The sequence below is a fragment of the Stegostoma tigrinum genome, chromosome 14 (assembly GCF_030684315.1).
Source record: "Stegostoma tigrinum isolate sSteTig4 chromosome 14, sSteTig4.hap1, whole genome shotgun sequence".
NCBI classification, from domain to species: Eukaryota; Metazoa; Chordata; class Chondrichthyes; order Orectolobiformes; family Stegostomatidae; genus Stegostoma; species Stegostoma tigrinum.
The window spans coordinates 36,587,159-36,709,054 of record NC_081367.1 but is presented as its reverse complement, the minus strand read 5'-3'; the positions used below and the strand labels follow the sequence as shown (position 1 = coordinate 36,709,054).

At 39.9% G+C, this 121,896-nt stretch overlaps 2 protein-coding genes across 4 annotated transcripts; one reads left to right on the top strand and one right to left on the bottom strand.

Moving 5' to 3' along the window:
* The first annotated feature begins 786 nt into the window (after positions 1-786).
* zmat3 (zinc finger, matrin-type 3) lies at positions 787-33,585 on the top strand. Its single transcript, XM_059651096.1, is given in 8 exon segments — positions 787-928; positions 931-1,051; positions 5,668-5,675; positions 8,434-8,783; positions 17,138-17,257; positions 18,560-18,729; positions 26,890-26,990; positions 30,137-33,585. Coding segments are annotated over 8 exon segments (1,125 nt in total). The 5' UTR covers positions 787-882; the 3' UTR covers positions 30,346-33,585.
* Positions 33,586-56,051: 22,466 nt separating this feature from the next.
* Positions 56,052-114,596, bottom strand: si:ch211-247n2.1 (calcium-activated potassium channel subunit beta-2). 3 transcript variants are annotated; one of them, XM_048542531.2, is made up of 5 exons: positions 114,504-114,596; positions 86,206-86,316; positions 66,499-66,666; positions 60,251-60,446; positions 56,052-58,045 (listed from the first exon to the last, which is right to left on the bottom strand). In XM_048542531.2, the coding sequence occupies exons 1-5, from the start codon at positions 114,554-114,556 to the stop codon at positions 57,755-57,757; spliced, it is 819 nt and encodes a 272-aa protein (XP_048398488.1). In that variant the 5' UTR covers positions 114,557-114,596; the 3' UTR covers positions 56,052-57,754. The 3 variants fall into 3 exon arrangements, with proteins under 3 accessions (XP_048398488.1, XP_048398487.1, XP_059506874.1); XM_048542530.2 differs by having other exon boundaries at positions 86,206-86,334; positions 114,504-114,587; XM_059650891.1 differs by lacking the exons at positions 86,206-86,316; positions 114,504-114,596 and adding an exon at positions 72,625-72,708.
* Between the last annotated feature and the right edge of the window lie 7,300 nt (positions 114,597-121,896).

The window sequence follows — 121,896 nt, the reverse complement described above, 5'->3', positions numbered from 1 at the left end:
TGGTCTGCTAATAATTGTGCAACAAGACGCTCCCCAAAGCCTGAACACCATCTACAAGGCACCAGGCAAGAGTCTGATAAAATACTTATTGTCTTCTTGCCTGGATGAATGCACCTCCAGTAACATTCAAGAAGCTTAAATACCAAAAAGCTTGAAACAACATAAATCAAAACCGAGAGAACTGCGGATGCTGTAAATCAGGAACAAAACAGAAGTTGCTGGAAATGCTCAGCAGGTCTGACAGCAACTGTGAAGAAAAAGTCGAGTTAACGTTTCAGGTCTGGTGACCCTCTGAACTGAGGATGAAACAACCTAGTTGATTGGTACCCTATCAGCCACCCTAGATATTCATTCCTTCCATCATCGGCAAAGAAACAAAGTTGCTATCCGGTATCAATGGGTCTAAGACGCAAGTTGTTTCTTAAAGGTAAAACTGACCCATTGATATAGGATCAAGATCGGTCATGGGCGAGAGACCATTCGCAGTTTAATATCATAAATGTTACTTGTCTCCATCGCTTCCTTGAAGGATACAGGCACAACATTAAACACCTCTCAAAGTTATTGTCTCAGGTGTGCGGCAGCTGTGCCTCTTCCTTTACTCTACCAATTAGCTTTAGCCACAAAAATCGCTTGATAGTGTGCACGCCCGATTAGCCCCATTGTCATGCAGGTTCCCCCGATTAGTCACAACCTCTAGCCCCGTTAACGAGTCATTGAGGCCTCCAACTCCCTTACTATAGTAACCATTTCCCATCCCTCCGAGGCAGAAGGCAGCACCTAAGACCTGCCGTTAGGCGGGCCCCCGATCCCGGCGCCACCGTTAGCCGGAGCCTCGGGCTCGCTCGGACGCCTCGAGCCCCAACAATCGCTTTGAAAGGAATGGAATGTGGAAGGTGCCCGCGTGCTCTTCCCGGCATCCTCCTGGCCGCCCGCACGATGCCAGGTGGAAGCGGAGGCTCTATCCCTGTCTGATCAATCCGTCAGTGCCCGGCTCCGAGAGGCTCCCACCGCTCCTTCATCCATCACAGCCTGCCCCTTTCCCTCCACGGTAAGAGATCTGGTACCAGTGTGGAGAACGGGGTTTCACCCTCCGTTTCCTGTAATCGCCGGCCGTCTGTTCTGTTTGAAGCTGTAATTTCTGAGGGCACGGTGCACAGGGAAAATGGCGATGAATGTAAGGCAGTAGAGGCTATAAGCAAAAATAACTGCAGAAATATGTGTAAAATCGGGATTTGCAGCAGACAAGGTTAATGGGTATATTTCAGGGCTCCTTAGAAATTCAAATAAAATTCAGGATTTATTATCGTTGAATAAGCAATATCCTGATGTTCAAAGCGCACTCGTTAACTTTGATAACTGTACTTGGTTACGTTAGATTTTTGATGCATAGAAACAAGAGATGTTGACATTGAAGGCACTGTTGCTGGAAAGATGAGATTGCTTTTTCTTTCCGAGCTCTAAGGAACCCAGCGTCAGTTACCTGTACATTGAAGCTGAATCACTATCCTAGCGTTTTACTTATTTCCAAAGACAGAATTCTAATTGAAAGGAAGACTGCTTCCAATTGCTCTTAGGATAGGAAAATACATACGTTTATCCGATTCTACGGCTTTTGTAATTTATAATTTTTGAGAAAAAAAATCATCGGGAAATACCGAAGGTAACTTTAAAATTTGATTCTTTGTTACATTTCCCCAATGCCTTGTTCCTAAATTAAGTGAAAATTTTCTTTACGTAAATATACCAGCTGATGTTCCTTGGCGTTGCTCACAGTTTGTCAGAGGATAAAGAGAGGAAATAATTGTGACATTTCCTGAGGTGGACGTCATTGAAAAGAATGATATAAATACCTTTGTTGAGGTGAATTGAAATATATTGTTTTAGGGCAAAGTTAGTTAAATCTTTTTTTATTCATTTATGGGACGATGGCGTCGCTGGCTGGGCAGCATTTGTTGCCGATCCCTAATTGCCAAATAGTGTTAGAACTACAGACCAGCAGGTATCCTTGGGTTAATACAGTAAAGAAATATTAAATGAAGTAAATCAAAATGAGTCTGAGAAATAAAAAAAACAAAGCTACTATTTGCAGAATGAAAAAAATGACAAAGTTGACTCCTCTGCCACAGAGTTGGAGCAGGAATGAAATAAATAGTGGAGACACATGAATTAGAATGTCAGGCCAGTAACTAAATAAATGGTTACAGAGCTGATTGGGCTTTTTGTTACATAGTACAGTGAGGAGGAGGGAAGGTTTTCTGGTGCACCTGAGCCAGAACTTCAGGTTTTAAGTTCTACCTGAGAACTTGATGGCCAAGGAAGATACATTCATAACTAAACAACCTACTATTCTTCCAGTACACATCAATAGCAGGTGGTAAGAATGAAGGAAATTCCTAGTCAAATACAAAGAGTCATCAAGTCATACAGCATGGAACCAGACCCTTCAATCCAACCCGCCCATGCCAGTCATAATCCCAAATTAAACTAGTCCCATCTGCCTGCTCCTGGCCCATATCCCTCCAATATGAAAATAACTTTGGAGCCTTTTTCTTTGCTATTTCTAAACCAAGCTACAACATACATGTAAATTGCATGTTGCTGCAGCACCAAGGACAGTGAGTGATCTGTAACACACAACACTGCAATGTGGACATATTCATGTTTTCCCATGAAAATGGAGGATTTACCTTACTTTAAAAAAAGACTATTAAACAAAAGTAGACAGCAATTTAATTAATCTAGCAGTAATGACTAAATCAGAAACACTTTTTAAAAAAAAGGCAGGTAAACTAGATTAAATTAAACCCAACAAATAATTCAATTTGACTTATTGCAGGTTGGGAGGAAGAGGAGTGCAAGATGGAAATAGGGAAATTGTCTGTCCTGAACAACTCTTGCCATAAGGCAATTAATAATAATCAAACAGGCTAAATAGCCTGATAAGCTTAGTAACTCAGCCACTGGTGCAGGCAAAAATTGTAATAGTGCCAGTCCCAACCCAAGTAAATGGGCAGGAATTGATGCAGGAAGGGCATCCAGCTTAAAACTCAACCATCATATCCAAAAAAGTAACAATAATAGTTAATCAACAAGTATTGCAGCAAGCAAAATAGGAGAAGTTGAAAAAGAAAGGAAGGAGTCAGAGGCACTTCGATACCAGAAATGGCAACATTTCTTTTACCTCTGTGCCTGTTTGCTGTGAGAAGGTAGTTGAGGTATTTCACAGAGTATTCAGAGTCAACCACATATTAAACTGTTGGACTGGAGCCACTGTTGATTCAGATTTAGCAGCAGATTCAGGAACTTTTCTTTGAAAGACTCCAATAACTGGTTCAATTTTTGCCATGTCTGATTTTATTTATGGGATGTAAAATAATTCTGTTTCACAGTTCAGTTTCCTAGCATTTCTGCATGCACTGTAACTATGGTACACTACCGGAATTGTTGCTCAAGTAATAATGGAAATTATTTATTTTTCTTTAACAGATAATTACAAATGGATACTGGAGGATAAAATACAATTGAAGGCTGCATGTCCGGAAAGTAGAATATCAGGTACATTCAGATTAGTTGCAGTCCTTCATATTTTCTTGCATACATTTCACCTTTTGCTGAGAAAAACACTCCATTACTTCAGAATGGTCCTGTAATTCTTTGTGCATATATAAATGATGTCATAAGGATTTTAGTGACCAAGTTTTGTAGAAACCTAATCAACTGCAATGGAACTAAAGAATGCAACCAAAAAAGCTGGATTTTCACTCCCTATGCTGGCTCAGAGCCCCATTATCAAATATGCTTTGCAACCTCTCAATTTGCCTACAGTAAAAGGTATATTGGAGCATTGCTTTCTGGCTTCCTCATCATGACCTATCTTGCTGATTTCCACATATTGGCCTGACTCCAGCTGTTCTATTGATTTCCCTCCTCCAACAGCAAATAAAATTTCCTCCTTTATCTGGCAACAATTCCAACCTCAAGGTACAATAGCTAAAGAAACCATTGCATGTTTGGAATCAACTCTTCCCATGACGTGGTTAGAGGCAATTCCTGGATGCACAACAGTGCATGCAATACGTTGACAACCAAGAATTTGGGCATTGCATCAGCTATTCAGAGGAGATGCCATTGGAAACCTATCCTGCCACCACCCTAGGAAGGTATACTGTATCCTTAAGATCTGAGCTAGGACTGGAGCAAAATGTACTGTATGATACAGAGCTGCAGTTCAGCATGTGAAACACCTCTAATGCCGTACTTGCAGAAATCTTAAGCACCAATACTGCTAACAGTCGTATGGAGAACTGTCTTCATGTGCTGCAAACTAGCCAGGAGAGTGACGCAAAAATATTCCTGATTAACATCTAATCTTCTTGCTGAACAAATACAGGAGGTACTTATAGAAATAAATAATCATGACAATCAAGGACACAACAGAAATATCTGTACTTTCATCCCTTAAAACATGGAGAAAAATAAATTCATCCCTCTTCATCTGAAACACTCTGAAATCTATCTTACACTTTGGCAGCTGATTTGCATCCACATTGAACAGTCCAGAGGATGCTGATTCTCAATCAAAATGCCATTAAAGCACTGAGAGAGTTAATGACTTCCAATCTAAAATGTTTATTGGGCTAAAAGAAAAGGGAAGCGACGACTGCACTTCAATAGGCAACTAGATATCAATTTTTGTTCACATTTTCCTGAACTTTTATGAGTACACAAAGCTGTTGCTGTAATAAAAATAGCAGTCTACTGCTCAAGCATTGAATAATGAATGCTAAAATCTGTGAAGCTCACAATTTTGAATAAGTTTGACACTCTGAGGCTGCTGTCACTGTCTGAAACCATGCTGGCGTGAGGATACCGGATACCTGATCACAAGCTGGCAACAGCTGTATGCTAGAAACCAGATTAAACAAAAGCATATCTTCCTGAAGGTGAATCATATCACAAATTACCTGGTGACACTACCTCCTATGTGAAAACCATACAGTAGATTTCAACGTGCTACTATGGCAACACAGCCACCCTGAGAGTTCTTCAGTGAATGAATGTTTGGTCTCCAGACTTCAAGATTATCTCCCTCAGAGGTGATGTAGAGGTGTATACAAGTGTTATAATATTTTATTGTTACATAGGCAGAGTCCTGACTGCATGGAAAAAGAAATCATAAGCTGGGAATGGTAATGAAACCCTACAACAAATAAATTTGGGAGTTAGAGAACTTGCCACTCCATCAACCATTTCATGAAGCTTGAATATTTAGCCTGGAAGCTAAGTTGAATTGAGTTGAGCTTCAACTATAACCTGCAGCTTAACCTTCTAAGGAATTTCAAAGAATGATGAGTGACAATGAGTGGTAGAAAGAGAATAAATTTTGTTCACAACAGTTAAGTTTGCTCAATATGTGCTAACAGAGGCAAGACGTAAAGAGGTCTAGCCTACAAAATAGTAGAAAATACGGACCCTGGAGGTTTATGGAATAAAATTTAAAATGGCCAAACATTTAAAAAGTGTTAATGGGGTAAATCACCAAATTAGCAGAAAACAAGTTCAGATACTTTGGAAAAGAACAGTATATCTTTATTGATAATATATAAAGCACAAAAATCTCAGCACTTCTATGGCACTATTTTGAATGTTATGTTCACTGTACAGGGTGTGTGGTAATGGGAATGCTCTTTGCCATGCCTAAATAGGCTTCCTGCCAGTGTAACACCCTGAGTACACACACATAGAAGTCTTAAGATTGGTGCTGGGGCCTAGCCATTCTAAGTATCTAAAAAGTAGTCTTGGGCCATAGTTTGTCAAAACCAAGGGTCATTTGTTCTCCTTCTTAACTTGTATAACTAATTCCTGAACTAAGAAAACTATTCTCCCATATATCATACATATATTGTATACACACATATACACAATATATGTATATTCAGGATCTTTGACATTTGAAATTTGATTATTCTAATACAGCATAAGGACATCTGTGCATCCTGTAGACCCATGTGATTCTCTTAAATTATGACGTTCAATCACTACTGCTTCCTGAACTAAAACAGATTAATTTGAGAATGCTTATCAATGAGCAAAACCAGACTGTCATGCACCATTGAAATAACAAAAATGCAATTGCTGCAGTTTTCACTGTCTTGCAAGAATATGCTCATTGTTATTGCTGCTAATTGCTTAAAAGCCTTTTATATATGTAGACTAAGATTTTGCCACTAGCAACTTCTTATGACCTTGAAATCTGCGCATGAATATCTGATGAAATATATGATGAAAATTCCTTGTTTCCTCATGGCACTTTAAATCCGGCCTGCAGCAGCAGTGATGTCAGTAAACAGACAATCAAGGAAATTGAATTATTCATAAACATCAAACCAGGAAGTTAAAAGCAGAATAAAGCCTTTCCTAAAAAAATTCTAAATACGTAAACCTTTTTAATCATGGTGAAATTTGAAAATTCCTCAAATTTAAAATGACCTTTTCAGAATTTGTAAGGTTATTTAGCAGTAGTTATGAAGTATCCCACTCAAATTTCAGTTACATGCCATTCAACAAGGTTTGACTTTTTTGGAAGTTTTTACACCGAATCTACATGCCAATAATGTGCCACTTGTTGGTGGGAAATTCCCTTGGAATTCAAGGATGAAACTACTCCTGACATGAGGAAATGGAACAGAGCTCTGGTTAAGTTGTGACTAAAACACGAAAGGTTTGAGGGATACTATCCACTTGCCTATTTTGGAACATTAGAATCGTAAATACATCTTTAGCTACCTTTTTTGCTCCGAGTCACCTGGACGTGTACTTGTTGAGGTCCTTAAAATGCTAAACTGCATTACAAATGGACAGCATCAGGAACACTAAAACAATGTAAGGAAGCCCATTCATCTTTGTGATGCTCGATTCACTTCAGTTCTATTATGTCCCACTGTAATTTGTATGAAATCTCCTTTCCCACTTCGTGCTCTTCCTCTCCACTTGCATCTTCCATCCACCCCCAGGTTTTACCAGACCCATCCTGCATGAGGAGGGAGGTCAAGTTTGCATGACTTAGTTGGGAAGGGGTGTGGATATTAGAAAGTGTTGTACAAATAGGTTGATTTACCAGGTAAATATTTCCTTGTGACTGGAAAGGCAGTTACATGGCATGATTGTCCATAAGCGTGTGATGGAGTGTCAATTCAACAATTGTGGAAATTCTGCACAGTATAGGGAGCATTTAATTGTCTTTGGAGTAGTGTGGTTTCCCTACCTCAGGCCAGAAAGTCCAGCTTCAAGTACTACATGCCTTGGGAGAATGCCATAGCACATTCAAAGAAATTGATAAAAATAACATAATCAAGAGAATGACAATTAGTAGGGTTCACGAAGAGAAAATGTTCCTTGCTTTCATGTGGATTTCTTCAGAAGTGGAAGTCCTGTTCAGTGAGAAGATGGGTCGCAAAACAGTGGTAGTATGAGGATGTGGTTGGATGGGAGTGATCATGCAAATGAGGATAATGGGCTTGGAGAACTACAGGTGAGGGTGAAAGTTGGGATTTGCAGTCCAATGCTCCCTGTACTATTGGCATTAAGATTGCTGTAAAATCTTTGTGAGTAACTGTTGCAACGTAGGGAAAACTCTGGAGATCATACATGTTCAAAATACTGGTTTTTACCAAGTTGATTTAACTTGACTATTTTAGCAGGTCACCTTGAAAATTTATGTATTGTGAACTAAACTGGCTTCTCACTGATGAAAATATGGTGACCATAGTGCATTGTAGCAGGACAGCATGAAGAGATTTCAACTTGTGATTTCTAAATAAACTAGTTGTAAGAGATAATTGCAGAATACACTTGAAATATAAGAAAGAAAATGCAAAAACTAAAAAATATGTATATTGGTTTGACACTTCATGGCCGTGCCAGTTAATGGTTGTATTTTTTGTTAACTTTATCTATATAAATTTCCCATGAGTAATTTATAATCTACAGTTCCCTGTTGCATATATTGCCCAGCCATTAGTCTGCTGTCTAATAATTACTTGACCTCAGATTAAAATCTAGTAAATCGGGATGGTATTTCAGCAAATAAGCAGCCTAGAAAATCCTGGCAGTCAGTATGATGAGGAATTTAACATTATCGATTCCAGTGTGTAATTTATGATGAATACAGTTGATAAAATATACAACAGGAAGTCCAGCAATGCAGACATGAAGTGCAAAATCAAAACTGTAGATGCTGGAAATCCATAATCAGAACAGAAAATGCTGGAAGCCCATAGCAGGTTATGCAGTATCCGTGCAGAGACAGCAAAGTGCAATTGTGGAAATTCTGCACAGTATAGGGAGCATTTAATTGTCTTTGGAGTAGTGTGGTTTCCCAAATTGCAAACACAATATATTATAAATATTTAATTCTACTTTTTTGTTTAGCCCCAGAAACAAAGATAAAGTCTGCTTCTGGATCAACAATGTGCCAACAGCCATATCGCCACACAACTTTACCCCAGACATTGCAACCTCTTGCTATTGAGCCTCTACTCTTAAAGCAACCCCAGAATCTTCAGTCTACCTCATCTGCAGTGATGCCACGATCCTCTCAGTTGTTACCTGCACAGATGTTTAAACCGTCTCAATCAGAGCTTGTTCTGTTATCACAAGAGAAAGTACCTTCCTTTGATGCACACCAAGACCCTGTTTTAGCAGATCTCTGTAGACCACTACTTTGTAAATTATGCAATGTATCCCTGAATTCAACACAGCAAGCACAGGCACATTATCAGGTATGTTGGTCAACAAGAAAGTGTCTGTGTATATATGCATTACGTTGAATCAAAATATAGAAATACATAGTGATAAACTTGTATGGAAAAGAATAGACCCCTAAGCATAAATTTTTGACTGGCATTATTTGTTTAAAATGAATGGGTGAATACCAATATTAAAATAACACTAATTAGAAAATCTAGATTTAAATCCTAATCGGAAATGTGAATACCTTCTGTCCAGAATGTTGAAATGCATTGTTTTTGCTTAGCTGCATTTCTTGACATATAAAGGCTCCCTTCCCTAAATATTGCTTCTGGAAAGGTTGATTTGCATTTTTAGTGGAAAATATTAATTCTAAAGAAATCACAATCCAGTTAAGACGTTGTGAATGAAGTAAAATCAGAAATTGCTGGGAGAAACTCAGCAGGTCTGGTAGCCTCTGTGAGAAGAAAGCTGAGTTAATATTCCAGTCTGGTGACTCTTCATCTGAAGAGTTTCTCCGGCAGTTTGTGTTTTTGTTTCAGATCTCCAGCATCAACAGATTTTTTTTATGTTATTGTGAATGATATCTTGTGTGCTATCAAGCAGACACACCAAATACTAAGCTGTGGTTTGAAACAGTTTTTCAAATGCGCTGGTAGCATTTACCCTGTAGTGAATTTCTCTACAGTTGTGTTAATAGCTTATGTGTTAACTGTTAGAGGTGATTTTATGTATAAACGAATTAACCTCTCATATTACGCATAGAATCAAAATTAAGAAATAAATAGTAATGTCTTGGTAAGTCTTCATTTTACAGAAGAGGAGGGGCGGGAAGTCTTAAAATGCATAAAGATAGATAAATTCACCTGATCAGGTGTGCCCTAGAACTTTGTGGAAAGCTAGGCAAGTGATTGCTGGATCCCTTCCTGAGATATTTGCATCATCGATAACCACAGTTGACATACCAGAAGGCTGGAGGGTGGATAATATGGTGCCATTATTTAAGAAAGGTGGTAAGGAAAAACCAGGGAACTATATACCATTTTTTAAAAAATCACACAACCACCAGATTTTAGTCCAACAGGTTTATTTGAAGACACACAAGCTTTCAGAGTCTCACTCCTTCAAGTGTCAGTGAGAAAGTAGCATCAGACACAGAATTTATAAGCAAAAGATCTAAGGGTCATAGAATTAATGCGGTGTTAAACAAACCTAAGATGGCTGATGATATTTAATTGGTTAGAAAGGATTAATATGCAAATTCCTGAATTTCTTTCAAATTATTGCCCTGAGATAACTAAAAGGTTTAATGAGTTCCCTCTGTGGATGTAATATAGGATGCATCTGCAATTATAAATCTGCAAATGCAAATTCCCCCCAAAGGTGTGTGTGCGTGCGTGTGCATGTGTGTGTGAGAGAGAGATAGAGAAAGAGAATGTATGGTGTGGTGGGGTCACCTGTAGTGCAACATGAACCCAAGATCCCAGTTGAGGCTGTCTTCGTGGGTAGTGAACTGATTAGGGATCTAACAGCTATCTTAGGTTCGTTCGACACCACCTCAGTTCTATGACCCTTTGATCTTTTGCTTCTAAAATCTGTGTCTGATGCTACCTCTCTCACTGGCACCTGAATAGGGAGTGAAAATCCAAAAGCTTATGTCTTCAAATAAACCTGTTTGACTATAACCTGGTGTCATGTGATTTTTGATCTTGTCCACCCCAGTTCAACTCCAGCACGTCCGTGTCATACTTACTGTCGAGCCTGACATCAGTGGTGGGAAAGTTGTTAGAGAAGATTCTGAGGGAGAGGATTTGTATTTGGAGAGGCAAGGACTGATTGATTAGGGATGGTCAGCATGACTTTGTGCATGGGAAATAGTGTGTCACTACCTTGACTGAATTTTTTGAAGAAGTGACAAAGAATATTGATTAAGGCAGAAGTGTGTACATTGTCTGTATGGGCTTCAGCAAGGTGTTGAGCAAGGTTCTGCATGGGAAACTCCTGAGCAAGGTTAGATCATATGGAATGCAGGGAGAGCTAGCCACTTGGACACAAATTGGCTTGAAAGTAGAAGACTAAGGTCGTGGTGGTGGTGGAGGGTTGTTTCTCGGACTGGAGGCCTGTGACCAGCGATTTGCCACAAAGGTTGGTGCTGGGTCCACTGCTTTTTGTATTTTATATTAATGATTTAGATGTGAGTAGTAAGTTTACAGATGTCACCAGGTTAGATGGTATAGTGGACAGTGAAAAAGGTTATCTCAAAGTACAATGGGACCTTGATCAGATGGGCTGAGGTGTGGCCAGTGAAGCTTAATTTAGATAAATGTGGGGTGTTGCATTTTGGTAAGGCAAATGAAGGCAGCTCTTATGCACTCAATGGTTGTGTCCTAGGCAGTGTTGCTGAACAAACTGGACTAGATTAATTTAGGGTATCTGGTTGACATGGACAGTCGAACTGAAGGGTCTGTTTCCATTCTGTAAAACTCTATGATGCAATGACTCTAAGTGTTGCCATCAGATGAAGTGAAGCTAGGTGGAAATATTGGAGCAGATGTAATTCAACCATTGTTTTATGCGTAAATTGTACTGCAGCTCCTGATAATTGCACGTATGCAGTTAACTGTGGCAACCAGGTTGTGGCTGAGTTACCTTGCTTCTGCAAAGCTCCACCAATATCTAGCAGTGAAGGTCAGTGTTAAATATGTGAGAGGGCATAAAATTGGAAACGTAGATACCTCTACCCTGTAGTGCATACCCTCTAAACTCTACAGAAACAGTTCAGGCTTGTGTGAATTCCAGTGTAATTCCAGTTAATAGCATGGTAATTACTGCTAAGCAATCTCTGAAAATGAACTTTTACAAATGTGGAATCACATTCCTTTTGATTTCCTATTTTTCTTTCCTGTTCTTTTACATGATTGGGCATCTAATTCAGTATTCTTGCTGACACTTTCAAATTCAGACTTTGCTTTGCTCAGCAATGATTTTTCATTTTGATTGATTACAGAGATACACAACTGCTTGTTCTGCTCGTTATAGATCACAGATCCACTGAATGAAGCAACATTCCAGTTAGCCAGAGTTCAAAATAATGAGCAGCAGTTTCATATAGTTTTGTTGGAAACCACCCATTCCAACAAAACTGCCTGAAATTGCTTGAAGACTATTTTGAGTGGCAGACAGTTGAATTTATTTCAGCATATACCATCTGTCCTTCCTTTAAATTCTTGACTGCGACTTATCCAACAAACCAGTGGCGAGAGGAGAAGTCACTTATTGGATAGCTGCTGAATGGAATTAGTGGAGTCTGGCAGCCAGCATCCTCTGCATTTGAGAATTATCACCCTGGTAAAGAAAGAAGGTTAAGTATGAGTTAAGAGTAAGACCTAATGATGTTAAGATGGATATTTTATGTCTTGAGGAGCAGGTATGCCTTGGTTGGCAGCATCCAGAAGAAAAAAAAAAATCAAGGTTACCAAAGAGTTCAGGAAGGATCAAGAGAAGAGGCTGGAATAGTGTGGGTTTATTTAATAAAGGTCAAAAGATCATTTTCTATGAACGATGTTAGAGTGGACTCTACCAGGAATGCTAAGACCAAGAAAGTGGATACTTGCAATCTGGAAGAGAAAGGCTTCAAGATGCTTGATGAAATAGCTCCACAAGAGCTATCCTTTATTTACACATGGGGCGTCCTTGACGCTGCTCCAGCTCTCTTAGAACCAACTGTCAGAGTGAACAGAAACACTCACATTCCCATTTATATCTATCAGTTAAAGCTCCCTGATTGGACCTTGGACCAGTTTGACAACCCAAATCAGGGAAATCTAATTCCATGAGGTCCACCTGCTTGGCCTCATTACAATCACAAGACTTGAAACCTGGGGAAACTGGAGAAAGGCTACTGTGAGTCCTGAATCTGCTTAATTTTCTTTATTCATTCATGGGATGAGGGTGTCAGTGGCTAGGCAGCATTTATTGCCCAGAGGGCAGTTAAGAATCAACCACATTACTGTGGGTCTAGAGTCACACGTAGGCCAGACCGGATAAGTATGGCAGTTTCTTTCCCTAAAGGACATTAGATTAGATTCCCTACAGTTTGGAAACAGGCCCTTCAGCCCAACAAGTCCAAACCGCCCCTTGGAGCATCCCACCCAGACCCATCCCCCTATAACCCCTGAACAGTAGGGCAGTTTAGCATGGCAATCCACCTGGCCTGCGCATCTTTAGACTGTGGGCGGAAACCAAAGCACTCGGAGGAAACCCACGCAGACACGGGGAGAATGTGCAAACTCCGCACAGACAGTTAGCTGAGGCTAGCTGGTCCCTGGCGCTATGAGGCTGCAGTGCTAACCACTGAGCCAGTGAACCAGTTGGGTTTTTTTCAACAATTGACGATGGATTTGTGGTCATCAATAGATTCTTAATTCCAGATATTTTTAATAACTTTCAATTTCACTCTCTGCTGTGGTGGCATTTGAACCTGGGTCTGCAGAACATTATCTGGGTCACTGGATTAACAGTCCAATGATAATACCACAAGGCCATCGCCTAGGGAAAAGCAAGAGCAAAAAAAACTAACACACCCTCTACCTTCCTTTCCTAGCATATTGATAAGTTGATATTGGCTCTTCCATAACTGTAAAATTTCATTTCACTTTAACTACACCAAACCCTGTCTACAACCTTGCTGGCTGGGTAACCTTTGATAGACTTCCTTATGCAATAATTTTCTGCCATGTTGGTTAAGAAGTAGAGAAGATTGCAGGACAAGGAGAAGACACAAGGGTCTTAGAAAAAGGCAGGGAGATATAATGAGATGATTGATTGGGGTGAAATGAGGGGAGAGAAGGGTTTATAGGAGGAGAGGAGCAAAGGGGAGAAATGAAAGCGAATGAAGGATCAGTTCCTGAGGTGAAGTGGAGGAGATCATAGAGAAGAGGAGAAAACTAGACCAAATTGAATAAGGGCAGGAGATTTAAGGCATTGAGGAGCTGAGATAATGGTATGAAATGAGAGAAGGAACTTTAAAATATGATTATCTCTGACAAGCGAGAATCTTAACACTTCCCCTTGACATTTGTCAGTCTTGCCATGACTGAAATCCCCACCATGTAGATCTTGTTGTCACCATTGACAGAAATCTAACTAAACAAGCCATTAAAAATGTGTGGTTGTAAGAGCAAGTCAAAAGCTGGGCATTCTGTGGCAAATAACTCACCACGTAAATCCTAAAAGCCTGTCTGCTATCCACAAGTCAGGATGTGATGGAGTAATTCCCACTTTCCTGAATGAATGTGCTTCTCATAACACTTCTGAAGCTAAGAACCTCAGCAGTATCTGTGATAAAGTCGTTTGCATGATTAGAATTCCATCCATTACTCTAAACATTTATTCCCTTAACCATCAGCACACTGATAGCACTTTGTGCAATCCACAGGATGCACTGCAGCAAATTGTCAAGGCTGCTTTGATAACACCACCTAACCTACAACAGTCATTACCTAGAAGGACAAGGGGTGCAGGCTCAAATACCTTCCTGATTTGGAAATGTATTGTCTGTCTTTGAATGTCACTGTGCCAAAATCTTGGAACTCTCTTTCTAACAGCACTGCGGCTGCACCCAGATTACTTAGGCTGAGGTGGTCCAACAGAAATTGGGATTGGGTAGTAAATGCTAATTTTGCTGGTGAAGCCTATGTCCCATGAATGAATATGAAAAAAAATTATTGAAATAGCTTTCCTTTTTTTCTTGTATATCTCCCCACCCCCACCCGACCTGCTGTCTTTCTTATCATGAAGTCAAAGAGTCGTACAACACAGAAGCAGACCCTTCAGTTCAACCGGTCCATGCCCATAGTAATCCCAAACTGATCTAGTCCGACCTGCCTGCGCTTAGCCCGTTTACCTCCAAACATTTATTACTCATGCACTTTTCTCCATGTCTTTTAAACGTTGTAACCATACCTGCATCCTTTGGAAGTTCATTCCACACATTAACCACTTTGTGTTAAAAAAAATGTCCCTGGTCTTTTTTAAAATCTTTTTCCTCTCACTTTAAAAATATGCTCCCTTGTCTTGAAATCCTCCACCCTAGGGAAAAGACATTTGCCATTCACCTTATCTATACCTGTCTTGATTTTATAAACCTCTATAAGGTCACTCGTCAATCTCCTATGCTCTGGTGACAAAGGTCCCAGCCTATCCAGCTTCTCCCTATAACTCAAATCCTCCATTCCTGGCAACATCCTGATAAAGAGTTCATGGGAACTGCAGATGCTGGAGAATCCAAGATAACAAAGTGTGAAGCTGGATGAACACAGCAGACCAAGCAGCATCTCAGGAGCACAAAAGCTGATGTTTTGAAGGGTCTAGGCACGAAACGTCAGCTTTTGTGCTCCTGAGATGCTGCTTGGCCTGCTGTGTTCATCCAGCTTCACACTTTGTAATCTAACATCCTGATAAATCTCCTCTGAACCCTCTCTAGCTTAATAATATCCTTCCTATAACAGGGCAACAAGAATTGGAAACAGTACTCCAGAAGAAGCCTCACCAATATTCTGTATAACCTAAACATAACATCCCAACTCCTACACTCAGATGTCAGAGCGATATAAGTAAGCATCCCAAATGCCGGCTTAACCATACTGTCTATATATGATGCAAACTTTCAACACTACCCAAGGCCCTACTTTTAATTGTATAATTTCTGCCCTTGTTTGTTTTACCAAAATGCAGTACCTTGCATTTACACAAATTAACTCCATCTGTCACTCTTCAGCCCATTGACCCAATTGATCAAGATATCTTTGTAATCTTAGATAACTTTCTTCACTATCCACTATACCACGAAAGTTGGTGCCATCTGCAACCTTACTAACCATGTCTTCCATATTGTCATCGAAATCACTTATATAAATGACAAACAAAAGTGGATCCAGCACCCATCCCTGTGGAACATCACTATCACAAGCCTCTAAGCCATCATCTTGCCTTCCTTTCTCTCCGTACTGCAGTAGAAAACTGTATATGAACTTGACTTTGCCTTTGTAATTTCCTTGGCTAATGATTAGCTTATTGTTAATTAGCAAATCTTACCTAATCTGGGAAGTGAAAAAGTAGAGTTGGCTATGGCATAAGAGTTTCTTTGAAGTTGTAGCCAAGTGGTTAAGAGCTATTGTCGGCAGTAAACTGTAGTTATAGCTTGAACAGCTTAAATATAAAAATTCTGTTATAAATGTGAAAATGCAATTTCATAATTGAAATGTGAAAATTTAAAATGTAAAAATTTTAAATGTAAAAGTTATTTGCAATTGCACAATTCAGATTACTGTTGGTTGAAAATGTAGGTTCAGTCTCATAAGAAATCATTTTACAATCTTAAATAACTATGTTGGTGAAGACTCATCATTTCTTTTGTACCACAAATGCATTGTTACATGAAATGTGACTAAAAATAAAGCAAATAGTTTTCATAGTAATACCAATGTCAGTTTTCAAAAGCATAACTGTTAGCATTGTAGAAGGTCACCGTTTGTATTTTTCAAAAGTGATGGGCTTCCTAAATGAATCAATTGAAAGGGTATAAAATTTAAATCCTGATGGCTTTTGTCTGAATTTATATAAAGGAGGCCAAGTATCACACAAAATGGTTTTTAAAGACTTCTATTATGGCAGTTCCTTTCCATTTGTATTCCTGTTACTCTAACCTTACCTGTCCGTTAGTCGTGAATTAACGATGAGGTTTCCCACACCAGTGGTACTAGTGCTGAGTCAAAGATTATGATTGGTGTGGTTGCTTAGTTAAATACAAGAGTACATGGTTTGACTGTGCTGCAAGCAGGAAGCCGTCCCTGGTGGAAAAGTAGATCAGAATTTTGATGTTATAACTATATACAATGCATGACACACTTTATTTTCTGATATTTATTTATGGAAATTATACTGACAGCACTTTCTTGTCAGCAAATTATACTGCATGTTAATAATAAAACAGAAAATGCTGAAAATATTCAGCAGATCAGGCAACATGTAGACAGAGAAACATATGATTAGCCTTTTGTCTCAGCTTACCAGTTACAATGAGTAAAAGATATCTTCATAGCCTCTTTTATTTGTCTCATTAAGATTCATTTTGTAGATAACTGAGATAAGCATACGGATGATATTAAAATGGAGTAAGGGTCTGTAAAGTTGCCTTAGGGCAAACACCTACAGGAAAGAAGGGCAAAGATGACAGAAACAACATAGTGGTTATTTCTTGAGTGAAGTCTTTTGCTATTCACAGGTGAAGATATTTTTTGTACAAATCATATCACAGTGTATTATCTTACGTCGAGTGTATATGTTCCCTGAACTCAAATAATTTGTGAATATTTGTTTGTCTTAGGGCAAAAACCACTCAAAGAAACTTCGTAATTATTATGCTGGGCATCAGTGTGTGGCTACTCCCAAACTGACTCATTTTGTAGATCAACCAGGCACACAACTTCTCACACCAGCATCCCAGGTAATGTAAATAAATGCTATTAGTAGAGAACATCCAGATCTAGAGAAATTGCTGAAAAGTATAGCTGTTATTTGTTCCCTGCAAAGCTGTATAATTCATTTGTCACCACTTTAATTGAATTTAAACTATGCACTTGTAGCATGAGCATGTTGTCAATTTTCAACATTTGCTACACCTTGGAAAACAAAGAACTTGCCCTTATATGTGGCATCTTTCATGCAGTCAAGATGTTCCAAAACTCCGGAGACCCAATGAAGCAGTAGGTATTAAAGTATCTAACATGTACAGAAAAGATTCTGAATAGCGTGATCAGCAACTAAAACAAAGCAACATTCATGTTTGTCTTATTTTAATCCCTCGTTCACATTAGAGATAAACTACTGTGCTTCAATACGCAATAAATGTGTATGTTCCCTCTCCTTTTAGCGCAGGCATCTTATAACTCTCAAAAGAGATCAATCTTTATTTTGCTGGTTATCTTAAGGGTCTTCTTATTAAGACAGACCAGCTATAGTGTGGTTACACTTTTTGGACCACAATATGGGCATTATAATGGGCTGTTTAGACCGAAATCTAGCTTGAGTAACTAAAAACTACCGTGCTGTACTCGTAACAACCCAGTCTCGATAGCCTGCCACAATGAAGAATTCCCACAGATTCACCCTTCTCTGAGAGAAAAAATTCCTCCTCATCTCTGTCTTAAGAAGGCAGTTCCTTAACCAGAGAATATGACATATAATCCAAGGCACACTCACAAGGTGAAACACCCTCCCAGTATCTATTCTGCCAAGGCCCCTAAGAATCCTATATGTTTCAATAAGGTCATCTCTCATTCGTCTCAGCACCAATGAGCACAAGATTAATTTACACAGCGTCCCTTCTTAAGAAAAATCCCTCCATATCCGGAATCAACCTAGTGAACCTCCTCTGGACTGCCTCCAATGCTAGTATATCTTTCATTAGATAAGGCGACCAAAACTATTTAGTGTTCCAGATATAATTTGACTAATGCCTCTCATATTTTTAGTAAAGAATTTTTTTTAACATATTCCATTTTAAGATCAATAGTCCGTATGTCCTTCCTATTACCTATTGAACTTGAATGCTAGCTTTTCACAATTCATGTGACTCCAAAAGCCCCTTGCAGTCTTACCTAATCAGCTCTTCTATTCATATGCTCACTTGCATAACCTCACTTTATATTCCATCTGCCAAGTTTTTGCCCACCCATTCAACCTGTTTGTAGACTCATTGTGTCATCCTCATTGTTACCCTTATCGATGAATGTTATTTTCCATTCAGTCAGGATCCTCCAAGACGGGAGGTCGTGTGATACTGGCCACTGCAAACGATTACTGCAAACTCTGCGATGCTTCTTTTAGCTCCCCAGCTGTGGCACAGGCACATTATCAAGGAAAGAACCATGCCAAGAGACTGCGGCTAGCAGAGGCTCAGAAATCCAATTCATTTTTGTATGTATGCCGACAGTTGAAAATTCTATAACAGGATATTTAATGTGTTTTTTATATGATATTTGCTTTTTGCTGTATCATCCTTTTTGAAACAAGTAAATAGATAATTCACCTCTAAACATAGAATCCTAAATAATTTTTGTTTCAATGATAGGCATCTAAATATCAGTTGTTTCTTTTACTGTCTACAGACAAAGGTGATTCTTCCTCAGCGTTCATCCTCTACATACCTTAGGACAGGCCTATCATCCAACCGGCAGTCAATCATTGGAACAGTGCCCTCTTGGGAATTTTGAATTTTTAGTATTTGGATCTCCACCCCACTCCCCCAACTGCACATTGCAGACAATGCCATTCCACAACAATTTTTTTTCTCATTCTGGCTGCAGTTTCGGAGCATTTTTACACTGTTAGTAGGAACAGTTTTTGTAAACTAATCTATTTTGATTTTAGCTATTTCCAGTCTTTGAAACTATGGTACACTTCTCATCCCAGATACCTTCATTAGAATCTTTCACTCGAGAAATATACTGAGATTCAAATTTTGTAAGCAGTAGTCAAACTTTTTCCCTAATAACAGAAAAGAATTTGAACACTTTTCATTGGGAATCTAAATCTCTGCAATCTAATTCTGAAAAGAAGTTTAGATAATTGCTGAGAGAGTTCTGTCTTTTATAGAAGACATTGAACATAATTGTGATGCTGACCTATTTAAGGGCATTTGTGTGGAGAAATGAATATGACTATAAACAAAGCCACTATTGCTTCCAGTTGTCACATCTTTCTCCAGCTTGTTCACAAAAGCCATTTTTTTCTTTAATGTATTTTTCCAGTCAACCTGTTCAGAGATGTTATTACACACTTCCGGAGCAGGTGGGACTTGAACCTAACCCTCCTTTTCCAGGGATATGGACACTACCACTGTGCCACAACTAAAACCATAATATAAGGAGAAGCCAAAAAACATTCAGTACGATGTAGTTTTGGACTATGAAGTAACTCCATGGAGGCTAGTATCCTATCGCCAAGTCACTCTTTATTTACACATGAAGAGTCCTTGACATTGATCCAGCTCTCTCAGAGCCAGTTGTCAGAGAGAACAGGATGTATGACGTTTTTGATCTTATCTGTCAGCAAGGGCTCCCTTATTGGGGCTGTTATTCTGGTCCAATCAGGGGAATCATAATCCATGAAGTCCACTGGCTGACCTTGCTACAATCACTACAGTCTATCTGCCACACAATTGCATTGAGTAATTTCCAAGCTATTTTTGACTTAATTTCTTATAGAGGTAGAACCCAAGAACTTTTTTCTGATTTGGGAGCTGTGAATGACTACAATTCACACTCATGATTTAAACATACCTTTGAAAAGCAGTAATCAACCTTACACATATGGATTTTAAAAAATTGGTATTTGAACAACACAGGCATAACCATACTTGCTATCTGTCCCTATTGTCTCGATGGGGCTGTCTCCTTGAACCTCTGAAGTTCTTATGCATCATAGTAATGATGTGTGGGCAATTCCAAGATTGAGATGAAGGTACGCAGTATGATTTAAAGTAGGTGATTTTGTGAATTGGATGGGATCCTTGATCTCATTCTTCTCAGTGTTAGAGGTCCCATGTCAGGGAGGTGCTGTCACAGTGTCCATCAGGTGTTCAGTATATCAACTTCGAGAAATCCTTAAGTTGAAGTCCTGCTTGAGGGTCAAAACTCCCATTTATAAATAGCTAGAATTAGGTATAGTATGCCATCTGGTGAATACAGCAACCTTCCTCATCTGTCAGAAAAAACAATGCTTCGTTGATGAATGTGAGATAACAAGGTGTAGAGCTGGATGAACACAGCAGGCCAAGCAGCATCAGAGGAGCAGGAAAGCTGACGTTTCGAGTCTAAGCCCGAAACGTTAGCTTTCCTGCTCCTCTGATGCTGCTTGGCCTGCTGTGCTCATCCAGCTCTACACCTTGTTATCTCAGATTCTCCAGTATCTGTAGTTCCTACTACCTCGTCATTGATGAAGGTTATCTTCAAAAATTTCATATTGGTTTCAGCTACTATTCTAATATATCTACTATTGCAGTATTCATTCTGCATAATCTGATCTGTTTAGTGATTTCGGCATTCTTGTATCCATTGTAATTTTTCTAATTTACAAGCAATGAGAAGAGCTGAGTGTAAATTGTATTTGGCATCTTCTATGTAGATTCAAATTCTATTGATGTGTAGTATTTTTGCAATATCATGACATGGATTTCAGATTTGTCTTGAATAGTATCAAATGGGGCACATATCATGCGCCCAGCCCATATTTAGTTTCATTAAAATCAATGAAACTAAATATGGGAAATAGCATTTAATAGGTGGGTGAAACTTTGCCAGTTTAGTGCAACTAAACTCCCAAGACATACCTTTTTCTCCCTGTACAGCTCAATTTTGAAGGTTTTGTAATTAACAACCTCCTATAAGTTTTCATCAATTTCCTTTATGACAAACTGCTCTTTGAAAAGCAGTATGAAGGGATGCAGGAGTATTATTATGAAAAAGAAAACATACTGATTTATGGAAGGCCAGCTTCTGCTTCATCTGTTTATTCCACGTCATAGGCAGGTTCCCTGGTCTAATCAGGACCTCTACAACAGTGTTTATTTCCTCAGTATTTGAAAAAAAGGTTTTATGAATGGCTTTGAACCATTGTTTACTTCAGAGTTGAGGAGCAGCTTCTTCTATATTAAGAAACAAATTGCATGACAGGCTAGATGCTAAATTGTGGTATTTGTACTTGGAGCTTTGCTGTGATAAATTCATGCAAATTTACAGGCAGAAAATATTGTGAACTTCTTGAAGGACGTAACATAATCTTGCATAACATAAATTGTTTGCTTCTCATAAACAATTCCTGTTGGTCTTAAAAAAGTTAGCAGGCAAGAACAGGTTGCTTTTCTATCTAATTCTTCATAAGCTGAGCTCACTGTCTCAGAATGCAGTTAAACCCATCATTTTCCATGATCTGATAGTGATAATTTAGTTGTTAAGAGAAACAAACTCAAATCAATGTTTGTCAAGTAATTTTTAATATAGAAAATAAGCTCAAAACATTCACCACCAAATGAATTATACTTGTTTAATGGTGTGGGATTTATAATCATGTATTATTATATTCTAACAAAATACATTTGCAATATTTATTTCAATCAAGCCTCAAAGCTAGTAATATCACGAATGACTGAAGACATATTCTGTGTAAACTTACTGCATTTACATTTTATAGGATTAATTGTGAAATGAAATAAGATCATTTATATTTTCTGGTAATAAAACTTGAGATTACCACTTCATAAAGCTAAGGACCATAGAATGTTTATCTTTGTGAGAAAAGGTCAGTTCGACACAGAAATCTCAGTGTGTTAACATCGATATAGATATTTTAGATTGGTTTTGAGGGAATAGATTTGATAAAAGTGAACACCTTTAATAAATAGTACTGTGAATGTTTATCCAAAACTACTCTGTTGTAATTTGATTCAGAAGACTGTAACCTTAAGTCAAAGTAATTCTGTCTCGAAATACTAAGGTCATTTTTGTTGTTGGCGTATAGAGTAATGCTGGCAGGGCTCCGTGTATTGCCTGTCCTTTGTTGCCCTTTGAGAATGGTAACTGTTTTTAACTGCGTGTTTTTACAAGAGCGATAATTAAGACAAATCAGGATTTTTTTTATCCAACAACAGTGAAGGGATATTGCTAAATTGAGAGAAATGTCCAATGAGGAGAAATTGAGTCGAGTAACCCTACATTCCCTCAAACTAAGAAGAAGTAAAGGCGATTTAATTGGAATATACACGATTCTTAAAAGATTTAAGAGTAGATTTTGGATGGATGTTTCCCTATTTGGACAGTCTAGAACAATGAGTCAGAATAACGTTTTGACCGTTTAGGACTGTGAGTGAAGAGGTTTCTCCTAATCAAAACATTGAGAACTCCCTTCCCACAGCTTGAGGCTCCTCAGTCATTGAATATATTCAAGAAACATATTAATAGATATTTGGGTGTTAAGAGTTGTGGGGATACTGTGTAAGATGGTGGAGTTGAGATAGATGATTAATCATGATCTTGTTGGATGACTGAGTAGACTTGAAGGGCTAAATGACTTATCCTTGCTCTTTTTTCCCCTCTGCTGTTATAATGATATATGCCTAAGCCAGGATACTGTGTGATTTGGAGGGGAATTTGTTTGATGGTGAAGATTTCAGGGTTAGGAAATGCTGTCAAAGTGAGCTTGTGAGTTATGGCAGAACATACTGCAACCACGGTGGTCCAGTGATGAATATCAATTGCACAGGAATTGATCAATAGGCAGCTCTCTTCTGAATTGTTCAGTTTATTTCCTGTTGCTGCTGCTTCAATCATCTGAGAAAATTGTGGACATTTTATCACACTCCTCATTTGAGATAGTGAAGAGGTTTTGATGGTTCATGAAGTGAATCACTTAAAGCAGTATACTGGATTCTTCCTTCTCTTGTAGCCACTGTGTTGACCTGATGAATCCACTTAGCTTTTTTGAGTAATGGTAATCCTCAAGATATTGATTATGTAGAAATTTGGCAATTGAGTAGTTACTGCTGTGAGTCATGGTTGATGGCTGACTTTTTTTTTGCTAAGGTGGTCATTTCTAGTATTTATAAGATATACGTTATCTGCATTTGTCAGGTCAAGCCTGGATGTTATCCAGGATCATACTGTAGGCAGGCATGGGTTGCTTCATTTACAGAGCCATTGTGAATGGAGTTGAAAGAAAACATTAGGATCAACAGCAAACAGCCCAACTGCTGACACTATGATGGAGGGGAGATCACTGATAAAGCAGCTGAAGATGATTAGGCTGAGGATCTAAGGTATGTGAAGGAAAAACAAGTAAGGAAGAAATTAAGACCACACCTCCTGAGTAATCTTCCTCATTCTTGAAATGTATTTTATTTTCAACATACCTTGCACATATGCTCCTTTACTATTTCTAAATCTATCTCAAATATATTTATTGTTTAACACTGTTATCATTTTCTTCTCTGAGTAGTGATCCCTTCAGTTCAATCTCATAGTATGGAGGATTGGACTGTAGGCAAACCTTTTTGTTTTAGAGTACTGAGGGAAATTAGTTGACTGTTATGATTTCAATAAGCATAAAACCCCTCCAAGGGGCACTGGTCTATTGATTTTTACCCCCTCTCCCAGAAAAAAAAGGCATATCCTAAGGTACATGGTGGATAAACTACATTTGAAGAATAAGGAGGACCATATCCAAGGTAACTAATCTTACTTTATATTTATCTCCAGCATCTTGAAGGTATTAAACAATAAAAAGGTATTTTGTTAGTTTGCTTGCTAAAACTGACGCTGATTATCATTCATTATTAATGTAGAATCCATATTAATTCTTATGAAGGCCTACATTTCAAAAACAATTCCAGTAGTAGCATTTTAAGTTAAACTCATTGATCTTCTTGTTAGAAAAGGATGATTTCTTTTTCTTAATTTGTAGTAAATTCAAGTATCAGATGAAAACTGTGTACTCATCTAGACTTTAAAATGATTTCATCAAAATGTCAGTTATTGTGATTGGTAGCCTACAGATGTAGCTGCATTAGGCTTTGTGTAATTGCAATATCTGTAAGTTACCTTCCTAGAGATGCTCTCCTTCCCTTGGGCTTCAGTGTGCTTTTACTCTTCCCCATTACACTGCCATTTCTGCATTGATGCACACATGAAATCAAACCTCTGTTCTTTTGAAAATGGCAATTAAGAGCAATTATGTTTTAAATTGATACAGAATTAATCTAGTAGGCTGAAAACACACCAAACACACCAGACATGTAAATGGTGAATTGCCAATATTTTGGACTTCTCAAATATAGGAAAGTAATTTGAGAACATTTTAACCTGAATAACAGGCACACATGAATGATGATGGGAAATGGGAAAAAGCTTTTGCAATAGAATGTAAATTTTGCTAATCAACTGCTTTAAGAATTCTGTGCTACACATTGAAAGAAGTTATTCATTATATTTTTTCAGGTTATACTTTTGTTCACATTCTAGCAGAAAATCTTTGTGACCATGTGATTAAATATCTCATTATTTTGTGAATTACCTAACAGTTTAAATGAAATTTATGATCTCAGCTTGGCTTAATGGTAGCATTCTAACTCTTGAGTCAGACATTTGTGGGTTGAAGCCCCTCCCCAGGATGTGAGCACATAAACAACACTTAATTACTGCAAAAAAGGAATGTTGCATCTTTTGGAAGTATCATCTTTCAGTTAGAACATGAAACCGAGGATCCTTCTATTCATCTGACTATAAAAATGCCTGAAAGCAATGCTCCAAATTAACTGTGATAATGGGAACTGCAGATGCTGGAGAATCCAAGATAACAAAGTGTGGAGCTGGACGAACACAGCAGGCCAAGCAGCATCTCAGGAGCACAAAAGCTGACGTTTTGGGCCTAGACTGAAATGTCAGCTTTTGTGCTCCTGAGATGCTACTTGGCCTGCTGTGTTCATCCAGCTCCACACTTTGTTATCTTAGCTCCAAATTAACTGCCCAGTAATTCACCCTTAATCTGCATTCCTGAAAAACAAATTTAAATGATGTTGCTGATTGTGAAATCATCAGAACTACATAAATGCAAATTCGACCAAAAATTTATCAGTGTGATCAACCGTATCACAAATTGTTTTTAAATGTAGAATGAAATTGGGCTGGAATAATCTGATCAGGAAATATTTCAACTGGCAGCACTTTATTCAAATACATTTTATGCTGTTATATTAACCACTCAGCTTTGATTCATTTTAATAGAACCTCCTGTTAGCCTTTCAAATCTAAACAAGAAAGAAATACTTGCACTTATATAGGATTTTTTAAAGACTTAGGCTGTTTCGGAGGGTTATACTGTCGATGAAGTGCTTCTGAAATGTTGTAAATTAGGACAATCAGCAGTCAATTTGTGTTCAGCAAGCTTCCCTAAACAACAAGATGATAATGATTAGACACTCTGTTTCCGTGGTGTTTTTGAGGGATATTATTTTCTAGGATATCAATACTAATTCTTTTGCTAGTCTTCAAAATAGTGGCATGGGATCTTTTACATTCACTGAAAAGGTATAAGGGATTGTGCTTCAAATTAAAATCTGAAAAATAGAACCTTCAACAGTGTAGCTTTTCACTGAAGTGTTCATCTATTTTTTTTGCTTGGGTCTCTGGAGTGGTACAACATCAGTTTAGCATAGGTTCACACCAATGCTAAAATAGTGAAGAGCAGGTTTTTAGACAAACGTGTATTTGTAACCTACTGCATCATTTTAAAGCCCAGAACATTTATCATAAAAATACAGTAATCCTCCTGATCACTTAGCGATCATATTCAATGGTTCTGTCAGTCATAAGGAAGCAAGAAGGCTTGATCCTAATTTTCTTTCAGTGATCTCAGCTGGATATTGTCCAGTGATGGGTAGATTAGCCAAGGCACTCAGCTTTAATCGTTGATCACTGACCCGTGCTGTGCAGGATATGATAGGGACAGGATCACAGTATTTGTAGTCAAACAGCCCACAAATATTCACTCTTAAGCCCTGATTTTTTCAATTTGAACTTAGATAATTGCTTTTGGGATAAAGCAGACAACAAAATGTAATTGCAATCTTTCTGTCTGGTTTGTGTTTGGTTGAAAAGCATGGAGATATGAATATTGGTGGTGATTCTGCATCAGCTTGGTTCTGGTTGGTATGGCTTACTTGGTCTGTTTTGAAGTGATGCTGTTCTAGGATTGCGTGCCGTTGTATTTTCTGTAATCTTAAATTTTATGCAGAAACTTTCAAATTTAGCATCTTTCCAGTTTATCCATTATTAAAGTCTGATGAGATAATACTTGAATTGAGCACTTTTAGTTGCAAGTTTTATATCTTCCTTCATTTGAAGAGGTATTTAATTGAAAATTGTATTGTCAGTTTCTAAAATTGTAAATTGTACTTGTTCAAAGTTCAAAGCTTTGCAATTGCTGAATATTCTTATCAGAATAAAATTAAAAGAGGATTGCTATGAACTATTTAAACAAATTTTGCACTTATTATATATTTGACAAACAATTATCATAACTTTGCAGAGAGGCAACAGAGCTCACAAAGAGAAGACCAAGGAAAGAAGGGAATGAATTTAAAATTGTGCCAAATCGTCGCAATCTACATGGAGTTCAAAACACACTAGGTATGTACTATTTTCTGTTTAAAAACTTGTTAAATATTTGCTAAATAGAAATTTACAGCAACAAGACAGATAATTTTAGTCATGTTCAGTACATTCGAAGAACTCAATTTTTTTTTGATCAAATATCTTTTGCATCCACTTGAAAAGGTAGTTAGGCATTGGGTTTAATGTTTCATCTGAAAGGTGGCACTTCTGAGAGTAATCCCTTAAAACTGCATTGAAGTGTTAGCCTAGATTAATCCCTGGAGTATGACTTAAACCTTTACCTTCTGATTTTGAGGTGAAACAGCTACCACAAGGATGTGGCAGACATCAAACACTTGCAGAATTCAGTTTGACAGGACCATAGATTTTAATTTGGTATTGTTGAAGGTAGCATTGTTAAGATTTTGGTTTCTTTTAATGTTAGTTGCAAATATGAACAATAAATTATTGGTTGAATCCCACTTTGTTGACAGTTCCTGTCATAAATATGGGTGTGGACTGAGAAATGAGAGGGAAATAATTGATAGTAAAACTCTACTTTCAAAAGAAATTGGGGAAGAAGAAAATTATAATTGTAAAACATGCTTCTTTTGAATGCCCCTCTTTTCCATGCCTAATTTTCTTACCTTTTTTTCTTGCTCAGTTAATGATTGCTACATTGATTGTGTGGATCAATAGGGTATTGACAATACTCTAGGTCTACACATAAGTAGGAATTTTTCATGAGATCCTGGACAATGGATGTCTGCTGGTCTCTCATAATGAGAGTGGGGAGCCCAATCCCATTCTCATCTAATACCTATAAGATAATACCTATAGGATAAAGTCATATGGTTATATCAAGCAGGAATTGAGGCTTTTTTTCTACATTCACCTGACAGTTCTAAAACCATATCTGATAAATAAATTATAGTTATTCCTATCTGAGGAAAAATTAGTCAACTCAGTATGTGTCTTAGATTGGATCTAGAATATTACCATTATGTCTTCCTACCATTGTGGGCAGCACAGTGGCTGAGTGGTTAGCACTGCTGTCTCACAGTGCCAGAGACCTGCATTCGATTCCACCCTCAGTTGACTGTGTGGAGTTCACACATTCTGCCTGTGTTTGTGTGGGTTCCCTCTGGGTGGTCTGGTGTCCTCACGCAGTCCAAAGATGTGCAGGTTAAGTGATTGGCCATGGGAAATGCAGGGTTGCAGGGATAGGGTAGGAGCGTGGGTTGAGGTGAGATGCTCTTTGGAGGGTTGGTGTGGACACGATGGGCCAAATGACCTGCTTCCACACTGTAGGGATTCTATGATTAAGGCAAGTGATTGACAGTTTTCAATACATGCTGACTTTGAGGTCTAAGATGTAGAAGCAAAAGAAGGCCATTCAGTGAAGTGTGACTATTCTGATAATTCTCAAATCCACTCCCTCTTCTCTACAACCCTTGATTCCCTTGCTGATTAAAAATCTGCCTGAACCTTAAATATACATAATAATCCAGCCGTGACACCACCCTGGAATTCCAGGTTTGCTATCTTCTTTGAGAGAAGACGTTTATTAAATTCTGCCAAATCTTATGAAGGAGAGGAATTTATATTATACTACCAATAAAGTTACTGAACATTGGATTATAATTGGAATTACTTGATTATATAAATGAAGCAGGCCATTTGGACTAACCATCTATACCCATGTTTATGCTCTACATGAGCTCCTCTGCATCTAACTCTGAATGGCATACCTTTTGTTGCTTTCCTCTTTACAAGCTCATTTAATTTTTCATTCAAAATGTATTTTTCCCATTAGTGGTTCTTATGAACATTGGCCCTTTGATATGTCATTGTACTTACTTCAACACGGTGGCTCAGTGGCTAGCACTGCTGCCTCACAGCACCAGGGACGTGGGTTTAATTCCACCCTCGGGCAACTGTCTGTGTGGAGTTTGCATATTCTCCACGTGCCTGAGTGGGTTTCCTCCCACAGTCCAAAGATGTGCGGATTAGGTGACTTGGCTATGCCAAATTGCCCATCGTGTTCAGGGATGTGTAGATTAGGTGGGTTACGGAGGGATGTGTCTGGTTGGGATGCTCTGAGGTTTGGTGTGGAGTTTTTGGGCTAAAGGGCCTGTTTCCACACTGTAGGGATTCTATGAACCCATGTCATGGAGTGGCTTTTTATTCCACGTGTCAACCCATAACTCATACTGAAACCAGTCAATTTGGGTCAAAATTGCTACATTGGAATAACTTGTAGAATGTTGACGGATCTATGCCAATGATGCCAGTTTGATGGTATTAGGACATTATTTGAAGATGACAGGCTTTTGATTAAATAAGGAAGTCTCATGGCAGTAAATATAATTTCCAGTTGTTTACATTTAACACAATGTTTAGAGTTTGAACTCTATTACAAGTTTGTAGTGAGATATTTTGATCTATTGCAAGGCATCTGATCCTGTGGAAAGGGTGCAGAATTGTTTGAAAGGATTGAAACTTCTCACATGTAGATCTGCAGTGATTCAAAATATGCTGTTATTTGATTCAAATAGAAACTTTATTATGCTAGTAGTCTTCACTTACCCCATATATTTGTTTCATGATGTGGACCTGCAAACTGGTTAAATGTATTAATAACATTAAAGTAGGAAGGCAATAGAAACAAAAGGCACAACAATGGATTTGTGAAAGGGCTTACATTGGCAATGCAGTTCCAGTTTTGAAGATGGGACACCGTACCCAAGATCTTAATTCTGTTTTCCAGCAATTTCTGCTTTTGTTTGTGAATGCAATTTGGAAGTCTGGTGACAAATTATACATCTACCAAAGCTAACTTTAAAATTTTGTGTAAATAATGGATGCAAAAATACGATAAATAATATGAATTATTGCAGAGACATGGATTCAAATTCAAGCATAATAACAGATATGTCATAAAGGCCCAACTTGAACATGTATTATGCTCAATTTTGATAACTGTATCATACTTCCACAAAAAAAAACTTACAGAAGGGAAAATGTAATAATTAACAAGTTTGGTCACAACTGTTGACAGAAAAATGAATAAATTGAAGAATCGTAAACTCTAATTCTAGAACAGAGGTTGTTTGTGGCATCTTGTCACATGTTTCTCTAAATTATTCAAGATCAATTTATGTTAATTTATCATTATTTAGGTCCTTACTCTAATCCACGCTCCCGACAGCGGATTCCACGTGACTTAGCAATGTGTGTGACACCAAGTGGACAGTTCTACTGTTCCATGTGTAATATTGGTGCCAGTGAGGAACAAGAATTTCGGCTTCATCTTGAAAGCAAATTGCATAAGAGCAAGGTGTCAGAGCAACGATATCGCAATGAGATGGAAAATCTTGGCTATGCATGAAGCCTTGGAAATAAATGCATCTTGAAACTTTGAAATGGTTATAATTGTTGATGATACATTCACAATTTCTGTATAGAAAACTTAAAGACTTGATCATTAAGAAAAAAATCATAGAATCCATTTTTTAATTGTACAGAAGTTTGCTGTTTAATGTCAAAATGTACTTTGAATTCTCTTCACATTTTAATTTAATGTTTAATGCTAATTTGTGTCTAGAAAACCTCCATCTGTTGCTAAGATTTATCCCTTAAAGGGATGTTTGTGAAACTGGTTACATGCTGCTTCTGCAGATGGTTGGTAGCATTTAAGCGATGTAATATTTGTTTTTCTCATGGAATATTTTCTAACAAAATGTTCAGCTTTCTTGGAATTTTAATGTAATTTTAAACAGTCTCTTTAATATTCAATTTCCTTTTGATTTACAGTCTATAATGATCATCTGCAGTTAATTCAAAAGGTGATATACAAATAAATGTTCAACACTGAATCATTCATCTATTGTTGAATGATTTTTGTATAGACAGTTTCACCATTAGTCTCCCTGTGGAAAAAATAGATACAAAAGTACAATAATATGTTAATACATGTTGTTTCAGTTTCTTTAATTCATTTTTAAAAATTTTGTTTGAAATGTGTTAATGACACTATTGTGGAGCAATGCAAACTTAGAGTTGATAAGCTTGATGATATGTTGATAAATTAACAAAATTAAAGCATCCTTGAATTTATGTTATTATATTAACATAAAATGTATATAATTGAGCTTTTTCACAATTGGACTCAGTAATTTAGCCACCAGTTGCATTATTTGCATGCATACACGACCAAATGGTCTGCATCAGAAAAATTAAAGAATGTTGCTGTTGTTCTTGTGAACCTTGAAACCATTTGGTATTTTTTAAAAGGATCTTAATGATAATATGCTCCCTTTAAGACTGATTTCACTGTACCATATCTGACAAAAATAATGCACTGAAGGCTAACTTTAAAAATAAATAATGAAGGCCAAAATTATGAAAAAGTTATGTATGCTATCCTTTAGCAAGCTAGTCAGTTTAAATCTCTGCATTTAGTGGATAAAATCCTTTCCAAACCTGAGATAAATGACTGAGTTTGTGTCAGAGTTTGAGAAAGGTAAGTTTGTGAATTATATTACGGAGAATAAACCTAGTAAAGCTAAGATAAGTAATAATGAGTGAAATTGTCAATTGTGTGACATATGCTGCAAAATTTACATTTTATTGATGAAAAGAAGTTATTTTCCTTAAGCAACCTTTTTATATTCTGACCTTTACCCCCCTTGCACCAGCTACAAAAAAAATTTCCAACTTTTAATAAAATTAACCATCATGCATGAATGTTCCTTCTCAAATTATAATTCACTTGCTTTCACAATTATTGACACTGTATTTTTTTTTATAGAAAAAAATAGTCAAAATTGTTTCAGTCGCCATACCATGGCATACATATATATTTTTCCTCAGGTTAAATTGTGTTAAGTTTTCCAATCATTGTTATATTTTTCTCTATGTGAAAGTTAGTCTGTTTTAATGCCTTAAAATTTAAAAGATAATCAGATTGAGCCTTAGATAATGATGTTGATATGAAAAAATTACATTTATAAATCAATTTGTGTCCAGTACATAAGTGTCATTATTTGGACTGTGGGTTGTAGCCAGTGATACAATCTGCCAGCTAACATTTCCATTTCAAACATGGATTCACTTCTGGTCTTAACTTTTAATATTCTGCCTCATTAATAATTTAAGTTCAACATGAACAGTTACAAAATACCACACAGAAAGGACTCAAAAATAAATTTGAACATCAGTGACATTTTGAAGACAGTTTGATTTATAAGATATGTATATTTCACAAAAAGCATTTTTTCATAGTTTTTTACCACACTAAATCACAAAAGTAAAAATGTGAATTTAGAAGAACAAAATAAAACCATAAATGCTGGACATTGAAGACCAAGCAGCAACTGTGGACAGAGAAACATAATTAACCTTTCATCAAAACTGGAAATATTTAAAGATTTACAATCCTGAACAACTCCTAAATCACCCCCAACAGACTTTCCTCTTTATAATGTCACTGGTCCATGTACGTGCTGTTGACATCTCTCCTGTGCCATTCTCCCCACTGTCCATGCCACCCAATACTTGGTAAACCACCAAAACAGCAAGTTCACTTGTGTTACTGCTCACAAACAGGCATCGTCAACATTTGGGAAATCAAATGCAAATTGGATGACTGCTTTGCAGAACATATCTGTTCACAAGCTTCTTGTCACCTGCCATTTTAATACTTTGTCCCACCATGGGACTGACTGTTGCTCCCTTGCTGTCCCAGTGAATCGATGTAAGCTTGAGAATATCACCTACTCCACAATTAGGCAGTTTATAGTTTCCTGATTTTAACATTGAACTCAACAAATAAATAGACATATACAGTATTGAAACAGGCTCTTCAGCCTAACTTGTCCATTCCGACCAGGCTTTCTAAACAGCACCAGTCCATTTACCTGCATTTGGCCCATATCCCTCTAAATCTGTCCAAATGTCTTTTAAAGGTTGTAATTATACCCACCTCTACCACTTCCTATGGCAGCTCGTTCCATATATGCACCACCTGCTTCATGAAAAAGTTGCCCCTAAGTCTCTTTTAAATCTTTCCCCTTTCACCTTAAACCTACACCCTCTAGTTTTGGACTCCACTACCCTTGGGAAATGACCTTGGCTATTCAGCTTATCTAGGCCCCTTGTGATTTGATAAACTCTAATATTTTCACCCCTAAGCCTCCTATGCTCCAGGAAAAAAAGTCCAACATATCCAGCCTCTCCTTATAACTACTACCTCTGCCCTATTTTGTTTTCTTTTGGATGACAAAATAATTCTACTGTTTCCCATTCACACCTCGTCTAGACCAATCTTTTGTTTCTTGTTCAGTTGTCATTTTCTATTGCCTTGCATCATCATCTCCTTTATCATTTAATCTCCTGCTTTTCATGTGTCAGAGATGTTCCTTTTCATTCCTACACTCCCTCTTTGTGCTTAAAATCTGTTAAAATCTGTTTTTCCAGTTCTGACAAGAGGTCATTGATCTGAAGTATAAACTGTGTGTCTTTCTCTACACATACTACCTGATCTTCAGAGTATTTACAACACTTCCTGTTTTATTTTCAAACTTCTAGCATTTGCAGTATTTTTCTTTTGTCAGAATGAGTTGTTGAAAGTACCATTGAATTTCTTTTATTTGACAATTTTACAATATGCTTCTAAAGCACTTACATTTATGGAATAAAATAATTTGTTTTTTTTAGTTGCATTTACTTGTGATTATGTTTTATGCCAATGTACGAATGCCAAAACAATCTAACTGAAGCAAAATTGAAACCTGAGTGGTCATTCAATATTTTTCCTCAAATTCCTGTACAAGCATTTCCTTCTCTAAGAAAATATGCAAAAGCCCAGAATCTTTAGGTATTTGTACATTAATGTAGTCAGCATAGATTAATTGTATACCACAGACAATATACCATCTTGGCCCTGCCTACTCAGGAACAATCGCATCTGATGGCATATGTTGTCCATTCAGTCAAAAACTCTTTGCTACAGCCTACAGTTCTAATTCTATATTCAACCTGTATTCAAATTATTTTTAAGTGAATTATTGGCACTGCTTCAATTAATTTTGTTTCACCTAGAACTTGAGGAAAAGAAGAATTCTGATAACCTTGGCACAATTTTATGTTCATCTTTGTCTCGAATTCTGACTCATTGAAGATAGATAACAAGATTATCTGCACCACCTGCTGCTCCTATCATTTGAAAGACCTTGATCATATCAACTATAAATGTCTTTGCGAATAGGTTTAGATTCATGAGCTTTTTCTGGTTCATAATTTAGAATCTTAAGTCTCAGAAACATCAAATTTATCATACTGAAATTGTCCCAGATTGTCCAAATTGGAAATCCGGGTGATTTATCAGCTAGTTTGTCTGTGCGATATCAATAATGCCCTCTTTCATTAGTTTCTGGCGCATGCCTTGTTGGAAGTGACTAATAGCTCTGTGTGTCCCAGAGTAATACAGCTAGGCTTCCACGGTTCTGCAAACAATAGCACTCAGCTGCATGATGAATTGCATGCTATCCTTTATTTTAAAGAATCAAGCATTTATCTTCTAGATAAAATAATTTCTGCAAACCTCTGCATTTGGCAATGTGGATGTACCCTAGAATATGTTGGAAGTGTTGTGGGAAAAGTTTGGATTTGTAAGTGCTGCTGAACCTTCACAAGGAGGACAGAGGATTAGTTGGCTTATTCACGAAGGGATTATACAAGATATGACAGAAGAAATCGCAGTAGCTCTACGTCTGCAGCATGACAGAGATGAAATAAAACCCATGGAGCACTATACATACCCTCCCATCTTAGAGCCAATTTATCTATTCTTGACTGGAGTTTACTCGGAAGATCAGCCAATTTATCCAGTATCACAGTGTGTAAGCCTGTTGATGGTCTCTTGTATGTTCTCCCATTGAGAAATTCAGAATCCTTTACATGCAAACTCATCCACAACCTCATGATTTCTGAATTAATTAAACTTATCCCCAACTTCACTTGCAGCCCACTGTTACCTGGATGCACATGTGCTGAACCAACCTGAGAATAGCAGCCTCGTTTTGTGCAGTATCTAAACAGGTTACTGCAAATGTTATTCTTTTCTTCCCTGGGCTGCTGTAGCTTAATAAAGTAGCTTGAGCTGAGGAGGAACATAAAGTATGGCTTGGAAGATGCAGCGTTGTTGTCTCCTGTCAGTTGTAGTCCTTTCACTTCTATGTTACAGCATCTTGTTCTGCAAGCAAGGTGGAGGAATGTCAGTGATTTTTCAGTGTTACATTTGTGTAATGTGCTGAATGGCTGTTAGTATGTGGAGGCATTGACCGGGGAGAGAGAGTCTGATGTCATTATTAGACCTGTGAGGTTGAGGTGGAGCTTCTGGATGTTTGGCCTGAGCCCTGAATGCTGCTGAATGTAGCTGGGTAAATGATGAGGGTGTGGTGCATTGAGAGTTCATGGTATTGTTCATAGATGTCATGTGAACATGTATTCACTGACATTATCCTTCATGATGGATTAAATTTCTTGAGTCTTTGTTGACAAGTCTTGCAGTTGATTCGCCAGACCTACCTACTTCCTGTTCCAGCTGACATTGGTCTAAGAATGCCTCCTAGCCTGTCATGGAACCATGACATCTTCCCTCGTCAATCTTCATAGTCCTAGTTCCCACGTTTAAAAACCCCAGCAATATTCTTCAATACAGCTTTTCTTTAAGAAGTACCAATTGGCATTAAGAAGAGTAGGCTGACTGCTTCCTTACATGTACCTTCCAGCAAAGCACTCTAAAAGTGGTTATTATGTGTTAGATTGCTATATGAGGAAATGAATGAGAAGAAATCCACAATGTTCGAACTGTACACAATAAGAATTGTCATCCTAACAAGAATTGCCATCTGGTGATTTAGGAAAATGTTATAATTTTCATTTTTCTGTATCAAACCCAGTCCCCCACTAAACACATATAGTCATTTTTCAGAGTAACTGAAAGCCAGTTATTCAGAAATTTTAATTTCTGGTCATGATATTATTAAATGAGCAGGAAAAATTGTTCGAGCTCATTCTTTATAAGTCACTGATCTAATGCAAAATGTATAAGTAGATTTGGTGAGATCAGACAACACTGATATTGCTTGCAACTACTGCAAACTTCCTGTCCTTGGCTTAGGATTTCTTCATAGCCTAAAACATCAATTTGTAATTAAACTAACAAACTACTTTGGTGTCCTAAAGATGTTAAACATAAGAAATAATACAGATCAGAAGTGCCCTTCAGCATGTTTCCATTTCCCTTGACTTTTTCTTCCATGCGTGTGTGAAAGGTTGAACAGCAAACTGACTCTAAAGTAACAAGAACAAAAACAGAAATTGCTGGGAAAGCTCAGCGATGCTGGCAGGATTTGTGGAGAGAAATCAGTGTTAACGTTTCGAGTCGAGTAACTTCAGAACTTGGTCACAGCGTCCGCAGTTTCTTCTGTAAAACATTACAGAAACAATTGCAATTCACAGCATCAACACAAGAGGGCAATGTTAGACAACACTATCATTTTAAAAGAAGCCAAATCTTATTTCTGCTCTATATTTGCTATTGTGTGTTGTTTCAGAAAAAAAATCTTTAAAATCTTAAGCTGGCAGATCCTTGTTTTTCTACTATTAATTGAAAATTGATCCAAACCTAAAATAGAAGCAGAATGTACTGGAGAATCTGAACAAGTCTAGCAGCATCTGTGGAGAAACAGTTAATTTATCAAATCCAGTATGACACTTTGGAATGAGTCAGAATGAAGAAAAGCCATATTGGACTCAAATGTTAACTCAGCTTCGCTCTCAACATCTACTGAAAGGCTACTGAGTTTTCCAGCACTTTCTGCTTTTATTTCAGATATCTAGAAACCACAATGGTTAGCTTTTATTAGAGTCCAAATCATATCTTCTCAGATTCATATTTTACTTGTTACTGCTTACACAGAATGCAAAGACTCGTAGAATAATTACAACACAAGAGACCATTTGGACTATTGTGTTTGTACCAGCTGTGTGAATGAACAACTGAACTATGCCAACACCTCAATTTCCCCCCAAAATGCCTCCAATCTTTTGTCTTCAGGTAGTTATATAATTCTCTTCTGAAAGCCATGACTGAATGTGAATTAAGCATACTTTCAGGCAATGTATTCCAGATCTTAACCACTCATTGTAAAAAAAAAGTTTCTATTTGCATTAGCAAAAGAATCATAAGAAATTATGTTAATTTGGGCTCCTCTCTTTCTATCATTAGGTACAGCTTTTGTCTATTGACTCTGTCCAAATTACTCATAGTCTTCTCTCTTGTAAGCAGAACAACCCCACCTATCATTATCCCTCTATAATTTAAATATTTTAATGATGTGAGAAATTGTGAAAAGAATGCTCAAATAGTCAGATGGTTGTACTGAACTATACTGAAATTGTTAGAAAAAAAGTATGCCTTTGAACATTTTCATGTTGCACCCATCAGGTCAGTGTTGCAAGAAGACCAAATCTCAAATGAGAACAACAATTTACAATGCATGTGAATAGGATGCTGATTTGTTGATGATTGAAGTCTGAATTGGGAGAGGCCCCATCCTTTGTAAATGCAAAGAATGTGGCCACAAATTGCACCTTTCGTTAAAAGCTTACGAAGAGATCTTGTGGTACAGTGAAACTGTCCCTACCACTGAACCAGTGGGACCTGCCTCAAATCCTATCTTCTCCAGGATGAATCCTAACAAGATTACATCTGAACAAATTTATTAAAAATATTTTACAAGTGTAAGGAATAGACATCCCCTGTGGTATTCTCCATGACAATGCCTGTACCAATCACGGATCAACTTGTCTGGTTTGAATTTGTTGACTTCATTTCTATTTCAGTTGGAAGACCTGATTACCTTTGTTATATCCAGAGCCTGGGAGAGTTTCCCCAATTTGTTAAGGTTCCAGATGGGACACCTCAAATCATTAAGATGCCAGAGGAGGAGGGATAAACAGACTCCCCTTTTTTGTATTTCACCCACCCCTTTTATTGTTCACAAAGTTAATTTAAAAATGGATCCACGTGGATATCTTTCTTCCAGATCAAATTAACTTATGTTTTAAAGGGAGATAATTTAACCAGCTTTTATGAGTGAACCAGAAGTCAATTCATTAATGACTAAATGTGAGAAGAATTAGGAACACAACACTCATACATACAGGTTTGAAATAAGGACCGAATCCAAAAAGATAAAATGAATGAATGGTTTTACTTGAACGAACGAATGAATGAATGATTTTATTGTTATGTGCAGTTTACAGTGAAAAGCTTCCACTATTGCCATGATCCAGCGTCATTTTGAATGGTTTAAGAATAAAAAAAAATACAGCTTAAAGAGAGTCCATTACCCTTCCATCACTGCTTCACAAACGTCAGTGTCAGACCCAATAACATTGAAGCCACTGTTCCTCAGGCGCCAAGTTTGGCCACTGAGCCTACCTTGCCAATGTCCCCTCCGCCAATGTAGCAGCCTATACAGGATCCCATGCTCACCCTCTGTCAGTACCTCCTGATACTGCTGCTAGGCTCCCACTCTGGGCTTACCAGCCACCTTGCCACTGTGTACACAACAATGATGTACGGATCAGTCTCTGATTTTTTTCATGAAGATTGGACAGTTGAACATTGGTATTGACATTGGTAATTGACCAGTCGGTAGCAAGATTCTTAGTTTTGCAGGTTGGTTGAGATTCTGCTAATCTGATTCCTTTCAACCTAGACAAAGTTCCTGTATTCAGAAGAGAGAGCTCTTTTGTTTCCGGTTTCATTTTGTCAGGCTTGCAGAGGGACAGAAACAGATACTGAGAAACAAAGCATGGTGGAGGAAATGGATGTTTGTGGATCTGGTGTCAATCAAACAGGCTGCTTTGTCCTGGATAGTGTCAAGTGTTACGAGTATAGTTGGAGCTGCACCCAAACTGGCAGGTGGGGAGTATTCCATCACACTCCTGCCTTGTGCCTTGCAGATGATGGACAGTCTCCGGGGATTCAGGAGGTGAGTTACTTGCCGCAATATTCCTCACCTCGTACCTGTTCTTGTAGCCACTGGGTTTATGTGGCAATTTGAGTTAAGTTTCTGCTCTATGGTAACTCCCAAGGATGTTGACTGTGGGGTTTCAGTGGTGGTAACATGATTGAATATCAAGGAACAGTGGTTAGATTATCTCTTATTGGTCATCGCCTGGTATTTGCATAGTGCGAAATGTTACTTGCCACTTCTCAGCTCAAACCTGGAGTTCTCTTGCAGAATTTGTCAAAATCTCAGCTGTGTACACACTCTCATTTAATTCTGTCTGTTCAGCATCTTATCATAGACATCTCCTTTGCTTCCTTTGAATTCCAATGCTTTAAATTTATTGGGTTTTCCCAATTCTAACTGCTTAATTTTGCCAAGTCCTATTTTGATTTGAGATTCTAAAGTCTTTTGCATCTTCTCCTCTCTTCTCCATCATTAAGTGGCCAAGTCTTCCACCATTACTGCATTATCCTTGGAACTCCATACCTGAACTGTTTCTCTTGTTCTATCTCTTTCCATTTTTAGAAGCTTCCTCAAAATTTACTTCTTTCAGCAACTTTCATAACCATTCTGGTATACTTCAGTAAGTATTTCCCCATGATGCTCAAATCTGTTGGAGGAATATTACTGCAAGTTGATTTAGCTTGATTTTTGAAGTATATCTATGTTTCTTGTTATATTTTAAAGGTACTCCTGGTTTCAAAGGAAACCATTTCCAGTAAACCACATCTAAAACAAACGTGTATGTCCTTCTCTTTCCTTAGGTTTACGTTTAGTGTTTCTAAATGATACTGCAATTGTAGAAAAAAATCCAATGTGAAATGTAAAAACTTAGTCATTAAATTTAGCAAACATTGGGAGAGTCTGTATCCTACACGTAGTCAGGAAGTTGCTAGACAGCTGTGCACTGTGAGCTGTTGGCTACATTCCAGGATAGTTGTCATGAGCAGCAGCAGACAAATAATATTCTTGCCAAGTAAGGTCTTCGATGACATTAGTATAGATTCTCTGTGCTGCTGAATAGATGTTTTCTCTTTTGGAGTTACTGAGGCCAAAATGGTTTTTATAAACCGTTTGTTTTGCTAACTCAGTATTCAGTTAAATTGCCCTGAAAATCATTGGAACGTGTTAACAAAAGTGAAAGATCGCATTAGATCAAATTAAGTGGCTAAAGAAAACACAAGAAAAGCCTGAGGACTGGGATCAATTTAGAATGCATCAAAAGAGGACCAAGAAAAGGAGTTAGAAAAGGGGAAGAGAATATAATGTAAATGAGCGAGACATAAAAGTAGACTGTAAAAGCTTATTTAAGTACATAAAAACAGTAACTAAGGCAAATGTGGGCCCACTATAAGTACAAACAGGGGACTATTAGTAGAAAACAGGAAAATGGCAGACAAACTAAACAATTGCTTTGCATCTGTCTTCATGCAAAAAGATACAGAAAATCTCTCAATCAGGAGTACAAGTTCAAATTCAGGAACTAAAATAAATTAACATTGTATAAAGGTAGTTCTGAAAAATTAGATTAATGGTTGGTAAGTCCCCTGGGCCAGATGAACTTCACCCCAATGTGTTGAAGCATGTGACTAGTGAAATATTAGACTCTTTGGTAGTTATGTTTAAAAACTATGGATTTTCAAAAGGCTCCTGTGGACTGAAAAATAGCAAACATAGACTATACTATTGAAGAAGGGAAGAAAATGGAGTATAGAGAACTACACACCTGTTAGTTTAATGTCAATAGTCTGGAAAATGTTGGAATCTATTATAAAGGACGTGATAAATAGAAAGGAGGGGTAAAATTTAGCAGAATCAAAATCGATTTATGGTAGTAAAATCACGTTTGGCAAACTTGGAGGTTTGTTTAGGATGTTATTTCCAGCATAGACAGAGAATAAATTAAAACAGTGAGTTTTCAGTGGGCTTTTGATAATGTCAAGTACAGGTTAGTAAAAATAAAGAACATGGGATTGTGAAAATGTCCAGTATTGAATAAGAATTGTTTAACAGACAGAAAACAGACAGTAGGAGTAAATGGATCATTCTTAGGATAGCAGGCTGTTATTATTGGGGTAGGTAGCACAAGGGTCAGTGCTGGGTCCACAAATATTCACAATCTACACAAATGATCTGGATGCAGGGACTTATTGTAACATTTCTAAATTTATTAATGATAGGAAACTTGGTAGGAAAGTGACTTGTGGGGAGAATGTAATGTTTGCTGTATTTGCAATTGAGGGTCACCAGATTAATCCCTGGGACAGTGGTACTGTCTAATGATGAGAGATTGAGGACAGAGGTTGTGTATTTCCTAACATTTTGAAAAGTGAGACTGACCTCATTGAAACTTACAAAATTCTTACAGGGCATCAGAGGATGGATGCAGAGGTTTCCCCAGCTAAAACCAGGGAACATCATCTCGGGATAAGTTTTAGGTTTAATTAATTTAGAGATGACGAGAGATTCATTGTTTCAGGACTGTAGAAGCCCAATCATTTAGCGTGGTCAAGTTGGATATTTTGATATATTTTTGGAGTCTAATAACATCCAAGGCAATGGAAATAATAGGGTAAAGTGACACTGAAGTAGATTATTAGCTATGATCTAACTGAACAATACAGAAAGCTTAACAGGTTGAATAATGTACTTTTCTTCCTAATGAAAGCAGGCCAGTTACAATTGGCTGAACCAGAAGTACTGTGTTTCTATCTCCTAATCAGATGTAACAAGCAAAACAAAATCATGTCAGAATTTGTCAGAGCAATGTCTGATATACAAGTGAAAACAGTGACAGGATTATGCGATATTGTCTAACCAATTTAGGTACAGGCACAACTTTGATGACAGCTGTCAAAGCAAACAAACTTAACTTCAGAATTATTTTGTCTTCATGCCAGAATTATCAGCAGCATAAAATATACAGCAGTTCCAAGATGTGTAAAGAAAGTGATCAATGTTTAATTTGCTTCAGCAAACATTCTTATCTTGCTTTCTACTGCAACATAACAGAAATATGCAATGTCTTAGTGCTTGGATTCTGAGAAGTTGGGAGGATTGGAATATAGCAGTATGGTGCTCCTATTCCTTTCCACAACACTAGATCCTCCATAAGTAGGCAAGTGCTCTACTCTTTATGACCAGCACATTTGAAATCAGCAGCTTCATATTATTTAAGTCACAACATGCTTTCTAACATCTTCATTTTAAGGTAATCCACTATTCCACCAGTAATTGATTCAGAAGAAACAAATAGTGGATGCGGGGAGATCAAGATGGTCTTCTTGAATGTCGACATGATGTTCAGTGTGGAAGATCAGGACTCCAGCTAAGAACACGTATAATAAATTCCTGCAATCCACAGCAATCACAGGGCATACCATCCAAATATTGAGATAGATTTGGAAGATTTCATTATATGAACCAACTCATTTCATTGTTTGTTGGATGCTGCACAAGCTTTCCCTGGAAAGAGTGAAAATCATGAAGATCTGGAGAATGAAGATCCCAGGCAAATTTGGATGACACAATAGAAAATTAACACCACTTGACATTTTGCCCAGGGATATGCATTCAGCCATGAAGTCTTGTATTTTCTATGTACCTCATAAAACTCATATTTGTGCAACCTGATGAACCAATGTTTGCAATATTTTCTGCCAGGATTATATTAGGTGTCTGACTGCTGCAAGTGCCTAAAAATCTCTTAAAATGAAAATAATTCTTGACTATTGGTATTCATCCAAGCTTTGTGGAGAATCTGCTGCAATTGGAATACTTTGACTAATGTGTTCCCTTGCTCACTCATACCAACACAGCTGACTTTCACATGCCAAGAGACATTCGCACTTGCCCTATTTTCAGTCTTTTCAAAGCACTTTTATTTTTAAATCTAATACAGAGTATTAGTTCTAATTTTCTGCTTGAATATGAACTGATCTGCTTATGTAAACTTTGATTAAATATTACACGTCCTTTTCCCACCTTTCAGAAGACTTTTCAAATTTTAATGCTGACCTCATTTGTGTTAGCTTTTTAGATTTTTCTGTTGCACTTTGTTTAGTGCTTCTGTGAAAAAAAAAACAAGTATTCAGGGCTGTTAGAGATAATGGGAACTGCAGATGCTGGAGAATCCAAGATAATAAAATGTGAGGCTGGATGAACACAGCAGGCCAAGCAGCATCTCAGGAGCACAAAAGCTGACGTTTCGGGCCTAGACCCTTCATCAGAGAGGGGAATGGGGTGAGGGTTCTGGAACAAATAGGGAGAGGCGGACCGAAGATGGAGAGAAAAGAAGATAGGTGGAGAGTATAGGTGGGGAGGTAGGAAGGGGATAGGTCAGTCCAGGGAAGAGGGACAGGTCAAGGAGGTGGGATGAGGTTAGTAGGTAGGAAATGGAGGTGCGGCTTGGGGTGGGAGGGAGGGATGGGTGAGAGGAAGAACAGGTTAGGGAGGCAGAGACAGGCTGGGCTGGTTTTGGGATGCAGTGGGGGGAGGGGAAGAACTGGGCTGGTTTTGGGATGCAGTGGGGGAAGGGGAGATTTTGAAGCTGGTGAAGTCCACATTGATACTATTGGGCTGCAGGGTTCCCAAGTGGAATATGAGTTGCTGTTCCTGCAACCTTCGGGTGGCATCATTGTGGCACTGCAGGAGGCCCATGATGGACATGTCATCTAAAGGATGGGAGGGGGAGTTGAAATGGTTCGCGACTGGGAGGTGCAGTTGTTTATTGCGAACCGAGTGGAGGTGTTCTGCAAAGCGGTCCCCAAGCCTCCGCTTGGTTTCCCCAACATAGAGGAAGCCACAAATGCCAACTCTCCGACACCTCCTCCTACCGCCCCCTTCATCATGACCTCACCCCCGAGCACCAAACCATCATCTCCAACACCATTCATGACCTCATCACCTCAGAGGCCCTCCCACCACAGCCTCCAACCTTATTTTTCCCAAACCCCGCACGGCCCTTTTCTATCTCCTTCCTAAAATCCACAAACCTGACTGCCCTGGTCGACCCATTGTCTCAGCCTGTTCCTGCCCCACCGAACTCATCTCCACCTATCTGGACTCCATTTTCTCCCCTTTGGTCCAGGAACTCCCTACCTACATCCATGACACCACCCATGCCCTCCACCTCCTCCAGAACTTCCAATTCCCTGGCCCCCAACACCTCATTTTCACCATGGACGTCCAGTCCCTATACACCTGTATTCCGCATGCAGGTGGCCTCAAGGCTCTCCACTTCTTCCTGTCCCGCAGGCCCGACCAGTCCCCCTCCACCGACACCCTCATCCACCTAGCCGAACTCGTCCTCACCCTCAACAACTTCTCTTTCGATTCCTCCCACTTCCTACAGACAAAGGGGGTGGCCATGGGTACCCGCATGGGCCCCAGCTATGCCTGCCTCTTTGTAGGTTATGTGGAACAGTCCCTCTTCCGCACCTACACAGGCTCCAAACCCCACCTTTTCCTCTGTTACATTGATGACTATATCGGCACCGCCTCTTGCTCCCCAGAGGAGCTCGAACAGTTCATCCACTTCACCACCTTCCACCCCAACCTTCAGTTCACCTGGGCCATCTCCAGCACATCCCCCACCTTCCTGGACCTCTCAGTCTCCATCTCAAGCAATCAGCTTGTAACTGGTGTCCATTGCAAGCCCACCAACTCCCACAGCTACCTAGAATACACCTCCTCCCACCCACCCTCCTGCAAAAATTCCATCCCGTATTCCCAATTCCTCCGCCTCCGCCGCATCTGCTCCCACGATGAGGCATTCCACTCCCGCACATCCCAGAAGTACAAGTTCTTCAAGGACCACAACCTTCCCCCCACAGTGGTCGAGAACGCCCTTGGCCGCGTCTCCCGCATTTCTCCCAACACATCCCTCACACCCCGCCCCCGCCACAACCGCACAAAGAGGATCCCTCTCCTTCTCACACACCACCGCACCAACCTCCGGATACAACGCATCATCCTCCGACACTTCCGCCATCTACAATCTGACCCCACCACCCAAGACATTTTTCCATCCCCACCCTTGTCTGCTTTCTGGAGAGACCACTCTCTCCGTGACTCCCTTGTTCGCTCCACACTGCCCTCGAACCCCACCACACCCGGCACCTTCCCCTGCAACCACAGGAAATGCTAAACTTGCCCCCACACCTCCTCCCTCACCCCTATCCCAGGCCCCAAGATGACTTTCCATATTAAGCAGAGGTTCACCTGCACACCTGCCAATGTGGTATACTGTATCCATTGTACCCAGTGTGGCTTCCTCTACATTGGGGAAACCAAGCGGAGGCTTGGGGACCGCTTTACAGAACACCTCCACTCGGTTCGCAATAAACAACTGCACCTCCCAGTCGCGAACCATTTCAACTCCCCCTCCCATTCTTTAGATGGCATGTCCATCATGGGCCTCCTGCAGTGCCACAATGATGTCACCCGAAGGTTGCAGGAACAGCAATTCATATTCCGCTTGGGAACCCTGCAGCCCAATAGTATCAATGTGGACTTCACCAGCTTCAAAATCTCCCCTTCTCCCACCGCTTCCCAAAACCAGTCCAGCCTGTCTCTGCCTCCCTAACCTGTTCTTCCTCTCACCCATCCCTCCCTCCCACCCCAAGCCGCACCCCCATTTCCTACCTACTGACCTCATCCCACCTCCTTGACCTGTCCATCTTCCCTGGACTGGCCTATCCCCTCCCTACCTCCCCACCTATACTCTCCTCTCCACCTATCTTCTTTTCTCTCCATCTTCGGTCCAACTCCCCCTCTCTCCCTATTTATTCCAGAACCCTTACCCCATCCCCCTCTCTGATGAAGGGTCTAGGCCCGAAACATCAGCTTTTGTGCTCCTGAGATGCTGTTTGGCCTGCTGTGTTCATCCAGCTTCACACTTTGTTATTCAGGGCTGTTGACTGTTATTCAGTGATCTACAGTAGAATAACACATCTCTATATTTCAAATAAATAATGTATCAGGTTGACTGTGATGTCTATTATGGTTTCATATATACCTTCCATGTCAAGATACTGGACAGTAGCTGGGAGTCTTGGAACGAAACCCCAAAGATGAATCATTATGTTCAGAGAAGGACTGGGAGATTAACTAATTTATGTTAGTCCAATAATTGCCAAATAGTGAAGTGGCAGTACCAACCTGGTAGAAGGAATACGAGAAAATGTTTAACAACAAAAAGAAATCACAGTAAAGGAATGTAAATAAAAATTGGATTTAGTTTTCTACCTTTGGCCTCATTTGTTTGCATACTTGGCTTTAGTTAGCAGGGTGCTAAGTGGAATTCGTCATTTAAAAGCCAACTAACTCTTGCCAGTAGTTTTGTTTTTGCAGCTGTGAAACCATGGTTTTGTAAAATGTAATAATTCATTTAATAAACCTTGAGAAAAAACTGTCATAAAAGTATTAATTAAGAAATTTTGGAGCACAATTGTCAGTGCTCGAGGTTTTTAGAGCATTCTATAAATAAGTCATAAATATGGTTCACTACTTCAATAACAACTCTAGTTTATTTCCAGCATTCTGCAACAGTTCTTGAAAAGTTGTTTTTTTTTGCCTCTCTAATGATTAAACTTGGACTATTTATTCTCTGCAAAAATGCTATATTATGCAACTAAAACTAACCGTTCCTTTCTACTTTACACATTTGATCTTACGCCCAGAAACGCAGTTGAGACAGCAGCAGAGTGCCAAGAGCTCTAACTCACTAGCAAAATATTGTGATTTCTCAGATTTTTTATACCAGCACCTTCAGGCAGTCTAATCAATTTCTGAGTAAATGGTTTTACATTTGCCCAAGTCATTAAACCATCTGGTATGTAACTGAGTGCACGGATCACGTTGTCAGTCTCTATTGTGTTGATGTGGCTGCTGTAGCTAGAAATGAATAACATTAAAGATTGGAAAATGTGCAGTTCAAATTAGCAGAGCTATATCACTGTTGAGATTCTTTTAAAGGAGTGTTCAAACAAGATCAGCCCAAATAGCAAAAAGGACTTTTTGTTTTTGACACGGCGCTGCATTACTTTCTAATTGATCACTGGAATGTCATCCTGTAAAAGTGTGATGCTTCATTTTAGTTTTGCACAATACTTTCTATTTAAAGAAATATGGTCAGTCATTAAAGCCTTGGTGATCAATGATGGAATAACCTCAAACTGTACGTTCCTTAGCATACAAACCGAGTAAAATGCCAAGATTAACATACTAGTGGCATACGAGAGAATGCTGATGAGCATGCACAGAGATGATACCTGCATTGACTGGCTGCCAGACAACAGCCTGGCTCAGTCACGGACCATGGAGGAGTCTGATTCCAACCTGGCAGAGGCCATTTTACAGATTTTTGGAGCCACTAATTGCAGCTCCTCCTGCATCGCACGGTCATCCTGCAGATCCAGAATGCTGTCCTTGCTGTTTCTAGGCTTGTAATAACCCTTGTGTTGTCTCCCCACAGCTCCCATCTCCCAACACTCTGACCGGTCAGAATGCAGCAACAGAAGTTACTTGCCATTTAAAATTTTTCGTTAATGATATATGGGTGCCACTAGATGGCATTTATTTACTTACTATCCATCCATAGTTGCTCCTTAGAAAGTGGTGGTGAGCTGCGTTCTTGAATTGTTGAAGTCCATTCACTGTAGGCAGACCCCAAAGTTATTACAGAGCGAGTTCCAGGAGTTTAATCCATGGAATTGGGTACCTGGCCCTTTAAATAACACTAGTACTCCCTGCAGCTTCATGTCGTTTGCAGACGAAAAATAAAAAGGTACCTTCATACAGGTTGCTCAAACGTCAGATCCATGTCTTATACAGCCAGATGAGCTATGCAATGTTAGGACAGCGTGGATTCAAGGTCTTCTGTCACGTCCAGTGGTCGCAACTGTATCCTAGGAAGCAGTAGTTGTCTCCACTATGTGAGTAGATTCGAGCTCTTTGTTTCCAACCACTCTCAATGAATCAATTCCTACTGCTCAACAGTATCATTTAGAAATTTGTTTTCTATGTGTATTGTATCATTTAACCATTAGGATGATAAATTTTGAAAGGATGAGCACCGCTCACTTTAATTAATAATAGCAGGTGATATCAATTTACGGGTTATACTGATTTCCTACTTGTTTTCAAAAAAAAAATTGGGGCTTTGCAGAGGGGGCATTACATCACAGAAAAGGCTGTGAACATTTGGAGTTCTCCACTAGAGATGTGGGTGCTCAGCTGTTGAGCATTTTCAGGTCAAATAGCAGCAGGAATTTTGATTCTAACAAAATCAAAAGATATGGGGACAGTGCAGGAAGGTGTATCTGAAATAGAAGAATAGCTATGATATTATTCAATGGAGGACAGGCCTGAGGGCCAACACCTTTCAATATTATTGCAATTACACTGAATTCATACAATTCACAGACAATGCAACCTGAGGACAGTCGGAATGACAATTTGTTTTACCATGATTTGGGTGTTTCCTAAAGTTCTTTCAAGACTGGAAGATTAAGTTATATGAACGAATTGCAAAACACCAAAGTCAATATTTGTACAGATGATAGTCACTGCCAGACATGAATTCCTCCTTTCCCCAAACCCCTCAGAACTTAAACAGCCAAGCTCATTCCTGGCTCCTACAATGTCTACAGGCACCAGCAGGGCATGTTTAATTCTGCCTGATTGATGAAGACGTAGTGGTGTAGCTAAAATTGCACTGTTCTCCTTAGTAGGGTAGTGAGCTGCAGGTATAGCGTTCTGGAGTTGTAGCCTTGTAGTAGTTAACATCTTCCAGCTGCCACTTTGCACCAAAAAATGAGAACACATTCAGTTGAGTTGAATTCTGACAGTTATAATTTACTGTGTTGCTAGCTCAAATTGCAGCTTTAAACCACACAGCCTAGCTTCCTGCAATGAGTTTAAATCTATCCTCAAGAATCTACACATGATCCTGTTTTCACATGCAACCACAGGTTAAGGTAAACTTTAAGTTTACCTTCACTAGAATGGCAAAACGCCACTACCCAGAATTAGACCATAAGATATAGGAGTGGAGGTAAGGCTATTTGGCCCATCAAGTCCACTCCACCATTTAAATCATGGCTGATGGGCATTTCAACTCCACTTACCCGCACTCTCCCCGTAGCCCTTGATTCCGTGTGAGATCAAGAATTTATCGATCCCTGCCTTGAAGACATTTAACGTCCCGGCCTCCACTGCGCTCCGTGGCAATGAATTCCACAAGCCCACCACTCTCTGGCTGAAGAAATGTCTCCTCATTTCAGTTTTAAATTTACCCCCTCTAATTCTAAGGCTGTGCCCACGGGTCTTAGTCTCCCTGCCTAATGGAAACAACTTCCTAGCATCCACCCTTTCTAAGTCATACATTATCTTGTAAGTTTCTACTAGATCTCCCCTCAACCTTCTAAACTCTAATGAATACAATCCCAGGGTCCTTAGCCGTTCATCGTACGTTAAACCTTCCATTCCAGGGATCATCCGTGTGAATCTCCGATGGACATGTTCCAGCGCCAGTATGTCCTTCCTGAGGTGTGGGGTTCAAAATTGCACACATATTCTAATTGCTAAACACCATGCCTCAACTAGCATATCTTGCAAACTATCTCTCTTAATTCTCAGCTTTCAAAATAGTCTGGCAAAAATTATTACTGGAACATAAGAAACAGGATCAGAAAAAGCCCCCACCACTGTTCAATTAAAAATAAAACCTGACTGCTCTTTCATTTCAGATACACCTTCTTCCAGTATCCCCTTTTTTCCTTATTTTTGTAAGGATATAAGCATCACCAGCAGTACCAGTGTTTCATGATCTCTAACTGGCCCTTGAACTGACTGGTTTGCTGAGCTATTTCAGAAGTCAGTGAAGTGTCAATCACATTGCTGTGAGTCATATGTAGGCTAGACCAGGCAGATTTCCTTCTCTAAAGGACATTGGGAGAATGGAAAACATTTTACATAAATGGATTATAGTTTCATGGTCACTACTGAGACTAGCTTTCCAATATGCACTAATGATTTAGAAGAGGGAACTAAATGTAATATCTCCAAGTTTGCAAAAGACATGAAGCTTGGTGAGAGAGTGAACTGTGAAGAAGGTGCAGGGATAATTCAGTGTGTTTTAGGCATGTTCAGTGAATGAGCAAATACATGGCAGATGAAGCAAAGTGTGGATAAATGAAGTTATCCACTTTGGCAGTAAAAACAGGAGGGCAGATTATCTGAATAGCAATAGATTTGGAAAGGGGATGATGCAACAAGACCTGACTGGCCTCGTACACCAGTCATTGAAAGTAAGCAAGCAGGTAAAGCAGGTGGTAAAAACAACAAATGATACGTTTGTATTTATTGATAAGATTTGAGTACAGGAGCAGAGGTGTCTTGCTGCAAGTGCACAGGGACTTGGTAAGACCACATTTGGGGTATTTTGTGCAGTTTTGGTCTCTTCTTCTGAGGAAAGATCTTCTAGCTATGGTGGGAATGCAATAATCTTTTTTTACTAGACTGATTGCTAGATGGGAGAACTGACATAGGAGGAGGCACTAAAACTATGTTCACCGTAATTCAGAAGCATGAAGGCAGATCTCATAGAAACTATTAAAATTATAACACCAACCGACAGAATAAATACAGGGATGATGTTCCCGATAACCTGAGAATCGACAACCAGAGTTGGAATGCCAAATGGTCAACTCCTACTTATTTTCTATTTATTCATAGAATTCAAATTTCACTACCTTCTGCAGTGGGATTTGAACCCACATCTTCAGGATACTGATATCAGCCTAGATAGTGGGATCACTAGTCCAAGATATTTCCAATACTCCACCTACTCATTTCCATTTGTATTTAAGATCTGTCGCTCTGAATGAAATATATTCAAAAGTTCAGCATCTACAACTTCCTCAGCTGGGGGAATTCTGAAGTTTCACAACCATTTAAGTGAACAAATTGAACATTATGCTAATCTTAAATAGCTGAACCCTTATTCTAAGACTGTGACCCCAAGTTCTCTACTCTATTGTCCCAGCATCTATTTCAACCCTAAATTCCTAAATCCTTTGAAAATTACATATGTTTCAATTAGATCACGTCTTATTCTTCTAGACTCTGGGGAATATAGGCCAAATATACTTAATCACTCCTCGCAGAACAATCCCTCAATTCAGTAATGTCTAATGAATCTTTGTTGTATTCCTTCTGAGCCAGGTTTATCCTTCCTTATATTAGGAGACCAAAACTGTAGATCGTACTACACATGTGGTCTCACAAAGGCTTTACAAAATAAGAGGAATACTTCCCTCTAATACAGCAGTCCCTTTGTAATAAACGCCAACATACTGACATTCTGCACTTGCATTTTACCATTTTATGATTCATGAGCTAGAAATTTCAGAAATCTTTGTGAACCAATATTTCTAAATCTCCCACTGATTAAATCAGTAGATCCTCAGATCTGTATGTTATTTATATATAATAAAATATTGTTCCCAAGTTAGTGGGAAGATTTGCAAGTAAACCATAAATAATAAGTTCTCATATAACAATGCAATATATTACTTTTAACATTTGGACTGAATTTTATCTATGTATTCTGAACCAATTATTCCCCATCCTTTATCCAATTTACTTGAAGCTAACAGTGGGTCATAACTCTATATGGGCAATACACTTGATTTAAAAGGCTGACATAAGATTAGCCATCCATTAACTATTTCTCCAACTTTTCAGTCCCATGGATTTTCTTTTAGATTAGTCAGAGTTTAAATGATATTTACTGGATCCTGCCAAACCAGCAAATATTAAAAGGATATGCTACTGTCTTTATTTGAGAGTAGAGGAAAATCAAACCTTGCACTGTTCCTTTAACTTAATTCAGTTCATCATAGAATCCCTACAGTGTGGAAACATGCCCTTCGGCTCAACAAGTCCACACTGACCCATACAGCATCCCACCCAGACTCATCCCCCTGTAACACACCTAATCTACACAACCCTGAACACTGTGGATAATTTAGCCAATTCACCTAGCTTGCACATCTTTAGTCTGTGGGAGGAAACCCACGCAGACAGGAGACAATATGCAAACTCCACACAGTCGCCTGAGGGTGGAATCAAACCCAGGTCCCTGGTACTGTGAGGCAGCAGTGCTAATCACTGAACCACCACGCTGTGAAACAATTTTAGGGAAGTACTAGTGAATAGAATACATCCCTTGTCACTTCTACTTTTCAAACTAAAACTGCATTTAGCATTAAAACTTAGCAGTCAAGGACAAAACAAAACTTATTCTTGCTTATTAAATAGGTAACTGAAAAGGCCAAATGAATAATTCTTCCAAGTCAAGTAATTTTGGACTGTGGTACCTAACACGGCAAATTGCATAAGCTTGGATCAAGCCAAGTGGAAATTCATCCTCTTGGGAAGACACTTTAGTTCTTTTTAAGAAGTGTTTTACAATTAAAGTAATTCCCTTTTTCTGGATACTCACGTATAGGTTTCCCTTAAATTCAGATATTCTGCAGGCCAGAAATGCTGATGTAAGATTTGAAGGCTTAATCGATAAGAGGCCTTAAAGAGCTCATACTGACAAAAGCCAAAATTACACTGACACTTCCGTAAAGATTACTCCCAATTCAAAACGCACTAAGCTGATAAATATCAATCTTGAATGTAATTGAGGGGAAACACTGTGCGGCATTTATTAGATATTGAAAGAAATGGACAGCTGTTTTGGTGTCAGTGTTATCTGATCTTGGTCACACAAGTATGAAAAAAGGGTGAAATGAGAGTAGCATGAATTTTGCTGCTGCTCCCAAAACCTGAGTTACAGGTTTTTCTTGTGAATTGCCTCTGGCTTTTATATAGCAGAAGCAGAAAACTTTCACTTAAAATTATTTTTTGAACTTTTATAGTCCAAAACAAATTCACAGAGGGAAAAAAACAGGAGGGAGAGGTTGTTTCTCACATGGGAGAGGTCTGTCCACCTTTTGTTGAATGGCAACGGCTCCAGAGAGAGGTTTTTTCCCTTTTTGCACGATGGAACTCTGAAGATTTTCTTTTTCAAATTCTTTGTTATAGATACTTAAATAACAACAGGGATCAGCATTTCTTTTCTCATCGTAATCAGTAACAAATGCCAAACGTGTTCACAGAAACCCAATTGTGCAGAAACAGGCCAACCAGCCCACACCAACCCTCTGAAGAGCATCCCGTCCAGACCCATCCTCCTACCCTATCGCTACAACACTGCATTTCCCATGGCTAACCAACCTAACATCCATGGACACTATGGGAAATTTAGCATGGCTAATCCACCTAGCCTGCACGTTTGCACCGTGGGATGAAACCGGAGCACCCGGAGGAAAGCCATGCAGATACAGACAGAATGTGCAAACTCCACACATCGCCCGAGGGTGGAAATTGAAGCTGGGTCCCTGGCGCTGTGAGGCAGCAGTGCTAACCACTGAGCCACCGTGCCATCCATTCTCAGGTCCAGAGATTTGAAAGCTGTCTGATACAGGATTTGAAGAGCAGGCGTTTTTTTGGATGTTTGGATGATGGGAATTTTAGCAAAGTGTTTTTTTAAAAAATATTTTAAATGTTTAGTTTTTTTTTCTTTTGCATGCTTAAGGTTAAAATCTGTGGGTAAGGAGGGGTAGTTTTTTTAATATTTAAAGTTCTTTTAAGATCTGCTTCTTTTGAGGTTTAATGCCACTGTTGGTGTAGAGGAGACACAGAGTATGATGGTGAGCAGATTTAGAGAGGTGGTTACATAGAAGAATCAGTCAGATAGATGGGTTACTGTCAGGAATGGTAAGAAGGTTGTTCAGAAGTGTCCTGTGGCTATTCCTCTCTCAAACAGATATTCTGTTTTGGGTTCTGTGTAAGAGGAAAATAGAAATGGCAGTCAGATTTTGGGCACTAAGACTGAACCTTATGTTAAGCAGAGTTTGTCAAGATTTAAAAGAATAATCATTACAGGTGACAGCCAGGAGATTTTGTATTCGAATCAGAGAATCCAGGATAGTATGCTGTCTTCCGGGTGCCAGGGTCAAGGACATCTCAAAATGGTTGAAGCATATTGTCAAAAGAGAGAGCAAGAAGCCACAAGTTGCTGTAAACATTAGTAAGAATGACAGAGTTAGGTGGAAAGGGGTAAGGCTTTGCAGAGTGAATACAGGTGGTTAGGTACAAGGTTAAAAAGCAGATGCTCAAAGATAGTAATCTCTGGTTTATTCCCAGTGCCACATTCTAGTGACAGTAGGATTAAAAAGATGCAGATGAGGTGGGGAGCTCCTATGTAGCAGTGAAAATGGAAAGACAGTTGAGCATGGTTCTGAATCAAAACAGGGCAAGTTAACTAAAAGAGACAGACAAGAGCAAGTCAGAGAATGAGGTAATTCTGAATAATTAAACTGCATTTATTTCAATGCAAGGGGGTCTTACAGGTAAGGCTGATGAATTCTCGGCATGTATGGGAACATGGCAATTACAGAAACTTTGAGAGGGAAGGACAGCTCAATATTCTGGGTTTTAGCTGTTATAGGAAGGATAGAAAGGGAGACAAGAAAGGGAGACAAGCAAGGAGAGGAGTGGCATTTTTGATGAGGGAAAATGTTACTACTGTACTTAGACAGGATACTCTGAGGGATTGTCCAGAGAAGCTAATATGGATAGAACTTGGAAATAAGAAAGGGATGATCACTTTAATGAGATTGTACTATCAGCCTCCCAAGAGTCAGAAGGAACTTGAAAAGCAAATACGTTCAGAGATTGCAGGTATATGTAAGAATAATAGAGTTGCAATAGCAGGGGTTTTTAATTTTCCAAACAATGACTGAGACTACCATAGTGATAGAGCTTGGATGGTGAAGAAGTTATTAAATGTGTTCAAGATAATTTTCTTTGTCAAGATGTAAACCTACCTACTACAGAAGGAGCAAAACTTGTCCTGCTTTATTTCTCAAGAGAAGGTCAAGTGTTTTCATTGTTCAGACCTTTGGTTATAGGAGTCGGGATGTCATGTTGAGGTTGTACGGGAAGTTCTAGAGCTTCTTCTGGAGTACTGTGCAGTTCTGGTTGCCCTGCTGTAGGAAGGATATTCTTAAAATTGGAAAGGGTTCAGAAAAGAGTTACTGGGATGTTGTTGGGAATAGAAGGTTTGAGTTGTAAAGTTAGGTTAGACAGGCTGGAACTTTTTGCACTGGAGCATAGGAGGTTGACAGGGGTGGCCTTATAAGAGGTTTATAAAATTATGAGGGAAGTAGATAAGGTGAACAGCAAAAGTTCTTTTTGCTAAGATTGGGTGTTCAAAACAAGGGGGCATATTTTTAAAGTGAGAGCAGAAAGATTTAAGGAACAGAGAGTGGTTTGTGTGTGGAACAAACTGCCAGAGGAAGTGGTGGATGCAGGTACAGTTACAGCATTTAAAAGACATCTGGATAAGTACATGAATAAGTAAAGGTTTGGAAGGATGGGCCAAATGCAGGTAAGTGAGATTAGTTTGGTTTGGGAACATAGTCAGCGTGAATTAGTTGGACTGAACTGTCCATTTCCTTGCTGTATAACTCTATAAGTTAACCTTTCTTGTTGTGTTTAACATGGAAGGGCATAAATATTCAAAGAAAAAGGCACATACGAGTAATTCTTACACAAATTACAGAACAAAATAAATATAAAGTGGATTCACTCTCATCGGAAGATAGTGATAAACTTTCAATACTTTGCAAAATAATAATTATGAATTACAATTTTTCAGAAGCTCTGACTTGAAGTGTTTTGTAGATTTTGAAAGCAGGAGCATTATATCAATGGACTGAAAACTTTACTGAAAACAATAACAAGTGAATGATGCACACCAGTATTTCTTGCTTTTGTTTCAGATTTCAACCATTCAATTTTTATATTTGTAAAAAGAGAGTACAGTAATCTTTAACATTATGACAAGTATTAATGACTACCAATTAATCTTTTTGGTCCAGAAAGTGAAAAATTTTAAGGATAGAGTCTCACTCCTTTAATAAGATTGTTGTTGGAATTTAAAAATGTTGAATTTAAATTTGAAAACAGTTTTTATTAATTTTCTTTTCTGTCTGTTTCCCCTTACTTCAAATCAAATCTTTTCCCCCTTTTATTTCTTTTTCTGCACTTGATTTAACATTCACTCTAATACATTCTCTTTCTTGGTTCTTTCACTTTACTTCTCAATCCTCAAACCTCAAGTGCTAAGGAGATGCCTTATTGGTGCCGTCATTTACCAATGTCCCAAATACCAAGTTGCTATATCATTATCATCTCATACTTCCAGCAGTTTACCGAGACAAAGAACATTTGAGCCAAACGTTGCAGGAAAACCTTTAACAGGGCACATAGTAAAGTGGTTCAGAGACAGTAAGAACTGCAGATGCTGGAGAATCTGAGAGAACAAGTTGTAGAGCTGGATGAACACAGCAGGCCAAGCAGCATCAGAGGAGCAGGAAAGCTGACGTTTCGGGTCTAGACCCTTCTTCAGAAATTTCTCCTTCCATTTTTTTGATGATCTTAAATTAATGGCAGTCGTAATTAATTTGCATTCTTTTTGGCTGTGTTTGTGGCTGCTGGAGGATGATCACCAGAGCTCCAGTGGTGTTTCTTAGGACAGCACTTGCTTCATGAATGACCTTCCCTCCAACGTAAGGTCAGAATTGGGTATATTTGTTGATAATTATAGTTCAGTTTCACTTAGCAATTCGTCAGATAATTAAGAAGTTGATGTTTGGATTTGCCAAGACCTTGACAATATCCAGGCTTTGTCATTATCACACAGGTGCCAGGTAATAACCATCTCTAACATTAGTGAGCCGAACCATCTCCTGGGATATTCCATAGAACAAATCAGTGGCTAGGTATTCGGAGTTGAACGGCCCAGCCGACGACTCCCCAGATCTCCTCCATCAGCTCTAACATACATTGTGAATGTGATGGCATTTGTCCACTTGCTTGGATTGAGTGCAACAGTTACAGCACTCAAAACTAGGACACAATTCAAGACAAAACAATTTGTCTAAATAACACTCTTCCCACCATTTTCTTTTCAAAAATGTAGAATTTTTAAAGTAAACTATAAAGTCTCTGTTAAAAAAAAGCTACACACTGCTATTTGTACTCAGCTGACATAATGCACCCAAGCATCTGTAACTACTTCCCACTGCAGTCTCGCTGATATCTCTACCTACTTCAGTTGATTAACAAACATCAGTTATTCAAATCAAACTTTACATCTCAGACTTTGAAAAGAATTGGGTGGAAGGTACGTTATTTAGAAGTATGTAGTTAAAAATTCCTTTCTCCACATGAAAGTTCCAGGAAACACATGATAATCATGAGTAAAACAGATTGATAATTATTAGCACCAACACATTCTCAGCATTTGCAGGCACTGCTTTCACCTGCTAAGTCATTCTAAGAATGTGATTGTATTAACATCTCGTTTTGCTAATCAGTATCAGTGACTATAATACCTATGTGCAAATTAGTAACACATTTCTAAATTATTGTTTAATTATGGAGATATACAAAGTGCATTTTACATATTTAATCAACAGACATTCTAGTAAATTTTATTTGAAAATATGTAACAGAGAAATGGAATTCTTTCCTGGTAACATTTTTACATGTAAATTCTTAAGGAACTTAGGAGAAAACAGGCTATTTTTTTCTGATCTGTGACTGTTCATTGAGCAAAGACAGGTACTGTGTCAGTTTTACCATGACAATAATTACAATTCCACCAAGAAATATACAAGAAGGCCAAAAAGATAAATATAACATAGCATTAGACAAATCAAACCTTGTCAAGAGAACATTATTTTGTCGTCCTTCTGGGTCATAGTAACAAGGAAAAGAAATAGGCTGGAATTGCGTGCTATTTTCTGTCATAGAAGCTGTGAGCATTTCAGTTTCTGCACGATTCTTACTACACTTTGTAGCACAGAAACACTGAAAAAGAAAAAAAGATTCATTTTTATCCTGTGAGTCTACAGCAAACATGATGATCAGAACAGCTACAACAAGTTAGAACAATAAAAAGTTAAAGTTGCTACAGTCTTTGCAGACCACAGGGCAGTTCTCTCATTAGAGACAGAGCGATGACAGATGGTGGTTTAACTTGAGGGTCATCGTAATGCAGGTGAGGAGAGAGGTTGGGAAGGGAAGTCCTTCATGGTAATCTCAAATGTTGTGGGAATTGAACCCAAGCTGTTAGTATCACACTGCATTGCGACCCAGCTGTCTGTCCAACTAAATGCCCCTCCAGAACAATGTATGTTATTTGCAAATGTAGAATTGCCAATCCACAGCATTGTCCTAAATTCTCAAAGGAATATTAAGTTGGTAAAGCTGCTTTATCACTTGAACAGAACTGAAAACAAAAACTGCTGGCGTTCACAGCAGGTCAGGCTGCATCCACTAAGTGGAAGCAAGCTAACATTTTGAGGCTTGAAGCGTTAGCTTGCTTTGTCTTCATCGATGCTGCCTGACCCACTGCAATCTCCAACACTTTTTGTTTTCAGTTCAGATTCCAGCATCTGCAGTAATCTGTTCCTCCCTCATTACAAGATTGGTGCTGGGAGGTCTGAACCACTTTCAGATTTGGAGATCAGTTGAATGTTATTTTGTGAGCCTTAGATGCAAACTGCTGCAGCTTACTAATTGTTTTAGGATATAAAATTATAGTGTCATACATTGACTACAGCACAGAAGAAGAATAATTCAACTCACTGGCTCTCAAAAACTTCCACACTTATGACAGGCCAGCTAATAGTTCTGGTCCAAGGGAAAACCAATCAAATAATCATCCAATACCCTCTTGAATGCCTCAGTCAACAATGCCTCCAACACAGTTCCAGGCACTGTTGTGTGAACATGTTTTTTTTTCCCCTCAAGTTTGCTGTGTGCAAATCAATTTAAATCTATGCCTTCTTGTTCTCAATTTTTTTTTAAGTGCAGTAACAACTTCTCTCTATCTACTCAACCAAACACTCATGATTTTGAAAACGTCTACTAGATCTCTTCTAACCTTCTTCACTACAAGGAGAACAGTCCCAAATCTACTTGTGTCTGAAATGTCTCATCTTATAAAATTTGTGTGAATGGTGTCTGCACTCTCACCAATGCACTTACATCCTTCCTACAATGTGGTGCCCAGAACTCCACACAATACCACTTAGCTCTAACGGGTGTTTCATTTAAATTCAACCTCACCTTTTTGCGCTTGCACTCTATGCCTATATTAATAAAACCCAGGATACTCTATACCCAGGATAGTGGATGCTCTATTATCAGCTCGCTCTACCTGTCCTGCCACCTTCAGTGATCAGTACACATATACATCCAGGTGCATGGTTTGAATTTCGTCTGCCATGCGAGAGACTGGGGTTTGATTCCTTGATGGGCATTTTAAGAGGTCTTGTGGCACAGTGGTAGGATCCCTACCTTTGAGCCAGAAGGCCCAGCTTCAAGTCCCACTTGCTTCAAGGAGGTAATAACATCTGTGAACAGGATGACTGGAAAATATCTTCAAAACTTCCAAGTTTTCATTCATCCACACACTTTGAAACTGTTGTCTAATTCCAAGACCTAAATCATTATTATGTATCAGGGTCACAATACTGACTCCCAGGAGACTCCATTACAAATCTTCCTTCATCCTGAAACATTTTCATTGACCACTACTCTCTGTTTCCTATTAATTAGCCAATGTGGCATCTATGCTGCTGCTGTCCCTTTTATTCCATGAACGATATTGTTTCTCCTAAATCTGTTGTGCAACAAAGTATCTTTTGAAGTCCAAGTACAGAATATCAATAGCCTTACCCTCACCAATGAACAGAGGGATATTGTACATGATTTTCCAAGATTAAGACTGGAAATTTTCTGATATTTACAGGTGTGAAATTAGACAGTTATGTGAGTTATTATTTATAAATTGATTCCAAAATGGAACTAAAGCATCATTAAATTCGGTAAATAAGTTACCTCCATACCTCATATTACTTTGATTTAATCTTCACATATTTAAAGGCCCAGATCTCTTCACTGCCACATTACCATCCATCTCTATAAACCCCCAGCAACTTTGTCACTCACAATGTATTTGAATGGCTCATTATCATTGGAATGAAATTCCATAATACAGTTCCTTACCTCAGGATTAAAGCGTGCACTTTCATGCGTGTGGTGTAGCAAAACTCTCGACCCTGTTGAGGATAGATTGACATATATTTGCACGCAAGGATACTCTGAAGGCTTCCAACATTTTGACACACAGTTGTGTATGCATTTCTTACAATTTGTAATTCTGGTTTCAAGAATAGTGCATGTCGATTCCTGTGTCCAAACACTAGGAACATGAAAGAAAACTAGACATCAGAACATGGTCTTCTTTTAGTAGGTTGGCTGTAATAAAAATACAGATTTAGGAGCCACATTGTTATTCCACTCAAGCTTTTAGCAAATAATTGTAAATCCACTTCATCACTTCATTCTTGTAATCGATATTCAACACCAACAATTCCCAGAGCTTTTCTAAGTTAACAGTAAAACATGTGAAATTAAACTTTTACTTCAGGATTTATTGGTTCATTAAGAAATAAACAGTCATAGTTGAAATTTACAACGATTTTAAAAATCATTCTGTGAATCATAACAAGAAACAAAATATTAGGCCTGAAATTTGACTCCAGGATTAGGAATCCAGAATTGGAACAATTCCTGGTTCCACAAATGCAACCCAGAAAAATATGCCTTGGAAATTGGAAAGCTAGTTCCAAGGGATCAAGTTTTACGAGAATCAAGGAGTATGATGCCAGAAAGAGTGGAAACTGCTGGCTATGGAGGCAGAACAAGGAGAAGGTCTATCTCAATACAACAGCATTCTATCAAAAACAACAAAATTGAAAACAAATAAAGGAAAAACTAGCCTTCCCAAAAACCTCTCATCTCCCCCATACTCATTCCTTATGCCACCTCATGACCTCCAACTATCCGTCATGGTGCCTCATACTCTGTGCCTGCCTACATCCCTGTACCCAGGCCTCATGCCAACTTGCTGCCAATTCATCCCATTCCATTCTCCCAACCACTGCCTACCACTACTGAATCTAACATGTCAACTCAGCATTCAACTGTGGTAAGAAAACTTAAGAAATTTAAGCCTGTAGTTGTAAGCTTCAGGCTTATGTTCAGAGTTAAATTATTTTTTGAATGCTCAAATTTGTTCAAATATTTAAAGGGTAGTTTTGAATTCTCTTGCGACAGTTTCAATGCGTTAACGCAGTTTTTACCATAATAAGGTCCACTTTTAATAAACATTAACTTTCATTCCTGACATAAAGTGCACTTGACCTCACCAAAAATGTCTTGGTCCATATCAAAAAGAGTACTTAAACACTCCAAAAAAACTGACAGCTTTAGGTTGGATCTAAAGTACATAGGTCATGCTTTGGACATTTCATAAACTAAAATCAAGCAAGCCTGAGACAGCTGCAGTTTAACATCTTCAAGTTAGAACATGTCACCATATCCCCTTCATCCCCATTATTATCCTCCCCCTCCCTTGAAAAAATGGTAGGTGCCATGATTAGAGGTCAGATGTACAGATTTGGGCTCTGCATCTTTATGAGATAAATATTCAAAGACCAATCTTAGTAGAATGCTGAGTGATATTAGTAGTGTCTCTTTGTTTGTGGGGAAATATTTCTCAGGATTGAACTTAAAATGATATCTAAAATTCCATGTTATCAAACAAGATTTTCACTTTATTGTATTTTGGAAAAAATGATACCAAATACTGGGTTTGCTTTGAACATTTTATGCCTGCCTCCACATCGTGATACAAAACTTTGCTGCCTTTTTAATCTTTGCTTCAGCATTTGCAAGACAAACCATTTTATAAATTGAAGAAATTGAAAATATTTTGACTAATTGCAAAACTATGGGCAGAATATTCATGCCTCTGGAGCAATATGGGTAACAGCAAGAAAGTTGGGAAAATATGAATGATAAAAAAAACAACCTTAATATTTAGATTTTCTTCTTAAGCCTTAAAACAACAACATCTGAATCTTGCTATTGAGTGGCAACTAAATCCCACTACACATGTACGCCTCATAACTACTCCAACAAGAATCATTTATACATCACTTCCAGTTCTTCTCTTCTTCCCAACTTGTAAGACAGAGCAGGATCCTGGCGATTGCAGTTGCAGATTGTGATGAAAGCCTGGACAAGCAATGGCCCTGCATAATCTACGGAGACTGTCCCACTCTACATTTAAGGCACATAAATCAGCATAGGCCAAACACTAGCCTTACCATATCATCATCCCTACTCTTAATCCAACTGTTGTCTCACTTCAGCCCTTCAACATTACACTTCAGAGCACAAAGATATGCTTCTAATTAATGTGAAGGCTCAGGAGTGCCATTAATGAAATTGTGCTTACTCTGAGACGTTCCCCATTTATTATCTGCTCACACCTCTAACATGGACATTGCTGCTTCTGGAATTCTTGTAGTCTTGATTTAGAAACAAATAGAATGTGGAAAGACAAAACAATTACATCATTTTCAGCAAGCAGTGACTGATTAATTTTGGTTGTTCTAAATACTTAAGTCAGCTTGACATCCAAGAGTTGTCGACCACCTAGCCCACATTCTCACTCATAAAGTGGATGTTACTCTGAAATATTGTGTGGCAGTCCCGAGCATAATCCCTGCAAGTTGCTTCAAGCTCAGTATTGTCCACACTAAAAGGCAATACTTTGTTTGGAGTAATCAAAGTTACAGGTCAAACATCCTTCACAACTGAGGCTATTTACAGTCAAGGAGTCACTGTGAAAGATGAGCAGTGCTTGATCATTCATTCAACCTTAGTTTGTTGGAAGAGTCAATCATCTTAGCTCCATGACATCTCTGCCAGAACTCATCAAAGAGTGTGTTCTAGGTCCAACCATCTCCAGTTGTTTCATCAATGCTCCTCACTCCATCATATGGTAAAGAAATGTATGCTGACAACTGTACAATGTTCAGCATAATTCATTATTCCTCAGACAATAAAGTCTATGTCCAAATGCAGCAATACCTGGACAATATCTGGGTTTATGTTGACAAAAGGCAAGTAATATTCACACTACACAATACCAGACAATGATCGTTTCAAGCAAGAAGTAATCTAACCATTGCCTCTTGACATTCAAGGGAATTACCATTAACCAGAAACTCAACTGAGCTAGCCATATAAATACCGTAGCTACAAGAACAGGACAGAGACTAGGATTCTTGACATGAGTGATTCATCTTCTAACTTCCCAAAGCTTGTTCATTATCTCTAAGGTTCAAGTCAGGAGTGTGATGGAATACTCCGGACTTGCCTGGATAGGTGCAGTTCTAACAACACTCAAGAAGCTTGACACCATCCAAGACAAATCAGCCTGCTTGATGGGCATCATATCCAAAAACATTCTGTCTCTCCAATGCTCATTATCAGCAGCATGTATCATCTTCAAGATGAAATGCAGAAATTAACCAAGACTCCATACCGAGCTCCTTCCAAACCCATGGCGATTAACATCTAGAAGGACAGGGGCAGCAAATAAATGAGAACATCAGCACTTGGAAGTTCTGCTTCATGTCACTCACCATTCTGACTTAGAAATTTTTCACTGTTCCTTGAATGCCACTGTGGTGAAATCCTGGAATTTCTTTCTAAAAAGCATTGTGAGTCAACCCTCAGCACGTGGATTGGAGCAGTTCAAGAAGGCAACTCACTACCACATTCTCAAGGGCAAATAGGGATAGGCAATAAATGCTGGACAAGCCAGCAATGTGGAAAATTGTTCAAGTATGTCCTGTACATAAAATACAAAACAAATCCAAACCAGCCAATTACCTCCCCTCATAATAAAATGTGAGGCTGGATGAACACAGCAGGCCCCAGCATCTCAGGAGCACAAAAGCTGACGTTTCGGGCCTGGACCCTTCATTATGAGATGCTGCTGGGCCTGCTGTGTTCATCCAGCCTCACATTTTATTATCTTGGATTCTCCAGCATCTGCAGTTCCCATTATCACAATTACCTCGCCTCAGTCTACTCTTGATCATCAGTAATGAAAACTGTCGTCAACACTGCTATCAAGCAGTACCTGCTCAGCAATAACCTGCTCAGTGATACCTAGTTGGGTTCTGCCCAGACCATTCAGCTCCTGACCTCATTACAGTCTTGGTTCAAACATGGACAAAAGAGCTGAATTCCGACGTGAGGTGAATGCCAGCCCTTGACATCAAGGCTGCATTCAATGGAGTATGACATCAAAGAGCTCAAGCAAAACTGGAATCAATGGGTATCAGGGCAAACTCTCCTGTGATTAGAGTCACACCTGACACATAGGAGGATGGGCATGGTTATTGGAGGTTAGTCATCTCAGCTTCAGGACATCTCTGCAAGAGTTCCTCCAGGTAGTGTCCTCAGCCCAATCATCTTCAGCTGCTTCATCAATGACCTGCCCTCCATCATAAGGTCAGAAGACGGAATGTTGGCAGATGATTGCACAATGTTCAGCTCCATTCGCGACTCCTCAGATATTGAAGCAGTCCATGTCCAAATGCAACAACATCTGAGATCTGGACAATACCCAGGCTTGGGCTGACAAGTGACAAATAACATTCGTACCACACAAATGGCAAGCTACCATCACCAATAAGAGACAATCCAGCCATCGCCCCATGACATTCAATGGTGTTACCATCACTGAATCCCTCACTATCAACATCCGGCGGGTTATCATTGACCAGAAACTCAACCGGACTCACCACATAAACAGAGTGGCTACAACAGGTCAGAATAGGGAATGCTGCAGAGATTAACACATCTCCTGACTCCCCACAGCCCTACCACCAACTACAAGGCTCAAGTCAGGAGTGTGATGAAATACTCCTCACTTCCCTGAGTGAGTGCAGCCCCAACAACACTCAAGAAGCTTGACATAATACAGGTCAAAGCAGCCCGCTAGATTAGCGCCACATCCAGAAGCATCCACTCACTAGCAGCGGTGTGTACTATCTACAAGGTGCACTGCAGAAATTCTCCAAAGAACCAGAGACAGCACCTCCCAAATTCACAACCACTTTCATCTAGAAGGACAGGGCAGCAGATTTTTGGGGACAGCACGATCTTCAAGTTCCCCTCCAAGTCAGTCACCATCCTGACATGGAAATCTATCATCTTCGCTTTCACTAAGTCAATATCCCGGAATTCCTTCCCCAACTGTACTGTGAGTTAACTCACAGCGGGTGGACTACAGCAGTTCAAGAAGGTAGCTCACCACCACCTTCTCAAAGGCTACCAAGAAAAGGCAATAAATGCTGGTCAGCCAGCGATGACCACATCCCACAAATGAATAAATAAAAACATTTTAAGAGTGTATAAGTATATATACCACAAAAGTGCAAGAAACTTTCCAATGATGTGTTACCCACGCCACCTGTGTTCTCAGTAAATTGGTGTTTAGAAAGCCTGCCCTATATTTGGACCAGTTAGTCTGGAAGATGTGGATGTCTGGGAGAATTTGGGCTTAGAGGGGTCATATTTCTGAACATGTCTTGCCCAGATGCAAGCTCACCACCATCCCCCACCCCAACCTCTGCTGGAACATGTGAAAGCTTTGGGGTCACAGGCAAAATGAAGATGGACCTTCACTGAAGCTAAAAGGATGGGGGTGCTTGACTTTGATTCTTAGTCACTATGGTTACAGCAACCAAGTGCAGATCTATGTGCATATCCAGCAGACATATAGTGTGCTGGACCTGGGTCCCCATATCAGCTGCAACCTCTCCATTGAGAGCCAGACAGATACATGTCTGAGCCAGCATGTTATTGATAAGTTTAGTGTACCCCGTAACCTTTGTTCCTGTTTACTGACTTCCTCTGAATAACTTAACTACTATTCCTGTGCCGATTTGTACATTTTCATGAAGGCATTAACAGCTTAGACAATGCAATCATTTTCTGCCTGCAGCTGAGCAGTTGCTTGGTCTCAAGCAGCCCTCTGAAAGCCTCATGGAGGCACTGCTTCCTTGACAAGCTGTGTGTGTGACGTGCTCACCAGATTGCGGTCCTGACACTATTTTTTTGACAAAGAAGATTCGCTCACAAGATGTGAGCATCGCTGGCATTTCTTGTCCAGCCCTAGTTGCCCTTCAGAAACTGTCTCCTTGAAAATCTGTAGTCCATTTTGCATGGAAAAATTCTGTTCTATGATGCAGTTACCGTATTTTAATTAAAAATGAACAATAACTTAGCTTGTTTCGTTCAAAAATTGACAAAACTATATTTGTTAGTTCTAACATTATAAATCAATACACAAATATATAATAAAATAGATAGTTTTCCAGTACCTGTCTTTGTGGGATTGAACTAATCTTGATCCTAAAAGGAATGCAACAACTATAGAGCATACCAGCATTCCCAGGCCCAGAAATATGGCCCTGTCCTCTCCTGCTTTCAGGGCTGACACCATTTTACATTTCTCCAAAGTTTCACGTCCTGTTGCTTTTTTATAAGTTCTGAAATGCAAACAACTATGTTAGTTTTGATTACCTAATATTCAAGTAAATGCTGGAGTCAGGGCCATGCTGAATATTTGTATCATTGCCTGTTGATCCACAGGTGTATAAAGGCAAGTTCAGAGTTTTGGTTCACAACCTAAAAAGCTAATTGAGAATTAACACATCAATGAGACATAAGGAAGGAAGTGGACAGAGGCTCTAAGCAATCTCAACACAGGTTCCAGGATTCACCAACTGCTGACCTCACCAAAACATGCAGGGGAGAAGGAAAAGTCAGGTCACCGCAATAACGGTGCATTTCACACTCTTGCCAGAGGATATTGATACAGTTGGTGGGTGCTGAAGATGAGGGGAGGAAGGGTTGGATAACATTCTCTTTCCGCCCCATCCCCTCTGACTGTTGTCCATAATGTGTCCAACAGTCCTCCTTATAAAAAGCACACAAAATAAAGCAAAGTTTTTTTGGGGTACAAGCCACTGAAATAGAGTCACAGTCACAGGGTTAAACAGCACGAAAACAACCCTTTGGTCCAACCAATTAATGAATTGAAATGCACGTTTTCCTCATTATATCAGTTGATTTCTCTCCTCCTAGGCTGGAAATAAAGAAACTAAAAACCTCCTCAACAGCCATTTCTTTCCTAATCTTGCTATCCAGATGTGGCAGATGGAAAGGTGGTCAAAGGATGTACAGGTTAGGTGGATCAGCCATGTTAAATTGTCTGCAATTTCCATGATGTGTAGATCAGGTGTATTAGACAAGATAAAGTTATGGGGATGAGACGGGGGCTGGGTCTTGGTGGGATGCTCTTCAGATAGTCAGTGCAGATTTGATGGGCTGAATGGCCTCTTTCTGCATTGTAGGGATTCTATGATTATATGAAAGCCTATGACGAACAATGCTGTGGGAAACTACCAAGAAAGGCTGACTGAATCTAATTTCCGGTAGTTACACAATTATGCCCAAACTCAGTGATGGAGATGCCCAGCACATCAGTGTAAAAGACAAAATGAAAGCAACTGCAACTATCGTTGGCCAGGAGTTCCAAGGGGATGATTTTGCTTAGCTCCTCCTGAGGTCCTCAGCATCACAGATACTGATCCAGAGCCAGTTCAATTCACTCCACATGACATTAAGAAATGGCAGAAGGCCCTGGATACTGCAAAGGCAGGGCCCTGACAGCAGTTTACTGCAGAACGAGTTGCACCCATTGGTCAAGTTGTTTCAGGACAGCTACAACACCGGCATCTACCTAGCAATGTGAAAATTTGCTTCGGTATGTCCTAGCCACAAGAAGCAGAGCAAATACAACCCAGCTAATTTTTTAGAAACAGTTCTTTTGGGGGATGTTGGCATTGCTGGCTAGGCTAGTATTATTACATATAACGATTATGTACCTTTTCGAACTGCTGCAGTCCATGTAGTTCAGGTAACACCCACAATACTGTTAGGAAAGGAACTACAAACATTTTAACCAGTCAATTTCTGTGCCATCAGTCTATTTGTGATCATTAACAAAGTGATGGCAAGTGTCACTGATAGTGCTACCAAGTGGCATGTGCTCAACATTAACTTGCCCACTAATGCTCAATTTGAATTTTGCCGGGGCCACTCAAGCCTTTTTCCAAACATGGACAAATGCTGAACTCAAGAGATGAGGTTAAAGCAAGTAACTTTGACATGAAGGTAGTGTAAAAATGAGTGTAGCACCATGGTGTCCAGCAAAACTGAACTCAATGGAAACTGGGACACAATTGCCATTGGTTGGAGTCATTCTTGGCACAAAGAAAGGTAGGTGTGGTTGTTGGAGTCCATAGCTCAGTCCCAGGAAATTACCTGCTGGGCTTTCTCAAGATAGCATCTTAGGCTCATCTTCAGCTGCTCCATAAATGACATTCCATCATTGGCAAGCAACTCACCTGAACTAGCCATATAAATACTGCTGCTACAAAAGCAGGTCAGTAGTGTGGGAGTTTTGCAGCAATTAACTCATCTCCTGACTCCTAACTCAACTCTTGTGCACCAGCTACAAAGATCAAGAAAGGGGTGTGACAGAATACTCTCCACTTGCGAAGATGAGTGGAGTTTCAACAATACCTATACAACAGTTTGACACCATCTAGGACAAAGTAACTGACTAGACTGGCAGTCTATCCACAACCTTCAACATTCACATACTCAAACACCAATGCGCAATGGCAATGTGTAGCATAAGGCACAACTTTACAAGCCAAAAAGACACAGGAATAGAGTTAGGCCATTCGGCTTATCAAGTCTGCTCCACTCATTTGATCATGGCTGACGTATTTCATAATTCCATTCTCCTGCCTTCTCACTGTAACCCTCGAACACCTTACTAATCAAGAACTTCTCTTTCTCTGTCATATAGACCATCAACAACTTGGTCTTCACAGCTTCTGTGGTAATTAGGTCCACAGATTTACCACCCTCTGACTGAAGAAATTCCTCTTCATCTCAGATTCCTTTGAAAGCAGTGTTCAAACCCATGATCCGTACTATATACAAGGACAGGGAGAGTAGATCGTAGGTGGGAACATCAACATCTGCAAGTTTTCCTCGAAGCGACATAATATTCTGATGTGGGACTGTATTGCAGCTACTTCACTGTCACTGTGTCAAAACACTGGGTCTCCCTTTCTGACAGCTCCGTGAGTGCGCCTACACCACACTGACTGCAGGGGTTTATGAAGGCAGCTCACCATCACATTGTCAAGGACACCTAGAGATGGAACATGTACATTCAGAAATGTACATCCAGCTAGCAATGCCCACATCCCATGAACAAACAAAATATCAGACTGCAATGGTAATCATTTATTGGCCTCATGTTACTGCAGAGTCTGGAAAGCTTAGGCATATTAAGGACTCTGTTCTGAACATTATCTGACAGATTTAATGGTAAGTTTCATCTTTTTACTTTATATCTATCTATGAATTATAGATAAATTGCTCCTACCGAGAGCTGGCATAGACACGGTGGGCCAAATGGCCTCCTACTGTGCAGTGACAATTCTGTAATTCTGCACATCTGGATATAATTATATCACTGCCAATATAAAGAGATAAAGTGGAACATTGATAGTAAATCAGAAAATATTATTTACAGAGTAATATCAAAGATTGTTTTGATTTTTAACTTTCCTCTTTAGATTACATCTGTATGTACCTGTTGTTTAATTTTAATTTTATCTTCCTTCCTAGCTGCCAACTCAAGTTTAGCACATTGGTATGCCTGGCTGCCTGAACTCAAGCAGAACTTCCTTCTCTGCATCTGTTTGCTAGAAATACCATCTTCCTCACCTCTGCAATATCAGCCTATATTCTGCTCTTTGATCTTTCCTGCAGCTGCAAAAAATGCTAATCAATTCAGATTCATCCACAGAGTATGATGGTAACACTTTTCACCAATACCATAATTTGATTCTAAAAAGGATCCAGCATTTTTGCCCCCTACCATGCAACATAATCAGGAATCAATTGGACTGATAACCAGGTCTTAACCTTTTTGCTTTGTGAAAAATTTATACCTACATACCATCAACCAAATGACTGAATAAAGGTACATAAAATTAAAAAGTTGCCATGGCCCCAGAGGTCTGCTCTCTCATTAGGAGATATCTGAAGGTGACGGACAGTCATCACAGCAGGGGGGTGGAAACAGCTTGAGAAGAAATGTCCTTTAATGGTAGCCTCAGCTTGTGTGGGAATTGAACCCATGCTGTTGATATCACTCTGCATACAAACCAACATTTCAGCCAACTTAAGCTAAACAAACCTTCATGTAGAAAAACATCATATTCTCAATATAATGCTGTTACATTTGTATTAAATGATCAGCTAAAAAAATTTAATTTCCAATTGTTATAACCTGTAACCTTTCATGGACAAAAATAATTTTTAGAAAGGAACAAACATGGACCTAAAATGGCTGCAGTGGTAACTTGACCACAGATTCAGACAAACGTCATTAAGCTCATATGGTATAAACAAAACATCTGCACTGAAATTACCATTTCTATCTAAATACAATGAAATCAGGCAACTGAGTCACCATAAAAAAACTGCATCTCTTGTTTTTAAGATCACACTTTTATGATAATTTAACACATTATGGGGACAAAAAGCTTTCCTGTCAGTTAGCTAGTTTAAAAGACAATGGACCTTATTTAGGACTTACACATTGGGCTATATTTCAACAAATATTTTTGAAAGAGAAAGAAGATGGATTTGTAAGACCTGAAAGATGCTGTCTCTGCCTGTTTCTCCACCTTTTCCAAAAGAATGCCTAGTAAAAAAACAAATTGAGAAAACAACCATTCACTGAGAACTCAGAAGATATCTACAAACATGATGCGCGCTAAGGATTCATACTAGTCAACAATTACACAACTTAAAGTTAAAAACATAACAGCTCAAGAAAGTGCACAATCTTTATTGTCCTTACGTATACCAGACGTTCATCTTTTTAAACTTATTACCTGCGCTCGCCGGTGTGTTTGACATCATGTTACTATTTTCAGAGTTAGCAGATAATACTTTCTTTCACTCAAGAAAACCTTTTAATTCACTCCATGCTGATTTATTAACGACACCTTTAACTCATAAAACTGCATGCAAAAAGAATATACATATTTGCTGTGACCGACAGACAGGGGTTCAAATGGTGGTGAGCAAATTTTGCCTCCTCACCTTGTTGTAGCAACATGCACAATGCGTCAGCAAACCCTTTTCCTTTTATTACAAACTAAGAGAACTAAACCACTTCCAAACTTCACACTTTTGCCCCCTCTGATGTTTATTCCTTCAGTTCATGGTGTGCCATACTGCAGCTCTATTTTATTAATCACTAAAACCAATATTTGATAAATGAAGCAGTGCAATTCATTATTTAACTTCTAAAACCTTCATTTCTCTTAGTTACTTTGGAAATATTGCTGGCATATTAATGACATTGGGTATGCTAGTTTATATGCCTGACTAAACCTGGGTTATACAGTCATAGAGTCACAGGGTTAAACAGCACGAAAACAGGCCCTTCGGTCCAACCAGTTTATGCTGAACGTAATCCCAAACTAAACTAGTCCCACCTGCCTGCTCATATCCCTCCAAACATTTCTTACTCATGTACTTATCCAAACATCTTTTAAACATTGTAACTGTGCCCATATCCACCACTTCTTCTGGAAGTTCATCTCACACAGGAGCCATTCTGTATTACAAAAAAGCCCTTCATGCCTTTTTTAAAATGTTCTCCTCTCACCTTAAAAATATGTCCTCTTGTCTTGAAATCCACCATCCTTGGGAAAAGACAACTGCCATTCACCTTATCTATACCCCTCATGATTTTATAAACCTCTAAGATCACCTCTCAACCTCCTAAACTCCAGTGAAAAAAGTCCAAGCCTATCCAAATTCTCCTTACAACTCAAACCCTCTATTTCCAGTAAGTTCCTGGTAAATCTCTTCTGAGGCCTCTCCAGCTTTATAATATCCCTCCTATAACAGGGAGACCAGAACTGTACACAATACTCGAGAAGAGTCCTCACCACCCTTAACATAATGTCCCAATTCCAACACTCAAAGGTCTGAGCAATGAAGGCAAGCACACTAAATGCTTTCTCAGCCACTCTATCGATTTGTGATGCAAACTTCAATGAATTATGTACCTGAACCTCAAAGTCTCTCTGTTCTACAAAGGTCCCACTTTTAATTGTATAAGTCTTGCCTTTGTTTTGTTTTACCATAATACAATAACTTGCATTTGTTCAAATTAAACTCCATCTAACACTCTTCAGCTCACTGAAACCTTAGATAACCTTCTTCCCTGTCCACTTACCAACAATCTTGGTGTCAACTGCAAACTTACTAACAATGTTTTCTATATTCTCAATTAAATCATTTACATAAATGACAAACAAAAGTGGACTCAGCACCGATCCCTGTGAAATGCCTTGGTCACAGGCCTCCAGTTCGAAAAGCAGCCCTCCACCATTAACTCTCCGTCTCCTGCTGTTAAGCAAATTTTGTATCCAACTGGCAAGTTCACCCCGTTGTTATTAATTTCTTTCAAAAGTGATGCAATTTCTGAACTCCATCTACAGTGGAAGCTACTTTCATTTCCTCATTGTATCGTGAAAAGCCATAAAGCTTTTCACAGAATTGTCAATGACTTTAATAAGTTGCAACACTGGCATCTGTCTAGCAATGTGAAAATTTTCCGAGGAATGCCCTCTTGAGAAAAAGCAGGACAATTCCAACCTGGTCAACTACTTACCCATTAGTCTACTCTTAATCATCAGCAAAGTGATGAAAGAGAATGACAACAGTGCTATCACATAGCTCTTACTCAATAACAACCTGCTCACTGATGTTCGGTTTCAGTTTCACCTGGGCCATTCAGCTCCTGATCTCATGGTTGCCCTGGATGAAACATGGAAAAAGAAGTAATCCAAGAGGCCAGTGAAGGCAATTGCCCTTGACATCAAGGCAGCATTTGACCAGTGTGGCATCATGGAGTCCAATCAAAAGGGAGTCAACAGGAATTGAGGGGAAACTCTGCACTGATTGAAGTCATATCTAACATAAAAAGGATGATAATTATGGTAAGTTTTTTTCTTTTGACTGGACAGACAGTTTGGTTATTTACAATCAACCTACTCAGACAAGCCTTTTGGGGCAAGTGGGATTTGAACCCGGGTCTTCTGAACCAAGACAGGAGACTATCACTGTGCCACAAGAGCCCTAGGAATTAAAGTTGCTCATGGATGCTAGCAACATTAGTCACGACGGTGACTGAACCTGCAACTTTGGCTTAATAAGCTCTCTACTCTAAGCACACAAGCTAACTGGCTACCAGGATGATTGTAGTCGTGCCCTAGGCCCAACTATCTTCAGGTGCCTCATCACTGACCTTCCCTCCAGTGTAACGTCAAAAGTTGAGATTTTCACTGTACAATGTAAGTTCAGAAGTGGGGATTTTTACTGATAATTCTACAGCACCATTCCCAACTCCTCAGATACTGTACTGAATTAGTCCGCGTCTAAATGCAGCAAGATCTGGATAACTTGGGTGGATAAGTCACAAGTGACATTTGTATCACCCAAGCACCAAGAAATAGCCATGTCCAACAAGGGAGAATTTGACCATCTCTCCTTGACATTCAATGACCTCACCCACTACTAACATCCTGGTTGTTACCACTGACCAGAAACTTAACTGGATCAGCCACATATGTAGTGTCACTATGATGGCAGATCAGAGGCTAGGAACGCTGTAGCAAGTAACTCACTTTCTGACTTCTCAAAGTCTACCCACCATCTGCAAGTCAGATGTATGATGAAAGATTGTCCATTGCCCTGGACAAGTGTAGCTCCAACAAAACTTGAGAAACTCAACTCCATCCAGGCCACAGCAGTCTGCTAATTGGTACCTATTTAGATCCTAATTAATGGATAAGATAGATCCAGACAAACATGACTTGTTCAATTTTCACAAAGGTTTGCATTCTCTTGCTCACTGACACTACTGTATCAAATGCAAACACTGTATCAAGTCACTACTTCAGAAGTGCTCTCTGACCCTGTCCTTAATTTAAGGGAACTTTTCACAAAAGCAACCAACGCCATACACTACCATTTTGATAGCTAAACTTCAGAAAAGATCTCAGCATTCATATCACTTACAAATCTTTAATCGCACATCCTATTACACATCTTCGGCATTCATTCCCTTCACTGTAAATGAACTGAGCCAGTAGTGTATATGATGTATAACACTAAAACTAGTGGCATAACAGACTGTGAGAAGATTATCTAAGATTACAAAGGGATCTTGATCAATGGGCCAATGGGCTCAGGAACGGCAGAAAGATAAATGTGAGGTGTTGCATTTTGGTAAGATAAATAAGGGCAGGACGCACACCATTAATGGTAGGACCCTGGAGAGTGCTGTAGAATAGAGGGACCAAGGGGTTCATGTACCCAATTCATTGAAAGTTGCCTCACAGTAGGACAGAGTGGTGAAGAAGCATTTGGCACGCTTGCCTTCATTGTTCAGACCACTGAATACAGCAGTTCAGAAGTTATGTTGCAGTTGTATAGGACATTGGTGAGGCTGCATTTGGAGTACTAGAATAGTTCTAGGTCACCCTGCTATACAAGGATAATACTAAAAGTGAGAAGGCGCAGAAAAGATTAATAAGGATGTTACTGACACTGGAGAGGAGAGGCTGGATAAACTGAGACATTTTTTCACTCGAGTGTAGAAGGTTGAGGGGTGACCTTATAGAGATTTATAAAATCATGAAGGGCATTGATTAGGTGAATTGCGTAGATCTTTTCCCTAGGATTGGGAGTTCAAAATTTAATTCTAAGGTGGATATGGAATGAACTGCCAGAGGAAACAGTAGATGCAGGTATAGTAACAACATTTAAAGGACATTTGGGCACGTTTAGAATAGAAAGGCGTACAGGGATATGAGCCAAATGCTGGCAATGAGACTAGTTTAGTTTGAGAAACTTGGTCAGCAAGGCTGAGTTGGATCTGAGTTGTTCTGTTGCTGGACTATATAACTCTACAACTCCAAGCCTCTTTCAACAGAATCTTTCAAACTCACAATGTCTCCAAATGAGGAGGACTAGGGTAGCAAATACATGGCAACACTAACTCCTGCAATGTCCCCTCCAAGCCACTCACCATCCAGAATTGGAAACATATTACTGTTCCTTAAGTGTAACCAGGTCAAAATCCTGGAACTCCGTCCCTAACAGCATTGTAAGTATACCTACACTAAATGAACTGTAGCAGTTCAAGAAAGCAGCTCACCACTACCTTCTCAAGGGCAACCAGGGAGGAGTACACCCAGTGACATGCAAATCCTGTCAATAAGTGAAAAAAATGAATGCAACCACCAACGCCTGCTAATTCCCCTCTAAGCTACACACTATCCTGACTTGGAACGAGTTACTGGGCCAAAATAAGACCATAAGACATAGGAGTGGAAGTAAGGCCATTTGGCCCATCAAGTCCACTCCGCCATTTAAATCACGGCTGATGGGCATTTCAACACCACTTCCCTGACTCTCCCCGTAGCCCTTGATTCCTTCTGAGATCAAGAATTTGTCAATCTCTACCTTGAAGGCATCCAACGTCCCAGCCTCCACTGCACTCTGTGGCAATGAATTCCACAAGCCCACTACTCTCTGGCCGAAGAAATGTCGTCTCATTTCAGTTTTAAATTTAACCCCTCTAATTTTAAGGCTGTGCCCACGGGTCCTAGTCTCCCCGCCTGATGGAAACAACTTCCTAGCGTCCACCCCTTCTAAACCATACATTATCTTGTAAGTTTCTATTAGATCTCCCCTCAACCTTCTAAACTCTAATGAGTACAATCCCAGGATCCTTAGCCATTCATCATACGCTAAACCTACCATTCCAGGGATCATCCGTGTGAATTTCCACTGGACACGCTCCAGGGCTGGTATGTCATTCCTGAGGTGTGGGGCCCAAAATTGGACACAAATACTGCAAATGCCAACCCCCTCCACCCATGTCCAAAACTGTGGGCTTACCTACATCACATTATTTTTCCTAAATAGCTATGGTCCTATGTGAGAAGGAGCAAACTATTCTTCCTTCTTAATTCAACTCCTTCCTCGGTTGGTTGTAAATAGAATCCTTTCCTTCATGGATACCTTTCTCCAGTCTAAATTAACCAGCTCTCTTGATCTAAAGAAGGGGTGAGTTTATAAGTTATTAAACATGAGGAAAGATAACAAAACACAACACACATACACACAGATTAAAGATTTGAATTGAGTAAAAAGATAAGTTAAAAAGACATATGAATAAATCTCTGGGTTTTCTGAAAAGTATTTGATAGAATATTGCAGTCAGGAAGGTGAATGATGTTGCTAGCCATGACATTTGGAACAAATTTATTTTGAGATTCTTAGCTCGGCAAATTAACTGACAGGCTTTTGTCCTGTTTCCATTATGACACCAACTTCACTGGCTTGCCAGACATACAATATGTATTGTCTAAAAAACTGAATGAACTGGGGATGCTGTCAATCAGAAACAGAAACAGAAATTGCTGGAAGAGCTCAGTAGGTGTGGCATCATCTGTGGAGAGAAATCAGAGTTAGCATTTCGGGTCCATTGACTCTTCCTCAGAGATGAGTTGAGAAAGGTCACTTGATCTGAAATGTTAACTTTGGCTTATCTCCACTCATTTAGCTCTCCCTAAGTTGTAACTGTACAGCACACGAGCTCACACATGAACATCCGCCCACTAACATACACAGGTCAGGGTGTGCAGCTGATTTTTAGCTCTCCTTTTTGTGTATTGCTAGAAAGGTAAAGTACAAAACATATCTGTAGTTTGAGATAAAATCCAAAGGAGATGATATTCTGCTGAAGGACTTGGTCAGCCTCTTATTATCCCTATGGCCACAGGAGATTGCAATTCAGCATGCTTTGAAATGCATCTCTCCCTCTAAAGAGTTGTCATTTGAATTTCCATCGGCACTTTTTCAAATGTGACATCACATGGGTCCTCCCAGGAAAGGAACTGAATTTACTTCCATAGTCATCTTTTGATTGTATAGCCTCTTTTAAAACAAAAGTTGTGATTAAAGTTCAATGTATCCATAAGTAATTCAGGGCTGTGATCAGTTGTCACGACGAAATGGAATACACTAATCAAGAAGACAGCTCATCACCACCTTAAGGGCGATTAGGAATGGGCAACAAACACTGGTTTAGACAGTGACATTAACATCCGAGGATGAGCTTTAAAAATAACCTGATTGGTTAGATTATTTCTTACTAATTGTAAGTTTTGCCGGGAAAGATGTCTACTTTTTGTGGTGGTTGATATCGCAGAGAAAGCAAAGCACATTTTCCCTATCTAGAACCAGGTTACAGGAAATCTCAGGAGAGCCCTGTACTTGCAATGTGAAGGATGGCTGACTACTCTATCTGGGTTTCCTGTAGCCTATTAAGGGACTTGAATCTACAAATTGTGCAGTTCCGGCATTTACTGTGAGGATAAAGACTGAAATAAAACCAAACTGTTTCTGCTTTTCCTAAAAAAAGAGGGGAGTAAATTTCCTTTGCTCTTCTGGCACAGAAACAGTATTCTGCTAAATTTCTGCCAAGATTGCACTAACAGTGCATGAGATATCTGCACGAATTCACCTCCAACAGCAAAGGAAAGATGAAAATCATTAGTACTGTTCATGGCTGCCCTGTGCCATGGGATACTGCGCAGCACTTTATTAAAGGCAACTCTTACACAGAGACAAATAAGAGATTTTGCAAACCCAAAATGATATATTATCATGTTATTACAAATGAGAAAATTAATGCAATGTTAGTACTGGTGGCTTTGTTACAGCATTACAATGCTATAAATTCTTACCAGTCATGAACTTGGAACCAGTGGAAACAATTCTGTGTGGGAGATCCTAACAAATTAATTCCAATTCTGAAGAAACATCACGTCGCGTTCAAACATGTTTCTATCCCCACAGATGCTGCCAATCCTGCTATGTTTCTATTGCACTTTATGTTTTGGTTTCAGAGTTACAGCATCCACCGGATTTTGCTTATAAATTAACTCCAGTGTTATTCGCAGTTAAAATCTGCCAATAACAAAAATGTGCTTCACTACTGAGATTGCCATTTCATACAACAAGCATTGTGGAATCACATATACAACTGTCACAAATTTTATTTTTCATTTACAGCCATTTATCAAGGCAAAGAACCAGTGAGAGTTTGGATCAGTAGTGGTAACACGTTTGCCTCTGAATCAGAAGTTTGTGGTTCAAAGTATTTATGATTTGGATCATATAACTCTTCTTCTGTTCAGCTCTAAAGGAATGCTGCAGTATCAGAGATCCTATCTTTCAAGTGAGATGTTACAATAAATCTCCACCTACTGTTAGGACGGGTGTGAAAATACACAATCATACAAATGCCTACTACATTATTAACATTACTACAGCAGGGATCATTTTAAGATGACAAGCCTTGTCACATTAAGAAATGAATCTCTTATCACACTAACATCTTAACACCAAATCAAACAATAAATGTTCAGACCACAATTTAGCTGCACTACAAATGCATAATCACATATATAATGATCTACAGGTGAGTGCTTGGGAATTACAGTATATGGTCTTGAAACTGCCAAATTAAAACAGGTTGGTAATTTCAGCCCAGTTTCTTGGAGCACGAAAAGAATGGCTGAAGGTGGAAATAGGGCACTCTTTTAACACCTGGGCAAATTTAATCCTGATCTACGTGTCTTTTCACTCATGCTGATTTGAATGTTGTCTGTCTAATAACTGTACCTTCAACGGACTATCAAGTCATAAACTTCCAAAGAACAACCAGTTAAGCGACAAGTTCGACGTCCCATGGTTTTCTGATTCCCTGTCACTCAACCCGTTTCCAAGTGAACGGGTAAATTTTGGGGCCTGAATTTTCAGGCAACAATTATCGTCTTTCCCGATGAGTTGAGGTAATCAGATCCTCATGTACTTGGTAGGACACAGTCAACCCATAAATTATTTTTAATAATAAAAACTTTTTTAGAACAACACCAAACTCATCCTCAGAAGCCTTCCTGAAACATACAAATTTGACAGCATCTTCTTCTCGTCCTGTTTGGATATGTTAGAGACCCTGGTACTTGTGAAATTCTGGACAATCTCCCGCCACTTGCCATCGATAGCCTGGGCCTTACACCTCCCCTCGTGCAGCGCCGCAAGTGGCCAATCCGAGCGTTGCAGGAGCGCTCCAGGTAAGTTCTTGAACTGGCGCCCCCGGATTTTAGAGGTTACAGTGTAGTAACAGTTAACATCATAAATTGATTGAACGTATTTATTCCTTGGGTTTTGTGACTTGACAGTTTAACAAAAAGTGCTGACGCGATGGCTGAGTTTTTTTTAATTTCAAAGTGGGGGAGCTGGAGAAATATTCACCTTCAGGATCCCAACCCAGTGCCAAGAGAGTCGCCATTTCAAAAGAACATGACCAATTGGTGGCCAGGAGTACGTTTGGTGCCCAATTAGGGACGACGGAAGTGGGATGTAAGTGAAATGACAAGGAGGCAAAACATGTTTGAAAATAATCCAGTACGTATTACTTTGGTATCAGAGATAATGGGAACTGCAGATGCTGGAGATTCCAAGATAATAAAATGTGAGGCTGGATGAACACAGCAGGCCTGTGCTTATTTAGGGAGTGATGGCAGAAGAAGAGGGCCACTCTGCAAGCAGGACAGTAGGTACTGACGTCAGTACAGCACACTCTTTAGTGATGCATCCAATGAGGTTTTCTTTTAAGGATTGTCAGCAAATTGCAACATTTATTTCCTGTGTTCATCAAAAAAAGGCCATTCAGTCAATCCAAACAATCTTGGTTGGAAATGGCAGAGAAAGTGGGTCGAACGAGCCTGTTGAGGAGAGTATGGATTAAGTCTTAGTTTAACAAACTTTCTGTAGACTGGAAAGTTAGGTGCAGCATGTCACCGAGATATTAGACTTCCATTCTCCAGTCACAAGTACGTATCACCTGAGGGGCATAGTCCTCCAGAACATTCAAAATGTGTGTGATAAGTACAGAAAGTGCTGAGGAAACTCAACAGGTCTGGCAACATCTGTGGAGAGGGAGACAAAGTTAACTCTTTGAGTCTAATATTACTTTTCTTCGGAATTATCCATGAAATGTGCACCACCACGTTTCAGACTTTGAGTAAATGTTTATCCATAGAGAGAAAGTTCAACATCTTTGAGTCATACCCAATATCAAGGTCAGTGTTGCAGCACCCTGTCTGCCAGACAGTGATCAATGCAACAAACTAGCATTCAGTGATGATGAACAAAAATAAATGCCAGGTATGCCCTGCTGGTTGCCCATTCTAACATTCAAAAGGATCATGAAAATGGCTGAGATAAGTGAAAGGGACATCCCTTGTGGGGCAGCCTGCATCATCAATTGACCCATTGGCACTTCTGATGGAGATGCTACCAATGCATAAAGATTTTATGGCAGTAGTTACTCATACATTATTGCAGGTGGGCAACCTGATGAACCACCTAACCTAACACATGGGATGGTTCCCATTGGCATCTCCATTATAACACACCTGATGACTTCAGTCACACAGATAACTCCCTACAGTTGCAGCTGAAATCAGAGGCCTTTGCAAGGTAATCTTACAATTTGCTCATTAGGGGACCATTTTATACTTTTGATATGTTTAAACTAATCAATGTATTTTAAAGAACAGAATCATAATTGCAACCATAATGCTTAAGAGTAATAAGTTAAATGTAGATAAATTATGAAGTGGGGAACCAATGCATGTGTATGTGCGAGTTTTCATAGTGCAACAGCTTGAGACCACTCTTCCTTTATGGGGACCAGTGAAACCTTCGTGACTCATCTGCATGGTAGATTCACACTCTTTACCATTGAAATGAGAGGTTATGAACTACTATTCTTACAGGATGAAGGGCTTTCAAGAAAATGTGTTTGGACATCTTTCCATCCTGATAGGTGTCTTGAGGGCTAAACTGGATCTCTACATAACTATCATTGGAGACACACCTGAAAGATTATACCAAAGGGTGTTCTCTTATTAGTCAAAGTAGTGCACTGCATCTTGAACAACCCAGCAGTCTACTCAATTGGGTCCTTTATGTTGACATGTCAGCAGTTGCAATGCCTTTGTGCCTTGTGGGTGTGAAGAGTGATGTACACAGCAAGTAACAATGGTAGTGGAGTGCACGTGAGTTCCTCTGGGTTCCTTCCTGAGAGAAGCAATGACATTGGCAAGCTGAAGATGGTGGGTGTGGAAACAAAGGCCATGGGCAAGACACAAAGAAAGAACGAACAGAAGGTTTGGTCATGTGAGTAAGAAGTCTATGGCTAGAGAGCCAGGAAGAGGGTTAGAGCAAGCATGCAGTTACTGAATACCAAGCCAGATTGACTTGGTAGCACCCCTGAGCTGGAGAGGTCTCATGGAGATTGAGAGAGAGAAAGAGAGAGAGAGAGAGAGAGTGACAGAAGGGCAGCAGCTAGGATTTGGAGCAGATTTGGACTTGTGGGTCAGCATTGAAGAGGCATGGCAAGGATAGCACAGATCATAGTCACAAGGTGATAAGAAGGCTGGGAGTGAGTCAACAGCTGCAGATGACCTTCTGAGCAAAATTAGTTCAGGAGACCACAAGAAGAGGAAGATCCCTTTCTGCCAAGGAAGCCAGGTAAGCAGTGTTACACGGTCATGAAAAAAGTTAGTCATAGGAATTCCTCTAACTGAGGCAGATTACTCAGGGATCAGGAATTAAACTCTAAAACCTTAACTTGATCAATGTGCAACAACCCGTGAATAACCATTATAAATAGATCATTCACTAAACTGAACTAATATTTGTAAAAAGAATGCAGTCAGTGGAATAAAGAATCCCCCTTTAATAATCTACGCAGTGTGTGTTTAAATCACCTGTCACAGATGAACGGCCTTTGTCCCTCACATCTTTCCATGTAGTCTGTCAAAGGGCACGAACAGACACAGCACCTGCAATTGCCTAGAGAGAAGGGAGTCATGCAGCTACTAAATACCATGCACACACCTGGAGGAGACTCTTTGGTGGTCGCACATCAGCTAAACTTCAATAGAGTGGAATTCCTTACCTGTCAATGAATGCCCTAGCTTCTTCGCCTATGGGCCTGACAGCCATGTGGATGCAGTTGACAGTAGGTGCAGGAGTAGAAATAATGGCCACTGGTGCTGCTTCTGGACACAGCCCTGTCCCCAACCCAAGAACAACTACAACATCCTGACCAAAAGCCCAGAAACCTGAGGACAGTAGACCCCCTAAAGCTGGAAGCCCTGGATATTGAGCCAGAATGTATACACCTGTCCTGGACTCTGGTTGACATTCCTTTACATTTGAGAAAGTTCCATGATGAAAGTAAATCCTAGTGATTGCTGTGCCTGTGTAGTACAAAAGGTGACCAGGTGCCCCGTCCACATGGCATCCATTATTTTCAGTAAGCTGTTTTGGTCATCTGCTTGAGACATACTGTGAGGTTAGCTGCTGCCCCAAGGAATGAACAAAAGGCAATCTATTTCAGTGAAATGGTCACGTTGCAGGTTACTGGCAGGACGTGTGGATCTGTCTGATGGTGATAGAAATATGGATAGTGGTATTATCGCTGGACTATTAATCCAGAGACCCAAATAATGTTATGGGGACCAGGGTTCAGGCCCCGCCACTGCAGAAGGTGGATTTGAACTCAATATATATCTGGAATTAAGAGCCTAACGATAATCATGGAACTGTTGTCAATTGTTGGGAAAAACTCAACTGGTTCGCTAATGTCCTTAAGGGAAGGAAACCTTCCAACCTTACTTGGTCTAGCTGACTATTAACTGTTCTCTGGGAAATGGACACTAAATGCTCCCCTAACAAGTGATGCCTACATCCTGTGAATGAATTGAAAAAAGGGTGGTTCTCCACACAGTGAGGTTAGGTAACTGCACCTCCTCCACAATAATACTCAATGCTGGAGCTCACAAGATACGACCTCAGCCCCCTACTGTACTCCTACAACTATGTTGCCAAATTCTGAATGAATGCCATCTACAAGTTTGCTGACACCATCGCCACAATGGGATGGATATCTATCAACAACAAGGCAAAATACAATCGAGACGTAATGGACTTGGTGACGTGGTGCAATGTAAACAATTTGTCTCTCAACATTGGCAAAACTAAAGAACTGATCATCGACTTCAGAGAGAAAGGATGAGAACACACTCTCATCTACACCAGCAGAATTGATTTTGAGAGAGTGAAGAGCATAAAGTTCCTCGGAGTGACAATAACAACGACCTGTCCTGGACTTCCCACATAGATGTGACAGCTAGGAAGGTACAAAAATGCTTCTTCTTCCTCAGGCAACTCAAGAAATTTGGCATGTTCATAAGGATCCTCACCAACTTCTGCAGATGCACCATTGAAATCAAACTGTCCAGGAGCATAATGTCCTGGTACAGCAACTACTCTGCCCAGGACTGTAAAAATCTACAGAAGGTGGTGTGCACAGCCCAGGCCATTACAGAAGCCAATCATCCATCCATGGACTCTACTTATATGGCTTGCTGTACAGAAAGGCAGCTAACATCATCTAAAACCCATAGCAATCTGGTAATGACCTCCTATAACCTCTTATTTCAGACAAAAGATACAAAAGCCTGAACACACGTGCAAGCAGGTTCAGGAATGGCTTCTTTCTGGCCACCATCAGACTGTCGAATGGACTCCAAACTCAAATAATGTAACCTGTATGTCTCTAAATCTTTTTGACCTGTACATCTTTTGCTTGCTGTGATCTGCCTGTTTCACTCGTAAACAGAGCTTTTCATTGTATTTTGGTACATGTGGCAATAAAGTCAATTAATTAGTTATCACTAAACCTAGTTCTGCTGCCATTTTCCTTGAGAGGCATGTCTTTATGTGACATTGATACCCTTCTAGATTCAGAAAGCTAACTTGTAGTTGATATAGCCTATCTGGAAGACATTGCCTTTGTTCTCTCCCACCAGTTTGCCAAAAACCTCTGCATACTTCAATGCCACTGATCTGTACTTATTGTATACCATTGCTTGTCATTGCTTCTCATCTTTAATTTAAGCAGTTGAGCTCCATCTTCATATTTGACCTTCTTGCCTCTAGAAACAATGTTAAAACTGTCTGGGTCCCCCTGCTTTGTTGCTGTAAATTCATGCCTTCCAGGTATGAGTGCTGCAGCGCGTACACAGTTTCTTGTCTGCTTCCTTTGTACAGTCATTGGTCACATTGTCATACTGCCTGAGCAACTCTGTGAACCATTGCCTGTTTAATGATGTGAAGTAGACTATCTTCATGACTTCCGCTGGCCTGTCACCTCCTCCCAAGGCTACAACCCTTCACATGGCTGCACTATAAAAATGTTTCTGTTACGACCTGGCCCTAGGTGAGTTTCCCCAATTCACAATGGCTCCAGATGGAATACCCCACACTATTATTTGACGAGTGAGGGGGTTGATTTGGCTCCCCTCCTTTTTCAACCAACCCCTCAGTTGTTTGCAACAAGGTTAATTTAAAAACAGATTTCTTTCCTTGTGGGTACAATTCTCCCAGACCCGTGTCTACTTGTGTTTTACAAGGAGACAATTTAACAAAAGAAGTGAGTTTATTAAATGCTACACATGAGAATAAATGCTAATATAGCACATGTGCACACAAAGTTGCAATAAGAAATGAGCCCTGAAAGATGAAAAAAAATGTTAGAGTATGGATCATTTTCTGAATTGTTCATGAGGAGCTGATAGTTCAATACTGTGGCCGTTGCAATGGAGTTTACTGGTATCATTGACATTAGTAGCTGAGCAGTTGGTTTCAGGATCCTTAGGTTTGCAGATTGGTTGAGATTCTGTAGTTCTGAACATGTTTGAATTCCTGCATTCAAGGTGAGACAGAGTCATGTTGTTTCCCTTTTGATTGGCTGCTAGTTAGCTGACCTCTAGTACTAAATAAAGAAAATATCTTTACCTGCAACACAGGGATGACGAGGGGATAGCTCTTCAACTGTGACTTTCTCTGTGTGCTAACATTCAAACCCAGGGTGATACTTACAAGCCTTAGTAGCACACTCAAGTAGAGATGAAACTTGTTTTTTAATGGCTTGTGTATCCATCAAGAGGGGGAAAAAATTCACACAAAAATATTTGGGGCATAAACTGTAAGGGATGGCTTGCTGTTGAGGCAAATGTCATCAACCCTTTCTTATTGCTGCAGTTGCAACTGATGACAGTCCCATCTGTTTGAAGTTTCTTCGATACTTTAGCTGTTATATTCCATCAGTCCCACACAAATCTTTGCCAGCCACCGATTTTACACCAGCAGGCATTTTGTTTCTGTAGCAGTCCTCTTTTTCTAAAAAAAAATGAATTAAGGGCTGCAAATACCCATAGGATTTTGGGGTTCTGAGCAGTCATTGTAACACTTCCATTCCTTTAAATGGCCATTAATTACTTCAGGTCTAAACTTAAGTACTGAGTGGTTGAAATGCCTGCTGAAAAATTGTGGGGATCTGGGACTATGTTGGAAAGCTATACACCTCACCTATGTGGAAGATTTCTTACTCATCCACCTCAGATTTTGAAGATCAAAACTCCAACCCAGAATTTCTAAATATTTCTACCCTGAAATTTGAAACAGTACTTGCAAACTGTAAACCTCTTAATCTGATAACCCGACAGAAGCTTTCAGATAGAAAGATGGTCTTTGTAGAATCTGCTGGAAGTGAATTTTGATGCCACTAAAGGGACAGATATTTGAAAGTTTTGATATTTGTTGAGGTCCTGTTCCCTTAAATGACTATTGTATCACTCCCTGATTTACTACTTAAAAGACAGGAAAGAGGAAAGACAATAATTAGCTCTTACCTTCCTTGTTGCCCTCTGTATTGTTGCCTGGACCACAAAAACATCGTAGGCTCTGCGCGACTACTGGTATATCTCACCGAAGAGGAGGAAATCACATTGTGCCGAAGGGACCTATTGAAGGGAAAATCCCTGAAATGCATTAGAACAGATCAGTTTTAAAAACTGAAGAGTTTTGCAATCTCTCTGCAGCTAAGGGACTTTAGTCATGTAACAGGCAGCATTCATTTCTAGTTTCTCATCCTCTTCTCCCTTAATGGGTTATGCTTTCCAAGCAAAGTTGTTTTGATTATTTGATACAATGTGTTTATTAGGAACCACCAGTTTGCTACCATAAAACTGCAGCTTCATTATGATTTAAAGCCCCATCCTACACAGGTTTCCTGATTGGTCCTGACTGGAGAAGCCATAGCAACGTATTGAGGCACACAGGTGCTCCTATGCAACAAATCATTGCTCATGTGGAAAGTAAACTTTGTGGCTTAAGCTCCCTTGTGTTGATTAAGAGCTCTGGTTTACAATGAGGCCCAGTGGGAAAACATCTAAAGGGTTGGAGACAGGAAATCACTGGGCTTCTGGAGAGTTTGTGGATTAAAGCCAAAGCACTAACTGAATGAATGCAATTCTGTAATCGTTCAGGAATCTCCTTCCTAATATTTTCCAACAGGGGCAGGAGCATGACAAGCTTATTTACAAATTATATCATGTGTGGCGCACTGCTTCAACACCTTTTTGATAGCAAGCAATGTCACTGGATTGAATGCACTGGTGTTTGTAACATGAGGGACAATCTAATGAATCGCAATATCAAGGTGTTCATTCATGTGTGCTCTGTCCGAAGGTAGACCCTTTGCTAATTGTCTGCTGATTCTTCATACCAATCAGTTTTCTTGATAGCTTTTGTCATTGGCAGTTTACTCTTGTCTTCTAGTTTTGGGGCAGGGCAAAAAATCAGATCCCACATCTACCTCAGACATAATTGTTGGTTTTATTCTCAGCCACATGCTAGCCATCTAGCTAACTGAACTAACTGGCCCCAGTTAGCTAGATATTTTGCAAAAAAAAACATTTTGGTATGATACCAGTGATCGAATAGAAAAATGCAGTATCTATGAAAATAGATTATTAAATTATAGAATTTTTTATAACTCACAATGATTAGAATAACAGGCATAAGTCAACCAAGTAAAAACGATTGTATTTGTAATTTTACAGCTATCGAAAGATTAGAGTCTTTAATAGCCCACAATTAATGCACCTGTCCTTGTACCAGCCTAAAGTTAAAGCTTATGAGAGCACATTGTTCCTTGCTATCGTCAGCAATTGGAGTGCATCATAAACTAACTTAAGCGATTATGGTTCATTTTGATATGGAAAGCTGAACAGGTGGGTACCAGGTTGAGTGTCCATTCCAGCCATACAATGATTGCAGCGAGAGGCCAATTTGAATTTCGGTGCTGAAACCATTGTATAAAACAAACTAGTTTTCATTGCTTCTCATGCTGTTGATAGGCAGGTTGACCTTTGGGAGGATATGAAATTCAACATGGTCTGCAGCAGAATGGGAATTGGAATCTTTGGTGGTTAAACTCAACAAGATATAAATGGCAAGGAAATTTAACGTATACTCATAATTGCAAGAAAGATGAATTTATCAAAAATTAGGAAATGCAAAACTTTAAAGAAAATAAAGACAAATAAACAAATACCAGAGCCAGCTTGTGGGTGGCATGGCGGCTCAGTAGTTAGCACTACTGCCTTACAGTGTGAGGGACCTGGGTTCAGTTCCACCCTTGGGCAGCTGTCTGTGTGGAGTTTATACATTCTACCCCTGTCTGTGTGGGCTTCCTCCCACAGCCTGAAGATGTGTAGGCTAGATGGATTAGCCATGCTAAATTACCTGTAATATTCAGTGATGTGTAAATTATGGGGACGGGTCTGGGTGCGATGTTCTGAGGGTTGGTGTGGACGTATTGGGCCAAAGGGCCTGTTTTCATACTGTAGACATTCTATGAACTGTTTTCAGTTCTCTCTGACTGCAAATATGGATGATTTTAATTAGTACTACAATAACCTCCTTCCAATCTGTAGTACCCATGGTTTGTGGATAGGTTGATGAAGTGGCAATGATAACACTGATTGAAATGAAAATGACAGAGGGACAGGCTGTTCCCACACTGCAGTTTAGACGAGTGAAAGACAACTTGGTTGAAACAAGTGGGACCCTGAGGGCCTTACAGGGTAGATGCGGAGAAGATATTTCCTCTTTTTAGAAATCTAGAACTTGGGATCACTATTTAAAAATCAGGGTTGCTATTTAAAATAGAGATAGGTGACTTTTTCTCTCAGAGCATCCTAAGCCTATGGAACTCTCCTCTTGAAAATCTGGTTGAAGCAGAGTCTTTGAATATTTTCAGGGCAGAGGTAGATAGTTTCTTAAGTTAGGTTAAGCACAGGCTTGAAAGGTTGCCAGAAAATTTGAGAATGTGGGTTTGAGGTTTCAATAGATCAGCTGTGATCTTATTGAATGGTTGAGCAGGCTTAAGGGCCTGAATGGCCTACTTCTGCTCTGAGCTCATATGTTTGTATGGGAGCGTTAATTATACAAGTAAACACCTACTTAATATTTTAACTGGGGCTGAGCCTAGCCTTGGCAGGAGTGCTAATCAAGTCAAGTTTGTCCAAATGTCATAATCTTCACTGTTACAACAGCAAATTCTTTACTCAATTTTCATTCTGCTACTATCCCATTTACAAGTGTAAATTTGCCAGATGAAAATTGACTCTTGAAAATGTAATTCTCTTGAAATGGGAGGACAGAGACTGGGCATTTTGAGAGAAAACAATTAGAAAATGAAGCACTCCTCCTCTTTTACCTGATTATCACCAGGTTTACCGCTGAAGAATGCAAACTAAATTGTCCTTTCCAGACAATTCAGATCCTTACAATAATGACTGCACCAATGGGAATCAAAACAGCAGATTCATGAAATTTTTCTGATGAAGGGTCTAGGCCCGAAATGTCAGCTTTTGTGCTCCTCAGATGCTGCTTGGCCTCTGTGTTCATCCAGCTCCACCCTTTGTTATCTCAGATTCTCCAGCATCTGCAGTTCCCGTTATCTCAGATTCATGAAACTTGTGTGTCAGTCTCCGCAGTTATTTAATGGCTGTAATTACTTTTAATCAACCTGTTTGGATGTGATATTATACATCTCTAGGATAGGGGAACTTGAGCCACCTGGATCAAAGTTAGGGACACGATCACTGTACAACGAGACCCCCTTCTAATTTGCAAAGTTTCTTTCTTAAGTGGTAACAGCTGTGTAACACATTTTGAGTGAATTCTCAGCTGTTTAATGAATGCCCAGAATTTGCCAGCACAGTTTCTGCTTGCTGATAATGTGTGACACAGATACTTATACCCTAACCCCCCATGGCTTTATCCAGCCTGCTCCATGGCAGGTATGTGTGGAATGCCTCACTGCATGTCTAACCAGGAGATTGGGCAGCAGAGACCTGCAAGGCATATCCACTTCTGCCACTAGCATGTGTTGTGCGCCCTGTGCAGGTGGGAGAGGGCTGAGAAGAGGATAATGATTTGCTGTGTTTGCGCAATGATCTGCAATCTACAATTGTATATTTTATCAGCAACTAATAAAATATGCAAATAAAGATAATGCTTGCACTTAATAATGGAGTGAAATGCGTGTTTATTATCTTAATATGACATGACTCTATTCAAAAAGAAAACTGTGTGTTGAATATCAAACAACCTATAATATGTTTAGAGTTAACAAGATGTAGAGCTGGATGACACAGCAGGCCAAGCAGGAAAGCTTTCCTGCTCCTCTGATGCTGATTGGCCTGTTGTGTTCATCCAGCTGTATACCTTGCACCTTGTTATCTCAGATTCTCCAGCATCGACAGTTCCTACTATCTCTATAATATGCTTAGATTGTGTCTTCTGTTCTTGCCTGAAGTCATGTCCACCTGAGCTCCACAATCTTCACCATTGGCAGAGAAAGGAGGCATGTCCTGAATCCCACCTAGAACAAGGATTGATCCACACTGCCTGCCCAACCAATTAGTCTCTCCAAGGAGACTAATTTGCTGTGGCAACGTATACTTTGATGTGTGTTGTAACCTGGTGCTGCAGATATTGATGGTAGAAACTCCAATTTATTTCTTCACATGGCTAACAAGGAGTCTCTGCCTCGCTTGGTGCCTGCCATTGGTGTGTATTGGAAGAATTTGTAAATTATCTCACAACCTGTGGTGGTGACTGACTGCTGTTTGTGTGACTAGAGGCCAGTTTCCAGTGATATACCACAGGGTCAATGCTGGTTCCCTTAGTGGTTGTGAAACATTTTAGTGATATAGCTGAAAATGTGAATGTTGATAGTCAGTTGTGGATGACATGAAGATTGACTGAGTGATTAGTAGTGAGGAAGAAGGTCTTAGGTTACAGGAAAATATAGATGGATCAGTCAAATGGGCAGATCAGTGGAAGATAGAATTTAACCCTGTAAAGTGTAAAGTGTAAAGTGATGCACATCAGAAGAAGTAACAAGACAAGGGAGTACTCAGTAAATTGCAGGAGACAAGGCACCTCACCGAAACAGAAAGATCTTGGGTTGCTTATCCATAGATCCCTGAAGACAGCAGGACAGGTTAATAGGGTAGTTAAGAAGGCATATGGGATGCTTGCCTTTATCAGTCATTGCATAGATTACAGGGGCAGTGACGTTACATTGGAGGTGTAGCTGTACAAAACTTTGGTTAGGACATTCACCAGGATGTTGCCAGGGATGGAGCAGTTTAGCTATGAAGATAGGTTGTATAAGTTTGGGGCGTTTTCATCAGAGCGGAGAAGGTTCAGACGGGATTTAATTGAGGTGAATAAGATTATAAGGGCACAGACAGGGTGGATAGGAAACATCTGTTCTTCTTAGTTGAAGGGTCAGGAACAAGATTTTTAAGGTGAAGGGCAGGAGGTTTATAGGGGATTTGAGGAAAACAATTTCACCCAGAGGGTGATGGGAATCTGGAATGCAGTGTCTAGGAGGATAGTGGAGGCAGGAAACTTCACAACTTCTAAAAAGTACTTGAATGAGTACTTGAAGTATCATAATATTCAAGGTTATGGGCAAAGTGCTAAAAAATGGGATTAACATAGACAAGTTGGTGCAGACTCGATGGGTTGAAGGGTTTCTTCTGCACTCTATGACCACATTATGAAAGCACTTTGCTTGGCTTTTGAGATGTGGAAAGGGACTTGAACCCAGAGCTTTGGCTCAGAGGCAAGGATGCTATCTATTGCACAACAAGAATCCCAACACAGTACTAAGAAAAGAAAACTAATAAAAGAAAACTAACAAGTATGAATGTATTTTGAATAGATTCCAGCTATATTCCAGTTAACTTCTTATGAAAATTTGAATGAGCTTGCTTCTACAGTGTTTGTTTTTATATTTATCTGTCTTTCTCCTTATCTGCTGAATAAAGTATTATTAGTAATTATCTTAAGAAGTTTACATCAATGTTAATGCCACAAAATAAATCTCTAGCATATAGTTAGTTTTCAATCATGGCAAAGAGAATAAAATAATACGCTCAATTTCTGTGTGCACTGGTACTGCAATAGTAATGTGACAATAGCAGCTAATGCAATATCACATCATTAAAGTGTCCATACTGAGCTAATATTCATGTGTCTACACTGATGGTTTGATTGTGAAATGTGATATGTAGTTCAGATTTGACATTTAGCTGGTTAATGGAGAAATATTCCAATTTAGCCACATGTAATTGGAAACGAGAGCATAGGCCTGCTGTTTTATAGTGTTAATGGACAAAAGAAAGTGACACGGAGGCTGTGCTGTGAGAGTACAAAGACAAATGTTTCATTATGAGCTGATACTACTCCATTAACCAGTGGCCAGCAGAAACATCCAATGTATGATCTGACGTGATTCCCATTTGATACGCTCTATTTCTTGCAAATGCAGTAGTTGCTCTCTCTTTTGCATCTACAGCGCAGCCCAGAAGAGAAGGTGAGCAGCAAGATAAAATGTCCTCTCTCTGAATATTCTCTTGTATACCTGCCTGGGTTCAAGTGTTAATGTGCTGTGACAGTTGCAGGAAAATAATTATCCCCTACTTACCTTGTGTTGAAAATAAAGACTCTGAGGTTGAGCTGGCTTGTTCTCATTCAGATGTTTCGTCAGCATGCTAGGTGACATCATCAGTGGATCCTCCGATGACGCTATGTTGTTCTATTCTGCTTGAAATTTATGCTGTTCGGTCCATCACGGTGAGCAGTGTCATTTCCGGTTTTGATCTGCATGGGTTTGTACTTGGTGTCCACTTCTATATGTTTGTTGATTGCATTAGGGCGTAAAACCATGCCTCTAAGAATTCCTGTGCGTGTCTATGGTTGGCTTGCGTAATGCAATCAACAAACATATAGAATTGGACCCTCTGTGCAAACCCATAGAGATCAAAACCGGAAATGACACTACTCATTATAACAGGCCAAACAGTAAAAATTCCAAGCAGATTAGAATAACTTCGCTTCATCGGAGGCTCCACTGATGATGTCACCTAGCATGGTAACCATCTGGACGAGACCAAGCCAGATCGGCGAGCAAGTCAACGACTTCACCCACAACCCGAGTTACAGATTTTTGCCAAAACTTTGAATAAAGACTCTATCACTCTGAAAGCTCAGCCAATCAGCATGTGGCCAGGTAAAAGAGAAACAAAAGGACTGTCTCTCTCATCCTGAATGCTGAAATTTAATCATGGCTGAATAGAATCAAACCTACAGAATTTCAATCAATCTGCAAAACTAAGGATTGATAAGCTGATTGTTCAACTACTAATACCCCCACCTCAACAGCTGCATCAATGCTGGTTCCCTTAGTGGTTGTGAAACTATCTAACTCAGTCTCTGATTTATATATCAATTTTTTTTTAGAAAGTTGTCTCTTTGAATGTGTGTGTGTTGCATTGCTAATTCTTCTCACATTTAGTAATTAATTCATGTACTTTTCTCACTCATAAATTAGCTCCCTTTAAAAAACATAAGTTCATTTGGGTCTGGGTAATGAATTACCTAAGGAAAGGGATCAATTAAAATCATCCTTCTTGTGACCAACTGAGTAGATGCATGGATAAAGCATCAAAGTCAGTTCATCCTTTCTCACTTGGGAGCTTAACAATTTTGGGTACACCTTTGGAACCGTAACAAATTGGGGATCCTTAAACAGGATCTAAACATTGCAATATGAACCAGAGTAGGCCCCTCAACCACTTAAGCTTGCTCCATCATTCATTAAAATTGTGGCTGTTCTGATTACTCCACTTATTTGCTTACCCCAATAATCTTTCAATAGCTTTCTTGTCAAGAATCTACCTACCTCTGTCTTAAAAATATTCAAGGACTCTGTTTCCTCTACCTTTTGAGGAAGATTCATAACCCTTAGTAAAGAATGCCTCCCAATGTCTGTCGCAAATGGGTCTTCCCCTTATTTTTAAACAGTGATCCCCAAACATAACCCCCCCCCGCCCCAGTTTTAGAGGAAACATCCTTTCCACATGCACCTGGTTGTTTTACCTCAGGATATATTTCAGTCAAGTCACCTCTTTATCTTCTAAATGTCACTGGGTACGAGCCTAGCCTGTCCAACTTTACCTCGTAAGACAACCTTCCCATTCAGGTCTTAGTCTAATGAACCTTCTCTGAACTGCATCCAACACTTTTACATCCATCCTTAAGTAAGAAGACTGATATTCAAACTGTATCCATACACTCACTCTTCATTTTCTGATGATTAGCTACCTGCAGATCTGCATTGTGAACCTCAGACTCCATCTTTTTTCTCATTGATTCATCTAGTCTGATCATGCAGTCCTTCACAAAGCTTAAGGAAGTCAGGTCAAGCGGTTTGGCACCTTCTGTTATCTGTGGAAAGTCTGTTCCCCAACCCCTGAGGATAATAAGGATATGGTACAATACCAGTTTCCATTAGCTAATTTCTGTTTGATTTACCTCTGTCTATTTTATATTTATATACTTAATATATATTCCTAAAATATTACTTTTTCCCTTTGTGCTGCATTTTTCATGAGTCCAGCTACTTTGTCGATTTGCTTGTAAATGTCAGAGGTCGAATACAGTGGACGAGGAAAGACTGTACAGTTTTTCATCCAACAAGGCTACCTTAAAAAGTACAATTAAAATTTAAAAAGCCTCAATATCGTTTCCATCGTTTAGTTAGAATTATGTTTTAAAGTTAGCTACCATGTTACTGGATTTCATAATTGAGTGATTGTGCAACATAATTATTGAAAATAAATCAAAAATAGAAATGTACTTACATTCTCAACAGACAGGCAGACGACGCCCAGGAATATACATATATTCAGTGGGATATGTGATACATGTGTGTTGAATACATGCAGATGTGCTATGTTTAAGACACGTGGTACTTGCCCTTGGGCAGATAAACGTCTTTCGAAATTTCAAACTCATTTACTGAGCAGAGTCATTAATACATAATGAAAAACATTTCTGGAAATATGATTGTAACTAAATCTGGAAGATTAATTTTGGTTGTGGGTAAGCTTCCAGAAACAATAATTTCAGACAAAATTAGCCATCACTTGGACAAATGAAGGTTTAGTTTGTTATGTCACTCGTTCTGCTTAGTAGATTTCTCACAGGTAATCCGTTTTAATTTGAGGCATGACCCGAACACATAGGGTAGGCAACAAGTCTGTAATATTTTTTCTATGAGGCCTGAACTATTTTATCTCCCAAGCCTCATTTTAATATGTTTGATGACCATCCTCCTGAAAGCATAGAAAGTGTTCATGTATGCTGACATGACACAACTTTTGAGTGTGACTTAAAACAGATGAATCTTAAAGGAGCAATCTACCTTGGTGTTTTTACAATATGCAACATTCAAAATACAAATCAGTAGCGCTGGAACTGACAGTAAAATGACAGATGGGTTGTGTTACATTCTGGCTGGGAATTTCCTTTCCAATTCTTTTGATGAGGTGAGATTTAGATCCCATTTGTATGTCTGTCTGCCAGGAATCGGTTTTCTCTAAAACTTTTGCTGAAGTTATATGCTAATTAGGAGATCAACAGAAGAAATTCCTGGTGACTGCACTGATGTATTTTATAAGGTACATTTAACTAATCTTTGATCCTTAAGACTAAATTACTGTAATCAGGCAAATAAGAATCACGCTTCAGAACAGAAACTGAAAACATCCCAGTGACTTCAGTCTTTCTAAACCTTCACGATTTATGCAGTACATCTAAATAATTTCTTTCAGTGAAGAGAGAAACAGAGTGAATATTTCGTGTCTGGTGTGACTCTTCTTCAGAACTGAAGGAGATTAGAGTTTTTTTCAACATACTTTTGATAGAGGCAGAGAGGGGGGGGAAAAGAGAGATAATATGGAGACACGATGCAAAGGACAAAGGAGCTGTTAATGGTGATGAAAGAGAAAATGTGATGTGAAATGAATGTAAATTAAGGTGTGAAAGGGAGAAAATGCTGCTGAGAGGCAATTTAAAAAACTCACAAACAAGACAAAGTTGCATGGTTAGGGGTGTTCTGGGGGGGTGAAGAGAGACTTTAGGAGAAATGGAGAAGAAACATCCTGACACTTTTAAGCCAGAGAGACTAAAGAGTGCCAGAGCAGAAAATGAAGTTCTTTTCCAAGCTGGTGTTATGCTTTGTTGTATCATTATAGCTGGTCCTGAACAGTAGCATGAGGGCAAGGTGGTTTATTAAAATGGCAAGCAAATGGAATGTGGAGTCATTCCTCAGGGCAGGGTGGAGGTGTTCCATAAAGTGGGCACCCAGACCACAATGTAGTCTCATCAATGTAAGTGCAACCGCATTGTGGGCTACAAGCACAATAGACTCGACTGAAAGAATATAAGTAAAACACAGTTTCATCATTTGGAAACTTGGGCAGTGAGGAGGGAAGTGGTGAATGGGCAGGTGCTAAATCTTTTGTGATCACTTGAAATGATGCCAAGGGGAAGTGAGGAGCATTCAGAATGAACAGTCCCTGTAGAATGTTGACAGTGAGGGGAGGGAAAGATGTACTTGGTGGAGGCATCCTGCTGGAGGCAGCAGAAATGATAGAGGATGATCCTTTGAATGCAGAGACTGGTGGGATGGAATGTAACTGTAAGGAGAACCTTATTGTTGTTCTGGGAAGAGGGTGAAGGGGTGAGGGCTGATGTACCGGAGGTGGATTGGACACGGCTGAGGACCCTGCCAACGACTGTGCAGGAGTAGGGGGAGATCCCTTGGCTTAGGGTAAAGGCAATATTTGAAGTACTCAGTAGAAAGTGGCATCATCGAAACAGATGTGGCGGTGACAGAAACTAGGACCATAGAATGGAATCCTTGCAGGATGCTGGGTGTGAGGATGTACAGTTGAGTTAAGCATGGGAATGGATCGGTTTATAATCGATATTGGTGGACAGCCTATCCCCAGAAATGGAAACAGTGAAGTCTAAGACGGGAAGGGAAGAGTGAGCGATTGTCAAGTTGAAGGTTGAGAGAAGGGTGAAAATTAGAAGTGAAACTGATCAATTATTCCAGTTCTAGATGAGAGCAGCAAGCAGTACTGAAGGCAGTATCAGTATTTAAGAGAAAGAGTAATGGCTAGGGGCCTACGTAGACCTGGTGCAAGGAATGATCCACATACCCCACAATGAGACAGGCATTGCTCCTTCTTCACCTTTGTCAAAAATATAAAATCCAAACATTTTCTATCCTCTCTCAGTGCTGAAGAAGTGTCACACTGGACTCAATCATTAGCTCTGTTTCTCTCTCCTCAGATGCTGCCAGAATAGCTGAGCTTCTCCAGCATTTTCTTTTGTTTTAGATTTTCAACGTCCACAGTATTTTGCTTTAATTTTATTCGTAAGTAGTTGATACTGTGATATTGTGAAAATGGCTATTTATAATTGATGCCATCTTGAATCACTTACCTATGTCTCTCATTTTGGGGAGCTTTTCATAGATCTCATTGGAATACATGTCAACGCTTAGCCAGTGAAAACTCTGATAGGATCTTATTAAAGCATTAGAGTGTAATTCTTGGGCAGCCCAGGGATTTGCCAATTCACATCTCATAGAAGAAAAGGGAGAGGCAGAAGACTCAATTGCTCTCAAGGGTAAACATTAAGGTGTAAGTCCAGCAACTACAAGCCAGGTAGTTTAACAATAATTTGGGATGTAATTAATAGACACTTGAACCAATGCAGGCTACTTAACGGGAAGACAACATGGATTGGTTTGAGGAAAAATAGAAAATAGGAGCAGGAGTAGGCCATTCCCTCTTCAAGCCTGCTCTGCTGTACAATACAATTATGAGTGATTGTCCAACCCTGTTTCTCCCCATACCCTTTAGCCCAAACAGGTGTATCTAATTCCTTATTGAAAACTTTCAATGTTTTGGCCAGGACTGCTTTCTGTGACAGTCAATTCCACAGCCTCAGCACTGCCCTGGTTAAAATATTTGCCCTCATTTCAGTCTTACCGCACATCCTTAGACTGTGACTGCTGGTTCTGGACTCCCTGGTCATCAAGAACATCCTTCCTGTGTTTACCCTCTCCAGTCCTGCTAGAATTTTATAAGTTTCTATGAGATTCCCATCCCCCATTCTTCTCAACTCCAGTGAAAATAGCCCTGACTGATCCAGTCTCTCTTCATAAGTCAGTGATAATGGGAACTGCAGATGCTGGAGAATCCAAGATAATAAAATGTGAGGCTGGATGAACACAGCAGGCCCAGCAGCATCTCAGGAGCACAAAAGCTGACGTTTCGGGCCTAGACCCTTCATCTCTGATGAAGGGTCTAGGCGCGAAACGTCAGCTTTTGTGCTCCTGAGATGCTGCTGGGCCTGCTGTGTTCATCCAGCCTCACATTTTATTATCTCTTCATAAGTCAGTCCTGCCATTCCAGGAATTAGTTGGGTAAAGTTTCTCTGCCCTTCCTCCATAACCAGAACACCCTTCCTTACACAAGGAATCGCTAAAACCACACACAATACTCCAGGTTTCGCAAATCCAGAATTACAAACTATCTGGGTGCAGCCCCTAGATTGTACCCATTTTCAGCCTTTGACTGCCAGTCCAAACTGCAACCAATAACTAGCAAGGAGTCACCCTTCTGCCCTGTACAGAAACCAGGTATTGTTCATTGTCAGGGCCACACAGATATTTACAAACCAAACCCCGCTGATTCACCAACAGCCAACCCCACTGCACTGAGCAAGCCATCCATCCCCTTGAAGCTACCCTGGCTTTATTTGAGAAGACAACAGCACAGGGAAGGAAAGGGAGGAGCTCTTGCCATGCCTTCTAGCAATCAGGCTCCCACTCATGGCCAAGTGGTTGACCTCTGGCCAAGAAATGGTAAACTCCACATCCTGCTTCATTGTCACACAACACCCCAACTATTCAACCCACCCACCCATTACCACAAACCCACCTCAGTCCCTGAAGTTGTGTTTGTGCAGGGGTGCACCAGCCCATTAGAAGACAACAGACCAAATTGGGCACTGTGAAGGTGGAGTAAGGTTGTTGGAAAATGGTGTTGAGAAAAGGGTGGGAGTGCTTTGAATGGAGTCCCCACTTCAGTGTCCAATGCCATTCTTCCTCTTATGGATCTGTCACACTCATCGAACTGTACTCAAGAGCACGAGATAACAAAGTGTGGAGCTGGATGAACACAGCGGGCCAAGCAGCATCTCAGGAGCACAAAAGCTGACGTTTCGGGCCTAGACCCTTCTTTGTTATACTAAATGTGCCAGACACATATTGGCATAAGCGTCTGCATGACTGTGGTCATGGCTGCTATCAACCCCTTATTTCTGCCGTAAATTTGTCATGCAGCGGAACAATTATCTGTGGAAGAAGAAAACCACACAATGTCTTTCAAATTCAACCGTCCACGCTTAAGTTAGATTCCTCTAATCACAGACTATATGCATGGAAGTCTTGTTAGTACATTGCAAATTTTCCAATTCCCCCTGATGGTTAACCCTTCACCTTCTTGTTCCGGGGTGTAGCATCTATTTCACATTGAGCAGAGTTTGAAAAAGGCTGCCCCGTCTGAAATAGAATTGCCTTCATCATCTCTGACATCAGCATCTGATCTTGTTAACGTGTGAAGTATATAGCACCAATTGAAATCCCAGTTATTTCTCTAACCGGACCAACCTAAAGTGAATATCTCTGATAGTGCTCCTCTAAGAATTTATCATCTGGCAGCAACCTGCATACGTACAGGTGCCAGTGAAGGGAAAATATATAAATTAATACTGGCCAGATATATTTGTTGCAACTTAGTGTTATAAAGATGATTGTATTTCACTCACTGTGCAATCAGATCAGTGTGATTGAGTGTGATGTGACATTTGGGTTGCTGATATTTAGTTTTGTTACCAGGTAACTTAAACACTTTACCTCGGATGCTCAGTACCTCTGAAATACCACTTCTATGAAGCTGTAAACTGGGAAATCAGTGCCAGTTCAGCTCTAGGCCTTTCCTTCCCTTCTGCAAAAGTGGAAAGAATAGATCAATGCATGACTGTAATATTAGATGTTCACCTCATGGATTCAGCACATTTGCTGAAGGTGATAATGGGAACTGCAGATGCTGGAGAATCCGAGATAATAAAATGTGAGGCTGGATGAACACAGCAGGCCAAGCAGCATCTCAAGAGCACAAAAGCTAATGTTTAGGGCCTAGACCCTTCATCAGAGAGGGGGATGGGGTGAGGGTTCTGGAATAAATAGGGAGAGAGGGGGAGGCGGACCGAAGATGGAGAGAAAAGAAGATAGGTGGAGAGGAGAGTATAGGTGGGGAGGTAGGGAGAGGATAGGTCAGTCCAGGGAAGACCGACAGGTCAAGGAGGTGGGATGAGGTTAGTAGGTAGGAGATAGAGGTGCGGCTTGAGGTGGGAGGAAGGGATGGGTGAGAGGAAGAACAGGTTAGGGAAGCAGAGACGGGTTGGACAGGTTTTGGGATGCAGTGGGGGGAGGGGACGAACTGGGCTGGTTTTGGGATGCGGTGGAGGAAGGGGAGATTTTGAAGCTGGTGAAGTCCACATTGATACCATTGGGCTGCGGGGTTCCCAAGCGGAATATGAATTGCTGTTCCTGCAACCTTCGGGTGGCATCATTGTGGCACTGCAGGAGGCCCATGATGGACATGTCATCTAAAGAATGGGAGGGAGAGTGGAAATGGTTTGCGACTGGGAGGTGCAGTGGTTTATTGCGAACTGAGTGGAGGTGTTCTGGAATGCGATCCCCAAGCCTCCGCTTGGCTTCCCCAATGTAGAGGAAGCCACACCGGGTACAATGGATGCAGTATACCACATTGGCAGATGCGCAGGTGAACCTCTGCTTAATATGGAAAGTCATCTTGGGGCCTGGGATAGGGGTGAGGGAGGAGGTGTGTTGCTGAAGGTGCTGTCTAAAGACCCATGGTGTACATAGGATGGTACATACTGCAGCAATTGAATGTCAATGGGGGAGGGAGCAAACGTTTGCGAATATGGAGCCAGTCAAATGGGCTGCTTTGGTTTCTGGTGTCAAGTTCATTAATATCTGGGCAAATGGGGAATACTGCACCATATTTCTGACTTATGACATGTAGATGATGAACAAGTTTTAGCGATTCAGTAAGTGTGTTACTTGCTTCAACACAGTCTCTGATCTGCTCTTGTAGCATAGTATTAAATGATTAGTCCAGTTCCATTTCAGGCCTTTGGTAATATCTAGGGTGTTGATAGTGGGAGATTGAGCAATAGAAGTGTGATTAAATGTCAAGAGGCAATGGTTAGATTCTCTGTTGTGGGAGAGGGTCATTGCCTAGCATTTGTGTGTCAGCCACTGTCCAAACCTTGCTACATTTGAACATGGACTGCTTCAGTAACTGAAGAATTGAGAATGGTCCTGAACATTGGGTAATCATTAGCAAAATTCCCCACTTCTGACCTGATGATGGAGGGAACGTCATTGATGAAGCAGCTGAAATGGTTATGCCTAGGACATTACCCTGTGGCACACACAGAGATGTCCTGGAGCTGAGATAACTGACCTCCAACAACCATAGCCATCCTCCCTTGGAATGACTCCAACCAGTGGAAAGTTTTCTTCCTGGTTCCTACTTACTGTAGTTTGCTCAGTCCCCTTGATGCAACACTTAGCCAAATGTGGCCTTGATGTCAAGGGAAATCACTCTTATCCCATCCCTTGAATTCAATTCTTTTTCCAAAGCTGTAATGCGGTTAGGAGCTGAGCGGCCCTGGCAGAACACAAACTGAGCATCAGTGAACATGTTATAGCTAAGCAATTACTGCCTGATAGCACAGTTGATTACCCCTTCCATCACTTTACTGAAATTGAAGGTGAACTGACTGAGTGGCAGTTAGTCAGTTTAGATTTGTCCTCCTTTTTGTGTACAGATCACACCTGGCAATTTTCCACATTGTTGGCTAAATACCACAGTTGTAGTTGTGGTTGGAGCAGCTTAGCTAAGGTATGGTAAGCTCTAGAGTTCAAGTCTTCAGTACAGAAGACACCGTCCAATGTGAATACCTTTCTCTCAAACCAAATAAATTTAATTTTAAAAGGACCCGATTTAATCACACTTTCTTACTTAACATAGGAATGAGTCATTTAGTGATGAAATGTAGGAAGTAACAATAATGCAACACACATACACAGATTGAAAATGAGAAGTGAGTCCAAAAAAAAGTTAAAAACCACATGGCTTAATCTGAATTGTTCATAAAAATAGATAATGGGACAGTTGGTTTCAGGATTCCTTTAATTGACTTGTTCAGAGATATTTGTTTTACATTCCTCCAGAGCAGCTAGGGTTGTGAACTCAAGTCTTGTGACCCAGAGATAGAGACACTACCACTGCTCCTCAAGACCCTTCGGGCTTCCCAGCTTAGAAGATCAGTTGGAATTCTTTTCTCCTATTTCCATTTGACTGACTTGCTGGCTAGCTAGCTTCTAGCACTCAATGATAGAGTCATTTCCACGCAATCCAGGGGTGACTAGTTGGTGATTTTTTGACTGTGACCTTCACAGTACATTGATACACAAATTCAGGCTAGTGCACCCAAATATGTCAGCTTATTAATATACTTTCTTCCACTAATGCATGCAGATGAGAGTTGAACTGGTTTTCATCCCCTGTTCACATCCATTCTTGAAAAGGGAAGACGTAAACTGTCTCAAGTCCAGACTGGCATCCTTTCTCTCATTATGTTCATGCCTGAGACAACTCCCAGGAGATTACAACTCCATTTGTAGTGCATTTCTCTTCTTTTATGTCTATTCACTTGAAGGTTCCTTGATATTTGATGTTCCAAGATCTCTTTCTTTTAAGAAAGCCAATGAATTTGTGCCAGTGTTCATATTTTGGCTAGATCTCTATTAAAGAAACAAATGTTTTAATTAAAAGTTCAATATGACCTCAAGTATTCCACAGATCTTCCATCATCTTGTCACTTACTCCAGATGACAAATGCAATGTGAATCATTAATGTTTAATTACAAAGGGAAAAATGTATTTAACACAAATGCATGTTCCCAGACACATTCATTCTCCTAGCCTCCTGCAATATTATCTTTTCAGTTCTAAGTAGATCCCTTTAAGTCTGGACAAGACAGTGCAATTATGTTTGATTTCCCATCAATGTCTGTGATTTTTTTAAGGTCGTACAATTGAAGTAATAAATCTCAATAGAATAATCCCATGTCCTGAGTCTTAAAAATTTCAACAAAATTTAGCAAGTTGCATAGGCTCAGTTGTTAAAGTAGTCTTCAGCTTTCCAAAAGCTGCCTGCTATTTCTCGGTCCATACAATCTTGGCTTTTTTCTGTAATAGGTCTGTCAGCAGTGCAGGTACTGTTCTTAAGTTTGGTACAAACATTTTGTAGAAGCCATATATTTCTAAGAACCTTGCAATTTCCCATTTTGTTGTGGTAATTGGGAACTGCGCAGTACTTGTCCTTTAATTAGTATGTCATCGAGAGAGGTCACTTGGACATTAGTGAGCTTGCTCTTTGCTGGGTTGACCACTCAGTCAACTGACTGTATTTTCTAGAAGAGGGCTTGAGCTGGTCCAATGCATTTCCCAGATGTTGATGAGGAAGTCATCCGGATGTGTCACACAGTTAGATAATCCTGTTCATCAGGCTTTGAAAGGTGATGGGTACATTTTAGAGTCTAAACGGCATGACATGACACTCTCTTAGTCTATCCAGAGTTACAAGGATAATTTCATTTGCATGGTCAGTGGAGGGAAACTGCCAATACCCCTTGAATAAATCCTTTTTTGTGATGTTAGCTGCTTTACTTTCATAGAATAGAGCCCCTACAGTGTGGAAGCTGGCCATTCAGCCTATCCAGTCCACACCACCCCTCCGAAGAGCATCCCACCCCCCTACCCTATCCCTATAAACCCTGCGTTTCCCATGGCGAATCCACTTAGACTGCACATCCCAGGACACTATAGGCAATTTAGCATGGCCAATCCATCTAACCTGCACATGTTTAGACTGTGGGAGGAAACCAGTGCACCCAGAGGAAACCCATGCAGGCACAGGGAAAATGTGCAAACTCCACACAGTCACCCAAGGGTGGAATCGAACCCAGGTCCCTGGTGCTGTGAGGCAGCAGTGCTAACCACTAAACCACCATGCCTCCCTTACCACATCAAAGCAATCCTCCAACCAGTATATCAGGTAGGATTCCAGCCACTCCAGTAAATTTCTAGTGGGGAATGCAGAGTTTTGTGAAGCCCATCCAGCTTGAGCGTCAACACAACTGAGGAACTCCCTCTACTGCTAAGAAGCATTATTAGCTGACTCATCAGCATGTAGTTAATCACCTCCTAAAACCAGACCAGTTTTTGTAGGCCTATCCCAGAAAGTTCTAGGGATTTTGCTCTATGGGAGGAGCTTCTCATATCTATATCACGTCAAGTTAAGTTTATGCAGCCTGACTTGGCTGATCAAATGGCCTTAAATGTAGAGAGCAGCCATGTTGAATCAGCCCATTGTTCTGCACCTGAGTGAGCTATACAGAATTTACATTTGCCACTATTTCTATTTTGATTAGGCATGTAGGTACAGGGGAAAGAGTTCAACATGGGCCTCGCCCACTCTCCTTTCAATTTATCCCTTCTGCCACACTCACTCTGTAGGTCAATGGCAGTGAGATGGGACAGATCGTTACACACCTGTCCTCTTCTTGGCTGTGGTGTTTTTTACTCATGTTGGCGTGTCACACCCTTTGCTTTCCTCCTCAACCTAGTGCCTCAGAAAGATAATTCACTTCCCTGAGCATCATAGTTACTTTATACAAACTTCTTTTAAAGCTTCGTTTGTCATTGGTAGGAATACTTACACATAGATTCTTAGCTGAAAGGTTTGGGCTTTGGAACGCTGTCTGCTTTTTTATTACAGGCTGGGAGATTTTCAAATCGTCACAGACCACTTCTCAGGCTGCAGACAGCCACTCTGATCTCTACTACATAGTCTAATGTGGAGACTTCCTCTTTCTATTCTAAAAGACCTCATCTTGAGTAGGTTCAAAGGCCCACACATATGGTGCCTATAAATTAATTCAGATGGAATAAAACCAATGGACTCACTGGGTGAGTCGTTAATGGTGATCAGAAGGAAATCTAGTCCAGTCATTGGGGTACTAATAACAGTGTGTCCTGATTATTGTTTTTGGGGTCTGGTAGTAACATTTTAGCATCCCTCTGTGTCTATGGGAGAAGCAGTGAAGACCCTTATTGTGTCATGTCCAGGTTTTAACCAAAAAATCTTGGAATATTTTGGACATGGGATTTGAGTTTCAATCATAGGATCCTGACAGTGTGCAAACAGGCCCTTTGGCTCAATAAGTCCACACTGACCCTCAGAGCATCCCACCCAGACCCATTCCCCTGTAACCCACCTAATCTGTACATCCCTGAACACTAAGGGCAATTTAGCATGGCCAATCCACCTAGCCTGCACATCTTTTGACTGTGGGGGGAAACTGGAGCAAACCCACACAGACATGGGCAGAATGCACAAACTCCACACAGTCACCCAAAGGTGGAATTGAACCCACACCCCTAGTGCTGTGAGGCAGCAGTACTAACCACTGAGCCACTGTGCTGCTCCTGTTTGGTAGGTAGACCATACTGGGTAAAGAATTGGTTCAGTTCTTCAGTACTGCTTTGGCAGAAATACCTGACAGGGGAACAGTTTCTGATAAATGGTCACCACATCCATGATAGTAAGGGGTCCCACACGGACCACTAATGCCTTGCTGAACAGTTCCCCAAAACCTGCACAGGAATCATAGAGGTGCAGATCTTTACTACAGTTTGGGGTTTTTCCAAATGCAGCAGGTTCTGCAAGATCTCACTACAACAGATGTCCTCCCTTGTGGGACAGTCTCGAACAAGACATCATAGATATAGAGTGAGGTTGGTTCAAAACTGAGATGAGGAGAAACCATTTGTTTCAGAGGCTTGTGAATCTATGGAACTCATTGCCCAGAGTGCAGTGGAGGCAGAATCGATCAACAGATTCAAGAAAAAAATTCATATGTTTCTGATGAAAAGCACGGTAAAAGACTATGGGGAGCCAACAGGAAAGTGGAGTTGAGTCCAGGATAATATCAGCCATGATTGTGCTAAATGAGGGAGGCACTTGAAGGGCTGAATTGCCTACTCCCACTCGTAATTCCTGCATTTCTATGTTCCATTCTTGTGGAGTTGAGGCCAGTAAGAAAGCTGCCTGATGCAAGCTTGGGTTTCGGACCATGTTTATCGACATGACCAGCCTTTGGAATCTTGTGTACTAGCCACAATATTTCACTGCAAAATCTTGGTGACACCACTCACAGTCCACTCCTCATTTGCAGGGCTGTGATGGGATCTCCCTTTCCTCATCGGCACCTCATTTTCAAAGAATTGGCTTTCAACAATTGCTTCTGCCTCAGCTTCAGTGTTAGCAGCCTGAGTTAGTGTTTCTAGCAAATAAAAGCAAGTACTGTTGGAGATCTGAAATGGAAGTGAAACTCAGTAGATCTGGCAGAAGCTGTGGATAAAGAAGCAGCGTTAATGTCTTGAGTTCAGTAAGGTGTTCCGAAGAAGAGTTATATTGCACTTGAAGCATTAATAGTATTTTTAACAGTGAGTCAACATTTTGGGCAGCTAGTGAGGATGTTCTATTTATTACTGCCTTTGTATCTACTAGAATCCCCAGAAAGGCTTTAGATAGCTTTCTTTTAAAATTCATTCATGGGATGTGGGTTTCACTGGCTAGGACATCATTTGTTACCCAGAGGGCAGTTAAGAGTCAACTACAATCCTGTGGGTCTGGAGTCACATGTTGGCTAGACCAGGTAAGAATGACAGTTTCTTTCTCTCAGTGACTTTAGTGAGTCAGATGGATATTGACAATGTATTTATGGTCATCACTAAACGTTTATTTCCAGTTTTTAAAAAAAATTGAATTCAGATTTCGCCATCTGCAATGGTGGATTTGAACCTGAGCTCCCAGAAGATTACCCAAGCCTCTAGATTAACAGTCCAGCGATAATACCACTAGGCTATCACCTCCCCTGCTTGCAAACCAGTTCAGACTCTATTGGCTGATCTTATGTGGCCATTGATCATGTGATCACACAGTCATGCTTTCCTCTACAATATTTTGTCTCCCTGACCTCAACAGACTTATTGGTGGCTAACGGTGATGCTATAGCCTTTGATCCTGACATGTCACTTCTGAGGCCCAGGTCTTACCCTCGATTTTAGATTCAATTTTTCGCTCAATCCCTATCACTCACTCTATTTTTCACTCTTTCAACTTTTCTCTCTACCTCATTGTCTCTTGCTCTCTCTCACTATCTCTCGCTCTATCTCTCTTTTTCTATTTCTCTCTCGCTCTCTTTCTCTCTCTCTCTCTCTCTCTATCTCTTTCCACTTGCTCTGAACACAACTAAATTAATGTTGGGGCCAATATGTTTTGATTTTAGTCCACTGAATTGCTTTCTTTGTGTTGGGTGATTATTCCTCGTCTTTATTACTCAACTGCACCTTCAATAAAATATCTGCATGTTACTCTGAGCAATACACTACAGATTTAGATATTAATAAAAAATCAATTTTGCATATTTCTTTTCACTCGGCTTCTCTCATCTTATGAGCCATCCAAACTGTTAGGTTGTTGACTTGCTTGCAGCTGGTTGCCAGGCTTACTCTGAAACCAGGTATGAGATACATTTTGCAAGAGCAGGCAGCGTAGCTCTTTGATTGTTTTCCTCACTTTGTGTAGAAATGCCCTTGCCTTCCCTAGTGGCATGTGATGCAACTGTGAAGAATCAAGACCACATCCCTCTAACATGACTCTTACTGATATAGCATATTAGGACAATGTTAACCCATTTTTACTGCTAAAAGCTCTGCTTTACTTAAACAGACCCAGGTCTCATATGAGCTGAAACTTTCAATTTTGTAAATGTCATGAAAAAGGTTATATATCACTGGCCTAAGAAAAACCTCATGCACCATGTTATTTTGGATTGCCGTTAACAGGTTACTTAGCAGGTTACTTTAAAAAATGGTGGCACAGTTGCTCAGTGGTTAGCACTGCTGCCTCCGAGTGCCGGGGACCTGGGTTTGATTCCACTCTTGGGCAACTGTCTGTGTGAAGTTTGCACATTCTCCCTGTGTCTGCATGTGTTTCCTCTGCTTTCCTCCCACTGTCCAAAGATGTGCAGTTTAGGTGGATTGGCCATACTAATTTACCCTGTAGTGTCTAGGCGTGTAAATTAGGCGGATTAGATTTGGGAAATATTGGGGATGGGTCCAGGTGGGATGCTCTTCAGAAGGGTGGTGTGAATTTGTTGGGCTGAATGGCCTGTTTCCACACTGTGGGGATTCTATGTTTTTAGCACATTCATCTGTCTTCAAATTGCAGTAAAGTACTGGGCTGTCAAACATATTTATCCAGGCTAAAATTAAACTGAATTTATTTGCGAGCAAGACAATAATATGGAAAAAGAAATGTACAACATGGAACGTAATTTCAGTACTCAAATTGTAAAATACTTAAACTGTTCAAAAATAATAAATAATTCATTTTTGTTCCCCAGAATCTTACAAAGCTGTAATGAATTATTAAATAGTAAAAACCTTTATGAAGGATCTTGTCCTGACATTTGTTTACAAAGTAATCTATTCTTATTGACTAATATGACTGGCAAGTTGATGTCATGTATACTAGTTAGATAAAGTAACATGATTCTTTTCTGATCAAACAACAGCAAAACAAAGTCTAGGGTCTCCCAAGAAAGCTTGATATGTTGTTTTGCTGTTAAAAGCAGAGACAATATCATTCTATTTCAGCTAATTGCAAACAATTTTAAATGATACTGTTGCATCTACTCAATTTTATATTAAATATTTATAATAAATGTATTTTCAGTTTATGCTATCCTCTAGGTCTATTTTCATGCGGGCATTTTGCAAGGGTATTTTTAACTGGAGAATCCTCTTATTCTTTAGCAGTTAAATGCTGAAAATAGATCAAGAAATCCATTAGAGCTGCTTCTGTTCCACCTGGTTTTCTGCAGATGAATAGACTGAGTTCAATCGCATGATCTTTAAAATAGTTCCCCGTTCTTTCTCCATATTATAAAAATTCTTAATTTTAAAATCCTTATACAATAATTAAGGTGTATATCATTCATACTTCCATGCTCTAACAACCTTTTCCATGAAAGCATTTCCTCTAATGAAAGTCCTGAGTCTACGCCCCCTCACCTACCTGTCCTTGTTCAAATGCTGCAATGGTCTCAATTCACATTTAAAATCATTGTAGCAGTGGGGGCTGAGCCTTTGATGGTGCCATTCAAGCACTGCATCTTGGACAATATAATATTCCATTTGTTTTGTAGACATATATCCACTTTAACTCTGTGCTGAGGTTGAGCTGATAACATTCTGATGCTAAGGGGAGTGTAATACCAAAGGAATGAGCTGATAATATCCAAATCCCGCATGAGCCTAAATTTTGACCAAAAGAATAAACACTCTCAACATAAGAAATGTAATTTGAAGTGGGCTAGTAAAGGTGAAAATCCCCACGGTCATTTGAGAAATAGTTGGAAGGTGAAGTGAGTTGAATTGAATTAGCTTTATTGTCATATGTACTCAAATGAATACAGTGAAAAGATTGTACATCTCCACTTACACGTGCAAAGGTATGTAGGAACAGCTTCTTCAGTTATAATGTATTGGAAAATAGGGAAATAAAATGTCCAGCATTGCAGAAATAAAAGTTCAGAGCAGCCATCATCCAACACAATCATATTGGCATCTTGACTCCAGTCCGCACCGGGCCTTGGCTCCAGTCCGCACCGGGCCTTGGCTCCATTCTGCACCAGACCTTGGATCCAGTCTGCACCGGGCCTTGGCTCCATTCTGCACCAGGCCTTGGCTCCCTTCTGCACTGGGCCTTGGCTCTAATCCCCACCGGACTTTGGCTTCAATCAGCACCGGGCCTTAGCTCCAGTCCACACTGGGCCTTGGTTCCATTCCGCACCAGACCTTGGCTCCAGTCCACACTGGGCCTTGGTTCCATTCCGCACCAGACCTTGGCTCCAGTCCACACTGGGCCTTAGTTCCATTCCGCACCAGACCTTGGCTCCAGTCTGCACTGGAACTTGGTTCCAATTCGCATCAGGCCTTGGCTTGAATCCGCACTGGGCCCTGGCTCCAGTCTGCATGGGGTCTTGGTTCCAGTCCACACCGGACATTAGCTCCAGTCCACACCAGGCCTTGGCTCCAGTCGCATGGGGCCTTGGCTCCAGTCCGCGCTTGGCCTTGGTTCCAGTCCACCCAAGACCTTGGCTCCAATCCGCACAGGACCTTGTTCAGTCCGCACTGGGCCTTGACTCCAATCTGTATCGGGCCTTGGCTCCAATCCGCACCAGGCCTTGACTCCAATCCACACCAATCCTTGTCTCCAGTCCGCATGGGGCCTTGGCTCCAGTCGCATGGGGCCTTGGCTCCAGTCCGCGCTTGGCCTTGGTTCCAGTCCACCCAAGACCTTGGCTCCAATCCGCACAGGACCTTGTTCAGTCCGCACTGGGCCTTGACTCCAGTCTGTATCGGGCCTTGGCTCCAATCCGCACCAGGCCTTGACTCCAATCCACACCAATCCTTGTCTCCAGTCCGCATGGGGTCTTGGCTCCAGTCTGCACCGGGCCTTGACTCCAGTCCGCACTGGGCCTTGGCTCCAATCCGCACAGGACCTTGTCTCCAGTCCGCATGGGGACTTGGCTCCAATCTGCACCAGGCCTTGTCTCCAGTCCGCTTGGGGTCTTGGCTCCAATCCGCACAGGACATTGGCTCCAGTCCGCACAGGACCTTCGCTCCAGTCCGCATATGGTTTTGGCTCCAGTCCGCACAGGACCTTAGCTCCAGTCCGCATGGGGTCTTGGCTCCAAACCGTACTGGGCTTCACCTTGAGGATCATGAGGCTGGGAGTTTGATCTTGTATTGCCTCAAGACTGGGAGACCATGCTGAGTCCACGTCAGGCGTAGAAACAGCTATGTTAGGCTGGAAGGACGCCAGACCATGGTGGGAGGTGGCCATACCACGCCATGCTGGTGCGTTGGACTCTTGTCTTTTTATTCTAGATGAATGATCTTCATCACTAAAAGCTACCTTGTGTGAACTTGCAGTGTAAAAGTACTAGTACTTAGAGGAGTCTCCTGTCTGGCATTAATGTTCCTAATGCCATTTCAGTCTCCACACTGCCAGGCCTGAGATTATTGGATCTAACCAGGTGCAGAGTCTTCTCCCGATTGACAACTCTTCTGGACCTATCCCTGTAATTGCATGAAGGTGGTCTGATAATCAAATAGGAACCATGACGGTTTGGTATCGAGTGAAATTATAGGTTGTTTCTTTAAGCTTGCTTTCAAAGTTGTGACTGCTGTTTCTGCCAGATTATTGGATGAAGGATAGTATGGACCTGTCCTTATGTTCCAAATATCACTAGACTTTAGGAAATACTCAAATAACCTGTTGATAAATGATGGCCCATTGTCTGTGACCAACTTTTCTGGGAGCCTGTACATTCCAAAAGATACTTGCAGCTTTTCCATCATCAACTCTTCATCTGATCCATGAGCTCTATGCACATCCAACTACTTTGAGTGGGCAACCACAATGTCCAGAGAATGTTGAGCCATGAAAGGGCCAACATAGTCAACGTGTAACAGAGTCCAGAATTTACCCAGCCTTTCCTCTGAGAATAGGGAAGCTGCTGGTGGTAATTTTTGTCTTTGTTGGCACTCTGGGCACGGTCCCACCAGTGTGCCTCTGTCTGCATCCAATCCTAGCCACAGGAATTAACTTCTTGCCAACATCTTCATTTTGGACATTCCTGGATGACCCTGGTGGAGTTCAGCCAGTATTTTGTGGTGATATTTGCTCAGGACAAACACTCTTGCTCCCCATAATAATATGTTGTCCTCTCTGGTGATCTGGTCTCACCTGGTCCAGAAAGGTGCCAATTCTGGTTGTGATGGTCCTTTTCTCCCCCCATCACCACCAGATGCTTTAGTTTTGTCAAGTTCAGATCTTTTTATGTCCATAGTCTGATATTGTCAATGATGATGGAAGCGTGTCCAGAAAGTTTATAACCAGTATGGCTCTTCCAGTGGCAGAACCACAGGTGGTGCCTCAGCCAGATGGAGGAGACTGAAGGCATCCACATTTGCAACTTGACCTCATGGACATGTTTCAACTTGTAATTGTTACACTTTGAATGAGAGCTCACTGCTAAATTCGACCTGAAGCTATGGTTGGCATGGCCTTGTCCTCTTTGAGTAGCCCTAGGCCTTCCTGAAAAACTTCTGAGTATTTAGGTAGGGCTTCACTCAGGCTGCCATTTTCTAATCGAAAATGTTCAGCCAATCAAGATAGACCTTTCTCAACCAATTTCATCCCATCAGGCTTGGGCCTGAACCTTTCGCTACAACCAGTGGTAACTGAACCAGTTACTTCTCATATAAGACTGGAACCAAAATTGTATCTTTAATCTGTAAAGGTTCCCCAACAGAGGTTCTCAGTCTTGCTGAGGCCTTATGCAAACATAATGATGGAGTTCAGAGCGAATTTTGTTAAAGGCTGGTTCTGCTATCACTGATACACCCACACCGGTATCAATGTCCATTAGAACTGGGTAACAAAACCAAATGTAACAAAACATTTATTTTGGTTCTGATTTGCATATTGCTAAGCAATTTAACTGTCCCAAGCCAAATGTGGATGGGTTTTCCAGGGTGTGCACTCTCCTGTATTCTGGCCTATGACTTCTCTTATTCAATTCAGGCCCGTTGGGCCTGTTTTGCTGTCTCGAGTCCACTTTTTCCAATGACAAGGCCAGCTGTAGAGTCTGTTTGAAGTCCAGTGGGCTTCAGTTGTAGGCACTTTTGCATGGTTACGTGACTAATCCCACATACCAAACAGCCTCAGCATTTCATTCAGTGTTAAACCAAAGTCCCATGCCTCTGCCAGTCATATTATCCTCATTAAAAATCCCCACATGGATTCCCCAAGTTCTCGAGCTGCTGAGTAAAACCAATAATGCTGAGTAAACCAAGAATTAGAGGAGGCTTAGAATTGTAATATTCCTTAACTAAATCCGTCAACTCTTGAGAGGCTTTAGTATCTGGTGGCTCAAGAAACGTGAGGCTTCTTATAACTGGAAAAATTTGAGGGTCAACAAGCTATCAGGAGAATTACTTGTTGCTTTTCATCTGCCCCAATGTCATTTGCCTTGAAAAAAAAATTCGTTGCACGTGCTGTGCCCAGTCTTTGACGCAGGATCAAAAGCTTCAAGGTTCCCAAATAATGGCACGATGGCAGAAATGCTTACCCCAACTCAAAGTCAACTATTGTGAGTGAATTTCTTCAGGAGCAACTTTTTTTTCCTTTTGTTACCACTGAAATAACTCCAAAGAGGCTGATATCTCATCGCCAAGTCACCCTTTATTTATATGTGCATAATACTTGATACTAGTCTACCTTCCTCATAGCCAGCTGTCAAAGTGAACAGAGCCTCTGACACTCCTGTTTATATTTGTCAGCCAGGCCCTGATTGGATCAGATTAACAGCCCCAATCAGGGAACTCATATTCTATGAGGACCATCTGGCTGACTTCATTACAATCACTACAGGAAGTTTCACTGGTTTTTTTTTCAGGGCTCTCTTGATGAAAGTTGGAAGGATCTCGAAAAAGGTATTTAACAGCATGAAAACTTTTGATAAAATACATACAGAAAGAATGTTTTCTCCTGTGGAGAAGGTCAAAATGAGAAGCTCCTGAAATAAATGATAAGAAATCTAATAGAGAATTCAGAAGAAATGTCTTAACACAAAGAGAGGTGAGAGTGAGAAACCACAGGGAATGGCTGAATCAAATAGGATAGACAATATAGATGGAGCTAGAGAAAACCAGAACTGGTTGAGCCAAATAACCTGATACTATTCTGTATATCCTATGCAAATATGATTTGTGGCATTGAATGTAGAAAGAAAAACATTTTCTTTTCATTCTGTGCTGGTTACACAGGTATATCATTCAGTCAAAACAATCGCTGAAATAAGATCTACAGCTACAAATCAGCTTTATACTGAATTCAAGAATGTATTGTAAAAATTGAAATACAAATAATCTACTTGTCAGGTATTAGTGAATCTAATTCTACAAATTCTGGAACATAATTTTCCAAGATATGCAAATAATAAGTTAAACTATTGTCAAGCAGTAGGCAGATTTTTCATAACATTAAATGGCAACCATCAATCAAGTGAATTAGATATTTTTATTTTGTAACATGACTTTTCTCAGAGGGGCATATTTTCATCTCTTGAGGCTTTTCACTTCTGTTTCCCCACATCCTCCAACAGGATAATCAACCAAAAACACAGGTTTATTTGACTTCCTGTCAGTTCAGACAGTTGGAACCTGGCTCTAAATCTGTCATAACTCATAAGTTTATTTCAGTTATCCACAAACAGATCAGCAACCCGCAAACGTACCTCGGGAGAAGATTTTGTTTTATTCACAAACAGATCAGAAATCCACAAACGTACCTCAGGAGAAGGTTATTTTTGGAACAAAATAAGGTTCAAACTTACCCTTGGTTCTTTCGAGGGTCTTTGAGAAAGAAACCTGTTTTATCTCTCAGCATGTTATAGTTTGTCTCTGGTTTCAACTTTGCTGCTTTCAAAATCTTGATACTGAAGGAAGGAAGGGTGGGCATTTGGGCTTCATTGCAAGCAGAAACAAAAGCAGGAAATTTTCTCAGTGCAGATGAAAATGAACTGTACTGTGTAGTTATGATCAAGCTATTTTCAACATATTATATTTTGGCTACATTAAGTAGTTATGCTTCTTCTTCCCACCCTACAACAGAATATTTATATTAATATCCTACAGACTCAAAAAAGGAAAATCAAAAGGTTATCAAATATTAACTGAGTTTCTAGTTGTCATTTTAATTAACTCTTATGCAGGCATTCCATTTTCCTTGAATGAAATATTATTTTAGATAATTTTACTTTACAGTCCTGCTTTAATGTGTCATTACTCTCATTCACAGCACATACAGAGAGAATAGTCTCATTTCTGGGCATCATATATGATTGATAGCCTGTAAGGTTCAGTATAAATATTTTTAAAAAATTCTTGGGACATAGGCAACACGACAGGTTGGTGAAAAAGACCGTCAGCAGGTAGTGATGTCCCTTTTCTATTCTTTATAGGGATTTCATATGCGTGGTGGGTTCTTTGTCAGTCGAGAAGGTGGTTAAGAGTTAACCTCATCAGTGAAAACTAGAAAGCAGGGAATTCCAGCAGACTTCCTACCCTAAAAAGCATTACTTAATAGTGGGATGTTACAACGGTATGGCAACTTTACACAGCCATTCGATCAAAACCAACTTTTTATTTTTAGATGTTTAAACTGAATTTGACTTGTCAAGCTCCCATGCTGGATTTAAAGCTACGTACACTGAAATATTAGCTCAGAACTCTGAGCTCTAGTAATCTATTAACATGACCTCTCCTGTACAGATATTGAAATCTTGGCTCACTATTGTGGCTGCAAGAAATTTGTATTAAAAATTTTCACATCGTGTCTACTTGAGATCACAACTTTGTAAATGATAATAGCTATAGAATAGACTATTGATATCACATATTAATGTTGTGAATTCAGTAAATACTATTGTTCGAACAATATAATCAATGTGCACTGTGCGTTTTGTTTGCCTATTATATCAATATAAAAGAAATAACAAGGTGTAGAGCTGGATGAACACAGTAGGCCAAGAAGCATCAGAGGAGCAGAAAGGCTGACGTTTCGGGTCTAGGCCCTTCTTCAGAAAATTCTTCCATTTTCCATTTTCTTCTATTTTCTGAAGAAGTATCTAGGCCCGGAACGTCAGCCTTCCTGCTCCTCTGATGCTGCTTTGCCTGCTGTGTTCATCCAGTTCCACACCTTGTTATCTCAGATTCTCCAGCATCTGCAGTTCCTACTATCTCCATGTGAATATAAATGTTTATTTGAAATTATTATTTCTGGATAACTCCAGTAGATGTCTCTGTTTCCACAGAATACAAAATTACTGCATAGGTATCCTGGGAAGAAATTGTGTTACGCTATAAATGAATAAAATTATGCCTGTGCAGGTGATAAAATTGTACCAATTAGAAATCCTCAGTTTATTATGTTGATATGTTTTCAGGAATTTGTGACAACATTATGCCTTCACTTTTCTGAAAGCTAGTATCATGATGCTTATCAACATAATAATTTGTAAAAAATATATGCTAATAGATAAAAATGATGAAAATGGAGCATTCCTTTAAAAATCCAAAGGGAAGGGATTCTCACAATGTATATTACCATTTTATAAATTGTCCTTTGGACATAGAATGGGGCAGATTTCCAGAAATTAGGCAGGTAATGGACAGAGTGTGTATGGTGCCTGCTTGGAAAACTCAGCTAGGGGACCTGAACCATTTTGCTTTGATGTCATTATCACTGTATGAAAGATGAACTACCATGCAAAATGTGCTCTTGGCATGCAATTTGTCATTCTGATACAGGAATTTGGGTAGGATGACTGCATTGGGTCGGGTCTGCAGCAGCACTTTTAAGCAGTGGAAGTAAGAAGAAGCAGCACTGTTAATAATAGGTCAAAGTTGTTGCATTATCATGCACACTGAAGCAGTCTATTGCAAAATGGCAATGTACTCATCTTTTTAGGACATTTTAAAATTTGTATTGTGGTTAATGAATTTGAATATTTAGGACTATTGAATGGATAAGGATCATATTGTGAAACATTGTTTTGTTAGCCTGTGTAATATTTCAAAAGAAAAAATATTTAGAATGCTTTTATGATCCTAGTTACGAAAATACTGGACAAATCAGCTGTTGTGTTATGATCTGGTTTGATAGACAATACTTAAATAATATGCATGGAAGAATTAAAGGCAAGAATATAGTATTTACTGGCCACTGTTTGTGCTGATCTTTTACTTCCTGTCGCCCATTCCAAGTTTTATTGCACTAAGATTGGGAGATGACACTGATGCAGCGAGCAGTGCTTGTCGTGAACTTGCATACTTCTTCACTACAGGGATTGTTGTTTCTGCCGTTGGGCTCCCAATAATTCTTGCTCGAGTTTCAGTGGTAAGTTTAGTCAAGTACCTCCCACTGTCTACCATCTTATTTAGTTTTATCACTTACCAAGTAGGTTGTTTTTCCCCACATCCAGAGTAGACTATATGAACGCTTCTCAATGTTGTCATAATATTAGGGAGACTGGCTTTTCCTTATTACAGGGGAAATGAGGAGCAGTCTTGTCAAAATGGGGGCTGGATTCTGATAGCAATGAGATAGATGCTTTGGAGAGTAGCAGCACCTTGATGATAGTCCAAGGCCTGGGAACCTAGAGGAGTGAATTATGAAACCTGGTCAATGGCTGCAATAATGGGAGATTTATTTTAGATCTGTGTGCATTGGGAAGGGTGATTCAAGATTTTCACAAATGTTGGGGTTGAAGAACACTACAAATACTGTGATATCTAACATGTTTGGGAGACAAGACTGCTCCAAACAGAACTAGTGGTAGGAGACTACTCTGGATGTTAATTATTTGTTTTAAATTTTGAAAATAGAGTCTGTAAATTATTAAATTCTATCAAAGGGGAAAAAGAGAACAGTTAATGAAATACAAGATGGAGTGTGCTCTAATAACTAGTTGTCCAAAACCACGTCAATTTAATTCTCCTGTCCCAAGTGATGAATCATTTCTCTGATTTAATAGGCTATTGTACAAAATGCGGAGGAATGGAATTGTGGGAGATATAGCAGTTTGGATCGGAAATTGGCTTGCTGAAAGAAGACAGAGGGTGGTAGTTGATGGGAAATGTTCATCCTGGAGACCAGTTACTAGTGGCGTACCGCAGGGGTCAGTGTTGGGTCCACTGCTGTTTGTCATTTTTATAAATGACCTGGATGAGGGCGTAGAAGGATGGGTTAGTAAATTTGCAGACGACACTAAGGTCAGTGGAGTTGTGGATAGTGACGAAGGATGCTGTAGGTTGCAGAGAGACATAGATAAGCTGCAGAGCTGGGTTGAGAGGTGCCAAATGGAGTTTAATGCAGACAAGTGTGAGGTGATGTACTTTGGTAGGAGTAACCAGAAGGCAAAGTACTGGGCTAATGGTAAGATTCTTAGCAGTGTATATATATTAGCAGAGAGATCTCGGTGTCCATGTACACACATCCTTGAAACTTGCCACCAGGTTGACAGGGCTGTTAAGAAGATGTACAGTGTTTTAGCTTTTATTAATAGAGGGATCGAGTTCCGGAACCAAGAAGTTATGGTGAAGCTGTACAAAACTCTGGTGCGGCCGCACTTGGAGTATTGTGTACAGTTCTGGTCACCGCATTATAAGGACGATGTGGAAGCTTTGGAAAGGGTGCAGAGGAGATTTACTAGGATGTTGCCTGGTATGGAGGGAAGGTCTTATGAGGAAAGGCTGAGGGACTTGAGGCTGCTTTCATTAGAGAGAAGAAGGTTGAGAGGTGACTTAATTGAAACATATAAAGTAATCAGAGAAGGGTGGATAGGGAGAGCCTTTGTCCTAGGATGGTGACGGCGAGCATGAGGGGGCATAGCTTTAAATTGAGGGGTGAAAGATATAGGACAGATGTCAAAGGTAGTTTCTTTACTTCGGAGTAGTAAGGCAATGGAACACTTTGCCTGCAACGGTAGTAGATTTGCCAACTTTAGGTACATTTAAGTCGTCATTGGACAAGCGTATGGACGTACATGGAATAGTGTAGGTTAGATGGGCTTGAGATCGATATGACAGGTCAGCAGAACATCGCGGGCCGAAGGGCCTGTACTGTGCTGTTATGTTCTATGTTCTATGTTCTAATATAAGCAATGGGATTACAAGGTTGAATTGAAATAGCAAAAATTCTTTATTATACGTATTTGAACAAAACAACTATAAGCAATAATGACTAAATAAATGTACTGAACCAGTAAGGCAACAACATTCCTTACTATGGGAAACCTTGTCATACATAAAGATGATTCATTTAATGTCACAATCGTCAGGAATAAAGCCACAACTTTGAGGGACAACTTACTGTTTTATATGTAGGAATACAAGAATTTAAGCATTTTTCTCTCCTAGTTGGCTGTTGCTCAGTGCCAAAGCAGAAACATTCATTGCCAGATTTTAATAGCAATTCAGTGTAAAAAAATACAGAAAATGCCTGGCTTTGAATACTATTATTTGCAAAGGAATAGAATTTTCCTGGCTCACAAATTGGTGATATAGAATGCATTTATGTTTTCACCCTCCAAAAGGTTTCCTGTTTGTTGATTCAATATTCGGCCTTTTTTAAAGAGAAGGCTTCCACTTGGCAGAGTTTTTTCTTTCTGTGACAGTAATAGCTTACAGCTGTGGTTTAAATTTTGCTTTGAGAATTTCTTCCTTACTCTACTCCATGTTAGAGCCCACATTATTTGATGCAAAATTTTCTAAGCAAGATTTAACTTCCTTAAGTGTTGATCATGAGTTGAGACAAAATCACTATATCTGGAGATGAGAAAAACACTGTTCATTTTCTGCAAACCTTTGTGCAAGATTGTGCTTTTCTCATGTGATTAGAAAGCAGTAGGAAATCATTCTTGGAATTAATCTTGTTGACAGCTGTCCAGGCTAAAGCTGACCGCTCCATGTTTTTTATTTTAGCAAAGCATCTCTGGCTAGTGAAAATTTAATATGACTGTCTTTTTTGATTTAATTTTTATGAACATACAAATTAGAAGCCGGAATAGGCTCCTGGAACTAGATCCAACATTCAGTATGATCATGCTTGATCAATTTACGCCTCCTTCCCACCTATTCCTGATAACCTTTCATTCCATTGCTCAAGGATCTATTTACCATTGTTATAAAAATATTGAATGATTCCATTCACACTGCCTTTTTAGGAAGACAGTTCTAACAACTCACAAGACCCTGTGAGGAAACAGTTCATCTTATCTCTGTCTTTAAAAATGACTCCCAGGTCCAGATTCTTCCACAAAAGGAAGCAAGCTTTCCACATCTGCTCTGTCAGGACTGCTCAAGATTCTATATGTTTCAATCAAATTACCTTTTACTCTTCGAAGAGTAGAAGCTTAGACTGTCCAACTTTTCCTGACAAAGACAACCTGCCAATTCCATGTTTTAATCTCGTAAATGTTCTCTGAAATGCTTCCCAATATATTTAAGCCCTTCCTTAATTAAGGACATCATCACCATGCAGAATAATCCAGATGTAGCCTCACAAGGACCCTGTATAATTATTATATAATTTTAATTTTAATTCTCATGTTAAATAAAAATATTCTATTAGTTTTCCCAACTGCTGGCTATACCTGCATACTAATCTTTTGCAATTCATCCACTCAGACACCCAGATCCCTCTGTATCTCGGAACTTTGCAATCTCTTTCCATTTAGATAATATGAGGTGCCGGTGTTGGACAGGGGTCAGAAAACACACATCACCAGGTTATGGATCGATAGGTTTATTTGGAAAAACAAGCTTTTGCAGCCTCAGTCCTTCTTTAGGTGTTAGCGAGAGAGGTAGTATCAGACACAGAAATTATATCTAAAAGTTCAAAGGTTCACACCATTCATGAGGACATATTAAACAAACCTCAGATGCTGTTAAATCTATAATCAGATAGAAGGTTTTAATTGATTAAAATATATATGTAAATCCCCAAATTCCTTTCAAGTCACGGTCCTGAGAGAACTAAAATTTTATCAGTGTAAAGAAGAGGTGACATGTTAGGTCAGAAATATGTGCTAGGTGTGAGACATTGTTTAAAATCTATTTGTGTTTTTGTTTGGAGTCAGTTGGTTTTATTTCTGAAGTAGGGATTTATAAAATGCCATTTTGACTGACTGTCTATAAACTGTGTGCTTTTTGAACAAAATAAAATGTATCTGCAAATACAAATTCACGTCACCTGTGTGTCTGAGTGTGTAAGGGTTGGTGGTGTGGGGAAGGAGTGTGTGTGTGTGTGTGTGTGTATGTGTGTGTGTGTGTGTGTGTGTGTGTGTGTGTGTGTGTGTGTGTGTGTGTGTGTGTGTGTGAGAGAGAGAGAGAGAGAGAGAGAGAGTGGAAAATGTGGTGTAACATGAACCCAAGATCCCAGTTGAATCCCTCCTTATGGGGACCAAACTAGGCTATCAGCCTCTCCTCGGTAACTCTGTGTTGTTGTGTCTGGAAGTCCACCTTGAAGGACGTTTATCCAAAGATTGGAGGTCAAATGTCCTTGACTGCTGATGTGCTCCCCCACTGGGAGGGAACATCCCTCTCTGGTGATTGTTGTGTGGTGTCCATTCATCCATTGTCAGAGTGTCTGCATGGTTTCGCCATTATACCATGCCTCAAGGCATCCTTGAGTGCAGCACATGAGATAGTCAACATTGGCTGAGTCAAATGAATATCTACTGTGCACGTAGTGGGTTGTGTTCCCATGTTGTGTCCATGTTGAAGATCTGACATGTTTTGCAGAGATTACCATGACAGGATTGTGGTCAGTGTTGTCCTGAAGGCTGTGAACAATGGTCTGTTTAAGGTTTGGTGGCTGTTTGAAGGTGACAAGTGGAAGTGTGGGGAAGATCTTGGTGAGATGCTCATCATCAACGATTCTGCGTTGAAGGCTGTGAAGTCCATGGTATAGTTTCTCTGCTCCCAGGAAGTACTAGATGATGAAGAGCACCCTAATGGACATGTCCCATATCTGTCTTCTGAGGAGGTCATTATGGTTTTTTGCTGTGGCATGTCAAAACTGGCAATCAATGAGTTGAGCATCATATCCAATTCCTATCAGAGTTTCCCGCAACACCTTCAGGTGTCTGTCTCGTTCTTCCTCATCTGAATAGATTCTGCGTATATGTAGGGCTTGTCCATGGGGACTGGCTTTTTTTAATATGT

Excerpts from the sequence above, each read along its gene's own strand:
- si:ch211-247n2.1 (XM_048542530.2), bottom strand. The coding sequence starts at position 114,556 with ATGCTGAGAGATAAAACAGGTTTCTTTCTCAAAGACCCTCGAAAGAAC. Across the intron at positions 66,667-86,205 it reads TACAGAGGGCAACAAGGAAG|AACTTATAAAAAAGCAACAG; the intron begins GTAAGAGCTAAT and ends TTTGCATTTCAG. Across the intron at positions 60,447-66,498 it reads GTTCAATCCCACAAAGACAG|TGTTTGGACACAGGAATCGA; the intron begins GTACTGGAAAAC and ends TCATGTTCCTAG.